The following is a 102,469-nucleotide window of genomic DNA, read 5'->3' on the forward strand; positions in this document are numbered from 1 at the left end:
AGTTTATCTTCTTTGATACTAACCAGAGAAGCTGACATAATACATAACAGCCGACCGCAAACGGATTGTTGATATTTCATTTTATGATCAGAGCACTCACATGAAATTTTGGATTTCATGTGAGAAACACAAGATAATGCAGAAAATTTACTTTTATCTTTTTTTTTATATTTATTTAAAGTTAACCTCTTCGCAAATGATTCTGCTGCATTTTTTTACCGAAGATAACTTTCATTTCGTCTGAAACTAAATTTAAACCATACTTTTTCGCTTTGTTGCATCAATAAAATATTAAGCTTGTCTTCATCGTTAAATATTTTTTATTATTATATTAATATGTATTAATGCCCGTATTTCTGTCTGAAACATACTATTCGCCATATTTTTCTCCGTACGATCGCTATCAGATTCGAATCGAGCAAAACTGGTATAGAACATTACGAATTGTTCACTTCAGCTATTTCGCTAATCAATAGTCTATGGGGGGACTGTTACTATTTAATTGCCCTTTCAATTTTACACTGAACAATGTAGAAATAATAATATATTAGAATTATATCGAAATTTAAAAAGATCATGCCATAAACTTTTACTGTAAATTTAGGAACTAGTACGGACTTACAGTACAGTTGTTTATCAAAGAACGATATACTCTCGATGTGAGCTCTTTATCGAGGACAGTACTAGGGTATTTACCATTGATCTCTATATAATTTTATCGATGAACTTTGGCGTAAAATACAATTAAGTATTCAATATTGAACCATACTCCAGCGCTGAAGAATGAACGGCTGAGAACTAAATAAAACCGTTGTACGCTTGCGCGACTATAATCGTGATGGCAGGGATGTTTATTTTATACAAGGAGATAACCAAATGAACGGTCATTTTCCCAACAGAAGCATAGATTTACGGACAGTTGTATAACATTTATATAGAGATCAGATATATATATATATATATAGTTATCTACATATCAGTGTTCAAAATATAAAATCAGAACACTTCTACTGCATCTGTTTAAAATACGTTTTTTCTCCAAATCTTACTTACCTTTGCGCATGTGCAGTTTCATTTTATTTAGTTCTACCACTAATCTAGTGGTGCTAGTTTATGCTTTAAATTTTACCAATTTCAATATATAGTCCCCTATCCAGTTATATATAGTTATATTTACACACAGTTAATATAACCACGTAATATTTGCAATTCGAGATAATTGCGGTCTGCCATCGAATCTTCCTAACCATGTGAAACGCGTCGCTGTGAACAAAAAGGCGGTGTAGTGTATTAAGGTTATGTTACAGTTGTACATTTGGAGCTGCGTTATTGATGAATTTTTAAGATGCTGCATTTTATAAAAGTCAATAGATTTTTAAAAACATTGACACCTTTACATTTTAAGAATTTGGAAATTGTAAGTGAAACCTTTCGGTATTTGTTAGATTAAAATCGGGGATATTTTTATTGATTAAATATGTAATGTAATTAATTTTTCAACATTTTGAAAATACTCTGATAACAGTAATCACAGTAATTGATGCCTTTATAATAAATATATGTTCATTTTAATAGTTAAGAAATACTGTAATAACAAACGTGGACGTTGCTGCAGTTTGAGGATATAAAAATTGATTATTCCAATGTAGAAATATTATGCACCCTATGTTACTGTTTTTTTAATTGACCACGCGATTATTGTATAACTTTAAAATCTTAAACATGAATACAATTTCAGTTTTTGTAAGGTAATGGAATTTAAATGCTCTAGAAGTGCAGTGATCCATAACTTGTTTGATACCATTGAGGTTATTATTTGTTTATTGAAGTAAAATTAATTTTGTATAAGAATAATTTTAATACCACAATATTTCTATATTTGGCAGTAAAGGGAGATTAATAAATATTTAATATTAATTGTAGTATTTGGTAATAAAGTCATATTTAATAAACCATCAAGTTTTTTGACTATTGAAGTTGAAACGCTTTGATAAACAATAATTTTTCTCACAATATTTCTTATTTGGCCACTTTAATTGAGAGGATTTCTTACAAAACTGGGAGAATAATCCCTTTTACAGTTTTGTTTAAATAAGTAGTTTCGTGTTTTGCTGAACCAGTGATGAATTTTTTTAGGAGTGAAACTTTATATACACATCAGAATGTCTTTGGAGTTCACTTAGAACTCTGTAACTGCAGGCTAAATTTAATTATTTTTTCATCACGTCTTTTTTTTTATCTTAAAGATGTTTAAAATATAAATTCATTCAGATGAACTTCATTATTGTGTGAGTATTAAGACTCAAACAATATTATGCTTTTTCACTAATATACTCTTTTGGAAAAACTGTTTTTACAATTTATTTCCTGATGATAATATATTTTACTGAAAAATTGTTAAATAAGGAAAGTTAAAGCAAATAAAATTCTAAACAGTTTTTTAGAAACTTTTTTTGAAATTCCAATGGGGTTTACTTCCTTCCCCACTTTGACGAAATGGTTATTTCTAAGTAATTGCTGGAAATGTATGTTAGTTAAAGATTTTACGAGGAAAGAAGAATGAAAGTAAATAATAAATATATTGAATAAATTTTTTTGGATTTTGATTGAGGATTCCTGTTCTGTTAAAATATAAGAACTGCTGTGAGGAAGAACCTGGTTAATTAAGCTTTTATCTTATTAACTAACACAAGAGTGGATGAATATGGCCATATGACTATGAGGAAACTAACATACAATACAGGTGTTTTCCTGTTGTCAAAATAATGAAGGAAGTTCATATAAACAAAGGTCTGGAAATGCTAAATTAGTGAATTACGGCTAGCCAAAGATTTCGCCTGGAATTCAGCTCCCTGGTGAAATGAGGTCATGCTGAAATTTTTAGGACGTTAATTAAGGGGCAAAATTAATTTCCTATGGTATTTAACTTGAAAAATTGAATAAAACAGTTCTCATAACTATCTCCAGTAGTTTTCATGATATCCAAAATAAAACTGAAAAAATTGTCTGAAAACAGTTTTTTTTAGGTTTGCAATACAATAACTTTGTTAAATGACTAATAAATACACAAAATTTATTAAAAACTTGCAGAGAATTTAATTCTAAAAGTAGTGAAGTAAGTACTGTAAGTCCAATAAAAATCAAACTTTAAAAAAATCATATTTTACTGAAGAAGAAACAGAACAAAAAGTAAATGAAATATCTAACATATAAGTGTAATTTGTTTTATTTTATTTTTTTAAATTTAATTTCCATACCTTGTAAATACTGTTCAAAATGATCTCCATGATAGTTTATGCAAAATCTAGTGTGACGTATAACATAAATAGAAGCTTTTCTAATAGTATCACAGTCAAAAGCATTTAAATTTCTGTTCAATAATTCCTTGGAATTAACTTTTTCTGTGTAAACAAATACCTTTTTAATGACCCCAAAGGAAACAGTCCTAGGGATTTAAATTTGGGGGACCTAAGAGGCCAATTAATTGGTCCACCTCGACCAATCCCATCGCCTAACTTAAGTTTAAATGCTGTCTAACCTTGTGAATAATTAGGTGTTGCATCATCATGGTGGAATAACATTTGCTGCTTTTTTTTCAAGAGGTAGATATAGCAGAACTGGCAACTGATTTTGTAAAAAGAATTTTTGTATTTAATACCTGAAAGGTGATTTTTAAAAATAAATTGTTCAATTGATTGATCCCCAATTATACCACATGACACATTTATTGAAAATCAGGTTTGAAAGTGTGACTGTTTAACTGCATTTGGATTTTCAGTTGGCCTCCTGTAACTATTTTTCAAATTTTTGTATTCTGTTTATTGTAAAAGTAGATTCATTGAAGAATAGAATATAATTAGCAATATTTTGATTTTCTTATGCCCATAGACAAAAATTTAATCTTAATTCACTATCACCTGGTTGAAGATTTTGAACAGTTTGCAACAATAAGAATAAAAGTTCTCTTTCTTTAGTGTTCATGTGACTATACTATGAGATATGCCTGTGTAATTTGAAATTCGGCAAGTGCTGACTCGAGGACTTCGCTGTGTCATTTGAATGATATTTACTTGTTCAAGTACAGGATGTTAAATGGAACAAGTAACTGTTGGAAAAGATCCATTAGTTTGTTGAAAACTAAGGAAAATGTTTCACAAGTAAGTATTATTCTGTTCAGAAATCTTTGTTCATATTTATGTTTTGCAGTCTGGCTATTTCCATTAGTAAAACTGTAAGCGAAATCAATATCTGGGTATTTTTGATTTGAAAGTGTGAATGGCATCTCACTTTTTTAAAAAAGCTTGAATACTTTATACATACATACAAATCATAAAAAGCACATGCACACTACACAAATCACAGATAAGAGACTAGTTATGATTAATAATAAATTAATTGTTGAACAGCTGTACAATTACTTCATTTCAAATTTTGTTTCTGATAAGAACAGTGTTGCCAGCTTTAGGTTTTCAGTAAACTTAAAGAACTTTAATTAATACTCTATTCTTGAAATTCTGTTTTTGTAGAATGTTTTAAAACTGTTTTGTAAATATTTAATTAATTGTAACTGTCTGTTTAAATGAACAAATGAATGGATTGCAAACATTTCCAGAATAAGTCATTACATTTATCTTTTATTCTGTTTCTTCTTCAGAAAAATTTGATTTTTTAAAATGTTTATTTGATCTTTATTGGATTTATTTACATCACTATTTTTAAAATTAAATTCTCTACAAGTTGTTAATAAATTTTATGAATTTATTAGTAATTTAACAAAGTTTTTGTATTACAAATCTAAAAAACGATTTTTAGACAATAAATTTTTCAGTTTTACTCCGGATATCATGAAAACTACAGTAAATACAGTTTTGAAACTTATTTTATTCAATTTTTCAGGTAAAAACCATAGGAAACCATTAATTTTGTCCCTCAAGTAATGTCCTAAAAATTCCAGACCAACGTCATTTAACTGGGGGAGCTGAATTCCAAGCAAAAAATTTGGCTAGCCAAAGTTCGCTAACGTAGTGTTTCCAGACCAATGTTTATGTGAACCTTTTTCATTATTTTGATGAGAGGAATACACTTGTAAAGTATGTCAGTTTCCTCATGGGACATCTTCTATAAACAGTCGTTTGAGCCTTTAAATTTTGAAAGAATTTTTTTCCAGTAGTTTTAGAGATATCTCATGAACTGCTGAACTAAATTAAAAAACCTGTATTAAAAAAAAAATTCATAATTAGTAGAAATGAAAAATTTACTAGTGTTAATTGTATTGCTATGTTTACCTTCAAATTATTTTTATATATTCAGTCATTAAAGTCTGTTCTTCTGTTCTCCTTCCTCTTTAATTATATGAAATAAAATATTTCTGTGAATTTTTTAAGTAGTCTGTTGTATTGTAGTAATTATATGTTCAAATTTAATTATGGTTTTATGTGTTCTTTTAACCAACATTTATAATTTATTTTATACAGGTCCCTGTAACATTAGATGGCAGTTACAGTTGTTTAAGTACGTGTAATGTATTTTGTAACAGTAATAATAAAGTAAGTAGCTACTCTGGTGTTAATAAAGCCAATAAAGTGAGCAGAAATGTATTAATTGAAAAAGGATTAACAGAAGAAAAAAAAAGTAAAGCTATGCAAGCATATCTTGAACGAGCTCAAAAATATAGTACGTAATGTATCAGAACAAGAATTAATTTATTATACTCATTTTTTAACCTTCCTTGGGTGAAATCAGGAAGAGCAATGTTTTTATCAGTAATAAAATATGTTAAGATGTTTTATTGTTACAGAATATTAATATGGATATTAATATTAATATTAATGGATATCCATATTAATATTAATATGGATTGTTTGGTAAAGTATCAGTTACCTAATACTTTTCAAACAAGATAATCTGAGAAACTCAAAAAACTATCTGCTAAATATAATTAAATGTTGACTGGTTTACACCTAACATTTACAGTTTAAGCTGTAATGTATTTTCTGAGTTCTGTGTTTTAAAGTACAGCTGATGAGGAAAATCAATTTAGTTGCAATACATATATATTTAACCTGATCGACTCTTCATTGTTCTGTTTTGATGCCGATCATTATTCTAAACCTGGGTAAAAATTCTTGATTTCTGTTAAGGTTATGGGCGAGTGAGTACTTGCTGCCTGAAAGGGGTTTTGACATTGCTCTTTGGGTGAAGTTGTTTGTTTATTGCTATAATTCCTTCTGGAGTCTATCATTCTTTCTCTCCATTCACATCTTTTCTTTATCTTTGATTTTTTCTACTTCTTGTTTTTCTTACGATGCACTACTTTTTCTTATTGTTGATTGTTTCTCAGTTTGCGCATTGTACTTCTTGTTTTTAAGTCCCAGTCCCTTGTTAGTATGGCAACCTGATATGCTTCCACATTCCTATATAATTTGATAGATTTGGCTAGGAACTCAGTTATGTCTATTAGTTATAAGATAACCATAAGCTCATCTTGGGAAGCTTGGGCTTCTTAGTTTCTTATGACATCCTAACATAGGAGTTTAGAATTTCATCATTTATGTAAAGAGAAACCTTGAAGCTTTATATATATATATATATATATATATATATATATATATAGATAAACATCTATATAGATAGAATCAGTCGCTCTTTTTTTAGTGAGTAAAAAAAATTAAAATTGGTTGGAGCAAGGTGTCAGGACTATGGTTTAGCATCTCTAAACACAGATCTTAAAGGCAAACGATTGTTTTATATGAGGCAGTGTTATTCTGAAGCAAAATCGTACCTTTGAAAGTTTGTTGCACCTTCTGGATTTGGAATTTGCTTTAAGTGATTAACATTAGCTCACACTATTCACCATTTTATCTTTAGGTGAGAAGTGAATAAAAACTGAACCTTTAATATTCCAGATTATCATCATTAAATTCCCTTCAGATATGAAAGTTAAAATTTTTTGGTATAAAAACATCTTTTCAGACTAAACTTTGTTACTTACCCTTGGGCACAAAAGTGATTGCCTCATGTCTTATCAACAGATTAACTACTTCAGAAATCAGCCTCCTTCATCCTCATAATACTTCACAAGTTTCTGGGAAATTTTCAAATGATTCTTTTTGTGGGTGTCATCAGTTGACTTGGAAACTGATGGATGGATTTATAGCAGAACAATCAATGTTGTGAGACGTGATTGGAAGGGAAATAAAAATTTCCTTTACTTTTTGACTTTCCTTAATATATTATCATTTTTAAAATTTAATTTTTTTTTTTAATAAAGATATTTATAAAATTCACCATTTCATTTATCAACATGTGTATAAGCACTAAACATCAGCTTCTGATTGTATTTATCACCAATCAGATCGTAGTTGTATGCAAGTAGAGATAATTTGATATTTGGGATAGGAGAGCTGTTAGTTTTTAAAAAGCAATAGTTAGACTACTTGATTTTTTCTATTTTATTTTTATGTGCATATTATTTGATGGATACTGTTCTTTAAATGTGTTTATACTTTGAGAAACCCGGTGTGTGTAAAGAATGCCCTTTAACATATATTTTAAAAGTGGGCCTATGTCAATGATTTATTTAAAAATCATGCATTTTTGATTGAAGAATTTTGTTCTGGTGTTTGTTTTATGCGAATAGTTAATTTCTTTTTTTAATGTGCAGTTTTTCTTATAGAAGCAAAGAGATTGTCTTAAAGTTATGAAGTTTTATTTTCACATTTTTTGTTATGACAGTTTGTTTTATATTTTTTGTTCCTTTAGTCAGTTTATGCATTGAGGACATGTAAAGTACCTTGATGGGATTCTTTGTGCAGTTATCAGAAAAACAAATCTTCCGGATAGTTTCACAGGCAGACTACCCCTTCCAACGTACTCAAATGACGAGATCATAGTACTCTGTTGTTCCCCATGTAATCAGTATCAATACAATGTGCTGCTGTAAGAATCCCACAGAACACTGTAGGAAGTTGGAATAATGGAAAGAACAATATGCTTGGAATAATGGAAAGAACAATATGCTGAAACAATCTCAAGGGAATATTGAAGGTCAAGAAGTAGTGGGTACTCATTGTCTCCACATTTCCTAGAAGGAAATCAGGATGGCAGAAGTATATTACTGATCAATGGTTTTGGATTGTGTATCGTAAATATTTGCTGTAACAAATTATGGTTTTTTTTTTGCAGAAACACAAAAAATTTCAGTTAGGATAACTTTGCCAATCCTAGAAGTGTTTTGCACATAGAAGCATCCAATTAAGCCATGAATCATTCAGTTATATCATCACTATTGCAAAGTATCATGTACTTAATTCACTTTTTTATTCTTCCTTTTTATTTATTATACTGTGTTTGGCAGAACATGACAATGTTCTGCCATGATAATGTACTTATTTATTCTTTGATATTTGTAGGAGATAAAGATGAACAGTGAACAGTGAACAAAATGGGGTTTTCCAGGCTGATATTGATTGATCCTGAGATATTGCTATTAATTTAATCCCCACCACTAAAGTAACTTCTTGTTTTAAGGATATTTATGACAGGTTAAGATCATCTATTTCCATTTTTCTTGGATTGGGCCACCAACCATTTCCCTTTATCTTATCTTGACATCAGCTTCCAAGTTCTCTCACTACCATCATCTTTCTTGGTGTTCTGTCTTAATAGCTTTTATCTTCCTCATGTTCATACTTAATTTTTGGTCCCTCATTATCATAATTTGTTTACATACAAATCATCATACGTTTTCCTTTCAACTTATTTATCAGACTCCCCATTCCCAATTGTTCTCTTCCTACATCATTTTTTCATTCTAACTCACCAATTATTCTTAACAACTGCTTCTAAATTTTTAATCTCTTATGTGGCTATGCTTCTTGTTTGTTCCCACCTCTTCAGTATGTGCTAAGAATGATGTATAATTTTAAACAAAACACTCCATATGTACATTACACTTCATTTCTGTATTCTTATCTGTATTAAATTAAAATTTTTTACACTCTCGTGAGACAATATTGCACTTACTTCCTTATTTAGTTTGCCATTATCTTATAAAACTACACGACATGGTTATACTCTTTATTTGCTGTTAACATCATTCCATTCAGTGTTGTACATATTTTTGTAGCATTCATATTTGTTTTCTTTGCTTTACAACATTTTAATCCCTTTCCTTTCAAAATATCAGTTTTTATTATATTTCTATGTAACAGTCATTAATCATCATATTGCTCCATTATACTCTATATCACCTTAGATAAGTGAATTATCTACTAATAGTAAGCTTTTTTCACTTTTTTTTAATCATGTCCATAATGATCATACATTATCATCAGAAAATAATATTTAATACTGTATTTAAATAAAAATCGTATATAGTAGGATTATCAGTATCTTGTATACAAAGTGTAAAATTTGTTTCTTATGCTATCAGCCAAGTTATTTTTATGACGTGAACTATGGTAGTCCTTGAAAAAATGCTCAGCATGTCTAATGGGTTGCAGGCCTTTTCATATAATTTACTATGTCACCTGCAGAATAAACTACCTTCAATCTTTTCAAATTATTTTTGATAATAATTTTAGTCAGTTGGTACCATTCCATCCACCTCAATGGCAGAGTGGTAGAATCTCTATCCTTCATTCATCCATATGAATCGTGCTTGGCATTCTTCACACTAAAGAATTCATGATATCTCATCTGGCAATTGTAATCGAGTATAAGCCTGTAGTTTTGAGTATTAATAAATAAATATTATATACTATGCTCAGTATAAGAGCTTCTATCCTACTGAGAATAAACTGTTGTGATTCAACAATAGCTGCCATGTATGATAAGACTTATGAGTCTATCTAAAGACACCACTCATAAATACATTTAAATATTGTAATAGATATTATTATAACAGATTGTTTGTAATAGAATAGCTTTATACTAAACATAGTTTGTATAATTAGTCGTATTTAATTTATTTGGTTTTTCAGTAAAGTAATTTTTGGATTTGCTTAAATTTTAATATATAGAGCTGTTGGCTTTTTTTGTTATAATCAATTATTACCATAACTTTTTTATATTCTGTTTACAGAATATATATATTCATTTACTTTACAGATGCATTTATGAAGGAGAAAACTGAAGAGTTTAACACTGGTAAAAGGCATCTTGCAAATATGATGGGTGTTGATGTAGAGACGTTCACACAAAATGATGTTGATGTATGTTGATTACTATTTAATTTTTCATAAATATTTTTGCTTGTTTTTTCTGCATTAATTAATTTTCCCTTATTATTTTTTAATAATCATTGCTGTTTATGTCAAAGTGAAGAAATGTTTCTCTTGAGTCGGAATCAGTTTTGGATGTACAGTTTTGTTGTTTTCATGAATGAAATAATAAACAAAAATAAATGTGATGGTGTAAAGTTTAGACTATAAAATAATTAGTATTGAACTTCCAAGTTTGATTTTTCACTTGTTGGAACCAAATAGTTAGAGTATTTTTGTTTTAATGCTCTAAATAATTTTTTAACAGAACTTATGTATTACTTGTTTTATGAATGAAAATAATTTTTTTATTTTCTCATAGAATTTTTTTAGTAATTTTATTTGATCTTGTCACCAAATTTTAGTTAGTTAATGTTTTATGTATTTATCTATTATTACTTTAAATGTATAAAGCAGTTTAATTTTGTTTTATGTGTGCTGAATAACAACAGGCTGCAATTGAATATCTGTTCCCTTCTGGATTGTTTGTTCCTGGTGCTCGTCCCTTAATGAAACCTCCAGAAAAAATTTTTCCACCTAAGAAAGATGCTGAGTTTGATGATAGCGGTCGACCTTTTCATTTCCTGTTTTATACTGGAAAACCAAATTTTTTTGAATTGTTACATGTAAGTAATTTTTGTGTTTAATTTAATTATTTTAGAGCGATCCTGGCAATCCAAAGTTTAAATATTCAACTAAGGTTTTCAAAATTACAAAAAGTAATGAAAAAGATTTCATATTATGTTGATATATGTTTGTATTTATGGAAGATAAATCAATTTACTGATTAAATAAATAAAATGCTATTTTAATGTTAAGATATAATTTAGAAAAACACTTTTGACAGGTAATTAATACATACTTTTTAAATAAGAAAAAGTTCATAAATTATGAACATTACTGGAACTACTGCTCTAGCACTTGCAAGATGAAAGTATTATTAAAGCTGTTCATTGGATGTTCTAAACTAGGTGTAGACTTTGAACGAACGGTTCAGTAAACTGATGTTGCAAGTCTATATTTTAACCTACTATGACCAGGCAAAAAAAAAATCTGACAAAAGTTCAGATTTTTTTTTTTACCAGTTTTCCATGAAAGTTTAGAGTTCCCTCAGGACTTGAAAGTAGGGAATGTTGATTTCGTCTGGAAAGGGTTTGAAAAAACAATGTTAGTCAGGAAATCTATTAAAATTTGTAAAATGTCAGGGAAAACTTGAAAGATTTTATTTGGGCAGAAAAACTATTGAAAGATAACGACTATGTATATATTTTCCTCACCAAAGAGACCAATAGATTATATGTTTTTTTTTATTAGTTATTGATAGGAGTTGAAAACAGTTTATCAAGATAAAACAATAGATTGATATTGATATGTCTATTCTTGTGCATATTGATATTCCTATTTAAAACTCATTCTGCGGTCTGGAATAAAATAATAATGTTTCAATAAATTCCATAAACATTTTGATATTAGAGAATATTTTATTTTGGAATGGAAAAGACCTCTGAACTCATCAATATTTGGAATATACTATCAATTCAAAAATAGCAATTAACAGTTACATATATATTACTAGCGCGAATGCTACTACAAATTAAGAGTTCCAATTTCTGGTTAAAAAATTCTTTGAATCTAATCAAATCTTATTGAAATCTCATTGAATTGGACAGTGTTCTAGCTAAATCCTATTCAGTGATTTTTCAATAAAATTCTGCTGGATTCAGCAGGTTTCTTCAATGGGCAATCAATTAAATCCAATCAAATCTTATTCAAGTTACATAAAGGTTTAGTCAGATCCCATTGAAATGGATTTAATAGAATTTTTAAGCAGGGGTGCAAATTTGAAATACGTACATACCTAAGTACCTAATATCTAAAAAATTCCCAAACTAAATTAAATAAAAATGCAGATTTAAAGATAAACAATTTACTCACATCAGCCCGCTAAATAGAACCCTTCTCTCGTTATACACTCATTGCAGTGCCAGTAGAGCTCCTCAAACACTCTGGAGAAATCACGTTGTGAGATCGCCTTTAATGCTCTGTATGAATGTCATTGAAAAAGCGGCCTTTCATTTTCAACTTGAGTTTCAGAAACAAAAAATAGTCTGCTGGGGCCAAGTCAGGTGGGATAAGATGGTGATTTGATTTGCAGCATAATAACGTGTTAAAACTGTTACCATGTTTTGTGGCATTGACGTGCAAGAGAATCCAACTGCCTGGATCCCAGTACTTGGGCCAGATTCTACGAATGCGAAGCATCAGATGTTTCATTACTTCCAAATAGAATTTATAATTCTATTTGGAACTAATTCTCTATTGAACAAAGCGGCCTCCCGCTTTGTTCATCATCATCTAACAACTATCTGTCATCTTTAAACCGCTTCCACCACATGTATGTTGTAGTACAAGATGCGACTTCATCACCGAATGCTTGCTGTATCATAGAATAAGTTTCAACAAAAGATTTTTGAAGTCGAAGACAAAATTTTATCAAGCTTCTCTGTTCCATATCATGAGCTCGCACAAGGTCACATGAACACAATGTACACAGCCGAATATAACTCGAGACTGGAATGATGAAATGTAATCAGATTTTGTACACATACTCGTCAGACATCATACTTCATAGTTCCTTGGTTGTCTGAGAGATAGTGCTATATCAACTATAGAAATTTAGTTCAGGAACTTTTCAGACACTGTAGAGTTTGCACAATGAATAAGTAAGTATTCAAGCTGGTAATATACATATATTATGGGTGTTTTAAAGTAATTTTTGAGTCGAGTTGATATTTTAGAATTAGTAGAGGACATAAGTATTTAAAAACATTTTTACTGAGAAATATTTTAAGACTCATGTATTCTCCATCCCCCAATTTTTTTTTTTGATTAAGATTAAAATACTTCTACTGTGAAATATATTTTCATATTATATTGAGATTAACTTTTTGTTGATGATAATGGAAAATATCACCAGTTTTTGAATTTCCAAGTTGAAAAATCATAATTTATGAGCTATTTTGAATATTGTTTGTAAAAATATTGTAAGACTTGATCTATATCATGGTTGGTTGTTTTAGTCAGAGAAAATTCTGAAAATAGTCACTGAAAGTTAGAAAAAATCACTTTCAAAATATTGTGAGAACCCTGATAGATATTTCATACCACCAAAAGCCGTTACAAATCTATATTTTTTAATTTGGGTTCATCATTAAAAAACTCATTTACACATCTTAACAATGTCATCATAATTATAGTATTTTAATTATTGGCAGTCTTCTGAACATTGTGAGTCGTTGTGACTGCTTTGTGGAGTATCTGTGGTATACAATTAAAAAGTGTATCTTCAAAGATAACTGCAGTAAAAAAGGTTAGTAACTGGGAATCTTTAAAAGTACAGAACATTTTTCAAACTTGAAGCAAATCTATTGGAATTGGTTTTTTGGGAAACCAGAAATTTAATATCTACATATCAGAAAATTTTAATATTGAAATATATATTTGTACAAAAGTAAACTTTAAAAAAGGTTAAGAAAAACTGCAATAAAAACTAAAAAAAATATACTTTTCCATTTTCTTAAATTTCTACTTTTAGAAGTCGGCTTGAAATCTAAAAGAAAACCCACTAACAACTTAATAATCTGTTATTTGATATCAATATCAAAAACTCAAAATATAAACAATTTAAGTGCTACTTTTTAACTTGTAGTGCAATTTTTTGTCAGTTTTAATTTAATTTTTTAATTTATTCTCTTAGAAATTTTTACTTTTTTGAAATTTGGACAGACATAGCCGTTCATATATAAAAAAAAGAAAAGCTACTCCTAAGGGAAGGCAAAACCCTATATTTTGGAAAGGACTTTAGAGAAACAATATTAAGATATTACTGTGGAGTATGAGCTGAGACTTACTGGAATGCAGAATTTTTTTTACTGTGATAAAAATAAGAAAATGTAAGTAGAGAAATTATGTGGACTATTACCATGCATGAGCTATGGCTCTTTGGTATACAAGAACATATATTATTTTTTATCTTAATTTTTCCAAGAAATTTCCTTGAGTTTTCATGTAAAAATACTTTGAATATCAGAATAATGTTAGACTGTTTGTTATTATGCTGCAATAATCAAATATTAAGCTATGAATCACATTTTGTTGAATTTGATTAAAAATCAAAATTAAACATGAATTAACATACCGCATTGAAAGCAATAATAACTTTTAGTTAATGGGATTGCTGCAGTGTATACTTGTGTTAGTTTTTTATTTTGTTTATTATGAGATGTTTTTTGAAACTTTTAATTGTGTAACTTTTATAACTGCTGTGATAAAATAAAATAACGTGCTTAATTATGACTACAGTTGCATTCAACTTGATGAAAGTGAAACTGACAGTTATAAAATCGATATTTCTTATTATCTGTTCTTTTGATACCATCTGTAGGTTGGCAATCATCATCTGGTACTCATCTCTATCAGTTCAACCACTGTTGAAGATCTCTAACCCATAATAACTTCTTCTGACCAATCCTTTGCAATCTTTCAATTATCAGTTGTATGAGATGATACTTGTTACCCTTAAAAATATGACCATAATGTGCTGCTTTTGTCTTTTTCATATTAATTAATTACTTCTGTGTCTTATTAGTGCTTCATAGGACGTCTGTATTTGTTACTTTAGTTATCTAAGATTTGCAAGAATGCATCTATAACACCACATCTCAACGCCAACCTTGACATGTGTTTAGCTTTTAATATCCAGCCTTCAACTCTGTAAAACAATACTAATAAGACATAATACAGCTCTCCAACGAATTCTGAAAAAACAGTCTTGATTATATAATAAAAGTTTCAATTTAAAAAAAAGCAGCTGAGGGTAACTCAGTATAAATTCATATTTCATTATTACAGTCCGATTACTTGTTAAACTGATAACCTAATTACTTATAACTTGCAACTTTCTTAATACATTGGTTTTCGAAACACATTATGTCTTTTTTTACTTATAACCATTTTAGTTCTGTTAACATTTTATATTAGGCTCGTACTTTTTAAAAACTCCATTGATCTTATTATCAAGAGCTGGAGATTATTGTTATTAACAGACAAAACACAGAATCATCAGCACATTTTAATTTTTAAATAAAGTTGCTGTTTAATAGATTATATTTTTATTTAATTTTATATGTATGCTGAAGTAACTGCTTTGTTACAGGAATTTAATGTGCATTTACAAAATTTAAATGATTATGAAGATAAAATGATTCGTAGACAATTACAACCTGATCCTAATGTAAAATTGTAAGTTCATATTGTATTTTTTCTTTATTTTTATAACTTTAAGGAAAATTTGTTTTATTCCTTATATTAAGATTATTTTGACATCTCTAGAGTGTGTGAGCTGTATTTAAGTGAACTTAATCTTATCTGTTTTTTAAAGGAGTGTATATATATATATATATATATATATATATATGTGTGTGTGCATGCTCGTGTGCACATGATAAAAGCCCTGACATATTTAGCTTGAAAATTACTTGAAAGATTGGGTATTTTTGATTTATATTACTGGGCTTGTTATATACTGACAATACTTTCTTTTACCAAAAAGAAGAAAATAAAACTATAATTGTATATTTTAAATGCAAAAATTAAATCTATGAATAAACTTCTGTAATTAATGAACTGTTTTTCTTTTTTGAATATTTTTTTTAACAGAAGAATCTGAGAAGGATCAAAGTTGAACATGTGTTTTTATTGGCGTAGTAATCAGTGACATCATAAGAATCATCAATTCCATAAGAATTGTCTGTTCATTAGCCTTTTGATTAGCTTGTTCTGATATTTATAATATAAAATGGGCATGTGGTGGTATGCATATGAATTAAAGATTCCATTTCTTGCTTTATAAAGTATACTTGTAGGTTTGTTTGTAGTTACTGCAATGGTTAGTAATATCTGCTGTCAAGATTTCAAGGTTTCAGTAACAGTTTAAAATTATACAGCTATTAGAAATAATAATATGAAATAGTGAAGGTTGTTGTACCAACTGTATTAGTTTAGTGTGTTATTTTACTTGATTTTACAGTAAACTAGTTGATTTTCTGCATTTACTTTTCTCCCTCTTTTATTATGGTGTCATTTGAGAATCTTTCTGATTGTGAAATTTATCAATACATTATGAATGATGAAACTTATTTTTATGAAACATTCTATAATTTACTGGTCAAAGGGTAAAAATTGTAAATACCTATTCAACTTATTTTTATCATGCTGTTTTTTTTTTTTTTGTGTTTCAGACAGTTAACTGGTTCAGTGTGGATTACTAAAGAAGATCTAGAAACAAGACTTGTTGAAAACTTGACAGATAAAGAGGTCTGTACTTGCATAATGTGGCACTTACTGATACGCTTAATTTTCTGTAAACACTATTTAAAGATATTGATTTATCTTTGTTATTGATCTTACAAAAAAATTATTTCATCTTATCTTGAGTATCCATCTGATACCTTTCAAACAGGCAAACTGATTTTAATGAAACTTTACAAGATTTCTCAGTCAAATTTGGAGGACTTTTTTTTCAACAGTTAAAATTGGGTACAAGGACTTAAACTGTCTTTTTATGATTACTAACATGTTATTGAATATTATCGTGCTTGTACATTACATGACTATAACAAAAAAGTTGTAGGTTACCTGGCACCAGACACAAGTTACTTTCTCGTTATGTTTCTTTTTTCTGTTTAGCCTCCGGAATCACCATTAGGTATTACTTCAGAGAGTGAATGAGGATATGTATGAATATAAATGATGAAGTGTAGTCTTGTACAGTCTCAGATCGACCGTTTCTGAGATGTGTGGTTAATTGAAACCCAACCATCAAAGAACACCAGTATCCACAATGTAGGATTCAAATCCTTATGAAAGTGACTGTAACTGCCTTTACTAGGATTTGAACCTTAGAACTCTCGACTTCGAAATCATCTGATTTACGATGAGAAGTTCACTACTAGACCAACCCAGTGGAAGTTGAAATTTTCATATTCATTTTTAAGAATAACAAAAATCGTATTCCAAGGTTATTAGAAAATGTTAAAAGTAAAGTCTTCTTCTATTGTCGGTTTTACTGAACCAAATATACCATTATATATCATCTTGCCCACCAAATCGTAATTGAAGTTCACCTTGCAAGTGACAACTTCATATCAGTAACTTGCTGAACAGTGAAACATTACTACTCTCAGAGAAAGCAACTTGTGACTAGTGTCTGTTATACCTAGAGTGTTTTACTTGTATCAGAATTGTAAGCAAGACTGCCACAGATAGTAAAAATCAACAAGCTGTAAATTATTTAAACAAGAGATCTTTTACAGTACTCATTTTGATTATTTTCTTTGTGTGTCTTTTTTTATTTATTGTGAAGTTGTTAATGTTATGTCAATTTTTATTTTGCAGTATAGTAATTTTTTGAGCCTATTGGAGAGGATAATTTTACACCCATATGTGTATAATATAAAAGATACTGTTATGAGTGTAAGAAAACCAATAATGAATACTAAAGTTGATATCTCTAAACCATCAAAGGTATATTAATATTTTAAATAAAATTTAGCATATTAAAGAAAAAAATTATTTTTAATTAAAACAGATTCATTTTTTTGTTTAAATTGTTAATTATAAAATTTGCATTTATTACTCTTATATTACATTCCTTAGTTAGGTACCAGGGAGATCATAAAATTTTGACTTGCAGTTTTTTATTTTGTAGTTTAAGTTAATTGAAATCATTAAAAAATTTGCAAGACAGCATTACTTGACAGCAATTATTAAACTTTATTCTAAACATGTTAATAATGTTTAAGTCATCAGATTATGGATTTTTTTTTTTTTTGAGTTTACCACTATGAGAGTAATTTTATGTGATTTTTTGGGTTTCTTTAAAAGCCTAACAAATTTAGTAGTATCATCTGTAGTAGGTAGCCACACACCCCCTTTGTTCACCACACCTATTATATACCACTTGAAGTTAAAGATTTTTGAATCTGTGGTTTTTTTTTTTTTTAATTTTATCGGTAGTGTTTATAATAATTATTTTAACTGTTACATTAATTTATTTTTTATGTTGTTTTCACAGAATTTCTAGAATGCCATTCTTAAATAATAATTCAGTTACCTTTGGAAAAATAAAATGTATTACGTTCTGAAATTAACTGGTCAACATAAAATTTGGAACTAAAAAGAGAATAGGTGTTCTATTTAGTATTTTATATGCTGAATCTGAATATGTATTTAGAAACAACCCATCACATAACATTCTTAAGTTAAACTCCTTAAATTTATTTGTTCCATCATTTGTGGAACAAAGAATACAACTAAGTTAGTACATCTGTATGTTTGCTTACAAACATCACATCTGATTTATATTGTGATGCATGCTGTAGATTTATATTTATAACATAACAGTCGAATGATGTCATTTCATGTCAAGCCAAAATTGAATAGACATGTCAGTGGGTCAAGTAATGAGTAATTCAATGTGATGAAATTTTGTTTGGTATGAGTTCAGCTCTTGGTATGACTTGCTGTGTTCTTTAGTTGTGGTCGTGATTTTATCATACATATATTATAAAAATTGTTTCATAAGTGATGTCATAAGAATTTAGTGAAAGATTTTTACAACAGAACAACTTTTGACATTATTTTATTGAACATCAAGGTTTGTTGTTGTGTGTGTGTTTCGCGCTGTATTTTTTGCACTCCATGGTGAAACAATTTTATGAAGTATTTTAACTAATTAAGTATTTATAAATTAAAACTTAATTATTTTTATAACTAAGTAAGTATTTCTGTAATATTTCAATTACTTTCATTCATTAAAGCATTTTGAATTTTATAATGAATAAAAATTGGTCTTGTAAAAATTCTCCAAATATTTTTTGTTACATTTGCGGAGAATTCACCACAAAACGTCAATGAAAACCAGTATTGAATCTGCTGAAAACTACTTATAAACATTATTTTGACTGTCCCTTGTGAGACCAAAATAAATCCTGGGCTCCATATGTAGCGATCATCAGGTTAAACTAACCCAGTGGTTAAAAGGGTAAAAAGAATATTTGCCTTTTGGCATACCTATGATTTGGTGAGAACCTACTAACCATTATGATTACTACTATTTTTGCTTAACAAATTTTACTGGCTTCAATTCAGACAATAAAGGCAGTATTACTGGCCCAAATGTTCATTCAGTTGTCAGACCAGTACTTCATGGTGTTGATTTACCAATTCCTATTACTCCAACTTCTTGGAAAGAAATTTTTGATTCCCCAAAAGGCTCAGCTGATGAATCCTCAACTTCAATAGACGTTAATTAGATTCCAGAAGAATCAAATGCTGAACTTCACTTCATCACACAAGCAGAACTGAGCGACCTAATTTGTGATTTGTATTTGTCAAAACAACAGAACTCCTAGGTTCACGTCTTAAAAAATGGAATTTATTTAACAAGGATACAAAAATTCCAGTATATAGAAATCAAAATAAAAATTTACTGAAATACTTTAGAAGAGATGATTTAATTTGTTCTTGCCATGATGTTAGGGGGATAATGTCTGAACTGGACATTGAATGATTAGCATTTATTTATAAATTCAACAAAAAGAAGCTTAAAAGTAGTGTTGTTGCATAGCTTGAATAAGTTTTCTTCTGTACCAGTAGCATATGCTGTAGGAATGAAAGAAACATATGAAAGTATGTCAAAAATTTTAAAAGGTAGTATGATGAACACTCATGGCTAGTCATTACTAGCCTGAAAGCGATAGGGCTCCTTCTCGATCTCCAGAGTGACTTTACAAAATATGTGTTTCTTGTGTTTGTGGTATCATCAAACTAAAGATAAACACTACACGGGAAACAGAACGCAAGAATGGGAGTTTCAATATTTCTCCCTGCAGATCGCAGAGCCTGGATAATGTCCCTTGCTGCTGTATCTTTATATTATCAGGCGAATTTCATCAGTTATTTAGTGGCGGTTATAAATTTTAAGTTTTATTTATGGATGGATCTGGTAATTTGCGTTCCTATCTGCATGGACCATGGTGTAATTTATTTACTGGTTCTGACCATGATAGACTAAGCTTTTGAGCCTAGTAATCCCGGCGTGATTCCCCTTCAGTCCATCCGCTGAAGTACTTTTCGGTACCAGCACCTATAGGCTAGCAGGAGTGTGCCTACCGGAGCTCTAGTTATTTGGAGGTAGAAATGCGCCCTTTTCTTGACTGTACTTGACTGTTTTCCCAAAGGGGATTTTCTCTTCTGAGATTTCCAGCTGCCTGGTTGGAGCACGTGTCTTGTATGTGAACATCACTGCCACCGATTTTTCACTGATCTTGATTCTCCACATATCGAGCCACGGCTCTAATAGATCCAGTTGCCTTTGGAGTCTTACGATCGTGTTATCTACACTTCCGGCTTCATAACATATTATTATGAAGCCGGAAGTGTAATAATAATATGCCGTGTCCGTCTGCGTATACTCGTCTGTTTTGACTCCTTCCAACAGCGGCATATCGTTGACATAGGCCGTGTACAAGAACGGCGAAAGCACTGCTCCTTGGGGGACTCCAGCGGCTACGACTGTGGTGGAGGAGATTGTTCTGTTCCCCCTACGCCTACAACAAATTGTCGGTCTAGTACATAAGATCGTATCAGTCTGACATAGCAACAGGAAATCGTCGTATGTGCGAGTTTATACAGCAAGCCGCTATGCCAAACTTTGTCAAAGGCTTTAGTCACATCTAGAAAAACGGTTGCAGTTACCGCTTTTCTGTTCAGGCCTCCGACAAGACTGTCGATTATTTTAACCAGTTGGAGGGTCGTCGAGTGGCCCTCCCTGAACCCAAATTGCTCAGGCCGTACTCCTTTTCCCAAATGTCGCCTAAGTCTCTCCAGGAAAATCCTTTCGAATAGCTTTGACAACTCTGGTAATAAGGAAATTGGCCTGTAATTCTGGGGAAAGAGCAGACTTTACCCAGGTGGTAGGCAGTTTTCCAGCAATTCGGAAAATATCCAACGTACAAAATTGACGTGAATATTGTGGTTATGGTCGCTATAAGAGCGGGTGTAACATTCCGGAATGTGCGGACACTGATCCCGTCAACACCTGGAGCCTTGTCGGTGCGTGTGACTTTGATTGCAGCGGAAACCTTCGCCTCAGTGACGTGGTCTATTTCTAGTGGGGTATCCTCCACCTGTGCTAAATAATCTACGAGAAAGGACTCCACCTCGGTTGTGTGGTTGTCGTTCGGGGCGGGAAGGGGGTTTGGAGTAAATTGGTTCTCCAGTATGTCGGCGAAAACCTCCGCCCTGTCCGTCTCCGAATATGCCAGAAGGCCTTGTTGCTCCACAACCGGGTGGCAGGGCTTCTTTCCTTCTCGTAGTTTTTTGTTTAGCCTGAACACCGAGGAGTGATCGTCTGAGACTGAGGCGAGGTATTTGTTCCACGAATCCTCTCGATGTTGTGCTAGCAGCTGTTTGACGCTGTCCGTTTGAATATAAAAAGCCCTTCTATCATCGGTGGACAGGGTGATTCGGTATCTCCTCCTCGGTCGACGCTTTTCTGCTATAGCATCAGAGACGTGAGCTGGGAGATTATTATGGATAGGCCTCGTGGACTTTTCCGTAGAGCTGTTTGACAGAGCCTCGGTCATTGACGATGTGACGCGATCGATCGTGTCGTCGATTTCCTCCAATGTGGTCAGGAGTTCAGGATGCGCTGGTCTGTAATCACGTTTGAGAGTTTCATAGAACCTTTCCAATTCACTGATATTCGGGGTATAGTTTGGGGGGGGGGGGGGGCTCGCCGCCCTCTACTTGGCCCAACTCCAATAATACAGGAGAGTGGTCCGAGTTGAGGTCTTCTATCACTTCAATCATGACCGGAGTTGTTACCGCATTCATGATTGCGATGACGAGTACATCAGATCTCGATCTGCCCGTTTGATGAACGAAGGTGGGCACCTCGAGGCCTATGACGACTAACCGGCGTGCTCGTGCCCTTTCGTATAGCAATTGCCATTTGCACTTGTCAGATTGCTATTCCAAGACTCGTGCTTAGCATTAAGGTCGCCCATGAGAATCATGGTCCCATCCCAATTTTCTAGCACGGCATCTAGATCTGCGCCGGGTACTGCTGAGTTTGGTTTATTATAAGCCGAAATCAGCTGATACACCGTGCCTAGATGCTACACATGTACACAAGTCTGCTCCATTACATTAGTTAGTTTACGTTAGTTTGGAGGTCGACCAGCGTGTTTACATGGCGTCTGTGGACAAAAATTGCGGTTCTTCCGCTGGCAGGGCGTCCGAGTTGTACTGGCCTATCCGTCCTATACGTAAAGTAATTCCGATTGGTCAGTTGTTTGTTCGCGTTCAGACACGTCTCGGACAACATTATCACGTCTATTAGTAGATCCTCGGCCAGACGGCATAGTTCTGCCATCTTGCCTACTACTGAATTGGCGTTTCACTGTAGTAATCTGAGAGTTTGCCTAACCATACCTAGGTAGCAGGTTCATGAGGCACTCTATAATGGACTGAATGCAGTCCTTAAGAGATTTTGCTTGGAGCAGGTGGGGCAATATTGCTAGAATTTCCGATAGGACATCTTTAATTGTCACTTGTGACAAGAAATCCTTACCGGAACTCTCCTTCGGGATTGCGGTTATATTTATTTTGCTGCTGGAGGGGCCGGGAGTCGTTAACGCCTTTTTGGTGGGGCATGGGGCTTCTGGGACCTTAGTGTGTTTCCCAGACATCGTGGGTTTGGCACCCGCCCTCTTTGATTTTGCCGATTGTTCGGCTGCCTTTTTTCCCTGCGGAGCAGGCTTGTTCAGCTTTTTTTTTGCTTCCACCTTTCCTGTAACTATTGCCAGTTTAGGCTTTGTTGGTGTGGGAATAGGTGATTCACCTTTTTCCACCGTCATCATTGCCGCTGGTAAAACTACCTGTGGCTGGGGGCTCCCCATACTGCAACTCCTGCCCAGCTACATCTAGGTGCCCTTTTGCTTGTTCAGCTGCTCCTTATAATAAGGACAGCCCCTGTATTTGGCTGGATGCGGCCCCTTACAGTTTGCACATGAGGCAGGCTCTTCGCGCGGCTTCAGACACGTCGCCGTGTTGTGGTCTCCACCTCATTTCACGCAGAGCTGTGCCCTGCGGCAATAGTTCGACGAGTGGCCGAACTTTTGGCATCTGTGGCATTGGGGCGGACCCCCTTGAGACACAAATGCAGTCACCTTAATTCTACAATAGAATAAGTTTTCCAGGTCATAAATGCCCTTGGTGGCTGGCGACGAGGCACATGGGGGTCTCCCTTCCGTCTCTCGTCGTCAGTTTTTTAACTGAAACTGCCTCGTAACCGAGCGAAGTCTGCTCCTCTTTTACCTCTTCCGGGGTAGCCCCATAAGGGATGCCCTGGATAACCACTTTAAGCTCCCTATCTTTTGGGAGCTGAAAGGAGTGAAAGGCGACTCCCTTGGAATGCAGAAAACTCTGTACTTCCCTGAAGTCGCCTTCGCTGCTTAGCTGTAGCCTTACAGATAGCCCGGTACTTTTGGCTACCAGGCGCCCTCTTATAATGGCAGAGATTGCTCTTGCCAGCGCTGGCCACTCCTTGGGGCAGTCCAACAAGATAGGTGGGATTTTCTCCCGCCTAGTGACTGGAGGTTGCGAGGAATTTCCATCGCTAACCTCCATGGTGGCAGCTGCAGTTTCAGAGCTGCCCCTCGTAGTGTTCAGCTCCTCAGAGTGTTGATCACCTGTGGTTACCGACCTACTGTTTTCTTGCTCTCACACTGTTATCCTCTCCTCCATCAGAAAATTCCGGGGAGGGAGGACGGGTTTGGATTAGATAGCTTTCCATTAAAAAAGAATCGTCCGAAGAGTACTGCAAAAATTTAAATTAATATTAAGTTATTAAACTATTTTCGACTTCGATGAAAAGTCTGTTGTAGAAAATTTTAAATAAAAAGTAAAAAGGTTAAACTAGAAGTAATTTAATATAATATAATAAAATTATTTATTATATTATGTTTAATTTATATAAAGTCCAATTTAATGGCTTAATTAATTAAATTAAATTAAAATTAACTTATATGAAGTTAAATTAAATTAATTTATGAATTAGGAATAAAATTACTTGTAAAAGTTCAATTGTATTCATTAATATATTAACTTATAGATATAAATAAAATTAGAAAGTTATTAAACAAAAGTTTAAAACTTATCCGATCATTGACAATAGCTTTGGTATGCGGTTGAGGGCCTGCGTAGGCGTCCTAATGGGATGTTGCCGAGGTCACATGGTCATGGACTCAGGTAGTGGGAAATAAAGCAGAACACCAACACACAAGCCCTAGTAACACACACTAATGCAGGAGCACTATTTAACACAACCTTTCACGTTCACTTCTCAACAGAGACTCCAAAACATTACACAGTTAAAGATTGGCCAAAAGAAATCTGTTTATCCCAGGAAAGGAAAATTTCAGTATTCCCCTTGTTGAAGCAGGTCATATTATTTTACTACCTCTACACATAAAACTAGGCCAGATGAAGAATTTTATATTAGCATTAGATGAAGATGTAGATGGCTTTAAATATTTACCTAAAGTTTTTTCACAATTAAGTGACATCATATTAAAAGAGGGAATATTCATTGAGCTACAGATGAGAAAATTAATTCACGAAAATATATTTAACAGCAAATTGAATCCTAAAGAACTAGCAACATGGAGATCATTTAAAGATGTTACTGGTTTTCTTGGAAACAAAAAAGTTGAAAACATGATCAGCTTGTAAATGAACTCTTAGTGAACTAAAAAAATTTAGGTTGTAGAATGTCATAGAAAATTCATTTTTTACACTCTTGTTTGGACTTTATCCTTTTAAATTTGGGTGATATCATCAACAAATAAGGAGAAAGGTTCTGCCGAGATATATTACAGGTGAAACAATGTTATTAAGGCAGGTGGGATGAATCTATGATGAGTGATTACTGTTACTGCTGGATGATAAAAAGAAAAGACTTCACTGAACACAAAAGGAAAATAAGAGAAAAAAATAAGGTAAATGTAAATATCTGCAAAATAAAGGAAGGTTTTTTAATTGTAATTATTATTATTTTTATATTCTATTGTTTAAGAAGTTTTAATATTTTAAATGGTCATAACTGATGGTGAAGAAAACTGATTTAATTTTAAGATTCAGCATAAAAAATACATTCTAATTCACCTACTTTATCTCAGTTTCAAATTATTTTTTTTTGTTGACCTGTTTTATTAACCAATAAACTTCTTCCTGAATGTAAAGTCATTATTGAATAAATTGTTCCATAATAGTTGTATCTTGCCATTCATGGTTAATAATGCATTCTTCAGAATACCATGTTGTACAAAATCATGAATAATACATTATGCATATCAAAATACATAATAAGTTCAATGACCAGAAAAATGTTAATCAAATAACAAAAATATATGAACATTATGAAAAGTGCAAAAATGAAGTGAAAATGAATTGTTTTTAAATTGTTGTAAATGCATATTTCTTTCACAAAAATACAGCTAAGCATTTCTTACAAGTAACCATGGTCAAAAACATAATCATTAAAGATTACTGTTATTCCATTTCAACTGCACTGTTGCTGATTGTTTTGAAATAAAATTACGTGTTCATTTATTCGTTTAAGATTGTTATTAGCTTTTCATGTTAATGTCATTGGACTATACTTTGTTTTTTTGTGAATACAAAAAAAAAATTAAACTTTTACCAAATAAAATTAAAACTGATTCCTTTTGTCACCTAAAACAAAGTAACATTTTTATCATACTTAAATTTTTTCAAAAGTTATTTTAAAAACTGAAGATTTTTGTTACATATTTTTTATTGTTATATTGAAATTGATCGTGAATGTCTAAAAAAAACTTTTTGTGTTATATTTTTTCAGCCTAGCTATGATAAAGATGGACGTGCTTATATAACAACAACAGGTATGAATGTTAAAATTGCAGAACAACTAGTTTTATGAATAGACTAATGAATCATATTAATACTATTTTCCTTTACTGTATTTATAATGAATTTATTTTTTATTTTCTTTGCTGAGAGTGTTTTGTTTATTGTTAATTGTAATGGTTCCTACCATTTCTTCTACTTTTTGTTTACAGTACCTGAATACAAAATTTGAAAGGAGGAGGTACTAGAGCAGTTGTATTTTGACCTTTAATCTGAAAGGTTCTAGATTTAAATTTTTGTCAGACTTGGCATTGTTTACTTGCTATAAAAGCTAATTTCTGTCATAGTCACTGTTATTTAGTTTAGCCTGTTGTTGTTTTAAGGAATAAATGTTTTGTATACTCACTCACTCCATATTTGTAAACAATTTATCCACGTTACAGTGTAATCATGCCTGGACAACAATCTTTTTTTTAATAGTCATGCAGTATTTAATGTTAACATATTAGGTAGATTTCATAAGAAAGCTACCTATTGTACTGGGTACCATGATACGGCTTCCAGAAAATTTTGACTTATCTTCACATTTCACATCCCCCAGACCAAAACCATCGTCAGTTCAAAAATGTATATATTATATATATTTCACTTAGTTTTGGACACAATAACTGCTGTAATTTTGTGCCAATCACTTTCAAATTGACACATAAAATATAACACCCAAAATCTCGGTCGAGTTCATTAATGGGCAAAATCAGACCATGGGAGTGGAAATGGGGGGCTTTTTAAAAAAAATAAAATATCACTATAACTTTCTTATTAGAAAAATATTAAATTTGTTTAAAGTTCCTACTATTTTGTGGATAAGGTCATCATTCATTCGTCGAAAACTGTCACTCCACTGATCCCCCAGCAGTATTTATATCTCCTGATCTGCAGTATCAGTACCAACCATCTTTTTGATTGTTCAAGCTTAATAATTACCATTGTCTGCACCTTCTGCTTGTCTATATCTCCTTTTCTAGAAAGAAACCCTTGGTCATCTCTTTTAGATTCTTCTTTCTTAATTTTTCTCTCTTCTGGAAGCTTTTTTACTCGTTACAGTATTAATTACATTATTTGAATATAAAAAGTTCTGCAACACAGCACAAACAGAACATATAAACATGGATAAACTGTAAAAAAGGCTAGAATGTTTAGCCCAAAAAAGATTTGTTAGAATTATAAATTTATCATGCATAAAAAACAATCACCTCATCTAATACTTCTGACAAATGACAGTACACAACAACTTAAGTAAGATTTTCTGGAAGCTCATTCTTATGTAGATAGAAAGTTAGATATTTTTTTTATTAAAGTAGTAAAAAAAAAAGAGTTGTAAAAACTTAGTCAAGAAAGAGAGGTGGATTAATAAATTGAATGCATAATACCTTTTACATTTTTGTTCTACAATCATTTTAATGTTATTTTTTATAGAAATTCTTTACTTTGAATGACCAAAGTTATTTTATTTTATTTTTTTTTAATATATTTATTTATATTAATATCAATCAATAAACTTGAGCTGTTAGGATTTTCTTTTTAAATAAAGTATTACATTACATTTATATATTTTTTTCATTACATTTTTATATTTAATTCAGTGGAATTAAAAATTACTTTCGTTTTGTTCACAGCATGTCCTAGGAAATCAGCACGTGCAACTGTTACTGTGTGGTATCCAGGTACTGGTAAAATTAATATTAATGGAGAAGATATTAATTACTTTGCTCATGTCCAACCTAGAGAACAAGTAAGTAGTTCTATATATATATATATATATATATATATATATATATATATATATATATATTTGTATATTTTAATAGGATTGAATCAGTATATTTAATATTTCAGGATATTCTCAACCTCTTCCACTTTGTAACCACACTGTTATTAAATTGTTTGATAATTGTGATCCTGCCATGGAGAAAACTGCCACTGATTAATATGTTGAAAATAAAATTCACAATAGAGCAGCGGTACTACTCATTTAATTTTATCCAATATGAACCATTTTTAATTAAAATTTTTTATAAAAAAAATGTTTAGAGCTGTGGCCCCTGTATCCACAAAATTTCTCAACATTGCGCTAGTAACAGTTTTATTAACTTCAATACTGACCAGAGCAACACAAGTTATTTCTGGAAATACAAGTTATTTTATCCCTTAGCATCTGGTTAATTACATGTGTCAAAAAGATAACTGCTTCATCCAAGTAAATAAGTGATTCTGTCTTGATCTAACAACAGGTTACTGTGAAGATACACTTAAGGACCTTACTTGCAAGCAGAAAGCGAGTGAATCAATCACTCAGGAATATTTATTTTTAGCAGATCAAAAACTGCATGAATATCAAAGACTGCATGTCCTAAAAAGGAAAAAAAATATCCATTGATTATTATATAAAAAGTGAGATTTTTGTCCTTTTTTAATACATGTTGACAGTTCTAGCTATGAATGAATTTGTATGGTGCTTTAATGTTTAAAATAATCCAAATATAAAGGATGTGAAGTAAAATTGTATTCTTGAAATCAACAATTTCTTAATTCCATTATAAAGAGACTTTCAGAAAGTAGTAAGCTTTCGTTCTTACATACTTATATATTTATTTACTATCCCGTGAAGAACACCGAATTTGTTTGTCTGGGATCATCTAGAAAACTGCTAAACTAATATGGAAAATGCCTATGTTGATTTAAAGTTTATTCTTCGTGTCATTCACTATACAGTAATATCTAACTCGCAAATTACACTCCAAGTAACCCTTCATGATAGTATAATTTATAATATACAGATTAAAAAAATAATAATAAAGTAATTGTGAGAAAACAGCATATCCACCAAACTTCGAATATTGATTTTATCAGAGAAACACGTCATCATTGAGGGTTGTAAAGATGCTCCTACAATCCCCTTAGACTTCCCCCTCAGACTTGCTCCCACTGAAAATTTAATTCTGGATATTCAGAATTTTATTTTTTTAAATGTGTTCTGTTCTCAGAAAAGTTAAAAATTATAATGTAGGAAAAGAGGTGCACACCTTTCGCCCCACGAAAGACCTATACCCCTTAACCCTGCTCAGTAAAAAAAATTGAAATATAATGATATTCAAATTAGGAAAGTTATTATACTTGTATTAAAAAATAAAAGAAACATATAGAAGAGGTTTAAGCCTTCTTGCTTTCCAAAGAGTTAATGCCTTTTTAACTCCCCTCAACAAACATTTAAAGAATGATTTCTTCCAAAATGTCTTATCTTGTTAAAAATTTATAAAAACATTTCTTTGCCTTGCCCTTTAATTCAAGATTGAAATCTTAGGTTATTTAATATTTTCTGTACCAATATGTTTCTTGGAGGGAGAATAGTAAAAACTTTATGATATTAGAAATTAGAGCTGTGATTCCCATCCTTTTACTCTTACATTCTGTCATTAACAAAAAAACGATTGCTATCAGATCTTCATTTGTTTCCTACATTTACTCTTCAAAGATATGTAAAAGCCTCACTCATATTAAAGAGTTCATGACCGTCACCAGCCTTTACCTTCATTTAATTAAAATTTAAATTATTTCTTGCCTTCAAAGTATAAAATAAATATTCTGATGTTCAGGCCATGTATTTTTAATATTTTTTTTGAAATGAGTAAAAAATATTCATATTGACCATGTATTCATATTCATTTACCATGAATCTGATGGATTCACAATTAATGTAATATGAAATTATCTGAAAATATTAATATTGGTTGAAATCTCCATACATAAAATTAAGCCTTTTTTTATACATATTCCTACCAATATGGTATCTTGATGTCCTAGTGATTTTAAAAATTTTTCTGATATAAACAAGCCCATTTATCCCATTTTTTACTATTTCCATCAGTTAATTTTTTTCTAAAATTGCATGGAAAGTTATCATGAACTGTAACTAAATGTCAAATATTTTTCAACACTACAGAATAGTTGTGGAGAATTGTATTAACACTTCCATATCTTTTTAGATATAAATTGCAGTAATATCACTACCCTTCTAAAAATTTTTAAGTAATTCCTCTTACACATAATAAAAATTATAAAAGTTGTACTTTTTATCCATTTGAACTTCAATTTTTTTTTTGAAACAATTTATAGAATCTTTGAATAATGGAAAGATATAATTGCCACTCAGTTGAAAACTGATACTCCTGCTAATGTATGTAGGTATATTTAACTAAATACAATGTATTAACATTATTATTGCAGCATTTTTTATTTTATTCTTTTTAAACATGAAAGTTGTCCATTGGGCTGGTCTAGTGGTTAACTAGTCATCGTAAATCAGTTATTAAACAGCTGATTTTTGAAGACTAAATTTCTGAGATTCAAATCTAGTAAAGGTTAGTTGCTTTTTACATGGATGTGAATAGTAGACAGTAGGTACCACATACTTTGGTGTTTGGGGTTCAGTTAGTTCAATTAACCACTCGTCTCAGGAATGATCAGCTTGAACATGCACAAGACTACACCTCATTTTACTTTTCATACATATCATTCTCATCTCATTGAGCCGTGGGTGGTTGCTTACTGTTCAGTAGTTGAACAGATCACAACACATTAAGAAATTAAAAAAAATATGAAAACTTGTGACATCTTACTTACTGCACAAGTTTATTTTCTAATCTGTAGGTCACTCTCACTTAATGAATCTTGAATTGTTGCCTCAGTTCATGATGTTGGTACCATAAAGAATCTGTCCGTTGTTGGCTGCTTACCTTTTATATTTAATTTTTGTAGAATAACTGATAGGGAATCTTGGAGAGCTGCATCAAACCAGTCAAATGACTGAAGACAAAAAAAAAGAAGAATAACTGTACACTGTAGTTAGTGTTTTCAATCATCTAGAAACTGAGCTAGTTTCTTTCGTTATCTCAATGTATGATTTCAATAAGAATAGTTGTATTGTTAACCATGTGGAGATTCTTTTATATTTTAATTTGTGAATAAATTAGTCACTTCTTTGCTATGCCTTTTTTTCAAGCTTCATATTTTTCTTTAATACTCTAGGTCTTATATAGTCAGTTTTCTATTATGAAATTATAAAAGTTCTATAAAAAAAATAATTATCTTGCTGAATCTACACCTTGTAATTGCTGTGTGTCTTTGCAAAATTTCACCTTATATTTAACTTTCTTTATGTTTAGAAACACATTCTGGCCATATTTTTATCCACACAGTGTTCTTCAAATTTTTCTAAACATGTTTTTTTTTAATTGCATCAGTTATGTTATTCTCTTCTTAATCTATGATGATTAATGTGGTAAAGAATTTTTTAATTTGTAGTGTAGAATATATTGTAATAGGTAGATGGAAATAACCAAGTCTTTTTTTCTATCCACCACTCTACCTCTTTAGAAATAATAGTAGCAGTAGCAGTAGTATAGGTTCTACTAGGATGCTTATAACCAACTTAGCTTTTTTCAACATGTTTAAAAAAATCCTTAGACTATAAAATAACACTGAAATTTTGCGATGTTAACTTGGATCAATCAGATAATAACATTTAAGGGAATTCATATAAACTGGTCAGTATTAATTACGAGATTACTGTATTTTAATTTTTACATAAAAATTTTATGAGTGCAATTGTTGATTTAGAAACTTCCAATCAAAATTATGAACATTAATAAATTTTACAAAAATTATCAGTAATGTATTTACAAACAATGTTATCTATTTATTCAATCTGACAACTACAGTACAGTATAACTCCATTTAGTTTGGATAGTTGAGTTTTACAATATCTTAAGTTCCTAAGTATATACATTTTAAATGGAAACTAAACCACTAAAACAATAAACAGATAAGTTAAACTTACCACATTAATACTAAGAATAGATTTTTGCAGGATCCTGCAATCCAGTTGGTATTTAATTCTATAATTACACTAAAATCAATTGTTGGGAATGTAGAAATTGCTAAAATGTTACTATTTTATAATCTTGAATTTTATTATGGACAAACACGCAACTCATTGCCATGTAGCTGGAATGATGTAATATTTAAAATGTTTTTTTCTTTCGTTCTTAATATCATTGTTGCCAGCTGTTATAATTTATTTTGTTTTTAATTAAATCATTATCCTCAAAAGTAACTTGGTGGTTGGTTCATTAGTCCATATTTTTGTTTATATTTGTAAATGTAATATTTTTCAAGAATATTCATTTTTTTAGTGGTATTACAAACTTTCAAAATTTCTGATTTATTTTTACAGTCAGTAATAACAAGCTTATATTCTAACAAATAGTCAGCTACATTAGATACCTCTTTTTTTTGTTTTTGTTAGCTGTATATTTTTCTGTAAATTTTTTTAATGGTCTGTTAGTTATTCTTCTTAAGTTCTCTCTATTATTGTAATTGTTATTTCTTAAATATTTTATAATGTGGTTATTTGATTTATGTGTTTTTAATATTAATTTTTATCATATACATTTGTATATTTTTCACTTATTTTATTTGTTTAATTGTATTTTGGGTAAAACTATTGTGTGCTATTTACCTGTTCCATTTTTCTATAATTATTATATTTTTTATTCTGTTTTATAATTTTTTTTGTATAATTTTATCATCAAAACCATTAAATATTGCTATTTGTTTTATTTCATCTATATAATTTAGTTTATTTAAAATTATCAAATATTCGTTATTTGTATTTGGGTTATATATGACTAAAAATATCATCTGTGTACCTTATCTGAAATAGTACAGTATTTGGTGTATATTTAATATACCGTGAAATATTTTACTTACAAAATTGTATATTAATATTTCAGACATAATGGCACATAGATGATTCCATTGTTAATCCTTCTGTTTATGAATAGTAATTGTTTTTCTATTCAAAGTAATTCTGAAGACAAATATTTCTTATAATGATGATTAATGCATTGGTGAATTCTGAGGTTTCATTTAAACTATTTTTTATTACTTCTATTGTTTCGTCAATGGGTATATTTGGATACATGTTAGTGATATCATAACTTACCATTTTTGTGTTAGAATTTACTTTAATAGAATTTAATTTATTTATGACTTCGTAACCATTTTTTACATTATCTTTGTAGTTAAAATTTATTATTTAATATTAAATATTTATGTATTAATGTTAATGAATATATTTTTTTTATTCGTTATTTAATATTGAATTTAAATAGTACAGTAACCAATATGTTAATGAATTATTTGAATTATCAAAATATAAATTGCATATATATATATATATATATATATAAAATATATATTATGAAATATAAACCACCAAAACACAGTAATTAGGTTAATTAAACTTACTATGTTAATTTCCAATAATCGATTTTCACAGAATCCTGCACTTTCAGTTTGTTTTGAATTTTATAACTAGATTAAAACATATTTTCTTTATAATTTGTCCATTTGTTAAAATAGTTTTTAGTTTTAAAAATGTGGAATTTATTAATAACATATATCCAAATTCTGCTGTCTAGTAGAATATATTTACTTTTTTTTTTGGTAGAAAATGCTTGAGACTCTTAGTTTTATTAGGTAAAATCATTTATTTCTGTGAGCTATTGCGCAGCTTCTTCACAGGAGTTTGTATGTGTAATCTTACAGCCAATGCAGATATTAAGAATATGTAAACTTAAGTAATATGAACATTAATGAATTATAAAGTTTATTTGTTATTGTCTTTGTTAAAATTAATTGTAGCAAAGATTCACTGTTTTTATTTCAAATGAATCATGGTAAATTTATTTATTGCCTGGAATCATAGTAAGAATTATGAGAAAGGAAGAGGTAATGTTTAAGCGGTTACATGTACAGTTCAACAAGAATAAAATTATGCTTACCCTGTGATTAAGAGCTCTATTTATCAATCATACACTTAAGTATATGTGACATACATCTATTGCTTTCTAATGAGCCCTTTAGCTTAAATGTTCATGAGTGCAATTTTGTTCTTCCAAATTATAATACAGCCATACACGAGTACTTGTTTCTAATTTTTGCATGGTATAACTGCGTCATGCTATAGGTATAAACTTAAATTAATGAAACAAACACTTTTTATTGTGAGTGAATTTTAGACAGATAGTCAGTCACACGTTCTACTGCAGTTGTAATTTTTTTTATAATTATTTTTATTGTCTGCCTTTTTTTAATTTAGTTTATTATACTTTATTAGTTTTTTCAGATAGGATATTAAGAACTTTAATGGTTATTTTTTTAATGTAATCATTTTTTTATATATCATTAAATTTCTTTTTTTTATATATATAATCATTACATTAATTATGCTTCTTTTTTTCCTTAAGTTTATAGTTTTCATCTATTATGTTTCCTTTCCAATCTTAATATTCTACAATTTTTCTTGGAAACTCTACCTTCACTGCTCATAAACTCTTCTGAAGTTATTTACTCAATGACCATTTAGCCTTAAGTTCTTTTTTATATTTTAAAATTACACTTTTTGTTTCTATCAGTTGGATGAAGTTCATATTATGAACTTTCTTTTGTTTCTAAGAAACCGATTTTCTTTGTTGCCCCTTATTGATATTCAGCTAAGTATAGGTGGGAAAGGATCGGTTATAAATACAATTGCAAGCAAATAATCAATTTGATATATTCACTTATAAAGATTGCTAAATGCTCATGTGTCTTTTAATATGTTTTAAAAGATCTTGGCAGAAAAAAAGAGATCATAATGGCATTGTATTAAAAGGCTTTAGATCATAAGTAATGCTGATATGTATATTAATAGGATACTGGGAAAATAAGAAATTATTCTGCCAGAAATAATTGAATGAGGCAGTACCAATAAAGAAAAAATTATCTCATTTGTAAGTTATTGACTGTAGGCTGACTTATGGAAAATAAAACACATATAAATATGAGCCATCCAAATTTTGTAACTATCAATTATTAAAATTCATAATAAATACTAAATTAAAGTCTATTTTTTTTTAACAGTTTTCTTGAATATTCATTTAAATAGCAAGAAATACATTATTTATTTCACCCCATTCAAGTAATTATTAAATATAAAATAAGAACAATAGCTCATGCAGGTAGTATAAAGTATCCCAATACTTAATGCCTCGAGGCAGATAGCACCATGCCAGAGATAAGTATCAGATTAGGATGTGGTTTTCAAGTTCAGTTATTTATTTATTTTTTTTGTTATTCTACATGTGATTGAAGTGAATCAGTTCAGCATATGTATTGTCAATATATCACCATTTTATTCCTTGATTGTACATCTTATTTATGGCCCATACTTTTTAGCTATAATTTGAATTACATGTAATAAATTTTGTTTTCATAAAGTAAATTATTTTAGCCTTAATAAGATAAATTATGATATACAAGGTCTATAAATAGTAATGAGACTAGTTCAGAAAAACCTTTTATTTACAGTCCAATTATATATGGACTCACCTTTGAAATAATTTCCTTTGGAAACCATGCAACACTTCTCACTCTTTATAGGAGTTGGAACTCAGAAACCGGAATATCCTTCAGATGGTTGATTAAATATTTTTAATGTTTTCTACTGTTCCAAAATTGTGTCTTTTGATATGTTTTTTTAAAAGTCAGGAACATGAAAAACTCACAGGGACTCAAGTCAGGTGAATAAGGTGGCTGAGGAACTATAGGTATGTTTTTCTTTACCAAAAACTCATTAATTGAGAGTGCAGTATGACAAGGTGCATTGTCGTGATAAAGCATCTAGTTGTCTTTGATTACTGGTCTCACATGGGCAACTCTTTTCTGCAGTCATTCAAGAATTTCTCGGTAAACATATTGATTTACAGTCTGTTTTGTAGACAAAAAGTACTTATGAACAATGCCGTTACTATTGAAGAAACAAATTAGCATGGTTTTGATTTACTCATTTTTGCTTTTTTGGGACATGGTGAGTTTGAGGTGTGCCACTCCTTGCTCTGGCGTTTTTTTTTCTGGATTGTACTCAATTATCCAAGATTCATCACCAGTAATAACATTTTTTAGAAAATCGTTTTTTTAGGAAAATTGAAAAAGTTTCAATTTGCCCTAGAATATCACAGCACACTTCTACACTCTTGTTTTTTTGTTCAACAGTGAGGTTTTTTGGGACCAATTTTGCATAAACTTTTCTCATGTCCAATTTGTTTGTCAAAATTTGATGGACTGAGGTATGGTTCAAATCCAATTGTTCTGCAATAATTCTGACAGTTAATCGCCGGTTGTACCATATCAAGTCTCTTTTTGACGTTAATGGACTTCCAGAGCATGGATCGACCACAACTGATTCCTGGCCATCTAAAAATGCTTTAAACTGCCTAAAAACTTGGGCTTGTGATAAGAGTGTCATCCTCATATGCCCTTTTCAATTTTGAAAAAGTTTCAGTAGCATTCTCATCAAGTTTAACACAAAACTGGATTGCACAATGTTGCTCATAATTAGTATCACTCATTTTTGTAACACACAACAAAAACTTGTTTCATGAAAAGTTTGTTTACGTCTCACGTGGCAACAATAGACTAAAAATAATAATATAGATCAGCTCTTCATATAACCGTATGTTTAGTAGTAACTTTACAGTATTGCCACTTTGGCTGCTAAAAAAAAAACCATTCTCATTACTTTATTTACAGACCTCATATAATTGATCCAGATTAATATCTGAATAGTAATTAAAAGAAATATACACCTCTGAATACCCTCCCATTAAGGAAATCTCTGTACATTATCCTATTATTCATTAATATTTATTGTTTGAAGATTAATAATCTGTTGACCTGATTTATTTGTCATTAAAACAGTAACTGTGATTTTTTATTATAATTTGGGTTATATCCTTTGATCTTATTAAGTCTTCTGTTTATTTTGCTTGATCTCAGTGAACAGTTTATCATCTGTTTGCATTTTATTTGTTATTAATATTTTCAGTGTGTCAAATGAAAAAAAAATCTTTTCTATGTTCAATAAATAAGATATCATTGCTTTGTATGCAGTATTATTCAATCATTTTCTTTTAACTTTTATTAGTTGTTCTATTTTTAAATATCTAATTTTATTTATAATATTTTATTACTTTTCATATCATTCCATTTTATTCTTCTAGAATTTATTTTCTGCCGCTCTTCAGTTCATCAACTTCTCTCTCTCTCTCTGAGTTTGTTTGTATGTTGGTTTTTTTTTGTTAGCTGATAGCTGACAGTAGAGCTTATAGTTACTGAAGGATTGATGTGCATGTATATATCACATCTGTTTGTAATGTAATGTAATTAGGACATTTAAAAAGTATGAACTGATTGATATCACATTCTTATATACAAGAAAATGAAAAATATAATTTATATAATGTAACAGTAATGTATTTCTACTAATAGTTTCTAATGTCTGGAAGTGATTTTGGAAGTTAATTGCTCAATCTATCATTTTAATTTCATTTGAGAGAGAGATACTGTGTGATTTACTAGTAGGTTATAAGATTTTTCTTTTAATTCTTTATACTAGTTTGTTATTTATGTGGGTTTTATTTTTTTTTAAATAAAAAAATATCGGTTTTAATTAGTTGAGGATTATAAGTTATAGAAAAGATACTAAAATGTTTATTGATCTAGTTTATTTATGTATAAATACTTTTAATGAAATACATATGGTAGTCAGCATTTTAGTATTTATTTATACAAACTAATGATGCAAAGAATTTTCCTTGTTATTCAATTTCCTTATAGTTTTATCTTTAAAGGTTTTAAGTCTCAGAAGTTCAAATTAAAAAAATTCCTTTGATATTATATATGTTATCGTAGAAAAAACTCAGTAAAGTAGCATAGTCAGTTTAATTACTTATAAATGATTTTTTTTTTTTGTCTTCCTTCAGTCATTTGACTGGTTTGATGCAGCTCTCCAAGATTCCCTATCTAGTGCTAGTCGTTTCATTTCAGCATTACCATAAAAAATTTCAGTAATGAAATTAAATAACTACTCAGAAATCAGTTAGTAAGATTCAAACTCATTAACAAGGATACAATGTACAAGTGTAGAAAAAAGTAATAATGCAATTTGTTTTGAAAGAATGTATCTATTCTAATATAGAAGCTATGAATGACGTGAAAGAGTAATCATTTGTTTAGATCCTTCATAATAATATACTGTTTAAGCCAAAAGTCAACAATAATACTGTGCAGAATTCGCTACCATGAGATAAATTGAATTGAAAGCGTACTGTGCCCCGCAAAATAGTACGAATGAGAGAAAAAATTTAGTATATATTAGGAAATTTAAGTTGTAAGAGAAAAGGGGGAAAACTGTACTCACATGTTTGAAAGTATATATGTACCTCATATGATTTTGACAACTCCAGTTAAAGATAACAGAAAGTATCCGAGCATATCCATTGATATTTAAGCCACTGTGGAGAAATACATAGCTGATGAGCAGACATTTGTAAATTTTACTTGCAAAGTGCAGAGTATAGCACTGTAGTTCTCAAATACACTCACTAAAAAAGCTACTGTACCCTGTATTTCAAAATTAATATTGGAGTTTTAAAGTTATGTAATATTTATTAAGTTTTACTTAACTAAATAAATAAATTATACATGAAATGAAAGAACAACTTAAACAGTTTTCCTATAAATGTTCAATGTAAGCACCATTTGTCACACATCCAACCAGTAGTAAAGTCCATCCCGTACTTTAATAAGCAAGTCGGGAGTGTTTGATAGAACAGCTACTTCAATCCTGTGTCTCAAGTCAGGTTGGTCAGCTGGTAATGGTGGCACATTCACTTGGTCCTTTATAAACTTCCAAAGAAAAAAAAATCGCACAGGATCAGATCGGATGAACACAGAGGCCATGGCAAATGAGCCCAGTCATCCAGTACCCAGTGACAAATCTAGCGATCAGGGAGAATTTCATTCAACCAATCACATAGATGCCAGTGAGGAGATGCACCATCTTGTTGCCAAATAAAGTTCTGTGGTTTGTATTGCAGTTTCAGGAAAGAGTCATAGTTGTAGCATATCAAGATACACTTGCTTTCGCGAAAAAGAACGGCTCGTAAACTTGCCCTCGGGATATGGCACAAAGACATTCAGTTTTGGGGAGTGTTGTTTTCACACTGATATTTCGTGAGGATTTTATGATCCCCAGAAGCACACATTATCATTGTTTACTTTTCCATTAACATGAAATGTTGATTCATCATTGAATATGACATGATATGAAAAGTATTCATCATCATGTTGCATCATTTCATTTGTGAAGCTAGCTACAGACTTAATCTGTAGGTTTTAGAGACTGTAACAGCTGTAAATGATATGGACACAGTTGTGTTTTCTTAAAACCCTCCACACAGACTGAATTGCTAATTTCCAGCTAACCTTCCTAATGGATTTCCTAGGACTATGTACAAAAGACTCTTACACATTCAACATTGTCTTTGGACATCCTCAATCATCCTGTATTCTTTGCTTTACAAATACCGCCAGTGGTTTCAAATTGTTTATACTATCTACGAATTGCCACTTGCTCTCCCAAGTTCAGTTGTGCTCCGGAACCTCCGATACATTCAGACCTGCTGTTCGGCGTTCGGGAGACCACAACCGAACTTCAAACTGAACACACATTGAACAGTAGTTACAGATTCACAATTTGCAAACTGCAAAACACAGTACACTTTCTTTTGGTGGGGGTGCCATCTTTGCTACTAGTGTTTGCAAGCACAAAGTACAGGAAACAGGTTATGAGCTTGCACACAGCTAAAACTGTTGAGTTGCTCTATCATTGTATGTATAATTAATCAGTGTATGTGAAACTTGTTTTTCCCTTTCTTACCAAATGAAAACATTAGTTTAAATGTTTAGGGTCTTCTATTTTTTAGCATTTAAAATAGAAATCCATAGTAAACAAAAATCTTTGAAAAACAGCGGGCCCCAGGGTCTCTCAGGTCTAGGTATGAGAGATGATTTCAAAACATTTTCCAACTAATTTTGTAATATATGAATCTAGAATCTATGTTTATGTGGTAACAAAGAGATTACTTAAATTAAGTTCAAAGGTTAATAATAATTTTCAAATTTATCATCTGGAAGAGGATTACATTTTAATCTCTAAGCAAATCTACAAAGTATTCAGTCATGTAATTGCCTGAGTTTTTTTAAAAATTATAATTGTATTTTTCTTGAGATCTTGTGCTGGAAGTGTTTTTTAATTTTGAACCTGGGTTGAGTAATAATTGATTTTTTTTTAATTTTCTGGAATATATAAATTCTGTAGTATTGGTTCTTGGTCTAGTTAATTTTACAATCATTGGTTAACAGTGTATTTTTCAGATGAGGAAAGGAGCTGTATTCAGTTATTCTTTATTCTTAATCGAATACCCGTCTCTTGTAGTCTGAAGTCTGTGTAGGATTAGATGTTCATAGCTTTATCAGTCCAACTGGTAAGGTGCTTATATATATTTCATACTTTGAAAGTCCAATTAAATTTTGATAATTAAAGAAAACTAGCGAAAAAGTTTTTAGTATGGAATTTTATTATCAATTTTTTCTTAAAAAAAAGATTAAATAATTTTGTAGTTTTCTTTTAATTTAAGAAATAATATTAATTAGAATTACTTCTGGAATAGGGAGATTCTGATTCAGTTCACAGATAATTAAATGATTATATTTATTTTTTTTATCATGTATGTGGTTTCATAAAAAGGAGTTTGGAGGTTTAAAAAAAAATAGTTATTTTTTGTAATTTATTAATGTTAGTAGCTGTTAAAAACAATTGAATGTGAGCAGTTGTAAGAAGATGAACTTGTTTTATTTCATGGATGTAATATGTTGACCCTGAAAAACAGTTCAAGGTATTCCACATAGTACGCACTTTCCATAAATAAAACACATACTTCATTTGATACTTTGCATGCAACTACATATACATCAGTTCAGATTAATATATTATGTTTTTGAATTATTTGACTTATGGGAAAATCCTTTTTTTTATTTAACTACTCCTTTTTTTATTTACATGTTATCTTTTGATATACGAAGCATATTCATAAAGTAATAGCCATTTGGCCATTACAAAAAAAATTAACTTGTGTAAAAAGGTTTTTACTTTCAGTTTTAGTTTACTACATATCTACTTCACTTTTCATAATGCTGCACCAGCTCCTTTATCCCCTCTGCATAGAAGTTCACCACCTGGGAATTGAATTAGTTGACAACAGCAGTCTTGAGTTCCTCATAGTTTTCAAACTGTTGTCCACCAAGCCACTTTTTCAAATACAAGAAGAGGAAGTAATCGCTAGGTGCAAGGTTGGAACTATATGAAGGGTGATCAAAAAGATCCCAATGAAAATCTTGAATCTTCTTGGTTAAGGTAGCCATGTGAGGACGCACATTGTCGTGAAGCAGGCTTACACTGGACAACAGTTTCCTGCATCGTCAATTTTGGATTGCACATTTCAGTTTGGTGAGCATTTTGCAATACATGTCAGCTGTAATTGTTGATCTACGTTCCATGAAATCAACCAAAATGACACCCATTTCATCCCAGATAAAGGTAGCCAACATTTTTCAACTAAAGTACAGATTGCTTAAACTTTTTCAGTTTTGGGGAACTTGAATGGCACCACTGCATTGACTGTTGTTTTGATTCTGTGTTGGTGTAGGATATCTGTCTCATCACCCATAACAATGTGGGAAAACAAATCACCTCCATCATGTCGATAGCAGTCCAAAACACTCGTCGACTGCACATTCTTTGCTCTTTGTGTTGGTCAGTGAGCATTTTCTGTACTCACTTTGTGATATCCGAGCTTCTGTGACAATCACATAGATGGAATTGTGTCCAACATGGAGAGATTCATCAGCCAGAACATTAATCATCAATTACCGATCACATTACAGTTTTCAGTTCACTTGTTCAATGATTTCATAGGTCTGATTACTGGGCCTGCCATTGCACTCTTTGTCATGCACATTTTTGCGGCCATTTTTAAAGTCTCAACACCATTGTCTAACCTTTCCTATACTCTTTGTGTAGGTCCATACACTAGGCACAACTCCTGAAAAATTTCAGCAGCTGAAGATCCTTTTGCACACAAAAATTGAATCACAGTGTGCACTTCACAACTGGCAGGAGAAACAATTTTTGCAGACATTGCGATCTGCATTCACCAGCAGGAAAATGACTACTGAATCAAAACAATTGCAGTGGCTTCGTAGATAGATGGCCCTGCATGCATGAAACTGTGTTCAGACCTGCTAATATTTAAATATAAGCCAATGGCCCTTACTCGATGAATGTGCCTCGTAATACGTAAATTGAACAAATTTAATTGTTTTTAGCATAACTACTTAGTGTTATAGTGAATCTTTTAATATCAGAAAATCTCTTAATGTGTGCAATTGGTATGTGAGAAATTTCAGTATGTCTTATGGTGAATTCAGTTTTTGATTTTTTTGAATCTTATTAATCGAGCATTCCTTTTTAGTTCTCCCATGCTTATAATACTTGAAATATTTATTGGATAATTATATATCCTATACTTGAATTATTAATGGTTATTCAAAGATCAGCAGCATACAAATGCAAAAGATAAAAATATAAAAAGCTTGTTAAGGGCTCTATAGAAATGAAACTTAACAGAGATGGGTGTAAAAATCCTTCACTTGGAAAATCCCATTTAAAAAATGTACCATTCAGTTCTATCTATATTGTACAGACTAAGCAGATATCATTCATGTATAGATACAAGGAATACACATAGGTGCTACACATGGCAAGAATTAACCCTTGCATATGAGGGGGTATGGAAAAAAAACTAGAATTATTAATTACCTTTTTTTTATTTAAGGTAACATCTTGAAACATCAATCCCCTTCAACTGTCTGTTAGGTGATATGCACTTGTTTCAGTGGTTTTTCCACTGTTCAAAATATTTTTTATATTCTGAATGAATGCTGTTAGTGCCTACAGTTTGCTACGATGCATCTCATGTTCAGATCTAAAATTAGGATTCTTTGATGTGAACTCCAGGAAATTCCAGTTATTTCCTTGAATTCATAAATTGTTCTGCAACAATCAAACATGATCGCATCCTGCACTTTTTGAACATTTTTGTCTGTTCTGGATGTTGAGGTGCATCCCGAATTGAGTTCATCTTCAAGTGAAATTTGGCCACTTCTGAACCGGGCAAACCACTCATAAATTTTTCTCTGGCTTAGACCTTCCTTCTCATAAGCTTCCTAAAGCATTGATATTGTTTCTGCCGCTGTTTTCTTTAACAGGAAACAGAATTTGATGTTGGCACAGTGCTCCTTAAAGTTTGCCATTGCAAAATCATCGCGAGGATTGGGAGGGTCTTAAGAAAACAATCACTCTGTCTGCTGCGATGGTTTCTCATGATTGCTAACTGGCCAACTGGCCAAATATACATAGTGGGAGAGGGCAGCACTGCCTACCCACTTCCCTACAGAAAATTATTCTCATCTTTTTTTTGGGTATCCCCCATTTCATTCCATACAATGATAATAATAAATAACAATTTAAGGATTATAAAAAGTTATAAAACATATAATAAATAATTTTGAAAAAGTACAATTTAATCTTAGAGATTTGGTTAATCTAGCATCAGCCAGTATTTGCAACCTAAAAATGTATAAATTAGATAAAAATTATTAAAATGTATGCATGATTAAAGAACATTAGAAGTCCTTCAAGCAATATAATTCCTACCTTAAGGGCATGTTAAATCAATTACTTATTATACATTTTGGCTTCTTTCCCTTTTTCCAGAAAACTTTCATTTTTTCCGACATGGCTTTCTTTTGTTCTTCTGTTTTGGTATGTTGACTTCAATTTCTCCCGGAATTTTTGGTTTTCATCTTTTAATGTTTTCCTTAGTTAGTTTCTGTCTTTAATTATTTCTTCTGTTATGCTTAGTCCTGCTAGATCTTGAAAAATTTGTTCTTTGTTTTTCTAGACTTGAGGAATATAAAGATTAGTTTTATGAATCATTATTTATTTTGGAGAATGACTGTAGAGAAGCTAATTCTTTTTTTTGTTGTGTCTGAAAGTTCTATTTTATTGTATAGGTCTTTATTGAAAATTAGTTTGTTTATCTTTTTGGAATTTCAGATCTGAAATTTTCCTGATAATTTTTCTTTTCATTTTTTCCTAGATCATCCATTATTTCTTTGTTATTCACTGCTAACATTTCTACTGCAAGGCTTCTGGTTTTATTATTGTGTTGTAATGTTTCATTTTGGCACTCTAAGAGATTTTTAGTTTGATTTTTAATTGTTTGTCATTTGAAATGTGAATTCTATTATCTGTATTCTGGATGCCTTCATGCACTTTTCCAATTTTTATTTATTAAGAACTTTTAGAATTTTATTTTAAATAAATTTCTGTCACATGTAAGTTTGATGTGATGGAAGTAATATGAAGAGTTCTTAGGTAGGGCTTAGAATCACATTTTCAAATGTTTATTTCAGTCAAGAAAAATTATTTTTTTTATTTCTTGTGTAGTAATCATACTCATATATAATATATATATATATATATATATATTAATATTTATTAAATATATTAATTATTAAATTCTTCTTCAAAAAACATGAACTGAAGTATTTTGCATGCATATTGATGTGTTCCTGTCAGTTTAATGATTCAAGAGTGATTCTTAAAAAATAAATTACTGTATCTTAATTTTCAATATCCATATTATTAATTTTCATAAAAAAATGTATTTATAACTTGAATTTCAATTTATAAGTATTCTTATTAATATAATTAAATGTAAAAATAAACAACTTTTCATCAGATTAAGATGTATTTCTTGTTAGTATTAAATGTGATAGTCAGTTTAATGTGATTAAACATGATTCCCACTGGTGGAAATGTCAGAAAAGTCAGAAATTTTTAGAAAAAATCAGGAAAAATGGCAAACAATTTTTGAGAATTGCATCTTCAAAGGTGGCTTTTCCATTAAAAAATCTGTTCTTGTGGAGAATTTGCACAAAGGATCAGTTACCTACCAATGAAATGTTTTTGGGCAATTGTAGATACTAGGGGGCAAGGAGAATGTTTTCATTACAAAAAAATTGCTCACTGCAGTGAGACGCTCTAGAAGACAGTATAAGAATGTCTTGTAGAAAAAACTTCTCTCAAGAAGAACAAAATAGCCCTGAAAAGGAAAATGCAAGCAGAAATTAAAAAAACTGGAAGAAGAAAGGAAAACGTTGAGAGCTACAATCTTGACAGAACAGATAACTGCCAAATTTAAACTTTTAGAAAAGGGGCAAACCATTTGGAACTTTTATTGATAAAAAGTTGCCCTGTGTTTTATACTTACATAATAACACCTTTGTAATGAGATCTCATATTATTGCCTTTTTTTTAATTTTTTGGTATACATAAAGAATAATAATGACAAAAGTAATAATGTTTATTTTCTTTTAGTCACAGTGATTTTAGTTTTCCTTTAAGTTTTGATCATACATAAATTCTTTGTTAAATTAAAATCTATATTTCTTACCATTTTTATGTAAACCAAGTTATTAAATAGTTTTTTGTTTACTTTGCAAAATAATGTAGGATTGGCTTTCATGAAAAATTTTTAAGCAATCTTACACGCGAGCCAGTTATTTTTAAAAATCACTTTAGTTGTTATTTCTTATCTGTGTTATTTTTAGTTACTTTGATGTTAATTTTTATGCAAGAAACTTATTAAATATTGTTTATTTTTGTACTCGGCAATGTAATTTACTGAAACAATTTTATCATAAAAAATAGCCTAATTTTAAATGTATATTGTAAGAAAATAATTAAAAAATTAACTTTAAAAATGAATGTAATAATAAATAATAAAAAATTACCTGAGTTTGGCAGCTGTGGGGATGTTGGAGGCTGCAAATAAATATATATTTTGCACAGTAAATGGCAATAGCGTAACATTATGAGAGTCAGGAAATCTTTACAAAATTGATCAGTAAAAGTCAGGAAAAATGAATCTTAAGATTAGGTGAGAACCTATTAAATGTGACATAGTTAAATTGGATACACATTCAAAGACAGTAACCTTAACCTGCATATTTAAAATCCAAAAATTAAGATCTTGAACAATATGATATTTATTAACTATATTAAAAAAAAAAGCATACAAATGAACAAACACAATATAAATGGAAAATATTATTTGATTACATATTAACAGTTTTCCTAACCTTTTTAAAACTGGCTTTCTTAACTATAGTGCTACTGAAATGATGAAGGTGTGATAATTAGTTGTGTGAGGTCCACTGGAAGTATTATCTCTTATGTTATCTGAAAATGAATTATTCATAATTATTTGAATTTTATTAATTTTTATTTTAACATGTTTTGTAATGCTATTTAATCAGTAAACATGTTTAAGCATCATATAATGATATTACTTCTTTCAGTTTTATTTTTTTATCCTGCATATAATGAGGGTCTAGAAAAATTCAGAAATTAGAAAATAAAATGATGTCAGTAATTTTTTACCAACTATGTTGCTTCATGCTCAGTATTTCAATAAAAAAAATTAAATTGGAAGTGATGAATGAAGCATGTATGATGATGATGATGATGATGATGATTATATGAGCAAATGATCGATAAATTTGCAGCAAATAAATCTTAAGTTTTTGAAAAAAGGTGTACAAATATGTTTTAATTATTTATTGTACTTGTTTGTCCGAACATAAGTTTTTGTTTGTCTAAATATTTAGATGAATCAATTTTGTAAACTCTTAAAAACTTAACTTGTGATTTAGGAAAACTATCTACATAATTCCCAAAAGTAATATAATATTTTTCTAAATGTTTCAGTTATTTTTCAGGCCACTTACCATGTTTTCCCTTACATTAATAAATAATTAATGTAGGTTTTATTTAGCTGATTCAAGTACTGAAAAAAATTGGAAGGATAATAACTGATTTTTTGTCATTTTATAGATTTTTGTTTAAAATAATAATTTTAAAGTATTTTTTATTGGGTCAATTAACTTTTTATTTATTTTTTGAAACAAAAAACAATAGAAGAAATACATTAGAAATATAAGTGCTATTAATTATTTTTTTAATGTTTTTATTAAATTTTATATTGTGAAGTATTTTTTCAGCTTATAAATCAGTTTCTGTTTATTTATTTTATGAATTTTTCCAAGTTATAAATTAAATATGTGTCACAGTTTAGAGATATTGTGAGAAGAGCATACAGGAAAAAGTGTTATACAGTAAATAGTTTACAGCTGTATTGTATCAAAATCTTATTTTTGTTATTTTTTCTTTATTTTTCTACTTATTGCGACTGATCATCAGCTATTAACAGAATGTTTCTTTTAAACCAAAATAACCACATTTTGTTTAATATAAGATTGTTTATATTAATGTATGAGTTTGTATTCAGTTTACATTTCTTTCCAGACATACTTAGGATTGGTGGGTGGATTAAGTCTTATTATGAATCAGTATTTGCCAGAATTATGCAATAATTTTACTTACTCTGTTTGTATCTATGTGTGGAAATAATAATTAGTCTTTTCATTAGAAAATTTATTATTTTTTTAATTCTCTGATAAAAAGATAAATTGTATGGTTCTCATCTTTGTAAAATGCATAATAATTACTTTTTTATACTGTTATTTTAATTGGGCTAATGAAAATATATTCATTTGCTCATTTTTTCCGAGGATGAAGGTAGATTTATTTATATATTTTCAAGTCTTACTCATAATCAAGTTGATTGATATTGATGATTTTTTGTTATTATTTTGTAGAGAATTTTAATTTTACAGTCGGGTTTTAATTTTTTTCCGGATGACATTAATTGTAGTAAAAGAACTCACATGGCAGATGCAGATTATTTAAAACAATTTTTATTGTTTTTTGGTTATCATAAATTATCAGGATTAATTTATTGTAGCTTAGTATAGCGTAGTTAATCTTTTTGGAATTCAATTTATTTTCAATGGAAGATTCAAAAAAATTATTTGGGAAACTTGAGAAAGAATTAGTGAATTCTTCCATTTCCAGATAACTTTAGCTCATTTAATAATAGTTAATTTATTTTATTTTTCTGCTTACTTTTTCTTATTTTCATCTAGATACTGCTTTTTCACCTTTTGCACTTTTTTGTGAACTGCCTTTTTATGACTGCTCAAAAAGGAGTTTTATGTATTTAGGGTGTATATATGTATGTTTATTTGTTTGTTTATTCAACCATAGCAGTTCAACAGCCGTACCGATTTAGATGAATGATCCTGTATAGGAATCCTTATATTTCCAGGAGTGTCATAGGCTGTGTAAATATACATATAGTACTGGAGATTTTCCAGTTGAAGCATAAACTTTAATGAACTGTGAGCCGGGTTTGAACTGAATGATTTGAATCAGTTGATTGAATAATAACACAAAAAAAATCAAATAAAATATTTATTAAATAAAATAAATTAAAAATATTCCTGTTTAATAATGGGCTTCCCATGGGGATTGTGTATGAGGCTGAAGTGGTGATGTGATGCAAGCACTTCGTGCGAAGCTAGACCAATCATCATCATCATCACCAATTAGTAGCAAACAATTTGTTCCTGAGTGCCGTTTTGGGAGGTGCAAGGGGTTGCTCATAATAATATTTCTGCAAACAATTGCCCAATTTTCAAGTAGGATATTTGTTAGTATAATACAAAATCACAATGAAACCAATTCAGAACAAAAAGAGCAACATTAGTCAGCAATGGTTTTTTTTTCCAGCAGTCATGTTTTTTAATACTTATCTGTTGTTTCATATGGTTTTTTTTTTGCCTACCCATATTCTTAAGAGAAATAAAATTTAAAATAAAAACCAACTTTAAAAAAAAAAAATTGTATGCAGTTCTATTTAAATTAAGTTTTTTTCATATTTTGTGACCAATCATCTGCATATTTATCAACATTGCAGTGTGTTTATGACTAACACATGTAATTTTACATAACAAAATAGTGATATTTATTTACGTAATGTTTTATCATAAGCATTGTTTTTCAGTAATTTGTCATATTAGTGCAAGAATCACTTAGTGTTCAAATCATTTCTCAAAAATTTAAACACTACTGGAATCCATCCTCAGAGAAAAAATGTTTAATGTGTAGAAAACAAAATCATTTTTTGGGGAGAAACTTTTATAAGTTTTTTTATATATATTTAAAATAGAACTGATATAAATGGACTTTCTTGGAAATAAAGACCACTTGGTTTTTCAATTTTAACATAGAAATATTACAATTAAACATTTTTTTTACTAAAATTTTACACGTTAGTCAACTTCTCTGCATAATTACCACCAACATCGAGGCACTCTTCATGAAGATCCTAAGCTTAAAAATTATTGTGAATTTTTGGTTGGAAAATATTGAGTTTAGTCAAGACTATAATTGCAGATAAGTCCCACGTGATTATTCCTGTAAATAATCTGTCATGCCTGCAGTGTTGCTATGCACTTTGACAACCACTTCTCTCTTTCAGATGGTGCTGTCCACCTTCTGGAATGTTCACAGTAATCATAGATCAAGTTAATTTTTAGAACACTAAAACAATCCCAAAAGATTATGGCTGTCATCTTGGCCACATAAACAGATTTTTTACTAAGACATCTCATCCTTTTTTTTCAGTAACTTATGAGATACACTTGAGGGACTGGCATTTCATCTGTGGACTGTTATAGAACACCCATTTTTCATTATCAATTTGGATTGAGAAATTCATTCATTACTTTTCGTCTAATGCTTAAAAATGTCCAATCTACATTTATTAATAATCTTCTATTAACATATGCTGTTACCTGATGCACACAAATCCAATTACAGTGTAAATCATGGTGAATGATTTTACCAAGAATAAGTCTAGAAACATCCCAAAAAATCATCTCCAAATCTTAGAGACTTTTCACTACCTGAATTTCACTGACAATGTCAATTGTCTTGATCATTCAAAAACTCACACTAAGTATTTATAGGAAAGTGCAGCAAGTGACTGTACAAAAAAAGTAAAAAAAACACCTGATTCACAGTGTGTTATAAATGTGTCAACATGCATAAGAGAAATTAATGAACAGCTATCACTTATAAAATTTTATATATAATTTGTCTTTATGAAATTGAAATATATATTTTTTTAAATTACTACCAAATTTACCAAAAAAAAAAAAATTAATATTAATAGTAGATAATTCAAGAATTATAAATTACTGTTTACTTTGTATTGTAATTTAGCGTCATTAAATGTTTATATGTAATTAAAATATTACTGATTAAATTATTTTATTTTAAAAATAATGTTTTTTTTTGCATCCAAATAGCTATAAACTGGTTTAAGAGGAATTTTTTTCAGTTTTTCTGAATCTCAGTGTCATTATTTATTTATATGTTGACTGTATAAAATTGGCACTGATACAATGACTATTTCATTATAATTAATTATTTTCTTGCTTGTTCATGTCCAATCTTTCTACAGTGTTGTTTAGAGTTATAAAAACAACCTGATACAGTTACATAAAATCTGAACAAAGAATAAAAATGATAATATATAATTTGTTTTCTGGGAAAAATCAGATGGGACTTTTCTCAAATTAAACATCTTTGACTAAGCTCAAAGGGAATTCTATCCAAAAATCTGCAATAATTTCTAAGTTAAAATAAACTGAAAGGTGCTGTCAAACGGTGGTTAAATGAACTGATAATTATTATAAATATTGCATAATGTGAAGTAATTATTTAAAATTATCATGTTTAAAAAGGAAATATTATTTTTTAAATTAATCTAATTCTTGTGAAAAAAAATTTATGCAACAAAAAAATTGTGCTGTATGTATAAATTGCATATACATGTATGTGTACAATAATGTTAAAATAACTAATACCTTGAATACTAGTTAGGTTGTTTATTTTATTTGCTGCTATAAAAGTAAGAGTTGTGACTTTTTTCTCTGGTATTTATGTTTATAATAAGGTAGCCTTTAGTTATTGATATTACATTGAAGTATTCAACGTATGGAATAAGTAAAAATTACATAAAGTAACCAGTTTAGAAATTCTTTATTATTTAATTGTTATGAATTTATTAAATAAAATAATTTTTCATTCCCCCCACCATAAATCGATGGTGAAAGCAAATCATTTTGAATGATCGGTGTACCACTATTGTTATCGCAACTATTATGTTACGAGTGACCATTTAATTGAATGCATTCTGTTCATAATTGAGTATTTACTCTGTTTTCTTCTTTATTGCTTTCATAATAAAACTCTCCCTTTCTTTTTTGCATATACCTGCTTGCATGTTATTTTTAAGACAACTTTTATACAAAAAGGCATATTTAAATATTATTAGCGTAAGGTTAGATAAATTAATCAGGATATCTAACATTTATTTATTTATTTTTTTTATTAGAATAATAAATAAAACTTGGAAGATGCTCAAAATTCATATACATTTATAATTTTTTCCAATTTATTATTTTTCTTTTCAGGTTTTCCCTTGTAAATAGAGTTGTTTTTATTTTTGTCCTTGGATTTTCTGTGGTATTTATACATCTGTTATACAAATGTGATCTTTGTAGGTGCTCCACACCCATAGTTGTTGAACATAGGTAGCACTGGTAGTCATTTGGTAAAATATATTATTAAAGTACAGGATGTCCTCTAAGTTGTCATACATAGAAAAAAACATTTTTTATGATAACCATTTTTATTTATATAATATACTCTACACAACTACCATTGTGTAGTCATACATAGAAAAAAACATTTTTTATGATAACAATTTTTATTTATATAATATACTCTACACAACTACCATTGTTTTGGAAGTATATTTTGACGTATGTCCTCTCTGCTGCTCAACATATAATCCTGTAAGTTTCCATACATTGAAAAAATAATTTTTTTTTTATGAAGGCCATGGTGAATCAGGAAAAGATACGAAATAAAAATCATCTCAAAGAACTTATCACTAATGTCATTACACACAACTCCAAGCATTAATGGATTTACAACATGGCCTTCATAAAAAATGTTTATTTTTATCTACGTATGGAAACGTATAGGACACCTGTATATATGTGCCGTACAGCTATGATATCAGGGAATCTGAGTCCCTAAATGGACAAATTTTTAGTACTGTTTTGGATAGGAGATGGTTCAGGCACTTGACTTAACTCGTAATGGAATATAGCTTTTTAGTGCAGTTTAGGCTTTATATAGTTATTTGTAATTAATATTAGGATTGAAAAGGTGTGCGGCTGCCCTTGATGAATTGTAAAATGCAATTTTGTGTGTGATATTTTAACCCCTTTTTTCTGTGTCACTAATAAAATAAAAAAAGTTATTTAAATTAAAATTTTAAATATAAGCTTGAAAACAATCGTCGAGTAATCATCGGTAACATCGATAATTAGTGTAATAAATTTTTTTTAAAGATTTTTTTTGAAAAATATTTGCATGAACCGGACTCTTTTTACTCTTACGTTGTGGCACTCTCTGAATAATTGATAGAAATTAGAAAAAGAAGCTATTTAGTAGCTAATTTTAAACACCAATAATAATTTTATTTTTAGCGGAAGTTAGGTTTCCGTTCCCGTATAATTTTGTAACTGTAGCTGAAAATGTTAATAGTGTTGGCCGATTTTAACATTAAATCATTACAGCGTTGGAGTGTTTATTCATTTATCATACAAACAACATGCATAGCATAACGGTTGTTGTATTTGTCATGAATTTCTGAATAGTAAAATAATATTACGTATTTATTACTAATTATGTGCGTTCCCGTTCTTTCAACCAACCACTCTATCTTTCCCTCCCTCCCGCTCTCTCTCTCTCTCTCTCTCTCTCTCTATATATATATATATATATGAATGTGTATTCCATCTCATTTTAACTGGCACGTGAATTCTAAACTGGCAGATTGACTGCAATGTAACAGTTCTATTTCCGTATTTTACAGTTACATTTTAACAACTAAGTGAAAAAAACTTGTACTGTTGTGAATAGAATTTCTGTTATAATGATGATACACAATTAAACTAAAACTATTGTAATTAAATTTAACAAAATGAAAAGTAATTCTAGCTTCCGTTGATCACTTTTTTTTTTCGCGCGCACAACTAAAAATGCAGCTTGTGATCGAATCATTCGATATTTTCTAATGTAAACATAGTCATCGGATTCTGCAATTATTTCTGCGAAAAAAAAACATTATTTTTTCAACCATCTTCAGTTTAATGCCAATTAAACCTTCAATATTGATATTTAAAAAAAAAGTTTATTTTTCTATTTATTGTATTTAAACGAGCAGCAACTTTTTTTTATTTTCTACTAGTAAGTTTTTAAGTAGTAAAAAGAAGTTGTACTTTTTGCTAGTAACTCCATTTTTAAATAAAGGTTTTCTTTTTTGAAAAATATCCTCCTTTTTACTTAGGATATTTTATGCGTACTAATATTGTTGACAATTTTGCAGAAAGACAATCAACACGATTGTACTGATTGTTCAGTTGTGAGTAAGTTTAAAAAAATTTGTTTGACAATAAACAGCATATATTTATTACTAATAAATATATCAATAGCCGGATATGAGCTATTCGAACTTAATGTCCGTGAAGGTTTCCGTACCTACTCATAAGCAAACTTTAACGTTTCTTTCGTTCAATTATCCCTCCTGCGTAATAAAGCATTTTTATTGATTTTCTTATAAATATCAAGATGAACCGTTTGATCGAGAACATTAATATCAATTTTTTCTTTAACTGTTTTAATTTTTCGCACTAGTAGCGTAAGAATTTGCTGACCTCAGTTATTTACATATATATATATACACACACACACACACACGAAAAGACCCTTTAAACTACTTCAAACAATTGAAAAGGTTCTCAGTTCGACCCCCCGGTTTTTTTTTTTTTTTTATAGACTTTTCGAAGAAATGTACGATTTGCGTTTCCCGTTGCGATCAACTTTTTTATTAGTCAAATAACCGGAGGCAGGTGCAGCCTGTCGCGTCGCACTACAGTTAGTGTGTGTCGCATCGCACCCCTTAAATAATCGAAATTTTAAAAAAAACCGAAAATTGTTTTTAGATATTTATATGAAGAGTGTTTGCAAACTCCAGTCTAGTGAATATCTCGTTTAGTACAGTCGGAAACGGGAAAAATTTAAAATCGTTGTTCAATTTTTTTTACCTTTCTCACCACCACTTTCAAGGTCCAGTATCTAAAATTCTAGAAATTGGTTTTTAAATATTTATATGAAAATTACACGTACCAAAAATCAAGGTGATATTTTCATTTGTTACCGAGAAAATAAAAGTAGTAAATTTCATTGTTATTCCATTTTAACCATTTAAACTCGGAATTTAAAAAAAAAAATCCCTTCTAAGTGTGTACTTACACCGTAAGAGGAACATGTATACAAATTTTCATCAATTTATCGTCATTTGTTTTTGCTGGCCGTTGATGAATCAGTCAGGACAAGTTGCTTTATAGGTACAGATATAGGCGTACGTATAAAATTTTGTAGTTCGAAAATCCCCAGAACTACTGGATCAATTTAATTGGAATTTAAATATGCTGTATTAGTATATTTAAAGTTGTGCATTTGATGAGGACTGGTTGAGTCGTTCTTCAATTACTCCCATTTTAAGGTTGGCAACAGACAACATAACCTCAATTTGAGGTTGTGTTGACTGTGTGTATTTTTCATACGCGCTTATGCAGTGAGTCACGGTGGTGAGTGATTTTAAACTCGATGCTTGTATGTAGGATCAACTCGTTATTTTTAATTATTTCATCAATTTACAGTTATAATATTTAAATTTTCTAATAAACAGAAAATATATTTAATATTAAAACAAAAAATTATACCGCTTTTAATTTTTTTTTTTTCATTTAATTTATGTTTTATATTTCTTGCTCAAAAAATTATATAAACAATATTATACAAAATAAAATATCGAAAAGTCGGCCTTCTTGAGAATTTTTTTTAGGTTTGTTTTACTTTACCAAATGAATAGATTCCGATAATTCTTTGTTTTTCTATTTTATACAAAAAGTTGTTTTTTTTTGTATTATTTTTATTGATTTATAGAATTTTGCTAAAACTCTGCAAACACAGAAATCGTCATAAAAATACATATGATTTAACATGATATTCATCAAATTTTATAAATGTCAGTTGCGCAGAGTAGTGATGAATTGCGGACCTCGACTGGCGTCTTGCTACGTACGACTTCCTGTCGTGGTACTTCATTACATTACCTCCTCGTCGAATGTTTAGTAAGCTAACACTGTTTCAGACATCTCAGTAGAACTACTGTGTATGTGTGTGTTTAAGGTTTATAAACTTTGAAAAAATACATTACAAACATTTAATCAGATAAAATATACGTCACCATTTTTACTTTCACGGTGAATATAATTAGAATAGCAATATTAAAGGGAAGAGTATGGTGATTGTTGTATCTCAACGTTCGATGTATGATGTACGTAGACTATCGATCGACGATTGTAGTTATTAAGATGACAGTTTTCAATGTTCACCTTTGTAATTGTTTATGTTTTAATTAATGAATGTTCTGTAATTTTGAAAACGCGTGTGTTTATTTAAATAGACATGAAAGTGATCATGTCAAAAATGGGTCATCGGTGTTTTTTTGTTTTTTTTTTAAATTACATTTTATGGTCCAATTAGTTCATCTAAACCCGTAAGTCTAAAACGTATTTGTGTACGTACTACGCGTACATTGCTTTTAGCCTTATATCTCGAGATTGACCGAACCGTTTATCTTCAAATATGACTCAAATATTTCTATATATGAAGCATTGATCACATTTTTTTTTTTTAATTTGTTCTGGGGTACATCGCGAAAAAACCAATTTCGATTCTCTTCAGAGGCATTTTAGAAAAGAATTTGACTTTGGCAAATTTGCTACATACATTTGCTTTTATAAATAATTTTAAAAAAACTTTCCTTCGGTTTTAATATTTAAAAAAATCTTTTTTTAATTTATACATCATATACAGAGCTATCAAAAAATGTCCTACAGTTTTCCAAAATTGTAAACCTTAGATCTTAAACATAGAGACGATTTTTTGAAAATGTTTAAGTTTTTGTTTTAGAATTTTATTGGAAGGGTGTTAGATTAAGAGAAAACTTACTTAAGGAAATTTAAGATTGTGTAATTATTTTTTTGTATTTTGGCTGTAACTCTTAATTTTTATTATTTAAAAAAAAAAATTATTTTGTCAGTTTAAGGGCAGTTAAAATTGAAGTTTTGACCCCTAAAATATACCCCGGACCTATAATAAGAAGAAATCTTTTTCATTACTATCATAATAGGTTGTACTTTATTTAATGAATATTTTTAAACAATTCTTTTTTAATTTTGTAAAGGATCGCTTCTTAATTAAAAAAAAGTTTACTAAAATGACATCATAGAGTAAGGAAACCCCAAAATCAAAACTTTTTTTATTTTAAAATTGGAAATTTTGACGTTTAAATTTTATTTTGCTAATCATTACAATCAGTAAAAAAATCCCCATATATACGGGGCCCCAAAATTTAAAAAAATGTTCTGAAAGTTTGTTTTGTACTTATATTTAAAAGTTTATTATGAAATAAAAATTAGATTTTTAATTATTAAATCGCAAAGACTTTCTGGCGAAGCTGGAAAGGTGTTGCAATGAAAAATCTGTGCAAGTTATTGTATGTATGGCTTGACCGGCGTAACCGAGAAACTCATAAAAATACTTTTTTTACGATAAATTTCATACGGTACTACATGTCATTTATATAAAAAGCACTAATATGAATATAGTACACGATGTATTGGACGCATCGTTTTACAAAACAATAGGTGAAGTCGTTAACCTTGTTTATTGCAATAGATAAAAATAACAGCGTCACGGGCATATTTAATCGTATGAGATAGAATTACTATCTTATTTATCGCATTCTTAATTAATAAAGTTCATTAATTATTTATTAATCTATTGTTATAAATATTGTATAACGATGAAAATTAATACTTATTAATTATTAATAACGTTACGTTTATGAGTATTATTAATTTGTTACGTCGAGAGACTCCATAAAACTAAAACCGAAGAAACGTTATGAAATGTTCATGCCGATTTACTACTAATAGCAATTATAAAGCCACATTATCGGGATGTGACGAATATTTGTATTATAGTCATTGTTAATCGGCATTTATTTATTACTTACGTATGTATTATAGAGTGTTAGTCATTCTAAAATGTTCTCGGTTATATTAACGTGGTGGCAAAAGATCATAATCTTTTGCCATCAATACCCATTAACCAAATATAAACCTAGAAACGAAACAGTATTATCAAAATTAAAGCTTCCGAAGGTATCCATATTTTTTTTTAATTTGTTCGAAACCAAATCAGCTTTATCTTTTAGCTATTTAATTTAAGGTCATTTGAATTGAAGCAATGAAATATGAGGCATAACATTTTGTAAAGTTGCTGCCCAATCCCTGTTAGTTTTTGGTAATGAATTAGTATAGGTGTTCTATCAGCGAAGAATATCATGTTTTCCATGAAAATAGTCAGCGGCTGGGTGATTTATGAAAACGGTTTAGTGGTCAAAGGAAATTCGCGGAATGAGGTCGAATTCCGGACAACTAAAACCCGTAGAGTACTAGAGGTGTGGAGCAATCCACACAAAATGGTATTTAGCCCTGAGAAGACTACCATTATCCTGCTGAAGGGCTCTTTGGCCGCTACGCGGCGAGCCTGTGATTCAATGACCGGGCATCATATTCGTTATGTCTCGTTGCAACGGTATTTGGGTGTATTTCTTGATGAGAATTTCAGATGCAAGGAGCACTTTCAGGTGTCGCTAAGATGCCTTCTTCGACATTTGTAGGATGGTCCATCCCGATTGGGATCTGAATTTTAAAACGATGAAAATTTTGTTTAAAGGTGTATGCCAGACGATTATGTTTTATGCAGCACCTGTTTGGGCAAATAGAATGAGGTATAAAAACTACCGCGATATTCTGTTCAGGGCTCAGCCTCATGTTACTTACTGTGACGAGGGGCTGTAGGACTATTTCACGTGAGATGGTTCTAGTTATCGCGGGTGTTAAACCGATTGACGTCCATGCGTCGGAATATCACTTACGTTCACCCGACTTCTTCGCAGCGTTACGTTGCAAAGAAGTCGTGTAACTGACTGCGCAGCGTATTCGGCAAATAAAGGAGGAAGGTATTGATATTTGGCAGGAGAAGTGGGATGAGACGGCAGATGGGCGGTATACGCACGGTCTCTTTTCAGACGTAAGGACGTTGGGAGTCGCTTTGTGGCTCTCCCCGAACCGGCATGTCACTCGGTTCCTTTTTTTGGGTCATGGCGCATTTCGGGACAAGTTGGCTCGATTTGGTTTGACCGACTCGGATCATTGTCCTCAATGCTTAGTATCGGTTGATATATATCACGTGCTGTACGTCTGCTCAAGATATGAGTTTAGGCGTGCAGAGGTGGCCAGGGAGCTTTAAGGTTCTGGTTCTAGTCTGGATCTGCAGGCTAACTGGAAAGTTAGTGATGAGTGGCGCATTGTTGAAAGATTTTTACGGTTTTTGGCGCTCGAAAGGACGACGGACTAAAGAGGGTATTTAGTGTAGAATAGTAGCCTGGGTGCTTTGAGAATAATTCGCCAAAGTAGGCGCATACGGCAATTATGCCCAGTTGTTGTGTGGTATCGTTGTAGGTTGATCGGTAATTTTGGTTGCTTTAATATGGTAGGTCGAAATTGCGATGTTGCAAACAATTTTTGAGGATATGAAATTAATATTTCGTAATAGCTCAGTTTGTAAATTTTATTGGTTTTCAGTTTTTTGATTCGGTTTAGGTGAGTTTGAAAATGTCATTTGTTAGTTGTTAGATTTTGACACCGACGGAAAAATGTCTTTTGAGGCATATGAATCGGTGCCATCCTGATCGAGGTCGTACTGTTGACTCAAATGACTGATGTTGGACGATTTGTTGAAGATATTTTTTGTAGTTATCGGTGTTTAGTATTGGATTGCTGTTGCATAATGATACTTTTTACTGAGATGACGGGAATCGATTGCTTTGGTCATTTTTCCCTACGAGAATGGAAATTTGTAGCGTATGAAAAATGCCATGCCTGATCGGTATTCGAACACAGGGCCTCCGGATGAAAGGCTGAGACGCTACCACTTCGCCACGGAGATCGGCGTGATACATTTTATAGCTTGATATTATTCTGATATATGAAGTATTTTCGCTCGAAAATACAGGAAATTTAAAAAAATTAAATTAAAAAGTAATGTGTACACCTACATTCCAAATGTCCTTGGTTAATTCTGTGTAGCAGCAGTATTATGTTATTTCCTTGTATTTGTAGCACGTTTAAACATTTTACGAATTTTCAATAGTGAGTTAAATTGTTATAAATTCAGGATTCATGTTACATTCTACATAAGTAAATATATGAATTGAATATCAACTAAAAATTTGTTACGAAACTACAAAATTGACAAAAAAAGTAATAAAAAAAAAATTGCTTAGTGTAATTTAATGCATTTCTTTAAACCATGAAAAAACTGATAAATTTCATGGAGTGATTTTTTTTTTTTCAAGGAGTGAAAACTGAATAATCCGAACGGATCTAAAAGAAGAATTCTATTAACTGAAAAAAATAAAATTGCCTTACTCGAAAACATGTTTTATTTTTATACATTTGTTGTTGAAGTCGCTTATTGCCTGTATCAAATTGACTGATGAATGAATCAAATTATTAACATAGCTCAACTGAAATACGGTATTGACGCATTTTCAATCGTATTAAATTAATCTATTAAACATAGTATTTTTGTGTCTTTTTTTATTTGATTACGTTAAATGAAAATTGCGTGATAATCAGTAAAACATGTAATATATAAAGAATTTTTTATTTATAGCTCTTCGCGTTACAAATTAGTCCGTCTTATAAAAAAATATATACCTATTACGAGTATAGCTTTCCGTTGAAAAGCAGATGTACAGGGAGAATGATCGCAGTGTCTCTTAAGTGCTTCATAGGTTGGTCGTCCACTGTAAGACTAAGAGCGATTATAAGATCACCCGAGTTGCGTTCTTAGTGGGTCCGATCCCGATGCGAAGAATGCAACGGAACAGTTTCCATTGCAAGCGACCTTGAGCGGCCGACTACTTGCAAAAACTGGCAACAAGCGACAGATCTCCTCGGATTAGGATTTGCCTCTCGTAGTCGCTAGTACACTACGGTTCGTTCAACCTGTTTCTAATCGTCCGCCTGTTGTCATAAATAAGTTACTACGTAAACCGTATTATTAATATTTTTACGTATTAATAGTGAAAAATTGATAAGTGCAGTGTGTGTGAAAAATCACCTCTATAGAATACGTTAAGCAAACGTTATCATTCTCGGGATATTCGATGCAAATTATGGGCGGTCAATAAATTTTTCAACACTTTAAAAACCTACAACAATGTAAAAAACTCCAGATACCGATACTATAAATACTACCCTGATGGTAGGGTAAGACACCCGACTTGTGACCCCGGTCGACTAACAGCCTAAACAACGTCGTTTATCTTTAATGTGTTTTTTTACATCTAAGAGCTCCCTCGAGTTTAGTTGTCCCAACAGTATGGAGAATCATCGGTGTCAGTTTATCGATATCACTTTTGTTAAGTTTTACTTCCGGTTTACCTGACTTATCATTGTTTTTTTTTTCATGAATTTCACTTGTATATAATTCATTTTCGTAACCTTACATCCCGGTAGTTGTTTCCAAGTTTAGTTAATACATCAGTCTTAAGGTTGTTCATTTAGATCAAAGTTTGTAACTTTTTCTGCGAATTTTTAAAAAAATTTACTGAATTTTACCCTACACCAAGTTTTTTCAAATTATACAAATAAATACGTAGTATAATAATACAAGAAGTTCTAGTTCAGATTACTGGAGTTTTATTGTGTTTATTCACCATTAATCAAGATTTATAAAAAAATTTATTTTTTATTGTATTACTATTAATATATTATATGTATATAAGAATAATAAGATTGTATGGTTTATTTTCATTCCATCAAATTAATTAAACAATTCTCGACGTGATGCTTGTGTGGACGTCTTGACGGGTTTCCCCTAAATTGTTGTGATCTATTATTATTCTTTCCTTGTACGTTTTTTTCTGTTGAAGGAATTTATCATTTAAAATTATTTTATACTGATAGCGCAAATCTTGTATAATTTAATGAATTTTTAAATTATAATTCTGTGACTTATAATTTTACATCGGGTAAAATAATAGGAGTTTTTGTGAAATCGTTCTGTTGCATAATTTATTATTTTTTTCCTTCTTGCTAACCTTGTACTTAATATTAATGGCAATAAACAAGCCAAAAATTACTTACCGCAACAGGTTCAGGAATACTTGATGTTCTCTTTAGTTAATTTTAAATTAAAAAAAAAGAAACATATAAATGGGAAAACCCTCGTTAAAATTTACATTACGAGTTATTCATTATTAATTTTTCAATTTAACGAATAGCTAAAATGATGAAATGTCTTCTTTTTTTTAAAGGAATAATTGTACTCGTCGGAAAATTTATTCTTCCGACCGGAAAAGCTGGAAACTTGAAATCGTGCACGAATGTTCTCCTTTTGTAATAAGCTACCGTAAATGGGGATTAAAAAGAATGCAAGCCGATTAATCAAAACCGGCGAATCTCGCTCCGGTTGACAAACAATATGGACATTTTCCTGGTATATTTACTCTTTAAGTAAATTTCAAAGTAGGTTAAATGGAATTTAGTTTTATTCTATAATTTACGTACATTTTATGAACTTGTTGAAAATAAAGCTTGGAATTCAGCATACATAAATTGAAAGTTCAATGAAAACCTATCGTAAGTTTTCCCTTTAATTCTCCCTAAAAGGGTGAAACGGGAATAAAGATGGATTATTTACATTACTCCCGTATATTTTGTGATCCAATCCTGATAAAACGTAGTATTTTTCTCGGAATGTAACTCCTGAGAAGACAGCGGAAAAAATTGGTATTAATAAGTTATTCCCTAATCCAAGTGGACATTTTTTTTAATAAATAAAAATTCGTTACGGATTCTTAGAAATTCTAGGATAAATATTTCAGGATTTAAACGATTCTTAAAACGATAAAACTGGATTAGCGGGTTTTGTATTTTTAATTTATATTCCTAACTTGTTGGAAATATTAATTAATATCCAAAAAAATTACAATGAAATTGTAAACCGTAAGAGTCTCGCAGATATCATTTCTAACGCTCAAAAATCAAAAATTTCGGTAATATAAATAAAACTGTTTTTAATAATATATATCAAAAAAGGTAACGCACTACATTTCTGTTATCAAAATCTGTTATTAATTTAGAATTTTCTTTAAAAAAAAAATACATGTTAGATATAATTAATAGACAATAAATATACAATAATAGACAATAAAAAATGTTTAAGCGTTCTATATAAGAAAAAAAAAAAAATAGAAATATTGTTACAAAACTCTTACCGGCCCGATTTCATTTGTTAAACAACGAATAATCATGAGAATTGTATTATTTCTGTAATTGTGATATGTATTACACATAAATGAAATCGGGCCGGTTAGAGTTTTGTAACAAATTTTTCTTATTATATGGAACGCTTAAACATTGTTTGTTATCTATTATTGTATATTACATATATTTAAATTTTTTTTTTAAGAAAATTCTAAATTAATAACAGATTCTGATAATAGAAATGTGTAGTGTCTTACCTTTTTTGTTATCAGTATCATTTTGTTAGAAACAGTTTTAATCTATATCACAGAATTTTTTATTTTTTGAACGGAAGAAATGATATATCTGTGAGACTTATCGTACGGTTTACAATTTCATTATAATTGTTTTGGATCTCACAGCGTTTTGTTTGGTTAGTCCTTTTATTTATTATTATATTTTTATGAATTGCTGATTATCTTATGGATTTATTTTTTTGTTTCTGTTGATAGTCATATCATTCACTTCATAGACCTACCATATTTTTCCTTTTTTAATAAAACTAGTATAATGAAAATCCCGAATCGAAGATCCGTGATGTAATATTGCACTTATTACTTTGTAAGTGTAATCCTTGATTTTTATCGTATCCGTGGACACACTTTTAGTTTATTAGTTCAGATAGTTCTAATTGTAGAATAACAATTTTAACAATTGAATTTATTTCTGTTTTATGTAACAAATCTTTGTTGCCACATTTGCAACACTTTCCTACCGTTCGTGTTTTTTGTGATTTATTAGCAGCTATAATCTCTTGTAAACTAATACTTATATATATTTTTTTTATTCGTAAAGTCACCTTTAAAAAAAGAAAAAGTGACATATTCGAGTCCCGCGGTTCATCAAATGGAAAAAAACGTCGTCTAATAAAATTCGAGATATTTTTTGAAAGTATTCTTTATTGCAAATCTAATTGAACTGAAATATAATGTTTTCATGCTTATTTTTTTAATTTTTCCCCTTTTCATTTCACTTTTAGGTTAGTTCTTGTTTAGAACTGTAAACATAATTCGTTTACTTCGCCGTCTGCGGACTCTTACCGGCGAAGTTCTAACGAACTTCGTAATTTCTTTTATCTTGTGAAGGGTAAACATCAATATCGTATTCATATATTAACGTTCACCGATTGAATTTCTAACGAATTGTATTATAAAAATGTAAACCTCCAAATACTGATGTCGAAGTATCATCTTGATAGAGAAAAAAATTACAACTAAGTTGTAATACTTTTCATTGGTTATTTATTCTTTTATAGTGGAGAAATAATATTATACTTGAAAAAAGTTACTCGAGATTTGTTTTTTCGGGTGGGGGTAATTTATGATGAAGTTTTATTGTATCATATGTTTAAATAAATCAAAACAGTTTTAAAATTCAAAAAAATCGGTTTTTTCTGCTCCCCCACGTACAAAATCACCTTCCAAGAAAATTGTTTAATTTTTCTACGTTTACTCAAATGGAAGAAACCAAAAAAAAAAATCCCAGTAATAAATGTACACTCAATAAAAAGTTACCTAAGGTTTCTTTTTTGGGTGTGGGGGTTGAATTGTTTTTGTAATATTATTATTAAAGGTTTATTATTTAAACTTTTATTAATATTAATAATTAAGTGTTAGAATAAACCAAGTTTTTAAAAAATCAAAAAAAAATATATTTTTAAACTTTGATCGGCTCTTTCTGAGCACTGATGAAAATAAGTACCACTTTAAATACATCGTTGAAAAACTCTCAGTAAGGGCTTATTACTGCAATTAAGAAAAAATCAAAAATCTAAATTGTTTTGGATTTTGGATACTTTTGGTTCTGTCGATTGCAATCAAAAGGAGAGGTGCACAAGTAGATGTTACAACAGTCCTAAATCCAAAATTTTAACATCCTACGTCTAATCGTTTTTGAGATATGCGAGATACATACGTACGTACAGACGTCACGCCGGAACTAGTCAAATTGTATTCAGGGATGGTCAAAATGGATATCCGTTGAAATCTGGAAATCAAAATTTTCGCGATTACAATACTTCGTGCAAGCAAGTAAAAATCGGTTAAAAAATATGCAATAAATAAAAAGATAGCTTTTGTCGATTTTTGGTCAAAGCTTTTTTTAATGGTATAAGAATGTACGTATTAACTGAGCTTAATATAAAGTGGGATTTGTTTGCAAAATTTTGAAAAAATTGTTAAATCTTTAAATATGATTTAAATGATATATGATCATGAGCGTACACACATACACACGTACACACATAACCAACCAGTTGGACTGTCCTATCAAAAGTAATTACCATGTTTTGTAATTTTGTTAGATATGTTTAAACTGCCGGCCTCCGTGGCACTTGTGGTAGCATCTCGGCCTTTCATCCGGAGGTCCCGGGTTCGAATTCCGGTCAGATGTGGCATTTTTACACACTACAAAAATTGTCATTTATCTCATCCTTTGAAGCAATCCCTAACAGTGGTCTCGAAGGTTAAAAAAAATGTTTAAACTACGTGAGTGCTATGGTTACAAGCATTTATTACTGAATGAGACTGAAGTATATTTTCAAGGGTGGCTAGTTGAACCCTCTCTAAAAGTTATTTTTGTTTCTTTATAGATAAATTAATTTACGTTACAGGACCCTTCTTAATTTTCTCTGTACACTCGACTTAGAAGGATCTTTTATTTTATTTTTTTTTTAATTCATCAGTTTTCTCAATAACGGGGTCAATTTTATGATTAATATTTCTGTACATTAAATATTTATTAATAAAAGAGCTTTCTACTACTTAATTAGTAGTTTTATTCCTCCCCTATTAATTGTTTATTCTTCTGTAATTTATAATTAATTGTTTAACATTTAATGATGAAAACTGTAGATAGGTAGATAAACAAAGCGCTGCAAAGTATATTTTAAGAAATTGAATACTTTTTTTTGATCCAAATAATTGTTACATGCCTATAACATTGTCGTATTTCTGTGATAAATAATGAAACTACATAAAAAAAAAATACGTAAGTTTTTGTTTTACAAGAAACGCTTTGTTTTTAAGTTTGCCTAAATACAATTTTTACTTTTCTCTTGGAATGCGGAGCCATTAAGTTTTTAATTTAAACTATTTATAAAGTAAATTTAATGATTTGAATGTAATTTTATTTGAAAAAAATTTGAAAGGTGATCTTTACTGCTTTTTGGAAATTTATTGCTTTTTAGAATTCTCCGCATACTTTTTTAAAAAATACTTCGTTCAAGAATATTAATTGTTTATCCTCGTGTTCTTTTTTGTTGTGTTTTTTACGCGAATTTGTTCAGGTTAAATTTTTTGCTAGATTCATAACAAACTTTTTTTCACGTCAGTGATTCCCAAACTGTTCGCCGTGGCCTTTTTACAGAAGCGTCGCGAAATATTGTAAAAGCTTCATAATTAATTGAACCAAGACATTTATAATTATTAATTTAATGTTAATATAGTAAAAAAATAATGAAGATTCAAGAGTTTTATCTATTACTTACGAGTAGTCAGTCATGCTTTTACTTAGGGTAGGAAAAACTTTAATTGAAAAAGGGCGCCGCGAATCGTAAATGTTTGGGAACCACTGTAATATTTATTGTGTTTTTTTTTTACACCAATAATTTGCTATAGTTTTTCACAAATTTCCCTTACGGATTTTCTCTAAAAGTATACAATTTCTAACGTTTAAATCGGATTTAATTTGTTAAAATTCTAAAATATTAATTTTGTCTCAAAAGGATTTTTTACTTTTGAAGCCAAAAAATGGTAACATTTTGATATTCATAAAAAAACTCAAAAAATGGAGCCATTAAATTAGTGTGTAATTAATATATATATAATATTTTTTCATGTTCTGAATAAATATATACTTTTTATGAGATATGGTGCTACACACATATCTATCCAGCGTGCTACATGGAAACAAAAGGTACTATAGAGTTGGGCGTGGCAGCACATGATAGCTAAATTCCCCTTCTACAAACCTGCGATAATGCGTTGAAATCCGTTTACCGGTTTGTTTTCAGTAGCAGTTAAATGGAGTCGATTACGTATATGTCAATACGGTTAAAACAGCGTGCAGTGATCGAATTTTTAACAGCAGAAAATGTGAATCTTACGAATATTTTTCATCGTTTAAAAGCGATTTAAGGAGTACTGTGAATAAATGGGCGTTGAAATTTCGCGATTGTGAAGCTGGTAAAGCGACAAGGTGAGGACAGGACGCACCTCGCAGCGGACGACCAGTTTCTGTGATTGACGAGAAACATCGAAAAGAGGTTGACAATTTACTGTGACCGGCGAATCAACCAGAAACGCATAGTTATTCAGTTAGGCATATCTAAAGAATGAGTAGGCCATATTATCGAGCAATTAAGTTATCGTAAAATCTGTGCACGATGGGTACCGCGCAAAGTAACGGACGAACACAAGCAGCGTCGTGTCGAATGTTGCGAAGAACTTTTACAGCTCTATCTTACCGAAGGAAACGAATTCCTTATTAATATTTTGACCGGGGATGAGAGTCGGGTATATAATTTCGATCTGGAAGAAAAAAGGCAAAGCATGGAATACAGACATTATGAATCGCCAAAACCAAAAAATTCAAAACTCAAGCCTCGACGAAGAAGCTCCTTTTGACGGTGTTTTAGAACGAAAAGACGCGTTTATGTGACTGAGTATCTGGAACATGGGACGAATTTGAACTCCAAAGAGCGGCGGTAAATTGAGACGTTACGACACCTCAGACGACGAGTATGTCGCGTTCGACATACCATGCATCATATTGATGCACGGCCTCATACATCGCACGCCACACAGAGGTTCTCCGCAACCTGAAGTTTGAGCCTATTCCGCATTCGCCATACTAGCCGGATTTGGCTCCGTGCGACTTCCACTTCTTCCCATATCTTAAGAGGGATCTCAGAAGTAATCGTAACACCATCGGCGATGAGGTTAAGGAACCTGTGGCCAGTTGGATCCGAGATAGACCGCCAAAATTTTTCAGCGACGGATTGCAAAGACTTGTCATACGTTGGGAAAAGTGTATCAGTGTAAACGGAGATTATATTGAAAAATAAATTCTGCATTTTGTAGCTATGGTATTGTACTTTTATACGTTTTTTATTTCATTCCAATATCTCTTTTCATTCTCATGCTACCCATACACGTGCAAAATTTATCAGCCGAGCCTCGTATAATCGTCCTGAACATAGACTATGTTTGGGAGACTAGCGGGTTATCCACTTCTGACGCAAGTATGTTGAAGAGAATAAACGAATTTGCGGATGGAATTTTTGACGAGTATCTAATGTTATGTGGTAAGGGATATGAATACACAAGCTGATAATGCGTTAATCTATAGCAGTGGTTGACCTTGACCTGTTAATTTACTGTTGCTTGTTGTTTATTTGGGCCTTGGTATGATGTTTTTTGCCTTTTGAAAATTTTTAAGAAACCGCCTGAAGCAAAATGTCGGAAGAAAGTTACAACCTACGTAGAGAAGGAGTGAAGCCGTTGAACTTGTTTGTTGTTTCTGTCGCTTCATGTAAAAGAAATTGTAGAAAAATGGAAGAAAAACCTATACCTTCGAATAGGCTATCGACTACTCACAAACTTCAGCATCATCACAGTAGAAAACGCATGGCGCGTTAAGATAGCGTATGGCAATATCATGAAGACTTTTGCAGAGAATAAGTTTCTAATTGGTCATAATTAAAGATAACATAAATAAATCTCTGCGTTCATTGATGTATAAATTTAAAAATTCTTTACAATGTTGTAAATGACAGTTTGACTTGCACAACAAATATTGATTAGAATTAAATTTTGAATAATAACTAACATTATTTTCTTTAAATTGTTTATTATAATTCAAGGTAAAGCGTTTGTTAAACGATTTGATTGGTTTGTTATAACGCTGTCCTCCGGGCCGGATGACCAAAAATGTCGAATAATTTGCCGCCTTGGGCTACCTCGTTGGGTTTAAATTATTCTAAATATTTGTTGTTCGCTGGTTCGTACAATTAAATAAAAGTCTTGACTTTGTTTATAATATAAATTGTTTTTATTATAATCTCTAACCTTTAATAATTCTAGATCAATAAAATAATTTTCGTTAGCTATTGGTAGATCTTTAATGATAGCTAAGGCTTCATCTTTCAAATAAGAATGTAGATAGCATAATTTTTTAATATTAGTTTAACCATCTCTGTATTTATGTATTAAATCAATAAATATATTAAAATAGTGCTGCCACTCTAACTCATTACCTCTTAATACAGATATATTAATGTGTTGTAGTTGTGTTTGTTTAAATATTGTATTTGAATTAATTTCTTTATTAGATGATTTTTTTTTTAACATTAATTATTTATTAACTGTTGTAATTTACACTCTATAGTTGATAAGTCTTCCTCAACTTTTTCACGATTCAATGATAAAACATCATCGTCAAAATCCATTTCAAGTTTTGATTGACGGATGTCATATTTGCCTTTTGAATCAAGAATATTCCTTAATTCGTAAGGCGTGACCATCACCTTGTGAAGGGTCAAATCTGTCAGTAAATGTGGCAATTGTAGTTATAGAGGCCTTTAATGACCCTCTTTATTTAATCAATTATTCCTTTTCCATAATAGTAATTTACATTAATGTAAATTATTGATAAAGTAAATTAAATGTGAAATGAATCGAATGATATTACATAAATGATGAAACAATGTAAGTTAAATGTAATAAATTAAAAAGATATTACGCAAATAATCTAGATTTAATCGTTGAGAGTCCTTTTGTTGTAGTAATTTGTTGAATGTTAAGATTCTAAAAAATTTTTAGATTATATCCGTCGTTCTGGAAGACCAAGAATGATGATTTTTCAAAATTTCATATAATATCAGCCCCGGAGGTTGTAGTTATGCAATCGTGTATTTCTCCTGAAAATACCTCGTTGTTGTAATTTAGCCTAGCAATCCTTGTGCAGATAAAAAAGTAATAACGAACGAAATTTATGTATAATTTAACATACAAAATAATCAAAACGATGTTACGTAATAATAATTATTACTAGAAGTTCTGTGAACGGTGTAGACCTTGCTCATCTTTATCGAATTTAACAAATTGAGGGTTATAATGAAATTGAATAAATAAAATAAAAGTTAAAATTAAGTATAAAACGGAGTAGTCAGTCGTAATTGATTGTTGAAGGTTTATCTCCTTGCCAAAAATAATTTTATAATATACGATATAAAAAAATTTATCAGATTCACATGTATGAATTTGCGTTTGTATGTGTGCGTGTGTGCAGGTTGGGTTTTAGTGGGAGAGGAGACTTACACCAGAGGCCTTTGCTCCTGGTAAAGCAGAGGCCAGATCGCTCTGCCTAGGAGCACTGCGTATGTATGTGTGCTCTGGCGTGCACTTGTTTCAAGAGCCAAGGTCGATATCTCGGTAACTATTTCTTTAGTAATACATAAACACAGGTCAGGAAGTACAGCCGTTGAAGTATTTTTCTTTATGTTTCCACATTTGTTAACATCATGGCTCAGACATTTAAATAGCGGTGAAAATTTTATTACGAAATGTGTAGTCTTACTATAAAAAGTGTAAATAATTTGAATTTTAATATTCATAACGAATCGTGTATTCTGGAAAGTTTTTATAAGTCAATTACAGTACATTACATTTTAGATTATATACATTAAGTTTGTTGTAGTCAGTTTTCGTAGAAGAAATAATTTGTCAATTATAGTAAGTTATAAAAGAGGTAATTTTAAAATATTTTTTTGTAATTTACAAGAATTATCTTCTTAAGACGTAGAAATTTAATTTTACATATCTGTGCAATAAAAACCTAAAACCGGTTCCAAGGTAAATTATGTAATAATATGTACGGTTATTATTCTGCTTACCTAGCATTTTATATAATTTAGAAAATTTTTTAAATTTGTTTTTACGTTATGTAATTTTTCCAAACGAAAATTTTCCAACCAATTTTCTTGAAGTTTCTCCTGAAAATAATTTCAATATTAAAGTGGCAAGATCGTTTAGCTTACTGACAAGGTCGTTATTCAGTCCAATATATTAAGGATAATAATGGCACGCAAATAAATTTAAAAAATCGGCCGATTCGTCTACAACCAACTGTTTAATTTAATAAATCTTTGTTTACAGTTTTCACATAAATTATCTGAAATAAACTTTGAAATCAATACATAAATTTCGTCTACATAAAACATTTAACACAAATTCATCGGAATTCAGAATAACCTTGATACTATCTATATATGTACATATGAAAGATCGCATTTTAATACACTTGATCATTATGAAACGTAGTATATAAACGTGCAACAAAAAATCAACGATATGTGTTTGTATAGATGTATAAATGATCGATGCAATCAAATTCATACTGTTCAACAGCTGTGACGTCAGCTGACACCAGCTCTAGTCACTGTTGGTAATCGCAGAGACGAAGGAAACGTTTTGAAAACGTTTCAAAACTTATATATTTTATAATAATAAAATTTAGTAGAATTTCCCGTTGCTAAGGTTTATATATTTAAAGTAAGAACAAAACGAAAAATCAATGTGTTTGATAAAACATTTTATTTTTTTTATAAATATGTACGGATCAAATTAAAAAACTTCGTTTTAAAAAGTTTATTTCAGAATGATTTATTTGAGGAATTGTATGGAAGTAGTATGGATAAAATCGTATATATTTTTTTAATTTACAGGACTTAGCTTCTTAAGATGTAGAAATTTAATTTTACGTTCTCAGGTAAAAAAAAAGAGAAACATAAAATTTGATTTTTATGATTCTCAGGTAAACGTAATTGATACCGTCATTGATTTCGTTAACTGTTGTTTGCCGTATGAAATTTTCAGATCATCTAATCGATTCCATTTTTTGAAATCGGGCATTAAATTTGAATCCGTAAAATAAAAATTGTTTTAACATTATGTATAAATATATTATTTATATACTTTCCTGTTTAGCCTCCGGTAATTACCGTTCAGATAATATTTCAGAGGATGAGTGAGGATGATATGTATGAGTGTAATGAAGTGTAGTCTTGTACAGTCTCAGTTCGACCATTCCTGAGATGTGTGGTTAATTAAAACCCAATCACCAAAGAACACTGGTATCCACGATCTAGTATTCAAATCCGTGTAAAATATACACTCCTGTCAAAAATTTATATAACGAACTTCATCAAAATCATACATATATATATATATATATTTCTGATGATTTTCGATTATTTATTTCGAATTATGATGCTTTACTTAAGTAAAAAAGGAGGCTCCCTCCAACCAAAAAATATGATATTACAAATTCTTCATATTTTAAGAATAAATCTTATTTATTTATTGATTTATCATATAAAAAATAAAATTTTGTTCCGTATGAAGCATACTGTAACATATGTCATATTACTTTTTTCTTTCTTTTTTTTAATGATAGCAAAATATTTAACATAAAACATTAGCCTAAAAGTGTAAAAAAAAGTGATACTATAAATATCCTAATTTATGGAAGATTAATTATTACAACAAACTCTGTAGAAAATTCAGATGAAGTGAACTAAATCATACAATTTTAGTAACCTTTTTATAAACAAAATACAATTTTGTATTTAGGCAGAGCTTTAAAAGCCCTGTTTTTTCCTTCCTCCCGCTTATGAAATTGTTTAAAAATCAGCTTAAAAAACGAGGTTATAAATTTGACCTATGTGCTGTTATAAGAAGAATTTTTTAGTAGCAAAAATTGATCGACCATTTCTTAGCGTTGGTGTGTGCGCGCTACACTGATAATTAAAAACTAATTTGCATGATGATGATGAATACGTTATTTTAATAACAACGCTAAAAATAAAAAATTAGATTTAAAGTAATTTATTTGTATGTAAAACAAAATAATTAAAAAAAAGAAAGGAAAATTCTGAGAAAGATTTTAGGACCTAAATCTAAAAATAATGAGTATCGTAAGATTAAATGAAGAAATTTACCAGAAATTTGAAAAAAATAACCCACTCTGTTAGAAAAAGAAGATTTGGCTTTTATGGAATCTTAAAAAGTATAGAAGACAACAAATTAACAAAAATAATCTTTAATTATATTTTTAAATTAAAAAAAAAAAATAACTGGATTCAAGAAATCGAAAAAGATGTTAGTCGAAAAATTTGTGGGAATTAAATATTAAAGAAGAAAAAATGTTGTACCGGAATACTTAAAAAAATAGATAAACCGTTTCAAAAGTTTTTAATGAAAAACAAAGAGTAAATGGGGGAAGAAAATTATCCCAAAAAGAAAGAAACAAAGTAAGTTAATGAATGAAAGGGTATTGGGAGAAAAGAAAAGAAAATTCAAAGTAAAGTATATTAAACGCGATCCATAGAGATTCCAGAAAATAAAACTGACCTATCGTGTTATAAAGCATAATAATTCGGTCCCCCAGAAGAAAGTCTTATATTATCCTTCTGTTTTTTTTTTTTTTTAATAAATAATCTAAAAAAATATTTCGATCTATTTATTTGAAATTAAATTTTAAAATTTGTTTTTCCAAAAACAGTAATTAGTTGATACATTTTCCAATTACTTCGATTTTTATGCGATCTCCTTTAAGCTATATTTGAATATATATATATATATATATGAGTATTATTATTATTATTATTTTTTTTTTCAATTTACTGGTTTATTTATTTATAATCTTCATATTTTTATGCAGCTGTGATTCTTACTTATGTAAGCGATCCTTTCTAAGAGTACTACAGAATCTAGGAAATGCATTTAATGTCTGAGTTTCGTTATAGGGAAAATCCTGATATTCTCCTCCCCTTGATAGTGAGAGGATAACGATTGTACAGTGTTCAAAAAGTGACGCGACCTTATGGAAGAATGTTTCCTTCGCTTTTTGCAGGTTTGGTTGAGGATAATTGAGGGAAGATGAGTTACGCAATGCAACAGAGAATATTCATTCTCTCCCAATACATTAGATGTGCCAGTTGTGTTCAGACCCAGAATCCTTTTACAGAAACGTATTGTGTGGGGATGCACCAAACAAGTCCTCCATCAGGCGGCGGTAAAAACAAGTTCCAAGAGATAGGGAATGTGACACATGCAGCTAAAATTGGTCGACCGAAAGTACTAACACCAGAAAAGTTGATCGACGTACAGGCTTCATATTCTATTAGTCCCAAGAAGTCTGTGCGACGCCTATTTAGCCAGTCTGGTCTCTCCGTCATAGTACTCACACGGGATTGCGCAAGTGTCTAAAGATGCAACCGTACAGAAATCGTGCTGTTCACGCGTTATTACCTGCAGACACTGGAAAACGTGTAACTTTCTGTCAGCATGTCTTGTAACGCCAGATGAGGAAGCACTCGATGTTTGGTTTTGGTATAACGAGGCGTGGTTCCACGTTGATGGATATGTGAATGCACAGAATTGACGTATTCGGTGTACGGAAAATCCACGTCAGCTGCTCGACTCTCCACTGTACGGAAAAATGTGGGTGTTTGGCGTGCGTTGTCACACGTAGGCGAATCTTCAAGACATTCTTTCATGGTACTGTGAACAGCGAGCACTACATACAGATGGTACAAAATTTATAAACACTATATCTGTAGACCGGCTAGAGTACTCGTGGTTCAGCAAGACAATGCTACGGCTCTTACAGCCAACAACACTGTGACTTTCCTGGATCAGTGTTCTTATGGATAAATAATTTAAAATGGGTGATGGCCCCTTCGGTCTTCTGATTTATCCCCTCCTGACGTTTTCCTGTGGGGATACCTTAAGGATACTGCTTACAAAACTCATCCTCACCCCATTCCCGAATTTCAGGGCGAAATTGAACGATGTGCCACTGCAATTCCTCAACAAAAGTTACAACATGTTTAAGAGCGTGAAACGTCGTATTCAGTTGTGTGAATCGCATAATGGAGGCCACTTTCAACAACTGTTGTAACTGTTTGTAACTCATTTTCCCATAAGTTTGCGTCACTTTTTGAACACCTGTATATATTAACAACTGCTAGTATATACGATCGTCTAACGAATGAAGGAACCGAGTCACTCCCGGTATAAGAAGTTCCTCCTATTACAAGTGCCAACGGCCTCCTCCGGGGGCGGATGAGCAGTGGTGGGTATAAGGTACTCTGTTGCTCTGGGAGCGGGAGACTGCCCCCAAAAGCAGGAGAGTTTCTTCAGGAAGTCAACAGCATTGCAATACAAAAAGTAACGGAATACCACTGTAATAAAGATTCTAGTGACAATTCCTTACAGTAAGCCATGATGTTGACTTATTTTTAATGTTCCGGGATTAAAAATAGCTTCTCGTTCGGATGTCTGGGAGAAACAACAAAAGAAACTATAGGAGACGTAAGAGAAGGCTTGGGATAGAAATGGATGGATCCAGCGGTGGCGTAAGGGACCTGCTGTCAGGGGAGCACTAGTTGATACAAGCGATTGTCGGAACAACTCCTTTTTGCTGTATTATACCAATATTTTCTTGTGATCTGTCTGAAGTATCCCGGTTTCCAAAGATGTTTATGTATATATATTTTTTGAGTACATATTTTTATGACAAAACCTGCAATCCGTTATTAAAGTGACATAATTTTCCTCTTTCTTTGATCATTTGCAACTGATATTTGAGTCATTGAGGTTGTTTTATTGTTTTAAATATTTTTTATTAGTGAGCGGGGTGCATGTGCGCATTAGCCGGTTAACTGCGTTGCGTTGTGTGTGAACTTTGTTTATTATATTTTCAAGGTAAATAATTAAATGTTTTAAGTTGAATTCTTTTGTTATTAAATCATTAAATATAAATATAATGTGTAATTATTCTTTCCCTTCCATACGGAAACATATTGTGTGTGTTTATACGTAGTATTTATTTTTGTTATTTATTTAAATAATTCAATACTTTCTACATTGTTCGTTGTAACTTCATGTGAATATTTCTTGCGATTGACTTTAATTTGCCGTTGTGTTTCTTCCACAATTTCCACGGATGATAGATAATATTGTATACGTTATTTCTTTATACGAGCTGTTTAAACAAAACCCGAAATAAATCTTTCGTTTGAAATAATTGTGTGTAAACTGTACGATTATTTTTACTGTTCGTGACGCTTTCGCATTTCTTTGAACGATATTTTTTTTACAAACGTCAAAAAATAGTTAGTTTATTCTTTTATTTATGTTTAATCCAATTTCTTTACCAGATTTTTTGATGGATCTACTTTTTTTTTTAATTTGTGGTAGAATCTATTTATCCCGTTGTGTTTCCTCCTGATAAAGTTTATAAAAGATTTTAAAAAGAAGAATCTTATTACTTGCATAGATTATTTGAAAATATGTTTCAGCTTTTATCTTTATTATTGCGTAATAATATATAATTTTATGTCAGTTTTTTATTCAAAGTAAGTTCAAGAGAATTACGGGAAAAACTAGGATAACATATATATTCCTACATTCCAGACAGCCCTTATTGTTCACGATCAATAACAATCTCTTTCGTCGTTTCTCGATATTAATTTTATTTTTAATAATTCACCTGTTTCGTGCCTTTTTGTTTCTTGCTAGGAATTTTTTTTTGTTCATATAGACAGTCAGAATTAAAGCTTTTATCAAAATTTAAAAAAGGAAAACCATATGGATCTAGTTGAGATGATTTTTTTTTTTGAAGTCGATTAAAAATATACTCTTTGAAGTTTAATGAAATAATTGTGCAATGTATTACAGGAGCATTACTAAAGACTAAGTTTTATACGCAAAATAAATAATGTAAAGAATTTGCAATATATTTATATACAAAAAGTACGGAAACAGCTTCACATTAACATACACATTTATAACTGACGAATCTGCGCATATAATATCAAACATGATACAAGTTATAAACCCATATTATTTATAGCCCACCGGGTCGGTCTAGTAGTTAACTCATCGTCGTAAATCGGTTTTTTAACAGTTGATTTTCGAAGTCAAAGGCTCTAAGATTCAAATCTTAGTAAACGTTAGTTGCTTTGATACGGATTGGAATACTAGACAGTAGATTCCGGTGTGATTTAATGGTTGGTGTTCAAATTATACGTCTCAAAAACGGTCGGCCGAGTCTGTACAAGATTACATCTCATTTACATGTCATACATATCCTCATTAAATTGGGCCGTGAGGGGGGGTTGCTTATTGTTCATTAGTTGACCCGGAGGTAGGTGTATTGGCATCGAGCCGCGGTTAGATAGAAATTGTGGTGATTATTTTGACTGTTAAGCTGTCGGCGGAACGGCGACTGCACTACCGAGAGCATGGGTTACCATGCAGCCGTGAGGTGTAGCGGTTGTAACGGCATCTCGACGGTGGTTGAAAGAGAGTAAATGTCACGCGGGACGCTGCGATGGAGCTGAGTGGAAGTAGGAGTTCTATTAGCCTCTCCCTAGTGGACCAGACCGGAGTCCGTAAATTACCCTAAGTCTGGGGTATGAACTAAAATGAGTTCAATAAGGAAGCTAGGAGTAAACTCCGTTGTTCCGAGCAACATTGTTGGTGGTATGTTGTTATTTTTATTGCCTCATCCAAGTGACATTTACAAATTGGCTCTGTAAAATGTAGAACTAGGCGCGGAGTTTATGCTTCCGCGAACTCGGTTAGCCAGTTTACAGGGCAACGATGGAGAACATTCAATATGTCCGTATGAGGCCTGCAGCGAAGGCAAAAGCTGAGTTAAAAATCACCGATGTAAATATCCACCGAGGCATTTACATCGATGGCATTCCAACCGAGGCCTGGCTTATTACTGTGAGGTGTAATCAGTTGATGGTGTATAAGACGACTCCCGTTAAAGCCCATCAGGGCTAGGAACGGGGAGGGGGGTTGCAGCGACCGGAATCGTCACAAGGTGGGCGTCTTCCCCTACGGGGGTTGGGATGTTCATTAGTTGAAGTGATTGCAACGAACACTTTAGGAAGAAAAAAATATTGTTTATGGTTAGCGTACTGGCAAGCTGTAAAAAGAAAGCATTTTCAACATTTCTTGTAGAATGATATGCTTTCAGAATTTATTGTATTAATTAATTAAGGATCGAAAACGTTTGACTAAATTTTTAATTGAATATTGCTATATTAATTAAAGTAAATACTATCAGTTGACCTAGCCATTTAATTTGTAGTAGTGTTGCAAATTATTATTATTTATCATTGTAAAGGCTGTTATTATTCGTGTTTGGGTCATTAATTTCAACATTAGCTGTTTAAAGTTTGTTAATGGGTGTAATTTGAAAATAATACGAGATAAAAAAGTTACTACGACGTTTTACCTAGTTTTATTAGCACTGCGATTTTTTCGTTTTTTTTGCAACTTTGATTGCTTATATCTCGAAAACGAAGACATTTAGCGAAAAACGGTTTTCTTTATAGTTTTTCTCATAAAATTTTAATTAAAGATATCTATCATGTCCAATTTTCCAATTAAAAAAAGATTCAAGATGGCGGACAAAAATTTCAAACATACCATAAAGAAGTAGTAATTTTGTAACTATGTAGTTCCGCACTTGTTTCTACCTCATAGTATCCCTCAGTCTTGATATATGAAGCCTTTCCGATGATAATACATGATGATAATAATTAGATTACAAACATGAATTCAATATAATTTATATTTTGTTAAATTTATTACCCGTTACGGTAGAATATCGCACAAAAAATAAATTTCCAATATTATTAAAATTATTAATTATTATTTATAATAATATTAAGATTGCGTTGAAGATCTTCCAACCGTGAAAATGTATTTAAATTTCTTCCGTTTAACGGAGGGGGGAAAGGGGCGGTATTAATAAAAGGAATTAAGTTGCTATTTTAAAGTTTATTTATTTATTCAGTAGGATTATTTACTTCCTGTCTACGTCTCCCTAAATAAAGAACTCTAGTCTTTTCTCCCATTCCTTTCGCTTGGCGTATGTATGCGTGCGTAAAATTGTTGATAGTTTAATTATTCTAGTAGTTCCTAATCAGTTTGATACCGGTAGTTAAATATTAAATAAAAGTCTGTATCTTGCACCAATTATAGATATATAGAATATTTACTGTAGAATACAAACGAACGGATTTAATATTAACTAATTTCGTTTGTTTTTATGATACCGTATTACAATTTATCAGAATATACTCAAATAATTGTCTCTTTCATTAAAAGATAAAATCAATTTAATTATTGCTTTCAATATAATATCGATTTAAATTACGCTTTAATCCCTGAAGTCTCCCTGCGATTTTGGGTTCGTTCAACGTTTGTAAAAATTATGGTATAAGTGAGAGATGTCGACCTCCGTAATAGTCTTGATACTTCATCTGGAAGATTCCGAGTTCGAATCCTAATCAGGCTTGGTATTTTTCATACGCTACAAATATTTCATATCATAGCCCTACCGCACAAGGTTTGAGCTTATTTGATTAATTCTATTTAGTAATTATTTAAATGATTAGCAATTTTTAATTTTCTGTTTTTATTTTTTAATCTGTTTTACCCAAAACAGTATTTCATTCAGGAATCGCAGCAGTATTTTATTAACAAAAATATTACGTAATATATTATTTTCGTTATTAGCCATCCATATTTTATAATTACTTTACACCCGCCACTATTTTGATTAAAATAATTTAAAAATCTACCTACCAAATTAATTATCAGCGATATTAATATATACAAATAGTTTCATATATACGCATGTGTTAGGCATTAAGCCTAGTAATGGTGGGGGGAGACTTGTTTTGCTGAAAGTGTGTTGCGGGAAACCCGTTAACTTTCTCTTAGTATATCTCTGCGCGGACTAAAGTTAGTAAGGAAGAGAACTAACAGATAAAGACAGGTTGTTCGCTTATTATGGTAGTATAAAGTTAATAATAATAGTATTGTATATTGAAGTTAGTTTACGCTCGATGATCGGTGAGAGCACCAGTTCGTTGAACTTGACAATGTGTGTTCGGTCTAGCTAGTGCACTATTAAAAACAAATGTACTGAATAATTGTTTTAATATTTTTCTATAATAGTGAATATAGTTGGATGCACTATACAACACTTTATCTTTCATTTTATTCGTTTTTCTCAGTATGCGCGCCGTTTGTTATTGTCGTCGTTATGGTGGATATTCTGGTTGTTTATGTGACCTTGAAAAAACTTGCAGTGCTGTGATGTCATCGTTCTCCCCGCAATAATCTTCTGTAATCGGGTAGTTTGATTCTGCTGTAATGAACTAAAAATCAGTTCCACTCAGACCGATGTAGCGTTCACATCTATTAACTTACTACTATTAGTGTTATTGCAGTATCATAAGAATTTAAACATTTTTTTATTATATTTAGTGTCTCAATACGATCATCAATTTTTTTTTAATACATTTATTATAGTTTGTAGTGTAAACTGAAAAAAAAAGATACAGTGAACAATGTCTGTTAAAAGAGTAACGACCAGTCGGCCATCCTTAGATCGTGCCGTTAGTGTTAACATCGATGAACGTTCGATAAAATCAAAATCTGTTACTCCTTTGTTTATGGGACGTTGGAGGAGTTTTCGTTCAAGAACTACATCATTTACAAATCCGCAACAGTTTTCTAATTTAAGCGGTCGAATAAATTTTGGGGGTGATTCGCCACCTGCGGAAGAACTCGTCGATTATTCGGATAGTTTTGATGATACTACTATTGCCGATGAATTAAGTGTTAAAATTTGTAAAGAATCGATCAGACAAAGTATTCTCGATCATATGAGAATATCTGGTGGTGATGTGAAATTGTTACACGACATAGAAAGTAATAAATACAGTTTAAGTAGCGATGAAGACAATAACGATGATAATATCGATAATATTTTTAAAAATTTATCGCCTTCCGAAAGAAATTTCACTTTTCTATGGTGCGCTTTTATGAAAAGACACGATCTATTTGATATCTTATTTCGGTACAACGTCGATTTGAATTATACTTTAATCACGGAAGGTTTCAGTGCGATACATTTGAGTTCCTTTAGCGGTTGTGCTAAGTGCATCAAGTGGTTAATAAGTAAAGGATGCGACGTAAATCATACACCGGACACTCATACCCCTTTACATTGTGCCGTATGGGGTAATACCCCAGATACTGTCAGGTTGTTGCTGAACAGCGGTGCGAAAGTCAGCGATACCGTAATCCATTACGCTGTACGCGCCAATGCCGTCGAATGTCTGCAGATGTTATTGGATCGTGGTGTCGATGTCAATACTATTGACGCTTGTGGTACAGCACCTTTACATATTGCCGCCGATCGGAGGATGTCACAGTGTATGAAAATGCTATTAAATAACTCGAAATTAGATCCTAATATAGCGACACGCGATAAACAGATGACTGCGTTGCATTATGCGGCCGAAGGCGGTTACGTGGAATGCGTTCAAATGTTATTATCTAGAGGAGCTGATTGTACAAAAAAAAATAAAAAAGGACAGGTCCCTTTGCATCTGGCCGCTAAATCTCAAAGCGTCGATTGTATAGAAGCTTTACTAAAAGCAAAATCACCCATCGATGCCCAAGACAACGATAACAGAACACCGTTACATGCTGCTGTCGGTAAAGCTCTTCTCGCTTTTAATTCGGTTGAAATTTTATTAAAGTGGGGTGCAGACGTTAAAATTCAAGATCGTTACGGTTATACTGCGCTTCATGTGGCCGCATTAAACGAATTGATCCAGTGTGTTGATATTTTAATAATGCATGATGCCGATGTTAGTTCTAGAACTAAAGGCGGTGTGTCGGCACTAAGTATTGTAGCCCGAAAAACGCCCTCTTGTTTGACTACTATATGTAAAAAATTAGACGCTTCGATTTCACTACACGACCCCGAAGCTTCTAATAGAGAAGTAGAACTGAAACTGGACTTTCGTTATCTTTTAAGACATTCATATGGAGGTGAAGTCGGCTTACTAAAAACTTTGATAGATGAGGGACAAAAAAGTATGCTGGAACATCCATTGTGTGGTGCATTTCTTTATATAAAATGGCTTAAAATAAGACGATTTTATTTTTGTAGATTGTTATTGAGTGCTATGTTTGTATTGTTATTGACCACTTATGTTTTAACTGCTCTTGCCCATTATTGTTACAACGCATCGGTGATGAGGAGATCTCCGTCTTTTAACCCGAATAATATGAGTATCGATGAACAGTTGTGCAAAAATAATTCGGCTATGTATTATGTATTGATTGAGAGTCCTCATTCTATGCAGTTGATTTGGTATGTACTGGTGATATTTTGTTTATGTGAAATATCGCGTAAGCTTATGTCAGTTGCTGGTTATTCTACTTTAAGGTATTATTTTTTTCATTTAGGAAATGTTTTCGAATGGTTCTCTATTATCAGTGTTTTTGTTATATCCTTTCGGTATACAAATCAAACTTATACCTGGCAAAATCATGTCGGTGCATTTTCTATTTTATTTGGATGGGCTAATCTTATGTTGATGATCGGTCAGCTTCCTGTTTTTGGTACATATGTCGCTATGTTCACCAAGGTGCTGAAAGAATTTTTTAAGTTATTAGTTGCTTATCTGTGCGTTTTAATCGGTTTTACAGTCAGTTTTTGCATTTTATTTCCCACATTTACAGCTTTTCAAAATCCTTTGTACGGTATTGTCAAGGTTTTAGTTATGATGACAGGTGAATTGGATATGGATATGTTAAAAGAAGATAGCGATAGCGGCAAAATAACGGCTTTACATATTACTTCATATATCATTTACACATTGTTCGTTTTATTTGTAGCCGTAGTATTGATGAATCTTGTTGTTGGTATTGCAGTTCACGATATTCAAGGATTACATAAAACAGCCGGTTTATCAAAACTCGTGAGACAGACAGAATTAATATCATTTTTAGAATTGGCTTTGTTTCAGGGATATTTGCCCGATAAAATAACTAATTTATTGAAATTTTCTGCGTTGATAACTCCAGCTGCTTATAGAGTAGTATTACATGTTAAACCATTAAATCCAAGAGAAAAACGTCTACCTAAACATATATTGTCGGCTGCATACGATATAGCTAGAGATTGTTATAACAAAAGTAATTGCCCACCAGGTACTGTGACTACCCACAGGTACGCTATAAGTAAAGAAAATAAAACATTGACTGAAGAAATAAAACAACTAAAAGATATTATTAATGAACAACAAAACAACATGATAAAACAAGAAAATTTATTATCCGAAATAGTTAGGACATTGAAACATAATAAAGATATAGAGGACCAAATAGAAGATAAGTAGGAAATACGTTTAATTTTACTGTAACCATTATAATATTGTTTAGGCTGTAGATGACCAGTTATATAAACCACAGAAATATATTAAATTATTTTTTAATGAAAATATAGTAAAACCCCATGAATTCAGTGCAGATGGTAATGAAAGTGATGTCCTTTAAGAATATAACATAATTAGTTAATTATTTTATGCTTCCTTCATTATCTTTTTTGCATTAGTGAGTGCATATTGATTAAAATGGCTTGTCAGAATGATTTAAATACAAGTACAAGGTGAGCAACTTTATTTATAATTAAATTACATTATTTCAGAAATATTATTGCATTGTATTGTCTATAATAATTTTTACCAAATTGTACAAAAAGGGGGAAATACAAATACTCTTGTCAATCTCAGTGTTACGTCATTATTAATTTACTTGAATTGTCAACATTAAAAATTCCTTCTTCTGGCCACAATATCTTCTGAAAAATATACTCTCTCTCTCTCTCTCTCTCTCTCTATATATATATATATATATTTATATATATTGCTCTCACTATCATAACAAAAGAGATTTTTAATATTTACAAAGCTACTTGTACACAGTTTAATAAAACACTAAATTGAAGTATTGTATTTAAAGTGTGATAGATATTTATATTGTATTTTGGTGATTTTTGTTGTTCCTGTGTTTACTTCGATTCGGCATTCTCATTTTGATAAATGTATTTGTTAATAATAAAATTGTATATTTTAAAATAATTTATCGCTCAATAACTGTGTATACATATTTTTTTTTTTTTTTTGAATGTATAGTTCTTTTATTCATCTGATTTTTTTTTTAAAGTACTTTTCTCATGATTACTTGATGACAGTAATTATATATTATTTATATGTATATTTATATACATAGTGTTTAAATTATTCTTACCTTGCAAGTGAAACCATTGTATGTAATGAATTTTTATTTTACACTATGTCTCTGTCACTCTTATGGTATGATACAAATAAAGCATCTGAGCTACAAGTGTATGAATTGGTTTTTCTCTGCAATTAATAATGTTGACTGCACAGCAATCCCTGTAGTGAAAAATATGAAGATTTCTTGTATGGCTAAGTATTACATTTTAATGAATGAATGGGCTTTGCACATTGATGTACAGTAGTGCATTTTACTCGTTGGAAAAGGTAAAAGTACCTGCTTCGTTTATCACATTTCTTAATAACCTTGGCATAGGACGCATGTTATTCATGAAAATAATTTTGTGGCCCATTTTTGTAAGTGACTGATATTTTTGTCTAGTCGTCTACTGAAATTACGGATATGACACATAACATACATACATTTCATTATTAAAAAAAAAATAATCAGTCCCTATTTTTCTTTTGTTTTAGTTTATAAAATTTTCAATGTATAATATAATAGTCATTTTTGCATGTACAGTTTTAGCAATACTGTGCAGTATACTCCTGATTTTATGGAAGCAAATTAACCAGTTTTATAATTATACAGGAGAACCAGAAAATTTATCTTTTTTATGCCTCTGGTTTAGGCAAATTATCTACCATAATTGGAACAAAGACAAGATCCATTAGATCTATACATTATAGGAGTAGTTAATATGTTATACAGATGCTGTTGATGAATTTTGTTACTGAATTTCAAAAATAAAATGTTATTACCAACCCAGTCTAAGATACAGATGATAAAATAAATAATCGGTAAAAATTGGAATAGTATTTATTTGCCACAAATTTTTTTAGTATTTAAACTTTAACACCAAACATTGGTACATAAATGTTGTAAAGGATTTATTGATGATTTTCTTTTGTTTAAACATAGTACAGACTTAAAGTTAACAGTTACTAAAAAAAAATCAACAATGCTTTGGTTTTGTTTTGTACAAAGAAATTAATATAGTTGTGTATAAACCATAAAGGGATTTGAATAGAAAAGAACATTTTTACTTAATGTTTTATAAAAATCTTTATAACTCAAGTGCTATAAAATATTAAAAAATGCAAAAGCTTAGTGATCTTTAAAAAATGTTTCTATTAATTAACACACTATCCTACTAAAATGAACCTATGTTAGTTTCAATGATGGAAAAGTATTTTTAAAATACACACCCATAAGGTGAATGCTTTATACATTGATTTAGCCAGGTAGAGATTGTTATTTCTTTATGAAACTTTTTATGAAAACTGTTCAGAAAAGTATAGAAGAGATTAAAATAAATTTTTAATTTCTTTTGTATAGAAGTAATAAATTGTATTTAAGGTTGGTAAATGCATTATTACAGTTGATTTTCTAGTTTAAACTGCTTAAATTTTTACAGATTTCGCCAATTATCTGTGATTAGATGTTATCCTGCGCAATGTTACATTAGTAATTAGGACTATACTTTATTATATATTTTTTTAGATTGTCATTAATTGATGACGTTTAATATTGGATATTATCAAGTACTAGGTTTTACATAGATGATATTATATATTTAATTATAAACATTATATGAAATTTTGAAAAGGATTGTGTAGAAAGAGATGGATAAGATCAATGTATTTTTTTCTTAGAGAGGATATGTATACTCTTACTTGTTTCTATAATTGATCATTTTAATTTTGATTTGTAACAGTTTTATATGTGTTAATAAAGTTATTTAATATCTCTTGAGTACTTATTTTATTAGTCAGCTGCTAAATTGTGTAGTCAGACTGTAAAAATGGTACTGTCAGGGAATAGCAGTAAGAAAAAGTTTTTATTTTGTAGGAAAAACAATAAAGTAGATTATTGTAAAAATTGTGCTTATGAATGCAATTTTTGTGCGCGCGCGCGCGTGTGTGTGTGTGTGTGTGTTTGTAAGCTTATTTTTAAAAGACTGTGTAGTTTTAAAATTAAATACTCTTCTAAGTGGTATGTTATATTCATTATTTGCTGCTGCCTATGCAAATTTAACCAGTTTTATTTGACAAGTTATTCTTAAATTAATTTACAATTATCAAACAATTATTTTTAATTATTAAGATTATTTTTGTTGATTTGGCTTGTTTAGTATTTAACAAATATATACATCCACTGTTGATAAAATAAATTACAGATAGTTTTCAGTTTTTTAAATATTTTCTTATTAAATAAGTACCTAAGTAATTGTACAACAAATTTGAATATTTTGTGTCATTTAGAAATTATTAGTTCTTGTCTAATCTGAAATGATAAAAGTTTTCTAGTCAATTTATTTACAAATTATTGCACTTGGCTCTTTATATAATTGATAATTTTGTATTAGAAATTACTTTTGTTAATCATTACTATTTAAGTGCATTGTGTTTGTGTTGTGATACTTAATTGATATTAAAATTATACAGTATTGTGTTATATATTCTTATAAGAATGAACAATAAATAAATTACTACTCTGTTGTATTTTCTATGTTAATAAAATCTTGATTTGATATTTTTTATAATTTTATCACATATTTATTCAGTATTATGTTATCCAACATGTATCTTGTTTCATCTGCCTATTCGTATTGTTCATTTACTTATTGCTATGCCGAATTTAATAATCTGCTACATTTGAGAAATTGTAATCAGTATGGGAAAGAAAAAAGTTGTTACTTCTAATTAGTTGAGTAATTTTAAGATGAAATTACACTCTTGTTACTTTTTTCTGGATTTGAATTCTGGTATGTCATTTTATTTAAGTTAGGGTTCTATTAAAAATAATATTGTTAATCAACATAGTTTCAGATGTCTAGATAAATCCCAACAACCAAATTGATCTGACTCTTTACAGCCTATTTTGAGATAAAATTAGGAAAGTTTTTTCATTTCATAAACTTCCATTTTTTATTATCTTTTTGAGAGAGTATGCTGTTTTACTATAGTTAAGCTTAATTACAGTTTAGTCATTAGTATAAATATGGCGTGATAATTATTGAGAGATTACAATAACTGAACCCATATTACTAATGCACACCAATTAATCATGCTTAAAGCCTCTTAAAAGTAATTTACATTTAGTTGGATTTGAACCAAGATACTCAACATCACCGAACAATTCTTCTAAGATTTAATTAACAGTCATGTTTTCCACTTCCCCAACATGCGTTGTATATCAGTATAACAAACATACAATGTGTTTACACTGTTGCATAAAGAAAAATCTCAATAATAGTACTGTCTGTTATTCATGTTTACTTGGTAGATAATGATTCTATTTTGTTGTGTTATGTGTTTAAGAATTAATTTTAATTCAGTGAAAATAATTATACGCAACCCTGTCTAATATACTGAAAATATTTTTTTATAACTAAAAACAGTCAAATTTATTAATCTCAAAATAGCAGTTTGTTAAATCCAACACTGCTATTCCAAAATATTTTGCACATTCAGAGAGTCACCACACAATCATGTACTACAAAAATAAGATGTAATTTATATGTAGATCATCTTATCTGTATGTTTAATTTCAACTTATGTTTGATAGAGCTTGGAATTATTTTTATAATCTTGAAAAGATTATACAACCTTAGAACTCTGGACTTTGAAATCAGCTGATTTATGATGACCAACCCAGTGGGTTCGTGATAGCACCCAGCTCTTCAAAAGGGATCTTTGCTATCATTTTTTCCACAAAACATTTTTGAATGACATTGTCTCACTGAAACTAAATAGATCATTCTTTCTGTTACCTTCTTTTACTTTAGTTTCAGATTATTTTGGATATAATGTTTTTTTTAAACAGTAAATAAGTAAATAAAATTATTCTATTTTCTTTTTTAATAAGACTGTTCACTTATTTGTTATAATGCAATGTGACATCTGGGATGTATATCCAGATCAGTCCAGAAATCAGCAAATTTCTTTATGCGTTTATGTTTTTTTCCACTGTGTATTATACCACATTAAAGTTTGCAAACTTAAAGAATGTGTGTAGATAATAAAAGTGTAATAAATAAGAAAACAAATTGTAGATTATTGTACACAGTGAAATAAGAATTATTTTTGTAACTAAATAAACCACGTCTAGAGTAGATTGATTTGCAGTATTTTAAAATAATTAAATTTATGAATTTATAAAAAAATAGTATTATAAACATTAAAGAAAAATTACAAGTGATAACTGTACTAATCTTCAGTGATATTAGGTTATTAAACAACTGGGGAAATATTTTTTTTTAGAAATACTAATCTTTTATAGCATGATTTAGTTATTTGAATTGAATTCTTTTATCACAGTTTTTTATATGTGTAAATCTATGCTTTTCTATTTCAAAATTGTATTATCTTGCTTTTTTTCTTATAACTGTTGACAACAGTATATTATAGTAAATTCATTACCAAACTTTAGTTAATACAATTCATTATTCATAATTAAGATTTTCAGAATCTTTTCTCTAATTTAATTTTAAACCAGATATTGAGGAGATCCAATAAAGTTTACATATTTATAATTATTAAACGGATGTGATATCAGTGTAGGTTTTTTGTTTTTACAATGTGCTATGAACGCTATGCTGGCTAGGTAATGTTTATTAATGAATAATAGGATTGCTATATATTTATCCAGTAAAATAACTTCAATTTTAACTCTGTATGTTAACTAGTTTGATGTTTCTCACACTCATTAATAGAGTAAGAGATCTCATTAGAGTTTTTCAAATCTCATTAGAGAAGTTGAATTTGTTCAAATCTTGCATCATTTACTGTGATACTCATCTCCAAGTACCTGAATACAATTTACAACAGAATTTTAAAGCTTTTATTTATTCTAAACATCTTATATTAATTGTGTGGTATTTCCAGTTTATAAAAAGTACGTTCTAAGTATTTAATATTTTTAAACATTGTCAGGTACCTATGATATCTTATATCTTGGAAAGGCTTAGATTATAAGAAAGATAATTAAGAATAATTGTTTTAATAAAGAATGTGCTGAAAAGTAGAAAGTTAGGGATAAATGTATGATTTTGTAGACCTGTTAAGTTAGGGATAAGGTTTAAGTAAAAATTTTTAGTAGTGAAAAAATTCTAAAGTTGTATTAAGATATTCAAGAATGCAAATTAGAATTCAATGCTTCAAAAAGAGAAAAAGTGGCTGACAACAAAAATATCAAAAAATTTATTAAATACTGCAGTCATAAGAGTCACTAACACCAAAAAAGGAATCAATTTCAAATCAGAAAATGATGAAATAAGTATTGAAGATGAAGTATTCGATATTGATGAATATTTTCAATATAAAATAAAATTTTCTCTTATTGAAAAGAGAAAAAAGTTTCTCTTCTTCCTGAAATTAATAAATATATAATTTTTTTCTAGGAGTGGTAGTAAAAATATCTAAAAATAATGTATATGCTGTTCAAACTGTTAGACACAAAAATGAAACTGCATACTTTTATCAGTTAACATGGAATCTATTAATCTATACAAAAAAAAAATACATTTACATGAGTTTAGATGGTGTTAAATGTTATTATTGCATCACCAATTAAAAACTTCATACTGGAGTCTTATGTTTTTACAAATGTTTTCCTTAGCAAGGGCAAATATATCAGATAAAACCTTAGTGAATAATTATTGTCTGAAATTCAAAATAGCACCCAAAATTGAACTATTTATATTTAGTCTATTGAGCCAGGCAACATAGCTTTTGTTTCTCCTGGTATTAAGTGATTTCAGCTTTTTCTTAAAGCTTACAAAAAACAGAATAATAATACTTTTATTTCCAACTGAAAATTATTCAGTGGGTTAAAGTATTTTTAGTTCACACATATTTAAAACAAAATTGTATGCTATAAATTAATGTGGTAAAATTCAAATAAGCTAGATAAAAATAGACAATGCACATTATAAGACTGGAAATTAGAAATCTGTATAAGTACACCTATGATGTAAATTATTATCAGCAAATAAAAATTAAAGTTAGATGAAAAAAGTAGTATGAAATTTAATAAAGAGAGCAATATGTTTTCTGTATTATAACCATATACTCTTAAATTATACATTATTTCTACCTTCCTGTTACAAACCTTTTTGAAATATAAAAGCAAACATGGTTTATCTGTTGTTCACAGTATAACAAAAATCTGATGTGTACACCACATGATTTCCTTGTACACCTATTAAATTACATATACACATTTTTTGCTGCACTTCATTTAAACTTATTTCACTTGAAAGTGAGATACGATCCTCCAGTTCTTTAATAAAATGGACAGTTACACAATTGCTAAAATATTAGTTATTAACATCAAATATTTATACAGTTAAATTCAACAATCTTACCTGAAATATTAGGATAGAGTAAAAGTCCCTTTATTACTATTTAAATAAATGTGTCTTATATTAATCTAATCCTATGTTTTTTTAAATTAGTATGATATAACCATGAACAAAATAAAAACAAAAACGAATAATCAGATGTTTCACCAATCTGATGTGGACACCACATGACTTGTACGCCTGTTAAATTACATGTACACATTTTTTCAAATGAAAAGTACATAAAATTTTATTTCATTAATAATTTCTGATATTTTTTCATTTTTTTTTTTGTTATTGAATTATTATCTATTGAAAATATTTTTTTTTACAATGAGAGGTTAATAATTATTAACAAATTAATATATTTAAATTTAAAAAAAAAGGAGATGAAGTCTGATTCGAACTGATGTGCCTTCCCCCGTAGAAGATCCAAATATTTAATTAATTAAAATTTGATTTTAATCTGAATTTTGATTTTTTAACTCTGGAACCAATGAAAATAAGTATCACTTATATTGTTGAAAACCTCTCAATGGGGGCTTATTTCTGCAGTTAAGAAAAAGTCCAAAATTCAAATTTTTGGGGATTTTGTGCTTTTTTTTGGACACTTTTGGTTCAGTCAGTTGAGTCAAAATGGGAGGTCCACAACTAGGTGTTACAACAGTTCTAAATCCAAAATTTCAGCATTCTGGCTAATTGTTTTTGAGTTATGTGAGATACGTACATACATTCGTATGTACAGACGTCATGCCAAAACTAGTCAAAATGGATATTTCTGTAGAAATCTGAAAACCAAAATTTTTCATGATCACAATACTTCCTTTACTTTGTACAAGGAAGTAATTAATTCTTATTAATAATAAGAAAGATCCAAGTCCTATTGATTTTAAATTTCCTGTAATATTAAACTGTAATATTTTTAATCTTCCAATAATGTTTAGGGAATATACTACTGATTAATTATAAAAAATAACAGATTTGTTTTCAAACAATCCTGTAAATAATCAGATTATATAAGAGAAAGTTTGACATTCTCTAGATGCATGTTTCTCAAAAATAAAATTTTTAAACCTTTTTGATATGATATAAGCATATATCATCAATATTACTGGTATTAAAAAATAAAAAAATAATAGAATTTACAAGGGCGGTTTGAAAAGTAACTTCCATTTGGCTACAAATAAAAACCTCCATAGATACAAATATTTTATTTTATCTTAAAACTACAGCTTTTAACTATCTTTCAACAAATTCACTGTTTAAATTCAAGCATTTTTCATAGCATTTCATTAATTTACAAATACCCTCATCTTAAAATTCAGCCACCTTTCACAGCATTTTGTAGTTTCCACAGTACTTTGATGATAACAGTTCATCAAAGTGCTGCAATGCAAGCCATTTCTTCATGTGAGTGAAGAGATGAAAATCAATCAGCGCTAAGTCCAGGCTGTAAGGAGGTGATCATAAATGTCCCATGGAATTGATTCAGAAGTTCTTGAGTTCTTCAAGCAATGTGAGGACAAGCATTGTCATGCAAAAAAACAACACTGGATGACAGCGCATACTGTGATGTTTAGTCTGAATGGCTTGCCTAAATTTCTTCAAAGTTTCACAGTAGATTACCGAAGTAGCTGCGACGTCGCAGCACTTGGTTGATGATGACAAACTTCAAAATGCAGTGAAAGGTTGACTAGGTATCCCCAACAGCTGAATTTTATAAAGAGGGTATTTGTAAATTAGTGAAATGCTATGACAAATGAATGAATTTAAATGGCAACTATGTTGAAAAATAGTTAAAAGCTGTAGTTTTAAGTTGTGTATAATAAAATATTTTTATCTATGCAAGTTTTTTATTTATAGCCAACAGAGGTTACTTTCTGAACCATCCTTGCATTACTAATTCATTTTTTAAATAATTTTGAGATTTGATATTTTTTTTGCTCCAAATGAAGAAGATACATTTTTTAAGTAGATGCTTTATTTGGGACATGAACAATAATTATGAATACCTTCTGCATTTCAATCTAGCAGTGGCCGGGAAGATAGCCACTAATTGCTTTAAATGCTGCTGCAATTTACTCACCAATTGATAAATTGAAAACCAAGAGAGGTTATGAATGTGTGAAGTTTTTAAATCTTTGTACTCTGCTGATCTAAACTAAGAAGATGAAGTTTTCAATGGAAGCATCTGGTTTCACTAATGAAGAAAAAATTCAAGTCTAAGCCTTCCAACCAGTAAAATTTTCATTATTGTAATGTAAGATGTAGATGGTGTGATATTTTTATGACTTTTAAAAGGATGAAAGAATATTCAATAGAAAATATTTTTCAATTTACTGGTATGCAAGTTTAAACATGGATAGATTTTAATCATCAAGGATGACAGTTAGTTGTGATTTTGTTGCATGACAACACTTGTTTACGTTATATAATAAATATGACAAACACTGATAGATTTCAGCTACCCTACAACCAGTCTTACAATATGGATTTGACATCATTGATTATCCACCCATACAAGTTCTATTTCCTAGACAGTGCTTTAGGAGAGTAATTTTTCCAAATAAATGATCAGGTGCAGGATCAGCTTCAATATTAAGACAAAGTATATATTCCATAGTTGTTATATTAAAACCTTTCATAAACCAATGATCAACTCCATCAGTCTGAAGGGAGATTATTTTGAGTGATAACTTAAAAGTGTAATTGAGAGATAACATAAAAGTTTAATTCTTCTGTGCTAAAATAATACAAAGATACCAATGATTGTATCTTAAATTAATTAATAATTCTCATGTAAATAAGTTTGTTATTTTTCTTATTATTTTAATTCTTGTTATTATTTCAGGTACTCTTCCCATTACATTTCAGCGGCATGTTAGACAAAGTTGATATTGACGCTACAGTCACTGATGGTGGTACATCTGGGCAGGCAGGAGCGGTTAGATGGGGAATTGCTTGGGGCTTACGATCATTTGTCAGCACTGATATGATTGAAAAAATGAGATTAGGTAGGTGTTTGTTTATATATATATTTATTTATTTATTTTATTTCCTTTCATTAGATCAATCAAAGAACAGAATAAATAAAGTAGTATGACTTACCTTATTCCCTATATATGCAGGAGTGCTTTTGCGATTTACTCACATCATCAGCTGCATTACATATTCATATATTCATCTCAAATTACATTACAAACTTCATAAAATATAATAACTTATCATGCATTTATTTATTTAATTTAAAATTTAAAACCTTTAACCTTTTTATTTCATTCTATCCACTTGTATGTTGAGTTACAGAAAATTGCATGAGTTCTGTGAAGAGTGAATATTTTATAAGAACATTAAGTATATAAAAAGATAATTTAAGAGGTTGTGAAATTTAAATATTTAATCATTTTTTTTATTTTATTATTTTTTTTTTTTGGTTGTTTGTGGGCGAAAAACGATTGGGCGTTATCATCCCCGGGTAGTTATTATTAAAAGGGTAATATAACTTTAAAATAATAAGCTACACAAGGTGTAAACGTAATATTAATCATATAATAAAAATTTACTAAAACAAGCCAAGAAGGCAAAATAAAACCCAAAACTAATATCACAGACAAAGTTGATAAAATATTAAAGATAAAATAATAGAATAAAGAAAGTATAAAAACTTACCTAACTCTGATGGGTTGTGCAAAAATTCCCACCCCGGATAGTAAAATTAAACAGAACTAAAAAATCAAATCGAAAATAAAGGTTAAAATGATTAAAAAACTCTCCCTACAGAAAAACATGTATAAGTATATTAAATCCTTTGCAGTAACCCAGTACTATGCAAAAAGAGAAACATTCGCTCCAAAACACTGCCATCATTGCCCAAGACATCACGAATGCTGCTGGGTATACTAAACTGATGACGCAATGCCACATAACACACGCAGTCCACGAGAATGTGGTGCACAGTCATGCGGCAGTTGCATCGTGTGCACAGGGGTCGGTCTCCTCCTGACATTAGATATTCGTGTGTGATCCTCGTATGCCCCAACCGTAACCGCAGAGGACCACTCCCTCACAACGAGAGTTCCTGCAAGAGGAGCCCCACGGCAAGACTGAGTCTTTAATCCGAAGTTTACTATCGACGGCAGCCGTTCAGCCACTTTGCCACCTTGCTTGCAGTGATTGTTTTATATGATTAATAAAATCAAAGGTAGTAACTTGGGTGGTGAAAGGAGATTGAATACACGCATCTTTCGCAGCAGAATCTGCCCTCTCATTACCAAGAATCCCAACGTGGCTAGGGATCCAGCAAAACACCTACCCCCTTGTTTCGTTTTTCTAACTCAGCGATTTTATCATAAATGCCAACGACGACAGGATGTCCGGAATAAAGGTTTTCCAATGCCTGGAGAGCACTGTACGAGTCACTGCAAATAAGAATCTTCCTATATTTAGGGCCAACGATACTTAGAGCACTATCCACAGCGAGTAGTTCCGCAGTGAACACACTCGTAACACCGGGTAGGCCAAACATATGTCTGTTCATTGAAAACAAAAGCACAACCAACGTTACCGTCATGCTTCAACCCATCAGTGTATACCACCACGTCTGGGTTCGACTTGGTGAGGAGAAACTGGAACACCTGCTGGTAAACAATAGGTGGCGTTGATTGTTTATCATACATTGTAAGATCAAACGTAAAATTTACATGGTTTATTCTCCACGGGGGATTCGAGCACGGACATGATGGAAAGAACGAGGGAGTGCCAACATTCATACGCTGCAGCAGACATCGTGTACGGACACCCACAGGCGCAGTACACCGTGGACGGTCCTCATACTTCCTCAAATTAGGATTCTTAAGAACTGGGTCAAAATCTGGGTGATTCGGCTGTCCGCTGAGATGGGCAAAATAAGATAACAAAAGCTGGTCTCGTCTATCCCAAAGTGATGGCTCACCATTCTCTACAAGTAAGCTTGCGATAGGGCTTGATCTAAACGCACCCGTGGCAAGCCGAAGAAAAGAATGATGCACACCGTCTAGCATCTTAAGTACGGTTTGACGAGTTGAGGAATAGGCGACACAACCATAATCCAAACGGGAACGAACAAGGGAGTAGTAGAAACGTAACATTCATGACCGATCGGCCCCCCCAGTTGGTGTTACTTAGGACCCGCATCATATCCAAAAGTTTGGAACACTTTGTCCTCAAATCCCTCATATGTGTGACCCAAGTAAGACGGCTATCAAAAAGCAAACCCAGAAACCTGACGTAAGTAGAGACAGCAATAAGCTCCCTGTTCAGAAAAATCTGCGGATTAGAAGGGTTCCGTAGCCGAGAAAAGACTACACATTTCGTCTTGTGGGGTGAAAATGTGAAACCAGTAATCCCTGACCAAGCCTGAAGGCGAAATATAGTGTTCTGCATCAGTCGCTCCGCAGTGGGTGTAGAGCGGCTCGCAACGTAAATAACAAAATCATCAACGAAAAGACAACAAGAGACAGGAGCCTGTACACAAGTGGTAATGCTGTTTATGGCCACAGAAAACAAGGTGGCACTTAATACACTACCTTGCAGTACCCCATTTTCTGAGACGACACTGTCTGAAAGTGTGAATAGTCTACACGAACACGAAACGTCCGGTGATTCAAGAATCCCCGGATAAAAGCAAGCATGTTGCAAGTGATCTCCCACCTCTTAAGGGTGTTAAGAATGCCACGTCGCCAGGCCGTGTCGTACGCCTTTTTTATATCAAAAAAGATAGCAACGAGATGTTGGCGGTTCAGGAAGGCGTTTTGTATGGCTGGCTCCATCGACACTAAATGGTCAATGGAAGATCTCCCATGTCGGAAACCACACTGTTCCGAAGAAAGAAAGCCATGTTTCTCTAAGTACCACGCAAGCCTGCGGTTCACCATCCTCTCCATTACTTTGCACAACACGCTTGTTAAAGAAATAGGGCAGTAGCTTAAGGGATCGGTTTTCTCTTTGTCAGGCTTTAGTACTGTTATAATAAATGCCTCCGACCAGTCGGGCGGAAAGACTTGTCCGGAAAATAAACCATTGTAAATACGCAAAAGATGTTGTAGTGCTGTGTCAGGAAGGTGCGAAAGCATACAAAGGCGAACGTTGTCCGGGGTCCAGGGGAAGTGTCACGAGAGTTCCTAAGTGCATGCAACAATTCTTTAAGTAAGAATGGAGTGTTCAATTCACCATCCTTTTTTTTTTTTTTTTGTTCTTAAACACCCCCAACATCCCCGGCCTCCGCCGTTAGGTTATACGCAGGAATGTCGGAGTATCGTGGCAGTCGACTGCCCCCCTGTCTTGCCTTTTCTTTGGCGTCCCATCGGGGTCCTCTCAGTTTCATCAAGATGCAGCAGCCCTCCCTTCTGGACGACCACTACATCCCTCCACTTAGAGGCTACCCTTCCCGTCCCTACCCTAGGTTGCCGGCTACGCATTGCGCGAAGCCGGCAAACCGCCGCGTCCCCCCTCTCACACCTGAGGGTCCCAAATGCATCATCGGAGCACACCAACTGACCTTCATTCTTGCATATGAAGGAGCTAAAGCGTCCTCTGCATCCAGGCTGCCTCCCTGGCCCTGCACGGCGACCACGATTCGCCCCCTGTATTTTATTTTATTTATTTATTTATTTTTTTTAATTTTTTTTTTCACCCATCCGCAGGACACAACACAAGTAATAAAACACACTCACACCACCACTTAGCCGCCATCAGAAAAACGCAGTTAAGCCTAGTAACACACCCATACAGAATACATAATTAATAAAAGTCTGTTCTTCCCATCCGTCTCATTCTTCGGCTTCGTCACCGCTGGTCGTGGCCTTCCTACACACGGTCGCAGTGATCGTGTATGCCATCCCGCCAGCAATATAAACACAAAAACATAAACAAAAGAAATGAAATACACACTACAATAAAATAAAATTCAGTAAACACAGTAACTTACCGCTGCTGCGGCAGCTCTCGTCGCAGTCAGCCACCACTATCACGTTGGCTGCGATTCCACTCCTCAACCAGCAGCAAAACACAAAACAACTCAATAAAATGACATAAAATAAGATAAATAAAACACAATCAGGACAATAGCGAAGAACCCTCCCTTCAGTTGCAGCCCATCACGTTGGCGTCTGAACTTATTCCTCCTTCCGCAATGCGCGGGCACGTTCGCTGTGAGTGCCCTCGTAACCGTTAGCAGGAACACAATCAATAAAATAAAATAATACCACAATCATACAGTACAAGGAAAATACATAATAAATGAAACCCACACTTCATGTTGTCTCTTCGGCGATGTCACCTCTAGCCGTGGCCCTCCTGCACACGGTCGAAGCGATCGTGCTTGTCATCTCGAGCCGGCCGTAGAGTACCAACCACAGTGACAATGGAGACAATGAATTCACAATACAATACAACACAAAAATAATATATATAGTAGAAGAAACACAGAGTATACTTGCTAGGGACATTGCTGCTTACCCGCGCCTAGAAGTCTTCTCCCCACTCTCTTCCATGTACCTCCTTCGTCTTCAGGATGCTAGCCACCATGCTCTGTACCGCATCCCATTCTCTCTTCCCTTTCAGCATGTGAGCTACAGTTGTTTCTGGAGTGAGGCCATCTGTGCCATGACGCTGGACCACAGCCCACCTTTCGCACTCGTAAAAGGTGTGCTCCGGCGTGTCATCCTGACCGCAGTAGAAGCACCTCGGTGTCTGTCTTCTCTTGAACCGATGTAGGTAGACCCCGAACTCCCCGTGTCCAGACAGGAACTGCGTGAGGAAGTAATCTACCTCCCCATGCCTCCGCCTGACCCACGGTCCCAAGTCCGGGATCAGTCTCCTGGTCCATGCCCCAGCCGTAGCCGTTCTCCACATCTCCTGCCAGTTGACCATCAGCTGCCTCCCGGCTTCCGCCTTCGGCGTTCCTTCGTATGTGGAGACCAGCTGCGTGGCCCGCAGCTCGATGGGAGGCACCCCTGCGATGACTGCCACTGCGCATCCAGATACGGTGCGGTACGCCGATGTTATGCGTATCGCCGCTCTTCTGGTAGGGGAGGCTAGCATCCGTACGTTCTTCTTTCTCGAAAGTGCGTCCTTCCAGGCCGGGACCGCGTACAGCAAGACGGAGGAAACCACTGAAAGGATCAGCCGTCGCTTGCTCGCCTGTGGTCCGCTCTGGTTGCCCATTAGTTTTTGTAGAGCGTCTTGTATCTGCTCGGTCCTCTTCGTGACCTCTCTGAGGTGGGTGTTAGACAGCCCATTCTTGTCAATCCACACGCCCAGGTACTTAGCGCAACCGGACGTGTGGACCCGTACGTCGTCTACCATGAAGGACATTCCCCTCAGTCTTCTTCTGCCGGTGATCGGGACAGCTGCCGTCTTGTGCGGTGCCAGTCGTAGTCCTCTCTCCCCCAGCCATCTGCTGACGACTGTCACCGCCAAGTTTGCCTTATCTTCTACCTCCTCCTCCGTCCGTCCCGACACCATCAGCGCGAGGTCATCTGCGTACGCGACCGACTGGCATCCTTCCGGGAGTTCTTCCCGCAGAAGGCCGTCGTACGCGATGTTCCAAAGAAGAGGCCCAAGCACCGACCTATACTATATGAGGAGGTGAGAGACACCGAATGGAAAAATTTCACGAAAGTATTTGCTACAGCCGAAGATGACGTAAGGAGTTCCCCCTCATCGACGAGACCGAGAATAGATTGCCCTGGCGACCTGAAAATTGCATGGATTTTTCTCCACACTGTAGACGTTGGAGTAGTACGTAAGATGGAGTTCACATACTTCGTCCATGAATTCCTCTTAGCGGTCAAGAAGACCCGACGGTACACTGCCCTAGCTCTGCGGTACATATCTAGATATTCAGTTGTAGGTCTATTATCGAATTTGCGTAGTGCTCGCCGTCGATTCCGAATAGCACACTTGCAATCATCATTCCACCACGGAACGGAAGGACGTTTAGGATTACCTTATGTTTGTGGGACATATCTGCTGGCTGTTTCAAGTATTTTGGACATAAAAGAGGAAAGTTGCTCAAGGATGTCTGCACCGACGTCACACTGCGATTGGAAGGCCATACGATATCCATCCCAATTCGCCTTTTATACAGTAAATTCTCAGTCATCATCTAAAATAGTGGGCACAGATCAATTTCGAATAACCAAAATTTGTGGACAGTACTGTCTAGTAAATATGAGTATCAGTAACCGGTTAATTCAATAAAAAACCGAATTTGTTTGTCTTGGGAAACAGTTTATTGAATATACATTTAAACAGACATGATCTACTTAAAAATTAGACTTATTCTAAATATTATATATAAGTAATTAGTTTAATTATTTTTTTGTTTTTCAGGAAATTGAAAAAAATTATTTTGGATCTTGTTTCCCTTTATCGTTTTTGCAGCTATGACATGCCATAGTTCAATTACTAGTACATCAGAGTAATGATTTATCACTTTGTTCTATGAACTGTTATGAAATATGATATAAGGAGAAATTTCATCTTTTAACATTAAAATAAAAAATATATGTATTAGAGAGTACAACAAAATTTCTTACTTCTAAAGCATCGAATTCTTCCTTTTGAGTTGTCTTCCTGTCATCATGTCTGAAAATAATAGTTGAAAGACAACTGTTTGTTGATTAGGTAGTGCATTTAAAGAGGAAATATAAGCTAGTGCAGTGTTCATTTATTAAAGTGGGTAGTCCAAAAAACATACATCACAATAAAAGATGGTTAATTATAATTGTAAGAAAAGATTTAATAATATTTTCAAAAAAAAATTGAGGACAGTAGATCTGAAAGAGTATCTATCACAAAATAAAGAAAGTACTGCACCCAATTCCAGAAAGCATTAATGAATAAGTTCAGATATTGCCAGAATAAAAATATACATGTCCCAAACTAGAAGTCCATAATTAAAGAACCAGACCCATCTAAAGCTCATTAATTTGTTTACTCTCTTTGGAAACTACTGGCTAACTCTTACACAGATAAAAATATAATTGAGACTAGGATTTATTATTATTAAAAAACTAATGAGGACCACTTCTACAATAACCTATTTAAAATACTTTTGAGATCACATTCTGCAAATATTCATTATTACTAGAAGATTAATGAACTTACAGACTATTGAAAAACAGATCTAACAGTGTATAAATCTCTATTTTCCATCAAGTGATTACAGAATTATGCTTAATTTCTATCACTCTAGATTTTCTTAAAAAATAGATAAGAAATTAATATTTGAGTATGAAAAAAAATTCTAATACTTAATGTAGGAAAAGAATACTTTAGTAAACCTATATTAAAAAGAAATTTGGAGCTTCTTTTGGTAAGTTTTAACTTGTGGTTACTTTCCAACTGTACAGTCATTAAACATTCTTTCTTATATGTTCATGTTCTGTTTCTATTACAGCTGGGTTGCTGACTAGAGACGTCAGAAGACGAGAACGTAAGAAACCAGGTCAGTGGAAAGCAAGAAGGAAATACACTTGGAAAAAACGATAAAAATTTGTTTGTTTAAGATAAGTCTGTTAATAAAATTTGTCATTTAGTTAATTGTATTAATTTTGTTTAATAAAAAGTTTAAACAGCAATAATAAAGCAGAAAACCTTTTGTATAAAATTCCTTGTGTTGTTACTTAATGAATATATTCATTATTTATTAATCAGTTTGTAATATTTATTTCTATTAATAATTAGCTTATTACAGAAATGGCAATTTTTTTAAATGATGTCAAAACTATAACAAGTTAGTGTTTTGATAAATATCATATACAACACATATAACACTCAATAAATAAATCATAATGAATGTTCTCACATTCTGCAGAATTTTCAAATTTATAAGAAGTGTATAAGATTTTTTGTGGTATTTTGTCGGAGTTATTCTTTCTTTAGGTGAGTTTAATCAATATTTTCATTTTTCAATTTACAATACAGATATTTTATAGTTCATGATTTGTTACACATTCTTTTTAAATATGTTATTTTAAAGTTTAGATACAGCTTTAAAATATCCATGTAAACCTTCTTCAGATAATTTAAACTGTTCTTCCCATGTCAATACAAATTTCTATACTTAATCTCAAGGTTAGATTAAAGAAATGGTGTAGCCTGATACCATATCTAAAAGATTGTTTATAATATACCACCAGCCATTCTAATCTACAAGCTCAGCTATACATCTTTAAATAGACTTAGTTTACTTAGATTCTGTTTACTATTTGGTGGGCTTTCTGTCACCAAACAGCTCCACACCCTAAGATATGGTTTAATCAATGTTTCATACAAGCACAGACTTATTGACAGCATTAGATCAGGTAGGTGGTTTAACGAGAAGCAAGTAATTAATAATATTATTCCTTTGTATGTGCAAGTCATCTGGTAAACTGAGGGTGAATAATATTTATTACTGTATTAGGTTACTTCTCGTGTAATGAATTGTACATTATACTACGTAATTATAACAGGACAAAACCATAGTCGTTATCACCATATCAAGTTTTTATTCAGAAGTTGTACTTCTGACAGATAAAGTTTCTTCACCATCAGAGATAACAAGAGTTCCTATCAGTGTTTAAAAGAGCACTTATTCTACAAAATCATATATATGATCCTGTGACAAAAGGATTGTCAGGAAAAATGTTTTTTAATTTTATTTTGCTTAGTATAAATGATGTAACCCACCAGGTTGGTCTAGTAGTGAACTCCTCATTGCAAATCAGCTGATTTTGAAGTCAAGAGTTCTAAGGTTCAAATCCTAGTAAAGGCAGTTATTTTTATACAAATTTGAGTAATAGATCGTGGATACTGGTCTTCTTTGGTGGTTGGGTTTCAATTGACCACACATCTCGGGAACAATCAACCTGAAACTGTTCAAGACTTCACTTCATTTACATTCATACATATCATCCTCTGAAGTAATACCT

General features: G+C 31.1%; 2 protein-coding genes across 2 annotated transcripts; both read left to right on the forward strand.

The window, feature by feature from the left end:
• The first annotated feature begins 1,182 nt into the window (after positions 1–1,182).
• On the forward strand, positions 1,183–101,149 carry mRpS9 (mitochondrial ribosomal protein S9). The gene is made up of 11 exons (XM_075371371.1): positions 1,183–1,417; positions 5,475–5,673; positions 10,111–10,214; positions 10,715–10,888; positions 15,478–15,563; positions 16,562–16,637; positions 17,718–17,846; positions 26,269–26,311; positions 27,953–28,068; positions 93,364–93,526; positions 100,954–101,149. The coding sequence occupies exons 1-11, from the start codon at positions 1,346–1,348 to the stop codon at positions 101,043–101,045; spliced, it is 1,254 nt and encodes a 417-aa protein (XP_075227486.1). The 5' UTR covers positions 1,183–1,345; the 3' UTR covers positions 101,046–101,149.
• On the forward strand, positions 79,828–86,318 carry wtrw (ankyrin repeat domain 61 water witch). Its single transcript, XM_075370901.1, has one exon. It carries the CDS (start codon positions 80,416–80,418, stop codon positions 83,263–83,265), a length of 2,850 nt encoding a protein of 949 aa, XP_075227016.1. The 5' UTR covers positions 79,828–80,415; the 3' UTR covers positions 83,266–86,318.
• Positions 101,150–102,469: the final 1,320 nt, after the last annotated feature.

The sequence above is a fragment of the Lycorma delicatula genome, chromosome 7, assembly GCF_047948215.1.
Source record: "Lycorma delicatula isolate Av1 chromosome 7, ASM4794821v1, whole genome shotgun sequence".
NCBI lineage: Eukaryota > Metazoa > Arthropoda > Insecta > Hemiptera > Fulgoridae > Lycorma > Lycorma delicatula.

Excerpts from the sequence above, each read along its gene's own strand:
- mRpS9 (XM_075371371.1), top strand. The coding sequence starts at position 1,346 with ATGCTGCATTTTATAAAAGTCAATAGATTTTTAAAAACATTGACACCT. Across the intron at positions 1,418-5,474 it reads ATTTTAAGAATTTGGAAATT|GTCCCTGTAACATTAGATGG; the intron begins GTAAGTGAAACC and ends TATTTTATACAG. Across the intron at positions 17,847-26,268 it reads ATATCTCTAAACCATCAAAG|CCTAGCTATGATAAAGATGG; the intron begins GTATATTAATAT and ends ATATTTTTTCAG.
- wtrw (XM_075370901.1), top strand. The coding sequence starts at position 80,416 with ATGTCTGTTAAAAGAGTAACGACCAGTCGGCCATCCTTAGATCGTGCC.